The 144,179-nt window shown below is 37.0% G+C and overlaps 5 protein-coding genes, 3 long non-coding RNA genes and 3 pseudogenes across 11 annotated transcripts; 2 read left to right on the top strand and 9 right to left on the bottom strand.

The window, feature by feature from the left end:
• Positions 1–32,369: 32,369 nt before the first annotated feature.
• Positions 32,370–33,475, bottom strand: LOC147482169 (uncharacterized). Its single transcript, XR_015204653.1, has 2 exons — positions 33,301–33,475; positions 32,370–32,811 (listed from the first exon to the last, which is right to left on the bottom strand). It is a non-coding gene; the product is annotated as an uncharacterized LOC147482169 (long non-coding RNA).
• Positions 33,476–33,687: 212 nt separating this feature from the next.
• LOC147482168 (calmodulin-binding transcription activator 3-like) lies at positions 33,688–37,816 on the bottom strand (annotated as a pseudogene). Its single transcript, XR_015205488.1, has 7 exons — positions 37,755–37,816; positions 37,174–37,596; positions 36,934–37,143; positions 36,548–36,697; positions 36,270–36,456; positions 35,519–35,604; positions 33,688–34,051 (listed from the first exon to the last, which is right to left on the bottom strand). The product of XR_015205488.1 is annotated as a calmodulin-binding transcription activator 3-like (transcript).
• A 5,234-nt stretch (positions 37,817–43,050) lies between these two features.
• LOC147482167 (auxin response factor 18-like) lies at positions 43,051–47,081 on the top strand. Of its 2 annotated transcripts, XM_086577376.1 has the most exons (5): positions 43,051–43,579; positions 43,703–44,870; positions 45,483–46,396; positions 46,523–46,588; positions 46,847–47,081. In XM_086577376.1, exons 2-5 carry the CDS (start codon positions 43,749–43,751, stop codon positions 46,926–46,928), a joined length of 2,184 nt encoding a protein of 727 aa, XP_086433502.1. In that variant the 5' UTR covers positions 43,051–43,579; positions 43,703–43,748; the 3' UTR covers positions 46,929–47,081. The 2 variants fall into 2 exon arrangements, with proteins under 2 accessions (XP_086433502.1, XP_086433503.1); XM_086577377.1 differs by lacking the exons at positions 46,523–46,588; positions 46,847–47,081 and having other exon boundaries at positions 43,439–43,579; positions 45,483–46,400.
• A 9,716-nt stretch (positions 47,082–56,797) lies between these two features.
• On the bottom strand, positions 56,798–59,584 carry LOC147482166 (uncharacterized). The gene is made up of 5 exons (XR_015205018.1): positions 59,248–59,584; positions 59,067–59,166; positions 58,901–58,974; positions 58,422–58,496; positions 56,798–57,068 (listed from the first exon to the last, which is right to left on the bottom strand). It is a non-coding gene; the product is annotated as an uncharacterized LOC147482166 (long non-coding RNA).
• Positions 59,585–69,494: 9,910 nt separating this feature from the next.
• LOC147482165 (putative sugar phosphate/phosphate translocator At1g12500 pseudogene) lies at positions 69,495–70,641 on the top strand (annotated as a pseudogene).
• A 9,901-nt stretch (positions 70,642–80,542) lies between these two features.
• On the bottom strand, positions 80,543–82,169 carry LOC147482164 (uncharacterized). Its single transcript, XR_015206433.1, has 5 exons — positions 81,734–82,169; positions 81,542–81,621; positions 81,259–81,351; positions 81,103–81,138; positions 80,543–80,990 (listed from the first exon to the last, which is right to left on the bottom strand). It is a non-coding gene; the product is annotated as an uncharacterized LOC147482164 (long non-coding RNA).
• A 10,844-nt stretch (positions 82,170–93,013) lies between these two features.
• LOC147482160 (ubiquitin-like protein 5 pseudogene) lies at positions 93,014–120,278 on the bottom strand (annotated as a pseudogene). Its single transcript, XR_015205282.1, has 2 exons — positions 120,023–120,278; positions 93,014–93,100 (listed from the first exon to the last, which is right to left on the bottom strand). The product of XR_015205282.1 is annotated as a ubiquitin-like protein 5 pseudogene (transcript).
• Positions 109,633–110,340, bottom strand: LOC147482163 (uncharacterized). The gene is made up of 2 exons (XM_086579225.1): positions 110,095–110,340; positions 109,633–110,016 (listed from the first exon to the last, which is right to left on the bottom strand). The coding sequence occupies exons 1-2, from the start codon at positions 110,338–110,340 to the stop codon at positions 109,633–109,635; spliced, it is 630 nt and encodes a 209-aa protein (XP_086435351.1).
• LOC147482162 (uncharacterized) lies at positions 110,466–111,428 on the bottom strand. Its single transcript, XM_086579224.1, has one exon. It carries the CDS (start codon positions 111,426–111,428, stop codon positions 110,466–110,468), a length of 963 nt encoding a protein of 320 aa, XP_086435350.1.
• LOC147482161 (uncharacterized) lies at positions 113,024–113,425 on the bottom strand. The gene has a single exon (XM_086579223.1). It carries the CDS (start codon positions 113,423–113,425, stop codon positions 113,024–113,026), a length of 402 nt encoding a protein of 133 aa, XP_086435349.1.
• A 4,620-nt stretch (positions 120,279–124,898) lies between the features above and the next one.
• On the bottom strand, positions 124,899–137,508 carry LOC147482159 (Zn-dependent exopeptidases superfamily protein). Its single transcript, XM_086575552.1, has 13 exons — positions 136,775–137,508; positions 136,467–136,705; positions 136,129–136,285; positions 135,249–135,326; positions 134,551–134,625; positions 132,787–132,906; positions 130,529–130,693; positions 129,888–130,413; positions 129,635–129,791; positions 128,481–128,590; positions 127,609–127,721; positions 125,461–125,821; positions 124,899–125,328 (listed from the first exon to the last, which is right to left on the bottom strand). The coding sequence occupies exons 1-13, from the start codon at positions 137,072–137,074 to the stop codon at positions 125,021–125,023; spliced, it is 2,709 nt and encodes a 902-aa protein (XP_086431678.1). The 5' UTR covers positions 137,075–137,508; the 3' UTR covers positions 124,899–125,020.
• Positions 137,509–144,179: the final 6,671 nt, after the last annotated feature.

Below are 144,179 nucleotides of genomic sequence, written 5' to 3'. Positions count from 1 at the left end.
TCTCACTCATAGATCCTTGTCACAGAGAAGCGGGGGAGAGGTAAGAGCAGCAAACCATCTCATTTTAGAGGTGATGACAAAAGCAAATCTAGGGGTAAAACTAGAACTCCTAAGGCAAAGAGACAATGTTACTATTGTGCCACCAAGGGTCACTTCAGGTATGAGTGCAGAACACTAAAAAGGGATGAGAAGAATAACTGTGTACATGAAGACATGATAAAGTGGAACGGAAACACAGGCAGAGATACTACCGCACTAGCCGACGATGGTCTAATGGAAATTATGTCAGAATGTGGTGTGTGATGTCTTAGTACCTCATGCTAGGATACAGAGTGGGTGATAGATACAGGAGCATCCTATCACGTCACACCGCACAGGGGATTCTTCACTACCTACAGCTGTGGTGAATTTGGTGAGGTAAAGATGGATAACAGTGGAGTCTCGAAAATTGTAGGCATTGGTGATGTTCATGTAGAAACCAATGTTAGCTACACCTTGACACTCAAGGATGTAAGACATGTCCCTGACATTCGGCTAAGCCTAATTTCCGCTAAGAAGTTAGATGATGATGACTTTCTAAACTCATTTGGTAATGGGGTATGGAAACTGAGCAGAGGTTCCATTGTAGCAGCTAAAGGGAAGAAAACTTGCTCTCTTTACAAGACACATACTAGTTTGTGTAAAGCAGAAGTAAATGCGACAGAAGAAGAAGCTTCCTCCGAGCTATGGCATAAGAGACTATGTCATATGGGCGAAAAAGGCATGAAAGTTCTTACTAAGCAAAAGGCTTTGCCAGACATCAAAGGTACACATTTAAATAGATGTACTCACTGTTTGGTAGGAAAGCAACACAGGGTGTCTTTCCAAAGATTCCCATCTCACAAAAAGGACAATGTCCTTGATCTAGTTCACACTGACTTATGTGATCCTATGAAAGTAAAGTCCCATGGGGGAGCTTCGTACTTCTTGACTTTCATTGATGATGCATCAAGAAAGATATGGGCATATAGTCTGAAGACCAAGGATGAAATACTTTGGCGTGTTCAAGATTTTCCATAGCATGGTGGAAAGAGAGACAGGGAAGCCTTTAAAGTGTATTTGCTCAGATAATGGGGGTGAGTACATAAGGTCGTTTGAAGAGTATTGCAAAAGTCATGGGATTCATCATGAGTAGACCGTTCCCAAGATACCGCAACAAAATGATATAGCCGAGAGGATGAATCGTACCATTATAGAGAGGATGAGATGCATACTGTCTTACTCTAAGTTACCGAGAAGTTACTGGGTAGAAGCAATGCGCACAGCCGTACATGTGATCAACCTATCGCTGTCAAAGCCTCTGAATTGTGATTATCTAGAGAGAGTATGATCAGGCAGAGATGTTGATTATGGATACTTGAGGGTATTTGGGTGCATAGCATTTGTTCATATTCCCAAGGATGAGAGATCCAAGCTTGATGACAAAACCAAGCAATGCATTTTTCTAGGTTATGGGGATGAGAAGTTTGGCTACAAACTCTATGATCCGATTAACAAGAAGGTAATCTGAAGTCAAGATGTTGTGTTATTGGAATACCAAACCATAGCAGACTTTGGGGATGGTGAGAAGCTAGAAGCTTTCACTAATGATCTTGCTGATTCAAAACCAAAAGTTCCTATTGTGGAACGTGTAGAAGGCATTGAGAATGCAGAGAACCATGGGTTTAAAGCTCATGATGATGATCTTATTGCTCATGATGGGATAGAACTTATTGATATAGAAGATGCTGATGAAGTGCATGAACCACCACCTGAGCAAGCAAAAGTGCATCCTCCTGAGCCACAAGAAAATAGGGTAAGGAGGTCTGACAAAGAGAGACAAGCTTCAACCAGGTATCCACCTCATACGTATGTTTTACTATCTGATAGTGGAGAACCTATGTACTATCAAGAGGCTCTTGAAGATACATACAAAGAAAAATGGTTGAAGGCCATGCATGATGAGATGGATTCTTTACATAAGAATCATATTTATAACTTAGTTGAGAAACCGAAAGGAAGAAAAGTTCTCAAAAATAAGTGGATCTACAAAGTCAAGCATGAGGAGAATAATCCACACCCAAGGCACAAAGCTCGCCTTGTTGTGAAGGGATTCAGTCAAAGGAAAGGAATTGACTTTGATGAAATTTTCTCTCCTGTAGCCAAGATGACTTCTATCAGGGTGGTATTGGGTCTGACCACAAGTATGAACCTAGAGTTTGAGCAACTAGATGTCAAGACATCTTTTCTTCATGGAGACCTTGAAGAAAATGTCTACATAGATAAGCTAGATGGGTTTGAGGTCAAAGGAAAGGAGCACCTAGTATGCAAGCTGATAAAGAGTTTGTATGGGTTGAAGCAGGCATCGAGACAGTGGTACATAAAGTTTGATTCCTTTATGGTGAAGCAAGGATAGAAGAAGTTTGCTTCCGATCATTGTGTGGTTGTTCAGAAATTTCCAGATGAGGATTTCATAGTGCTCTTGTTGTATGTGGATGATATGTTGATAGTTAGCCCGAACATCAACAAGATATCCAAGTTGAAGAAAGACTTGAGTAAGTCCTTTGAGATGAAGGATTTGGGTCAAGCAAAGCAGATACTTGGGATACGGATCAATCATGACAGAAAGAGTGGGAAGTTGTGGCTTTCTTAAGAAAGCTACATTGAGAAGGTGTTGAAGAGATTCAACATGGATCAAGCGAAGCCAGTCAGTTGTCCGCTTGGTGGCCAGTTCCATATGACCAAAGGTATATGTCCAAAGGGTGAGCATGAGCAGAATGAAATGGAAAAGATTCCCTATGTATCCGCAGTGGGTAGCTTGATGTATACAATGGTGTGTACAAGACCGGATATTGCTTTCGTCGTTGGTGTTGTAAGCCGATTTCTGTCAAATTCGGGCAAAGAGCATTGGGAAGGTGTTAAGTGGATATTGAGATATCTTAAGGGAACTTCCAAAGCTTGTTTGTGTTTTGGTGGAAGTAAGCCCTTACTTGAAGGCTACACTGATGCAGACATGGCAGGTGATGTTGACTCGATAAAGTCCACCTCCGGTTTTCTATTTACTTTTGCAGGGGGAGTAGTTTCTTGGCAATCTAAGTTGCAAAAGTATGTTTCCCTCTATACTACAGAAGCTGAGTATATTGCAGCCACTGAGTGTTGCAAAGAGATGCTATGGATGAAGAGGTTTTTCGATGAACTAGGGCTAAAGCAGAAACAGTTTGTAGTTCTATGTGACAGTCAGAGCGCCATCCATTTAAGCAAGAATTCGAGTTTTCATTCTAGCTCCAAGCACATACATGTGCATTATCATTGGATTAGAGAAGTACTCGAAGACAAGCATTTGTGTATTGAGAAGATCCATACCGACAAGAACGGATTGGATATGATGACCAAAGTCTTACTGAAAGGTAAGTTTGATGTTTGTTGTGCTACCACCTGAATGGTAGCAGACTCCTCCTGTTGATTTGGGAATGCATGAAGGTAGCCCCCCTCACTGTTCAGAAGGGGGAGATTGTTGGAGTTATCCCTCACATGAGGATGAGGAAGAAGAAGAGAAATCAGGACTGTTCGCATGAAGAGGTCTGAGCGCACGAGTGCTCAGATTGGTCTAAGCCCAAGGCGCGCCCGTGCCTTTGTTACTGGAAAAGAAGATAGTTTTTTCAGCCTCTCACGAGCAGGCCCTTGACGGCGCGCGCGCTCGGAATTGGCCTTGCCGAAAGCGCGCCCACACCTATGTCTATTTTTCATAGTTTCTATTTTGCTACAATAACCGCGAATCAGTTTTTCGGATATAAACCAAAAACAAGGTTTTGGAAAACCTAACATAAAAAGCCAGCATTTGAGAGATAACCTTTATAAAGAGAAAAGCTTGTAAATAGAGAAGAATGATCTAGTAAGGTGGAGAGACTTGAAAGGAGTGATTGTAATCTTCCTTCCTACGTTATAAAAGGATTAGCTCTTGTAGAAGTAGGCACCATTGGCTGAACCACGTTATATCTTTGTGTTGTGGTATGCTTTATCTTCTTTACATTATTATTTGTTGTTAATAGTTGTTTATAGAGTTGGGCATGCTAAGTTGGTTGTAGTGGAAATTTAGAATTTGTTTGGAGTAGTAGTGTGTTTATATTGCAAGGTATCTATGTAGTGGGGATTGATTGGTATCGTTATTCCCCAACACTTTCATATGAGAATAAATGAATTGTGTGCAATATTGCTCCCAACTCATAGCTTTCATGAACGCCCAATTATAATTATACACATACTGATCATAATAACTCTGAGTAAGGTAGGTGCCCATCTGAAGTAGCTAGGTACTCAATTATAGGATACCCATCGAATTGAAAAACAACAATCGAAGCCCAAATTTCTCCTACCTTCACAAAAATTGACTCACTAGTAGACGAAGGCTCCTAAGAAAAATCAAAATCAAGTATTGGTCTATTAGAAAAATAAATGATTAGAAATGTAAACAAACTTAGAAATAAACTTTATAAATACCTCAAACACTGCATACTGGTGGCCCATCTCTTGATGTGGCTGGGAATGATACGGCTCGATCTCTTGACCAGATGGGGAATGATATGGCACACTCTCTTGCCCAGAAGGATGGTAATAATAGGAAGAGGCAACACTACTTCCACTCGAGTAGTTCCCATAATAAGAAGAAGTATCACTTGCTCCACCAGGTTGTGCTCTCATAGTTCTCTGGCGGCTCCCAGAAACTTGTCTAGTTCCTTCCATGTGCCTCTCACTATCCCCATCGAAGCGGTCAAAATCTTCATCCATGTCATATTGCTGATACAATTGATATGCATCCTCAGCAAGATTCCCCATTAGAATTAAATACTTCATCATCAGTGTGATCACGATAATCTCCAATAATGTCATTAGGTGGTTGTTCTTCTTCTTCCCAATCAAAATGATGTCGATCTAGTAGGGGCGCGTGATTCCTTATATCCTTTCCTAACATCTGTGCAATGAGGGGGTCATGTAACTCGTCCTCACTATCTAAGTCGGGTAGTGGAGGGGGATTTCTAATCCACTCGAACAAAGGGTCCTCAGCTTCAAACTCTGCAAAGTAATGATGTAGATCAATCGAGTCATCTTCCTCCTTTATTCTTTTCAAGTGTTTAATCTTCAACCTCAAGTTGTAATACACATAAACAAAGTCATGCAGAGTTTCATCATTCATGGTGTTCCTTTTCTTCGAATGGATCATCCCAAATGTGCTCCAGTTTCGCTCACACCCAGATGACAAACACGTTTGAGATAGAACTCGAATGGCTACTTCCCTGAGATTAGGTGCATCCTTCCCATATGAAAACCACCAATCGGCTGCATATATTCATTTGCATGACATTAGTATAGCTTTAATACAAAACTAAACATCATAACTTTTATTTAAAACCTACACACTTACCCGGTTGAGTTGAACTCCTGCCATATATACATAGCAGCTAGTGTACCAAAAGAACCAGTTGCATCCAAAAAAGCCTTCAACTGTATATCAAGTAAAACATGATGTGTCTTCACTTATAAATATTTAAAAATAAAGGCAAGTAAAGTAGAATGTTTCATATATTTTTTTACCTTGATCATGCACTTTGCTTGTTTCGCAGGTTTGGCAACCAACTTTGCAATCACTACTTGCAAAACATCAATTAAATCCTCATGGTTAGCCAAATCATTATTATATTGCTCGCTCGGATTTAAATAATAAGCTGAGAAACATGTACGTATTCAATATGAGATTGAAAAGTCCAAAATATATTTTTCATTCATTATAAATAAAGAACTCCAAACCTATAATTACTTAATTACCAACCTTGTGAAAAACATGTGACAATTGTTTGTCCCATCTCTGGTCAATAATAAACAAGATCCAAGAATGATTTTTTTTTTTAACAAAGAATAGGGTTAAGAAGATGCCGACTAGCAAAGTCGGTAAAACCTTTGGGTGATAATACCAGAGGTCTGGGGCTCAAACCCCGCCAGCATCAAAGAGTTACTGATCTTATTTAAAACAGGCTTACCAACCAAAAAATAAAATAAAAGACCCCAACCTATATTAGAATCTGATATAAATTTTGTCTTCTTTGTCCTCCATAACAATTCTCAAGAGATGCTCATCTAGAGGAGGTACAAAGTACAAACACTCCTTACCTCCTCCTAAACTTGCTAAGTAATCAGCAGCCTTGTTACACTCTCTATAGGCATGATTGAAGCTTACAAAAACAAGTGTTTCAGTAATAGCTAAAATGGCATTTGTAACATTAAGGCACGACCATGGAGGTTTATCCTTCCTGTTCATAATCTGGATTGCTTTCAAAGAGTTTGATGCCACAATTATCTTCTTTTGCTCTAGCAGCACACATCCTTGCAGCCCCTTATAGATAGCATTCAGTTCTTGGAATAGAACTGACCTTATACTACTCTCCCCATTGTAACACATCAAGTTTTCTCTTTCTGCATTTCTAATAACCCCCCCATACCTTACTCCATCAACAGAGAGGGAGCCATCATAGTTCAGTTTGCAGATATCTCCAACATGTTTTATCCATGTACATCTCTTAAGTTCTAAAGCTTGAAATTCCACCCTCACTCCTAATCTATTCACAAGCATTCTTGCACTTCCTGTGTCCTTCACTGTTACCAGTTTTTCTTAAAGGTACTTTTTCATTTCTTCGAACAATCTATCTCTGACTTTCTGCCAAGGCTACTGAGCATTATGGAACCTTCTAAAATTTCTCTCTGACCATACATGGTTTATAGTGGCACATATATAGGCTTTGATAATCTCTGCTTCTGTATCATTTTTACTACAAAGCTTCATCAGATGGTGCCACTCACTGTTTACAATGCAACAATTATAACTCATACCCAATAATTGTTTAACACTTCTCCATAGTGTTATTCTAAGGTTCTGGGATGTCAATCCAAGACCAAAGAGAGCACCAAACATCAAGCAATATTGTTGGATACCTCCTGACAACAATATCATTAAGCTTAATACCGATGGTTCAACTATGCGTAACCCATGTCCATTAGGCATTGGTATAGCTTTTAGAAACTACTTGGGTGAATTCCTTCTAACTGTGTGGCAGAATATTGGAGTGGGCACAAACTTCAGAGCTAAGTGTCTAGCAATTATTGTGGGGGTCAAAACTGCTTTACACACAAAGGTTGGAAACAACTATGGGTAGAGTCCGATTCTGAAGCAGTTGTCAAGGCTTTTGAGAATGACCAGATCCCTTGGGAGCTTGTATCAAGATGGTTGAGCTGCAAACTTGAAGTTCAATCCATTAAATTTACCACAATTTGGCGAGAGGCCAATATCACTGCAAATGCACTTGCACGAGTTGGTTGTGGTCTGCAAAACCAAGAGAAGTTCATTTAACTAGGAAGACCAAGTTGGATTCACAAGTGGGAAGCTCCTTTCCAAGTTTTCTATAGGTTTAAATGAATTATAACTAGATTTAGGTCTAATTTGGCTAGAATATTGTGTATGGCAGTCTGTTGCCTACACTAATCATTTTTGTACTCTTTCCCCTTTCTTTTAATACAGTTTAAACTTACCTAGCAAAAAAAAAAACACTTCTCTATATAGGCAGGCTATAAAAACAACTAAAAAACAAATGTTTTGAGTTCTCCTTGAGTTAGTATCACATAAACAGCTGGAAGAGTGTTGTATAATTTTCCTTTGAATGAGTCTATCTTGAGTAGGGATGCTACCTTAAAAGAACTACCATGAAGTAAAAGAATGCCTAGGAATAACCAGCTTTCCCGAGACCATATTATACCATTTAAGTTTAGCTCTTGATGTTCTCAATACATCATATGTAGATTTAGTGGTGAACTCTCCATTAGCTGAAGGTGTCCATATGATTCTATCTTCTGCAACATAGATGTTAATCTCAGTTCTAAGAATCAAAGTCTTTCGCTCACCTTGTGGCAGATTATGCACCAGGGCATTCCAATTACCATTAGTGATCAAAGCACTCATTTTCTCATCTTCTGGTAGTTAGAAGTTGTTTCTAGCCTCCTGAAAATCATTGAGTAATCTTCCTTTCAACCATGGATCATGCCATAGGACTATGGTTTCCCCTGTTGCCACATTATAATTCATGAATTTCATTGCTACTTTTCTTGTCTCTAATATTTTTCTCCATGCCCAAGAACAGTCACTAGGAACCTTCATAGGCCAAAAAAATTTTTGCCTTATATTCTGACACCACATCCATTGTGCGTGTCCATATACTCCCTTCCTTTTTTGCTATCTTGTAAACTAGTCCACACTATCCAGCTTGATTCCATACTTTTAGGTCCAAAATATTTAGTCCACCTTCTCTTTTAGTCTTGGATGTACATTTCTTTCCTGCATGTTGTAGCTTTTTAGCCATCTCTTACCCATTCCATAAGAGCCTGTTACAAATGGTTGTCACTTGCTCCAGAACTAGAGAGAGAAGGACAAAGGTTATTGACCAATATACATGGAATGATGCTAATACATAGTGTATTAGTTATAGCCTCACTACATGAGATAAACAACTTGATTTCCAGGTTCTTAATTCTACTAGTAATCATTTCTATGAGAGGCATGCATTCCTTGATTCCTAATCTTGTTGTAACCAATGGTAAGCCTAGATATGTAATAGGAGGCTTAACTAAGAGAACTTCCATAGTTTCAGCTAAAAGCTTACTCTCTCTATCATTCAAACCCCTAGTGATCAGAGTTGTTTTGTTTGAATTGATACTAAGGCCCAGTGTAATTAGAGAAGGCCTTCATCATAATACTTTTAATTGCTACCATTGAGTTCATATCACCGTTGAAAAACAACAGTAGGTCATCGGCAAAACAAAAATTGATAATCTTGAACCTTTTGCATTTTGGGTGTGCTTTAATCAACCCCTCTCTCAAACCTTTAGCAAGCAGACTACTCAAAACTTCCATGATGAGAACAAAGATATAAGGTGATAGAGTATCACCTTGCCTCACCTCTCATTCCTCTAAAGAAACCTGCTTCAGGGGTGCCATTAATAATAATCGAGTAGTGTGGTGTAGAGAAGCAATTCCTAATCCACTTACTCATTTTAGGAGGGAATTGAAGTCTATGCATGATTCCTTTAATAACATCCCAAAAGTTCATGTGAAAGCAGCAAGTTATCTTAAATAAATCTCCCTGACACAAAGGCTGATTGATTGAGTGAAACCAGAGAAGGAATGACAACCTTCAGTATGTTTGATATAACTTTTACAACACATTTGTAGGTTATGTTGCAATAAGTTATAGGTCCATAATCTGTCACCTTGGAAGGATTTGGAATCTTTGGGATTAGGCATATAAAAGTAAAATTGACACCTTTAGGCAGAGAGTTCAGTGAGAACTGAGAACAGGTACTGAATAGCTTTATTGAAATTTGATCCCACTATAGACCAACACTTCTTGAAGAAGAAGGCATTGAAGCCATTTGGACCTGGAGCTTTGTAATCATCCATCTCAAACAAACTCTCATTTATCTCATCATCACCAATATCTGCTTCCAGAGATGTTTGGTTAGTAATGACATTCCTAACCTGTAGTTTCTCATAGAAATCTTCATTTGACAGTGTATTAGTAGTAACACCTATCAAAATTTTATAATGTGTAATGACAAGATCAACAACAGTTTCATGATTAGTAACTTTCACCACATTGTTGTCTATTAGAGTTCATATATGATATTTGTTTGCCCTCTACACTTCACATCTCATCTGCTCCATTGCAGCATGCAAATATCCCATGGTAGGCTTTTCATCACCATCCACTAATCTCAAAACCTTTACCAAAGGTTTAAAAACTCTAACAAGTGTCTTTATCTTCCTCCAAAATGACTTATCATCTAGGGAATCCTCAACCTTAAGTGCCATCACTGATGGTTTTCTTCCTTTAAGTGCCAACTAATTAGGTGATGTAATCATCTCTCTCTGCTTGTCCATTTTTTCCAATATGTGCTTCAAAGTAATGTAATTGCTCGCAAATCTAGTAGACCATGGTCTCACAAGTTCTCAACCACACTTACCCCGCATCAAATCAAGAACTTGAGGATGATTGTAAATGTAGGTTGTGACCTCCCTAGCTCGCTTAACATTTTTCTTCACAATTGTTTTTCTACCCAACTCCTTTAAGATTGAGTCAATACAATGCGCAACACAAGGCGTCCAAAACAAATTGTAACCTGAAATTGAAAACACAAAAGAAGTGTTCATAAGCAATTGTAATAGATTAACAAAATTACTTTATATCCATTATAATTAAAACATATTTACCAAGAGTAGCCATAAACACTTCTCCAGCTTTCTTGTAGTTGCTCCCATTGTCTGTAACAACTTGAACAACATACTCTTTTCCTATCATATTAATCACCTCCTTCATATGTGCAAGTATGAAAATATGGTATTTACAATGCCCTAACACCTCCTTTGAGGTGTGGAAGACGGTCTGCCCATCACAATATACCATAAAATTCATGATATTCTTCCTAGTAGGCCCTGTCCAACCATCACACATAACTGTGACTCGATACTGCTTCCACTTCCTTTTCATTCCATCAATGTAAGCTTTCAGTTCATTAACATTTTTCTTCAAGTATTTATACATTAACTCATGGAGAGAAGGACCCTATATCCCAATTCCTACCCTTGCTGCCTCATCTGTCATAGGTTGGTAGAAAGGATTTTTACACACAGCATGTGGGGCAATCCCTACCGATAGAGCAAACTTTGATACCAAGTATTTAAACTGATCACCAAATCCCCTGTTAATACTATGCTTCACAGATGGTTACATTGCACCTTGATGTCTAAAGACATTAAAGCAAGTCAACATCCCTAGGATGAGTTCTCTTATGAGAAGGATAGAATTGAAGTCACGCAATGTGCATTGGCGATTGGCCTTCCTATTTCATGTAAGTTCTTTTTGTATCAATTGAGACAAAATTATCTCATCAACTAAGGATGTAGACTTTCTTCCAAGTGCCACAGTGTCTTGCCCATAACCACGATAAGAAGATTATTCTTTTCTCAATTGAGTTCTTGTATAATGGACGTGTACATCATCCTCACTTTCTGAATCAACAATAGTAGGATTGCACATAGTTTCCATTACATCACTGTTAGCCATTATTTTATCATATTTATCTTGTTTCTTCCCTAACAAAAAATCTCTCATTATGACCCTCGCTTCACCAGGTACTTTAACACATTTTTCCACATCTTCATATCCACCAGCCAAATGTTGTTTTAGAAGATTGATGCCACCTCCTTTAACAATTTTTTTTTGCAATAGTTGCATGCAAAGTGATTTTTCGAACCTGCTACCCTTGTACAATGATCCCATCCTATATTTTTAGATCTTACCATTTTTGACAAATATTCTACAATGTTCCCACTATATACAACACATTCAACAATATTTTCACAAAATCCAAAATGAAATAATATATGCATACGCATAAAACATGAATGATTACACAAAACTAAGCATATATGAACAATATGTAAACCTACTTATTAGAAACCTAGAAATTATATTTGAAAAAAAATATACACATTGATAAAACCTTCCACAAATCACGCTCTCAAACAGTTTAACAAATAAATAGCCAATCAAAGCAAACACTGATTTCAAATTTTCATAACAAAAAAAACACATTCTAAGATCAACATGAACATAAGATCTAGAAGACTAGAACTAGACATGTGCATATAACATGAATAACATAGATTAAGAACTAGACACATGATATGACACGTGCATATCCAGAACTAAACGTTGATCATTCAAAACAGACGTGTAGATTAATAACAATAATATATTCATTCATTCAAAGCAGAACATCATTTCATCACAAGCATATAATAATATAACGATCCAAATGATAAATATTATATAACTAAATAACAACAAGGGTGAAAAATGATTATACCTAGAGCATAATTACACTAATTATCCCAATGCTTACTAATATTTACATGGATAACTAAGGATCAATTTATATTACACTAATTATACCAAGAAATCGGCTAGTTTAGTTGTAAATAAATCAAATAACTAATATTTTGGATGTGAAATACTGAAATGCAGATAAAAAACTAAATTTTTAGTGGGAAAAAAAATTCTTACCTTACTAAAAGTTGAACACTTTTAGATCTAGAATTTGGAAACTAGAAAATAGTGGACTTTTTCATTTTTCACAACTTCTATTGATCATTTTCCACATCATCCATGGTTCGACGGAATCATCATACTCTGATGAAGAGTTTTTTGGGAGAAGGAAAAAGCTTTGAGTGAACTATTTGGTTTTATCAAATATTATCGAACTTGAGATGTATTCGGATAGTTTTCGCTATTTGTCGTTGAACAATAGGTTATTATCGGAAATGGCACCAGCGATACATTCCGGATTAATTCGTTTCGATACCATTTTGTTTTTTTGAAAAACCGAAATATCCACCTGAATTTCGACAATCCGTTCAGAATCGTGAACACTGGTTATATAAACTCCACTAAAACGAACTCCAAATGAACTCCACCACTTAACTCAATGAATTAGAAGCTAATTTTTGTGGAGATGTTCTCCACACAATAAAGATCATCCTCACAAAAAAAAACAACTCATTTAAAACAACCTCATAAAAAATTGTTTAGAAAGTTATGAAATTATCCAACGGTCTAATTTTTTTTAATTTCGATACAAACTTTTGACATGGTTGAGCATCTTTAATGGTGAGACCTCTTGAGCACCAAACACCAAATTCTTGAAAATTTGGTGTTTTTCATATTTAATGGTGAGACCTCTTGAATACCAAACCAAAAAAACACCAAATCGGATGGAATTTGGTGTTTGCTTTGGTGCTGAACCAAATGTACGACACAGTGTTTCGAACACCGCATGGCTTTCCCAACATCACGAGGGCAAAAACACTTTCTCATTTTTGGATAAAAACAAGCCTTGATTATGGGTTTTTCTCTCACGGTGTTCCGAAAGCAGCGGCTGTGTTGGGCTTTATTTGGCGCGGTTTTGGAAACACCGCAATATACATTTGGTGATCACTCTATGATGTTTCCATTAAAGTTGCTTGGTGTTTATTTGGTTTGGTGCTGGTTTGCTTAAAAAAAAATTTGGTATTTTTCAGGTCTCACCATTAAAGATGCTCTTAGACATAATCAATTGAGCTAATTTTTGGTGGGGTGTTCCCCATCATGAGATGTATACATCCACAAATACTTAGTCCTCAATTCATTTTGTAATTTTATTTTTAGGAGTGGAGTAACTTTGAACTCACTATAAGGTGGAATTCATATAACCATCCCTATACTTAAATTGAGTATCTCCCTTGCTTCCAAGATTATTATTTTTTAAGAGAAAACTAATAAAAGAAAAATATTGCTCATGCATGGCATAACAAATTTTGTGGTGCCTCTTGGCTTTAAACTAGATGTAAACAACATATAAATTGAAATTTAAACTAGATAGATTGATATTTGAGGAGTCTATTGACCTTGCCTCAATGTGGGAGGGTAATATATTTATCACGTGCTTGACCACACATAGAACAACAACTCAATACAATTTCTAGGTTGATCAGCAATACCTCATTCAGTTCAAGGCCAAGACTTGAATTAGTTCGATATCAAGACCTCAACCAGGTCGATCAACAAGACCTAAATCAGTTTGATGTCAAGATCTCCTTCAGTTCGCTCATCTAGATGAAGAGTCATGTAGCGCCTAGATATGAAAAGACCACCTTTATGACTCCATCATCAATGCTCATTGAAGTCACCAAATGAATGTATGTGACCTGATGGAAGAGAAGAGAAAATATCACCATGAAGACTGTAAAAACAGGTCAAGCTAGTCTCCATGCTCAAGAGATGAATGGTCTTCACTCTTCACCTCCTCCATCTCCCATTCAATCATTGAGTCTCACCTTGAACTACGTCTGACTTGAATCCAGTTCATCGGAGAACTGGATACGTAGGCAGCTCACACAGACCTGAGTTCAATCAATGACCTAATTCAATCTAACTTCCCTACCTGTAAGGCTAATAACTAAATCAAGCTTTTACACTCAAAATACACTAAGGAAATTCCTCGTAAAAAGATAATGGAGTATTGTAAATAAAAAACGAGGTCGTATTTTTTCAAAATTTTGCAATAAACTCATTAACTTCTTGCACCTAATTATTTATTCTCAAGCCCCATTTTGCATTGCTATAATTTTTTAATGCTAGCATTATTTTTTTTCTTTGCATTGAGCTCACTCTTTGGTCATTCTCTTCTACTAAAATTAACTAATGCCTAGCTAAATTGTATGTTGACCATCCAAAAATGGTTATAATTAAAAAAAAACATCGAAATGCAGTCTTATCGAATTCCTATAAGGATGCAATTTCATGTTTGAAGTAAGTTATTGAACAACTATGAAATCAAATAAATAGTCATTGAACACATTTAGAGCTATGAAATCAAATAAACAACATTGTAGATTGCAGAAGGCCAAATTATTTAGCCTTGATTGGTGCATATCATATAACATCGTATGTTTACAATGCATAACATGGATCAAGTAGTATTGAATAAAAGAATAGCTTCACATTTTAACACTACAGATAGGAAGGAATCATTGAGGGAAATGATTAAAAGATTGAGAAATGCAAGTTTCGAACTCTAGATTTGTTAGCGAGAATTGATTTAAAGATTTTATCGTAAAAGCCGATATCCATGTAGATCAAAGCTTCATATTATAGCCATAGTTTGGGATTTCATAATTATTGGAGTTTCGAAAATCTGGAAAACCAAAATTCACAATATTTCGACCCATGTCATATTTTGATTTCGACTAATTTTGGAATCATCAATATATCAACTCTATGCTGTTTTTTCTATTTTTTTTTAAACCCCGAAATATCTAGTGGAATTTTGACATTCCGTTTGGAATCGTGAACACTGATTATAGCACAAAAAATTACATTTGATGGTTATCAAAGACTATGGTGCTATTGAGTTTTTTTTTTTTTTGGTGAGCAAAAGGGAGTTAGCCCCTAAAAAAGGGCTGACTTCCTAGGATTACAAAATTACAGACTTGATGATAACTCAATTAAGGACCGTACTGAAACAGGGTCCAGACAAAAGTATGGAGGGGGCCGTCTACCTTTAAAAGCTAAACTATGGGCGACAAAGTTCAGGGTCCTACTAAAATAGTAAAGGTTACACTCAACTAATTTAGATAATAAGAAGTATATATCATGAGCTATAGACGTTGCTCCCCAGGAAAGCATTGTTCCTCTACGCTCCAAGACAGCAACAAGGGTTTGATAGTCTGACAATATTGCTACTTTATTGATTTGCAACCGTTGTGCTAATTGCAGTCCTTCAAGGATAGCTTTGGCTTAAGCCTCTTCTGCATCCCCAACTTTAACTCTGTCATGTCCTACAACAATGCATATACAAGCAGAGTTCCATAAAGCAAAACCAAGGCCTGCTTCGGTGTAATTGTCCACCCAAGATGCATCTGTAGATATGTAACACCAATCTGAGCCTATGTTGGGCCAATTGGTACTCCTAATAAGTTGTTGGTTGTTCTTGGTGATGTAAGTGCTTGCCCTGAAGAGGATAACGGTGATAAGAGTTTGCTTGTTATTGAAGGTGAGGTCATTCCGATCGATCCATATGAGTACATAGTTGTAGCTACAGAGCTAAGCATGTCAATGATATCGTGCTTATTATTGTGTCGATTGATAAGACTACTCAAGACGGAGCTGAGATTATCACTCAGGTTCCAATTTTCAGTTCTTAGGCCAATACCAGAATCATACCAAATACGATTGAGCATAGTACAATGGAAGAGAGCATGGGAGGTTGACTCCACCTGGTTATTACATCTCGGACAAGTAGATGACTGGACTATATTCCGATAACTCAAATTTTCCTTTGTCGACAAGGCATTTTTTATTGCTTTCCATAAGAAGAGTTTTACCCATTGAGCAATGTCGAGGTGCCAGATGTAATTCCAAGAAAAATGTGAATTTTCTTGGTAATTGATAAAGACAATTTTATGTAAACCAACTATCTATGCGTAAACACAAATAATCAATCAACTAAATAAATGCTTAGATCAATATTCCTACACTCAAATAATAATGAAGTAATATATAAAGAGTCGGGATTCGTTCCACTCCTAAACTACCAATACATAAATGGAATTCAACTAATCAAACACAAAGAAATAATGGTGAGAGTAATATTATGTTGAGAATTTATACTACGAGATAATACTATCAATTGATCTTATACTAATATTAACTAAAGTAATTATTTATAGGTGAATCAAATATGGAGAAAACTAGAGAGAGATTGAAATCCACTTTTAATTTCTTAACATGCTAGCATAGATTTGTATAGAAAACCCTAGTCTAGATATTCTCACACAAGGTTAAAATATAAAGACTAGACCTTTAATGATCCATAATTACTTTATACTATCTCTAGTCATAAACTAATTAACATGAGAGAAAGCTTGTTCCCATTCTCATGGCAAACTCACTATTATCTAGTTTAGGTTAAACTCTTCTTATCTCTAAGTCAAGAAAAATATAAACTTGAAACCCTAAACAACAAATCTATACTAACAAATCAAGTCCTCTCAAAGCTTCATTCAAACTCCCTCTAATGGGAGTTTAGCTTTGATTCATGGGACTATCATGAACATAATAATAAATAGAAGAAGACATCATGAAGAACTACTTTATTAAAGATACTTGAATTGAATAAACTAAAACTTTTATTAAAAAGTTCTAATGGAGGTTACAAACTAAACTAATTAACTAAACTTAACTTAAACTAAAAGAGAGAGAGAGAGAGAGAGAGAGAGAGCCCTAATTTAAAACTAAACTAAATAGGGGAGTAGCCAAGTTTTGTTTAGCCTTAAACCTCTTTATATAGGAGAGGGTTAGGTCTACAATTTTGTGCATGGACTTTGGAGCTATGTTTTGGGCCATGAAATCAAACCCAAAACCTAATTATATCTAGAAATTACTTCAACACCCTTTTCGTCAACTTTTACTGCTCTGATTGGGTCAAGACTTAGATCATTAGAAATCGCTTTCCGAGCCGGTCGTTTTGACATATAATAGGCCAAATTCTGAGGTCTGAGTAAAAAAATACAGCCTGCGGAAGTTCTGTTGACTTTGACTTTTCAACTTTAAAAATGTTTTTTCTCCTTGAAACTTGAGTTTTAACCATAGAACTTCTTAGCAACCAACCTTTGCTCCTTTCTCTTGCTAAAGTGACATATTTCTTCACATATTTGACTCCAAAACCTGAAATACACAAAAATACATAAACAATACTAACTCTTATTTATTATACACATAATTGGTCTAAATGTAATATTATTAAGGGGTTAAAACTATAGTTTTAGGCTCTTATCAAACCACCCCTAAACAAAATTTTGTTTGTCCTCAAGCAAATATGAGAAATTAAAATAAGTGACCAAAAATATATTTTTAACTAGTCACGTTTCACTGAGTGCGACTGCATTGACCATATGCAATAAGGCCTTAAACCACTAAGAATTCCCTAGTGGATGAGTTATAGCCTCGTGAGAGTTTTCTAGAGAAGGTACTCACAAACTTCATTTATACTACAACGACTAAGAAATAAAAGTAATTGTTCTTTAATTTTATCTCAGAATCTATACGTCTCACTAGTATTTAAACAAGGATGATTATTCTAAAACTTAAACTAATACATGCATAATAATCAAATTATCTTAAGATAAACAACTATACAATGAACTATGATATGAAATGCAATGGCAGGTCTGTTTCTGAAACTTTTGGGTAGCGTGCCTAAGTAGGTTCTCACAAGGAATGTGTGAAAACACATAACACTTTAATTTTTCCACTCAAGTTTGCTAACTCCAGTGTGCAGTGAGCACATGTTTCCTCACAATCTCAATGACAATCCAAGAAAGCCAACACTACACCATAAGAGTCATTTTGTAACGCAGCAAAATTTTCATTTGTAACATATATATCCGTTACTACCTTTCTAACAGACATAACTGTTAGGTTCATTCGTATCCGTTAGTATATTTTATTTTATTTTTCCAATTATTATAAAAGTATTATTTTAATGTTTAGTAACAATTAATTTCGTTAGGAAACAAATAAAAAAAAAAAAAAATCATCTAACACAAAGACCAAAAGGGTATATGTGGAACTAATGGAAAATATTAGAACTAAATAAAATAAAGTTCTCTCCGACGCTCATCTCTCTCAAGTCTTCATGCCTCCATGAAAACCTCGTCTCCTCTGTCAAAGAAGGAAGTGAACTAGGTACGCTTTCTCTCTCACTCTCTCCTTCTACCCAAACCCTAGCTAGCGAATTTCCAAGTTTTTTGTTTTAATAGCACAAGTTCTGGTTCCTTCTTAATTAGAAGCTCTTCAACTTCTTTTTATGCTTATTGGTTAGTCTCTTCCGTGAAATCTAGTTGCTTTCTCATTTTTTGTTCAAAGAAATTAGTACTGAGATTTGGGTAATTTCTTCTTTGAGATGCATATTCATACGGTTAGGGCTTCATATTTCAATTGTGGTACAAACTCGATTGGAAGAACTAATGATGTGCTTGGGCAGCAACTGTTTTCTCTTACAAATAGTGAATGAACATGCCTCTATCAGAGAAGAGCAACCTAACAAGGGAACTGGCACAGGTTAGTTGATTTTAGTTCATATCTTCTTTGATTCATCGAGTTTAGTTTTCAACTTTGCCAATTGTGTTTTTAACAAAACTTGTAATCCTTGAATTTGAGTACAAGTTGAAGTATTAGTTTGCTGAAACAAAATTACATCTTGAATGGTTTTATTGTAGTTTCTGGAATTGGGGTTGATTCAAGCTTTTAAATTTCAGACCATGAAAGCATCAAACAATGTCAAAGTTACTGCTGAAAACATGCACGGCGTGCACTAGGAACTATACTAATATCCTTTTTGTCCTGATTAGGATCTAATAGCTCAATTTACGTAACTGGGTTTAGTTTTGGTACTTAATTCTCTTTACTACTTGAAGAAAATAATTTTAGAGCTAGGTACCCAGCCAACCCTCATTAGGCTTCTTCATTTTGACACTGGAATTGAAATAATACATAGATACATAACATAGCTCCAGTTTCCACAATGCCTCATTCTTTTTTATTACTATATGCATCCCCTTGTAAGCATCTCCTTGTGTTCTTTATAATGAAGGCCCCTTATTGGTTGAGCTTTTGTACGTTTATGGTAGGATTTATTTTAACTGATTCTTTAGTTGCATTTAAGTGGTAATTTCTAGTTTCAATTTTATTCAAGTTGTAATCACTTACTGGGTGTGCAGAACGGAGGGGACAGTGCGTGTTGGAGTTGATTGGCGTTGGAATTTAGACATTGGAGCTTATTTGGTTATATTTATCTGGTTGGATGTTTGTGGGTTCAGTAGAAGCCATGAATCCATAGTTTAGTTATCCATGAAAATCCAAGTTCTTTGGTGATCTCGCTTGCCAGGTGTGTGTGAAAAGTCTGCTTCTATATGAATTTACCGTTGCATAAAAATACATAACTATCATATTTGTTGTTGCCCTTCTTTAACTACACCAGAATTGATTAATAACGACATCTTGTTAGGAATGTGGTTGACCGTCCTTAATGTAGGATCGCAAGAATCGCCCTATATAGCCTAAGCTTTGTTGTATATTGGCATAAGGTAAAATAAAGGATGAGCTTTAGTGTAGTGCATCCACAACTGTAGCGGTAGTGCTTGAATTTTCAAGAACTCGTCGCGGGGTAGTTTTTCATTCTCGTGCTCATTATACCAGTTAGAAACCCTAGTGGAAAAAAAAAAAAAAAAAAAATGTGATTTCTAAGTTCTAACAAGCCATGAGTTTTGTCACTGAATCAAGAGTTCTACTGTGAAATTGTAAGCTCTCTCCCAAAAAAAACCATAATAATATTTAGTCAATGCTTTAAAGCTTCAAGTTTAAGTTTTTCATCCGATATTTGTTTGTTAAATTGAAATGGGTAAATTTCTTTTGCTAGAGTTCACTCAAATCAAAGTTCCTTCTCTAAATCGAGGTAAATTTCTTCCCTTTTTCATTCTTCTTGTTTTATTATTATTATGGATTCAATGGGGTTTTCTGAATCTATCATGTGTTTTCGGTTATAAATTCCTTTCTTTTTTTCCTTTATCTCACATTTGTTCTATTTACTTATATATTGAAGGGATTTGTCTACTGATTTTTGCAAAAGTTTCCCTGTGGAGGTAAAAGTTAAATCTTTTTGGGTTTGTTCATTTTTGTCGAGCTTAGTAATGAGGGCTTCTGACTCAAGTGAGGGCATTAAGGTGATTGGACATGGGCTTTGCTTTCTCTTGTGTAACGATCTTTCTCTCAAACTTAGCAAAAAAAAAAATGAATGATTGTGCTGCAATATTGCTATCTTAATACCAAAAAGCTTTGTGGTAGTACCATTTGTGGATTTATAGTCATATGCTTAAGATTGTATAATGGTTGGATGTTTGTACAAGCCTTGTACTAAATATTTTATTCCAATACCTTCGTGGTACCATCGTTCCAAATATTTTGTTTTAAATGGTACATACAATAGTTTGTTGCCTCCTCCAAGTTTGTATGACCACGTTAAATGAGTCAAATTTGATTTTTCCAAGTTTCATGTGCTTGTTTTCTTAATACTTTTTTACATGACCAACCAAGAAATCCAACATCTAAAATAGAACTGCTGGAACTCGCAAAGTATGTTATTAACTTGATAAGTAAGCTTACCTTTTTTCGTGCCCAATCGTAGCTTGTCTTATGGAAAACTACCATGGCATTGATAACCCCACCTTCACTTGCATTCCGAGAGGGCAGGAGAAAGAGTATTGCTTATTCTCGATTAATAGTTCGCGGCACGGCGCTAGTCGCTAGTCTCGATGGGGATGCCACCAAGCCTCATTCCCCAAGAGCTTTCAAAATCCAGTGTGAAACAGCCTAGCATCACTTTAGATAGAGAACTGGGTGTCATTGCATTGTATTATTGTATCTCATATTCTCATCTATTTGGTAGACATTAGTACGTGTTTCAAAACCTGTTTCTTGGAAGCATCGTGTAGCTTTTTTTTTCTTGAATGCCATTCTTATCCTTTGTCTATTTGTAGGAAGATAACAAGTCCAATTCTTGAGTATAGCTGGAATGAAGTATTGCGTGTGCGAGCATACATACAGCTCATTATATATGACCCTGGGCATCAATATCAGGTTTGTTTGCTAGACCCAATGATGATATTGCTTTTTTCTTTCCACTACTTAGTACTGGTAATATAATATTTCTTATCTTCTTCTTGAGAATTGGATCTACATTCTAAGATTTTGATGTGTGTTTATGTTATATATCTTCTAAATCATGTAATGATCTCTTTAGTTATCCTTTTATCTTGGACCCATGTCTGGTTTCTTGCAAAATGGAAAGCAGTTTCTATATATTTTATTGAAATGGAAGAGTTCAATAAGGTTCATAGGCAGGTGGCGAATCATCTCTAAATTGTTCTAAGTGTTTTGTCTTGTCGACCTATAAGTTGCTATGTGTTCCTCTAATATGTGTTTTTTCTTTCTCTTATTTCATTCCTTAGGAGGGTGAAGAATTGGCATACTGACTGATTTTCTTCTATTTTAAAGGGTGTGGGAAACAATAATTATTTCTGTGATATGACTGCAAGGCAAAAATTTAGTTTCGAGTCATTAGATTCAAAAGAATGAAATCCAAGTTCACCTTTAGGTATTGTTCTAGCTCAAATCTTGGATTGAAGGTTAATTCTTTGTGTACTCTTTTTTCTATTATTAGAAAAAAGAAATTACTTGCCATGCTGAAAGAAATTAATACAGACTAAATTTGTTCTTATCAAGGAAATGGGTTGTTGGTAGTGTTTAGATATAGTTTTCTACATTTAATTCACTTGCAAAATGGATGACTCATTAGCACTGCACTACGGTGTTTGAGTGGTAGTTGTTCTACCTTTCTAATACGTTATGGGAAATCATAGTGGTAAGGGACGAGGTGTTGTTAAGGTGTTATAAGAATTGTGTGATAATGTTGAGGTAGTGCTTTTTGGATTCTATTTTAAGGCTTGGTGAGAGAACCATTTTGTCCAATTTCTTTTCTACCATGGCAGACTCATGGTATGCATGTTGAATCCATGTGATCTTTTAGGGAGGGTGAATCAAGTAAATTGATTTGGTTATGTGTAGGTTAAGCTTACTAAGTGATCGGATAAGGGGATTTATTTTTCACAGTACAAGTTTAGACATTTGAATTTCGGTTGTTTATTAGGTGCTCGAGTTTAATTATATTGCATGCTTGTATCCTTATTTGTTAGTAATCAACTGATTACTTTATGATGGATAGACACTTCTTTGGCACATAGGAATTTGAATGCAAACATAGATGTTCTCAAAGCAATACGAGAGGTACACTTGATATTGCGGCATTGCTGCATAATATACTGTGAGATTATCAGAGAAACGGAACTGTCCACATCCTAATGCCTTTATTGAGGTAATAATATGCATGTTACGTCATTTTGTGGTATTAAACTACATTTTAGGTTTCAACTTTTTGTGGTCTCTTCTTTTATGTGGGAAGTATGAGATTAATGCGATTTTCTTTTGGCAAAAACAGGTATACACATCCAACGATGTAAGGGTGCGGATGGTGGTGTTGCTTCCGACCGGTACTTGGCATATTCTCAATGGTCGAAGTTGGTAGTTGTGTCAACTTGTTAGTGTTTGTCGGTTTCTATTATGTTGTCTTACAATTCTTGTTGTAACTTTGGATGGATCTGATTAGGTTAATCCATTTTACAAGTGTTTGGTTTCTAAATTGGGATTTTGATTGGTGGCTTTAATTATATAATGTTAACCGAGTGGGGGTTTTTTTTTATTCACTTATTACTTGAGTTGTAATGTAATGTAATATTTTCGTATGTAAGATAGATTGGGATAATATGATGTAATGTAGCTCTGTACAGGGTGGAAACCTTTTGGCGCCAGATTTTTTTTTTTTTTTTTTTTGCACTGGATTGTTTTTAAGTAACGGTTATATCTGTTACGCTAAATGTTAGTAATGGAAGGGCCCCAAGCTTCACTAACACTTATATCCGTTAGAAATGAAATATCTATTACTAACAATATCCATTACTAACGGATATATTCGTGACTTACAAATTTCTTTTCCCGCTAAAAAAATGCGCCAAACTGTACTAACACTTATAGCCGTTAGAAATGACAAATTTAAACGACCTTTCAACAGTTGGCTATCCGTTATAAAGAATGTTAGTAACGGATATAACCGTTACTAAAAGTATTATCAGTAACGGTTATATCCGTTACTAAATTCGGCTTAAGTGAGAGTGACGCCCCAGAGGTAACGAATATAAGCGTTAGTAAAAATATAAGTAACGGATATAGTCGTTGGTAAATGCCTTTTTTGGTGTAGTGCAAGGTCGATCAAACACATCTACCACTTACTATCACACCAACCTATTCCTAATTGAACTATAAGTCTTTATTAGGTGATACGGGGCGTAGGTGTTAGTTAAAGAAGGAAGAAAATGGATATTCAAAAAGACAAGTCTGAGAAAATAGGGTCTTCATATTATGTAACTAGAGAAAACCTTGTTCTTTTGCTTCTACAATTTGTTTCCATCCCTAGCCTTTTTATTTTGGCTTTTTAACTCCTTTTATTCTATTTTTGGAGTTTTTATTTTATTTCAATTTTTCTTTTTCTTTTCTTTTCTTTTCTTTGGATGGAAACTTATTTTCTTTTTCTTTTCTAAAGCAACTAACTAATTTTTGTTTACACAGGTTTTTCTCTTCTCTTTTCTTCACTCATCCTATTTCTCATACTTATCCAGATAGGTAAGCTGATTTTATTTTTTATTTTGTTTTATTGGGTAAAGAATTTTTGGTTTGTGAAAAGGCTAATGAAAGGCTCAATAGGGCGACTAGCAGATAATAAATTTCATATAGGTGTGAATTTCTGACTATATCGATCCAAATAGGGCCTAAATTCTCGCTTAGGATATGGTATGGTGATCAAGCAAGTGGATGTGTGATTTCTCTACTTGGAATTTACTTCTCCCTTGTGTCATCACTTAGATATTTCACTCTTATGAGGCTTTTAGGTTAGATGCTCACAAGATATGTATTAAGTACTCTAACCTAGGTCTCAGAAAAATACTGCCAAGTACAATCAAAGATGTTCATGCAAGATGTTCGTGAAAAGATGCAATGACTATTACCTATATATTAATCTAAGTTTCAAAAATTAAATCCTAATTCAAGTACTACGTGAGATTTCTAGACTAATATTATCATGGAGAAGGGAACAATACCATTATCACTAAGTGCCTAATATAAACAATATTTATGATTTTTTAATATTTTATAAGAAAAAGTGCGTAATTTACATCCTAAAAGTGCCTAATTTTTTTAAATGTTTTTATCCCACCCGCAAACAATCGAACACATTGTCCTCAAAGTGTGAAGAGATAAGGAAAGAATTTACCATAGAAACGTGGCAAAAATTGGCAGTACCTATAACAAAAATTGTCCTCAAAGTACTCGGAATTTACTTCTCCCTTGTGTCATCACTCAGATATTTCACTCTTATGAGACTTTTAGGTTAGATGCTCACAAGATATGTATTAAGTATTCTAACCTAGGTCTCAGAAAAATACTGCCAAGTACAATCAAAGATGCTCATGCAAGATGTCCGTGAAAAGATGTAATGACTATTACCTATATATTAATCTAAGTTTCAAAAATTAAATCATAATTCAAGTACTACGTGAGATTTCTAGACTAACATCATCATGGAGAAGGGAACAATACCATTATCACTAAGTGCCTAATATAAACAATATTTATGATTTTTTAATATTTTATAAGGAAAAGTGCGTAATTTACATTCTAAAAGTGCCTAATTTTTTTAAATATTTCTATCCCACCCCCAAACAATCGAACGCTTTGTCCTCAAAGTGTAAAGAGATAAGGAAAGAATTTACCATAGAAACGTGGCAAAAATTGGCAGTACCTGTAACAGAAATATTATAAAGATGATATGATAACATGAAGCACAATTAAATTGTTACGTACTAACTAAATTGGAGTAAACATGACAGGCAATGGGTGACAAAATGTTTTGAAATGAAATACCAAAAGACGCCACCCCCAAACAAAATTGGAAAACTCTTTGTAAGTTTGAAATTTTTTGTTTGGCCTATACTCCAGAAAGGTGGTATTGTACAAAAACTTGGGTCTTTTAAGTCAGATTCCCTAGACTTATTAATATATGTTCATATTTTTATTTTATTTAGTTTTTATATGTTTAATTTTTAGAAAAACAAAATTACAAAGAAGAAATAAAAAAGAAAACTCACTCCATAGAGAAACACTACTCTAGCTACAAGAAAAAGTGCAAGAGATGAATGCGTGAGTCACATGAAACATGGACTAAGGATCCGACACTTACAACCACTCGCTCCAAAAGAAGGGTCTGGTTACCTTAATGGTGCATTCCCATAACATAAGATTGGAATAGAGTACACCGAAGAATAAAATGAGTCTTTTATAGTCAGATACTAGAGACTTTATCTAATATATATGTATTAAAATGCAGTTTACTATATATCAATAACCGAAAAAGTTGTGGGTCTTTCCATAAATAATTAACACGGAATGCACCATCAAATAGAATCAAGCACCAATATTTCCAATGACGTGGCTTAGTGGAATGGGAAGGAAATCTTATGGATATAGAACCTAATCGAGCATACAGTTTCTTCCTTTTCCTCCTACGAAAGGGATGCCAAGTGAATGAGTGTGAGAAAATAGATGGTTTTGGAAAATACGTGGGATGTAGATAAGTTTTAGAATGATGGAATGGAAAAAATGGTTGGATTCTATGAGGGATTAGCTCAGGTGAATGGTGGTCGGGTGGTGCTCTAGATAGTGTTTGAGAGGGTGGATCATCACAGGCTCTTAGAAACTCATATAATTCCTCATCTAGCTTGGTCGCATCCACATAATTATGGTATTCATCTCCATCTTTGAGGAATTCATCTATCTCGTCTATTGTGAGATTTACTCCATCTCTCATAGGGTCGGAAGGCAGGGTGGAAAATGCTTTCTCTATTTCAGTTATATTCAAGGAGTCAAAATTGTGATCTTTGTCTTCTTTCATAAGAGGGGTATCTACTAGTGTGGGGACGAGATCGTTGGAAGCACTAATGTAATATACAAAACTCTCAATGGACTTCACTTCTCCTTTTACAGGCAAACCTAGTTGTTCCTACTTTTGTCTAAACATTTTAACTTCTACAGAAAGATTTCCAAAAGAAAGAGTCATTGAGCCATCCCGACAATTGATTTGGGCATTGGCGGTTGCCAAGAAAGGATGCCCTAAGATGATGGGAATGGAATTATGAGCAGCTTCTGTGTCGAGAATAACGAAGTCAACGGGGTAGTAAAAATCATAAACTTTAACGAGAATGTTTTCAACTACGCATTTGGGATACTTAATAGAACGATCGGCTAACTGCCATTTTGGTTGGCTGAAGTTTTGTTAGACCTAGTTGTTTATATAAATAAAAAGGGAGTAAGTTAACACTCACCCCTAGGTCTAATAAAGCAGTTGTTATAAAGGTATCATCTAAGGTGCATTATACAGTAGGACGACCAGGGTCCTTGTACTTAACAATTACATTATGTTCAGATAAAAGGGGATACTATTCAGTTAATAAGGCTTCGTGGGGTATGTTGGTTTTCCTCTTCTTGGTGCACAACTCTTTTAGAAGCTTAGCATGTCCAGGTAAACTTTTTATATCATCGAGAAAAGGTAGGTTTATAGTCAGATTTTTAAATACTTCCCTAATTTCATCAAAATTCTCGTCCTTTTTAGACACAACTAGTCTCTGGGGATATGGTGGTTTATCTCTATATTTAGCATAAGGTTCAAAAATATTATTAGTCTTTGCTTTATCTTTAGCCGTTTTCCATCTAGGTGTCCATATTGGAACCTCTACAGGTGTAGGATCATCAATTTTTATGGTGGTATTTAGTAAGGTTGTACCTCTTGGTTGTGGTTGGACTGGAACTTCTACAGTTGTAGGGTCTTCAGTTTCTATGATAGTATTCGGTATGGTTTCATTTTCAGTTTCCATTTGCGGGTGATCTGTAAGCATAATCACTTTGTTATCAACTACTCTCTCTGAACGAAGGGTAGTGACTGCATGTAGCCAAATGTAGGTCCCCTGGGGTTATGTTACCATTACACTGAATGTTTATTTCGAAGGCGGTGTTTGTTGACTTAGGATTAGGCACTGCTTGACCTGGAAACACGCATGTTTGGTTATTATTTGGGTTAGGAGACATGTCAATAACCTTTTGGCACAAAGACTGCATCATTTGCATCGTTTGTTTCATCATATTAGAGTTTTGATCATGCTGATCTTTCATCAAGTTGGAGTTTTGTTGCATAATTTGATTTTGTTTTTCCAACAAGGTCACTACTACTTTGGCTGTAGATGGTTGGACTGGAATTAAGGCTTGTTGAGCGTTCAAGTCTTAATGTTGATAGTTCTAGGTCATGGGCACTAAACCTCTATTTTGGTCACCTAAGTTTCCTTATCCTTGAGGTTGAGTTAACTGGTTGAAAGTTGATGGTTGTGGTGGTGGCTGTGCATAGACAAGAGGACAATAGAAGTCAGAATGCTCAAGACTAAAACAGACATTACAACGAGTAGAGTTAATGTTCACGACTGGAGTAAGTTGTTGTTGAACAGAGAGGGCATCTACCTTTTTAGTGAGGGTATCGATAAGAGTTTTAAGCTAGGGATCATATTTAACCTCAAAAGAAGAAGGAGTGGATAGGAAGATTCATTACCTCCCCAATTGTTGTTCCTCTTAGATTGATATTCTAAGAATTTATAAGCCTCCAAGGCTCCTTTACTAAGAAAACTATCCCCAGTCATGATATCTAGAACCTCCTTATGACGATATAAAAGCCCCTTGAAGAAGGCACGAATAAGCGTGTCTTTCGCAAGATTACGATGCGGGTATTCAATGAGAAGATCAGTGAAACGATTATAGGCCTCTGAAAAGGATTCATGAGGATTCTGGTGGAAGAAATGAATCTTTTGAAGCATTTTATCTGTCTTCAGGGGTGGGTAAAACTGTTCTATGAACAACCAAACAAGATTAGCCCATAAGTCCATAGAGTTTGGCGTTTGGGCAGTTAACCAAGATGTCGCCTTGTCGGCTAGGGTGAATGGAAACACCCTAAGTTTAACTTGATCCAGACTTACACTAGGATGATGGAATCTAGTGAGAACTTGTTCTATCCTACGCATGTGTTGATAAGGCTTCTCGTGGTCTAAACGATGGAAAACCGGTAACAAGTTAAATATATTCGGAGGAATTCAAAAATCCCCCACTAGGTCTTCAAGAACGATGCATGACTTAGGGCCATTGTTTATTGCTTTATAAAAATCAGAGAGAGGAGTCTCTGGTTTTTTAGCCATTAAGGCAGGTGTAGTGTGTGAAATTCTAGATAGGCGTGTAGCATTGCGTCTACAAAAAACAAGCCTGATTATACTAGAATTGAAACTCCTCTGATAGAAGAGGTGAGGAGTGGAAGAAGGAGTACCTGAATGCCTCCTTGCTACACGTATGAATAGCGTCTTGTATACGCAATCTTAGTATATTTTAAGAAATTGGAAGCACTAAATATAAAAATAATTTGAACAAAAGGAGAGCCGATGACTCACCTAGGAAAATCAGGCTTCCTTCAGAAGGGGCGTGGGCGCGCTTGGAAATAGGCTTATAAAGGCGCAGGCGCGCTCTTGCCTAACACGATGTTCAGTACTTTGAGGGCGGGCGCGCTCAAATGATAGGGTTAATATGGTGTGGGTGCACGCTCCAAAAAAATTTAAATTTTTATAGTAGTTTGCTAAGATGTCCAGTAAGTTGCCTGTAAAATTTTAGATCAATCGGAGTTATGAAAGTCCTTCTACTACCCTGCAAAGTTTGTGAAACAATTTTCAGACACAACACAAACAACCAAATGGTTAACCAATCAAAACAAAGCCAAAAATTGCCAAACTTTTATTGGAGAATCCTGATAGATCATGCGTGTTCCTGTAAAACAGTTAGATCAATTAGAGTTCTACAAACTCTCCTTATCGGTTATTGTTCCAGAGATTAAGTGTTGTAAAACTACAGAAACACACTGGAAACAATCCACTAGTTAGGTGGTCAAAACAAATAAAAAACACTTCAAATTTTTACTGTAAACTCCTGACTTATGATAGATACTCCTGTAAAAATCTTAGAATTTTTGGAAGTTCCTAAGTAACCTTACTCAAAAGAGTTTCCCGAAACTTACGGTTTGAAAGTTGAAATGCAGCACTGTAAAGATGGTAATAGTTCACTAGGTAAAACAACTAGGAAAAATCTGAAAATATTCCAATAAATCAACAACACCGTAAAATTATGCCTAAATAATTTCAGAATTTTTTGAAATTTAGAAATACCTTTACCGCAGTGTTCTTCACTGTGAATCCGTAGACACAAGGGAAGGCGAGTGCGCTCGGAACAAGGCAAAATGGAGGGCAGGCGCCCCTGTGCCTAAAACATTGAACAATACCAAAAATGCAAGAAATAAGAAAGAAAAATTAAAAGGGTGGGTGGGTTGAGAATGGGGGATTGCCCCTTGGACTCAACCAATTGAATTCTTGTCCTGAAAGAGTTTAAGATGGCAGCGACGCCATTTAATAAAGACAAATTTATGTAAATCGACTATCTATGCGTAAACACAAATAATCAATCAACTAAATAAGTGCTTAGATCAATATTCCTACTCTCAAATAATAATAAAGTAATATATAAAGAGTCAGGATTCGTTCCACTCCTAAACTACCAAGACATAAATGGAATTCAATTAATCAAACACAAAAAAACAATGGTGAGAGTAATATTATGTTGAGAATTTATACTATGAGGTAATACTATCAATTGATCTTATATTAATATTAACTAAAGTAATTATTTATAAGTGAATCAAATATGGAGAAAACTAGAGAGAGATTGAAATCCATTTTTAATTTCTTAACATGCTAGCATAGATTTGTATAGAAAACCCTAGTCTAGATATTCTCACACAAGGTTAAAATATAAAGACTAGACCTTTAATGACCCCTAATTACTTTATACTATCTCTAGTCATAAACTAATTAGCATGAGGGAAAGTTTGTTCCCATTCTCATGACAAACTCACTATTATCTAGTTTAGGTTAAACTCTTCTTATCTCTAAGTCAAGAAAAATCTAAACTTGAAACCCTAAACAACAAATCTATACTAACAAATCAAGTCTTCTCAAAACTTCATTCAAACTCCCTCTAATGGGAGTTTAGCTTTGATTCATGGGACTATCATGAACATAATAATAAATAGAAGAAGACATCATGAAGAACTATTTTATTAAACATACTTGAATTGAATAAACTAAAGCTTTTATTAAAAAGTTCTAATTGAGGTTACAAACTAAACTAATTAACTAAACCTAACTTAAACTAAAGAAGGGAGTAACCAAGTTTTGTTTAGCCTTAAACCTCTTTATATAGGAGAGGGTTAGGTCTACAATTTCATGTATGGGCTTTGGAGCCATATTTTGGGCCATGAAATCAAGCCCAAAACCTAATTTATATGTCCAAAAAGGGTTTCTCTATACAAAATTACTTCAACATAATTTTCATCCACTTTTACTGCTATGATTGGGTCAAGGCTTAAACCATTAGAAAGATCTTTCCGAGCCGGTCGTTTTGAGATATAGTAGGTCAAATTCCGAGGTTTGAGTCCAAAGATACGACCTGCGAAAGTTCTGTTGACTTTGACTTTTCAGCTTTGACTAGGCTTTAAAAAGGCTTTTTCTCCTTGAAACTTAGGCTTTAACCATAAAACTTCTTAGCAACTAACCTTTGCTCCTTTCTCTTGTTAAACTGACATATTTCTTTACATATTTGACTCCAAGACATGAAATACACAGAAACACGTAAACAATGCTAACTCTTATTTATTATACACATAATTGGTCTAAATATAATATTATTAAGGAGTTAAAACTATAGTTTTGGGCTCTTATTAGTAATCACTGCTAAGATACTTGTACATTGATTTAACTGTGAGTTCACCATTCTTCTCTCCCAACCATCTGATAGTATCGTCATGAACAGTATGATTGAGTGGGATCTTAAGAATTTCGTCTGCCACTGCGGAGATGAATAACTCGTTTATAATATCCAAGTTCCATATCCTAGTTATGGGATCAATAAGATCGGATACAAACTTAAACTGGTTTGGCTTGGGTGGTAGCCCAAAAGGTTTATGGTCACGTATGGTAGGGATCCACGGATCCAACCAAATGTCAATGTTTGCACCATTACTAATATGCCAACACAAGTTTGGCAGGATTTCATTGCGAGCTTTTATAATGTATTTCCAAATTTTGGAGGAATGAGATGAACTTTTTGCTCTGAGAATGGGTGTTCTAGGAGAATACTTTTTGATAAGGCTAGATGCCCAATTCTTTTTAGGTTTTTTGATCAATCTCTAAAAAAGCTTAGCCAGTAAAGCTATGTTGTGGTTTGAGGCAAGTATGATGCCTAGCCCGCCCTGTGATTTAGGTTGACAAACTTTGTTCTAGTAGATGAAATGAGTTTTGTTTGCATTGTTCTCGTTTTGTCCCCAAAAGAAGTTTGCATTCATTGAGTCTAGTTTGGAACATGTGGTAGCCGGTACATCAAATATTGACATAAGATAGGACGGTATGGCTGAAGTGACTGATTTGATGAGAGTGACTTTTCCTGCCTAGGAGAGAATCTTAGCTCTCTAGCCTTCCATCCTTTGAAAAACTCGAGTAGTGACCTCATTGAAGTCTTGTGTACTCCATCTGCTTAATACTAAGGGTGCTCCTAGGTACTTGTCAGAAGTAATGCTTTTGCTAATATTAAGAATCCGTTTCACCAATCTCTGGCGTTTGTGGTGAGTGTTCTTGTTGAAGAAAATGCCAAATTTTTGAAAATTTATTTCCTAGCCAGAGACATTCTTAAAAACATCGAGGATATCTCTTAGCTTGTGAGACTCATCAATATTAGCCTTGCAAAAAATAAAACTATCATCAGCAAATAGCAAGTGAGATATGGGAGTATCTGATTGGCTAATTTTGATCCCATGAAGTTGCTTGTTGATTTCGTCCTTGTCAAGGAGTCTAGATAGAACTTCCACACATATAATGAAAAGGAAAAGTGAAAGAGGATCTTCTTGCCTAATTCCTCGCTCTGGCTTAAAGAGACCAGTAGGAGAACTATTCAACTTAAAAGATAGAGAAGTAGTTGAGATGCACTGTTTAATCCAATTCTTCCATTTCTCGTAGAAGCCTTTGGCTTCTAACGTTTCTAAAAGAAAACTCCATTCAACCCTATCGAAAGCTTTGCTCATATCTAGTTTTATGGCCATACAACCAGCTGCACCTTTCTTTTGCTTGAGAGTCCTGATAATCTCATGGGCAAGAACAATATTGTCAAAGATTTGTCTTCCTTTGACAAAAGCACTTGGAGATGGAGATATGATCTTCTCAAGTAGTGGTTTGAGGCTGTTGAGTTTATGATCCTGAAAATTGGAGTGCATATGGTAAGAGGCCTAATTTTCTCCAACATTTTAATTCTCAGAATCGAATCGCACAATGGTATGCAATGTGATGACAAGAAAAGCAAATGTAACTCCAGTTACAGGGCAACTGTGCAAAACATTGTCAGTGATGGGGGAAATTACCGAGAATATTATATGTATACTAGCAAAATGCACGTGCTCTGCACATGAATGACAAATAAATCTTATTGGAGCGTTCGTGAATATGAACACATGTACAGTTGTAATAGATATACACTCATCCAAAAAAAGGGAAAAATTAATATGTATGACAAATACTTATTTCGATTAAAATTGATAGTTTGGCATAACTTTTCAAACCTCTTTTGTTTGAAAATGTTGTTAATAATGAATCTTATAAAGCAATATAATTGCTGCATATTCATTTCAGATGTGAGTTTGGCATTGAAATAGTTCTACATATTCCAAAAAGAATAGAGGGCTTGTTACCTCAACAGAAGTATCTCATGTTATCTTCAAACCACTTGTTTCTGAAATTATTTCCTTAGTAATATAATCCTCAATATGTGGCTTGTCAAGATGATGTTATGAGTGGACATCTCCTATGTCTGCAACTTCTCTGTTTGTGCTATTCTATTGACTTGAAGTATTACATGTGCCTCCACATGAATCAGTTATCAGACCACCCAATGCTAAAGCAGGATCTTTAAGCACAACATCCTCTAGAAATCCAGCATTGGGAACGTAATAACCTTCTGCAGATTCCCTGTACAAAAGTCCCTCCATAAATAAACCATATACATCTTGGACCAACTTGGAAAAACAATTAATTTTGCTCAAGATACTTTGCGAGTGAATCTCGGTAATGATTGGGTTATTCGCAAAGCATTTCCACACAAACCGGCTTTCAGTGCTTCGGTGCTACTCATAGTGGTCGTCCCGACTTGTCAAATATTCCAGTAGTATTCAACAGACAACTCCACCAAAATAATCATTATTTACATTATAGGGAAGAAATAAGAAAAGAAGTCCATGGAACAATTGCTTACTGCAATTGGAGCTACATTGGTAGGGACTGTTACTGCCCATGGTTGCCCAGCTTGAAAAGGAGGAACTCCTTCAGCAGGTATACTAATACCCAGAAACATCAAATATGCTCCCCCAATGATAAAATGTGATACCTTGCCCCCCTTGAGCATAAAAACTGGCAAGTTTTCAGGCACCTTCCAGAGTGCATAAACTGCAAGTTGAGAATAGGAGTTACAAGGGTGTCAAGCTAAGGCCTAAATGTATGGATAAAAAGCAAACTCCAGAGAGTTGCATGTAATATATATTAGAGAGAGAGAGAGATTGCTATGAAGTATTAGCTAACGATTAAGTCTCCTCTTAATAGGGTAAATGTGCTTCCCTATGAACACTGACTAACAAATGCATTCAAATAAATAATATTATAGCAATAACAATTACAAAGTTAAAAGGTCGTCCAAATCGCTTACACTAAGAATTTTCAAAATATGCTGTGATTTTTGAAATCATTATGGGCCGATTGACAATGTTCATTCCCGCTACACTACTTTCTATTGCAAACAAAAAAGATAACAAAATACAAATAGATACAAAAAAAGATCACCTTTTTGTTGAAATAATTACCAAATTAAGGGATCAATTTCCAACTATATTATTTCCAAACAACTAAGGGTGTCTTTGATAGGTGGGAACTCCCTACGAAACTTCCACATTAATAGGTTAGCTCAAACTCTTGATTTTGTACGAACTTTTCACAACTCAATAGTCTGCAGATTAGAGCTCTTTAGTGGTAAAAGTTGCCCACTAAATATCCATAAGATTTCAGGTTATAAATAAGTGTGCAAATTGTATTCCCACAAATCGAAGTATCAAACACGGCCTATATTATGATACAGAATCATGCACTCATGGTCACTATGTATGATGGTTCTCATCAGTTCTCACTCACCAATTACCACCCCAGTCACTGGCTTTAAGTGTGGATGGTGGGAAGCTATAAAGACTCCTCATAAGCAATCATGCTACCTACTGTTCATGAACAGGTGAAACAATATTGGTGTGATACCTTTTTCATACTCATGGTAGTACTTGTTAGGTGAACTTCGCAGTTCAGCATGCACAGAGCAATAATAGACTACATTTTGCTTTGTGCGCCTTGGTACTTGGTAGCAATTGGAGATGTTACTGTGCAACCTTAAATTCATCTTAATATAGTTTATACCACAATTTGACAATATCCAATCTACAGTAAGAAAATAAGAATGACACAACACCGATTCAAAATTTATGGAAAAAACACAACCGTAATACATACACAATCAATTAACCAAAAAAACCATAATTACTTCTTTGATAAACCAAAAGGAAGCTATTAGAATATTCCAATGTACATTTACTTGAGATGACGAAGAAGAAAAGCTCATATATAGACTACCATCATAGCATGGAACTAAAATGTGGCCACTATATATTATTTATTGAAGTATAGGACTAATATTCCAAATGAAGCATTTACAAAAGATGTACCTCTGGAAAATGCCTGAGGTCCAAGGGCCAACAAAACCTACCGTCTTTAATCAAAATTGCAAAGGGTGTCATTAGGGTCCCATAACAATACTCTTCAAATAAGAGTAATGTTTATCGTGCCTGACATTAAAAAGATAGAGATGGATAGGTATACCTGGAAAGCCCACACAGTTCCCACAAAACCCATAAGAGATCGTCAGATTATGGAGTTGATGCAAGCAGAAGGACTATGGCATTCACCTACAATCAAAAGTATTGATCTGAGACACTATATGTTCAACAACAAAGGATAAAATAAACTAACAAATTGGGGAGTCATTTGACTTAACACATTGGATGTAGCATTGTGAAAGCAAGTTCTAGGAAAAGCGAAACAAAAAAGTTTGATAAAAGTTGTTCTCTCCCTGCTCTTCATCTTGTCACAGATGGAAACCCAACATTGAAAAAATGGGTACTAAACGACCATTAGAAAATGCAAAAACGGAAAACGGAAATTGGATTCTCCATTATGCTGGTTTGCATTTGGAAGATACTTCTTGTATAATAGAACTCCCCAAGTCATAATCTGACATTGATTATGAAAGTTACCTTCAAGGTTGTTCCAAGCCTTCCACACCGTCTTTCACGCACCACTAAGAGCATGCTTTCACTGTAATCTAGTATGGTTTTTCTTTTGGTATCTTGAGTAAATCCCTCTCACACCTGATAGGGTTATAGTTGTTGGGCTGGTCAGTAAGAAGTGGTCAATTATTCTCACCTCAGTTGGGAATTCGAAACATATTAATACATGCGGATATTGTTTCCTACCACTTCTACAATTTTTTTCTTTGACTGTGAGTATGAATAAAATCTTTATTCATCACAAAGAATTTTATAAAGAAGCACGTCGAAAGAAAAGCGCACACCTGAATCTTGATAATCCGCTGTCGAATTACCAAAAATTCCTTTCTTCCTTTCCAACCACAAAATTTGTTTTGTATTCACATGGCTGCAACATGTACGGGTTCATCATGCAATCCCAGTCTATGTTCAACTAACTGCTTTCTTTGGAATGATTGTATCCTATACACTTGATGATGTATCTGGCGGCAGCTTGAGTAGCATTTAAGCAAGATAAGTGAGTCTTTCAAAGAGGCATCGGCACACCAACATCAAAGAATTGTGAAGCATTTTGATTAGGAACTTTATGTGAAGCTTACGCCTCTGTAATATCTGCGGAGTATCATCCTTGGTGTCTTTCATAGTAAGAGATGAAAGATGAATGGTCAAAGAAGATTCGCAAGGTAACGCAATCCCTTTGTGTCCATTCATGTAAGCAAGGTCTGTGTGTGTCCTACGAAAAGAAATTTGGGAGTTGGATCTATTAATTCTCCAGAGCTGCATCTAGAGAGACGAAAAGACAAACCGTCCGCTCCCGAAAAGGAGTTAAAGAGAGAACTATATTATTACAAGAGCAAAAGAGTGTCTTAAATGGTCTTATTTCCACAACAATTCTTGCATCTATCGAAACCTGTTGTACTATGTACTTTAAGCGTATATAGGATTTTTGGTGCACCAAAAAAAACATACCGCCACAAAATGCAGCCCGATTGAAGTGCAATCCATCCATTCACATCACGGAAATTGATATTCACACAAAGCCAGCTATTGTTGGTGCTATATGATCATAGCCAAGAGCACACCGCTAAATGTATCGCCTTGACCTTCTTTATCTAACAAATTGGGGCCTTTACCATCTTCAGTTACTTTTTGAATAAGCCACGAATTCAACTTCTCTTTTAGAAGATGCTCTTTTTCTTTCTATGGGTAAAAGCCACCCATAGTAGTATTTACCACCAGGAACCCTTCATCATCTTCTTTCATCATCAATCTGATACTAGCACTTCCATGAGAATTTTCACCATCAATTTCAACGGAACCAGTATGACAGACAGAACCCAAGGATAATAAATTTTGAAATCGTATATTAAGGAGCATATCACTTGTGCCCACACTATTAGGATCAGTCATCATGAACTCTTGAGTACGGCTGACTCGGAATTGAAATTCTCTCACTTCACTACAAGCCACCCTGTTGGAGCATGTTACGTAAAAAGGGATCCTTCCCACTTTGTGATGTGGAGCATGGCATTGAATAACATTATTTGTTAAACCTCAGCTAGAACTTCCACTTCCCCAAACATGCATGACCATTTATATTTTGCTAAATCTTCTCGACTCTTTAGGAACATTCTGGAAATTAGTACCTGTTTAATAATTTATTAGAAAAATAGTAAAACTCGTATTTAATAATTGTGTTCAAGACATGTAAAGTAAAGTGTGCCATATGAAGCTTAGGCAAAATGCTTTAGCAAAAAACAGACCAACGAAAACAATAATACTTCACCTACCTTGGTTTCTGAGCCTTCATAGACCCAGTTTGGTGAGAAGTCTGTAATACTGATCCACCCATCTCTCCAGCTCTTTGTAATTCTCCTCAAACAAATCTAGACAATTGCAGGATTTTGGTCCAGATTCACCGTCCTTTGCTTGAATCATCTACTGCTACAATTGCATCTTCAATTGGCATCTTCTCACCCTGAAAAATATAGAAACTTAACCACTGAAAATGCCCTTTCTCAAGCACAACATGACAGAGGACTTCCCCAGAGCAAGGAAAAGCAACATAAAAAAACCATCGAGTTTTTCTAGACATTCTATTGTTCAAGGAGGAAAGAGTAAAGCCAAAGCTTGAATTAAGGTCCATAATTTTGTTATATTTTAGTCTTATATGGGACCTCTAATTATCATTCTCTACCTAATACCTAGAAAAGGCTCTGTAGTGGGAAACTCTACACCGAAGCTATAATGTACAACAACAAATGCCGCAAAATTTCAAAATAGGTAAAATAGATAATAATAAACCTAAAAATTAATACTACAATACCAGGCAACTTTACCGCAAAATGGTCTTGAGAAGAATTAAGTGAAAAATCATACAACAATCACAATAATAATAAAAGTAGGCAAAGTCATTCCCAAAGTAGACAAAGTCATTCCCACCTTAGTATAGTCTATCTCCGCAAGTGCTAGTCCTTTTTTGTCATGAGAACCAGATCGAACACGCTTGTTGGGCCTAGTTGTTGGCTCCTCACTGGAATGCAAACTTCCTCCAAGCTACAGTGTAAGGTTCTCATCTTCTTCATCCACTGACTTCTCCACAACCATAGGCTTTATTCCACTATCCCCTTTCTTTTTCTGCGCAGTCTCAATTATTCCAGGCAACGTAGTCCCCAAACTGCCAGAATTCTCAGCTTCAAATACCTTTGCAACAAACCTCACCTTTGTCCCACTCATAAACTTTTGGATCCCAATTACCATTTGGGCTTTGATACCACTGTTGTTGTTGCTGGTTAAGGAAATTAGAATTTTGCCATGGTAAATCTCGCTTTTTCGCCATCATTGGTGGTTCACGGTATCGACCAGCAAGTGGCTGGTGAACATAAATTGGATGAGCTACTTGTGCACCCATTTCTTCCATTTTCTTAAACAATTTCTTCTATTGATTTCAAATTGCTACCTAAATGTACCAAAAGAACAAACACCAACAAAAAACTAATAAATAATATTGAACATGAAAAGAATGAACAGCAAATTTATTAGGAAAAGACTACAAAATGAATAAATTTCCACTTTTTTCGCAATAATTTGTTTTCCACAAGATAAATTTCTGACTTCTAGCAATCACACCAAGATCAAATCCCAAAAAAATCGACACTTCGAAACATATTCAATAACATTTCTCACTCAAAACCTTAACAACTTCATAAAACAATATCTTTATTCAAAAGAGAAAACAGTTTCTATACCTTTAACCAGCTTCACAAATCTCAAATAAACAGACTTTGCTTCATTTCTTCTACTTATAACTCAATATCACATCCATAAATAAACAAACTTTATCCTCAAACAAAAAGTTTACTTAAATTCCATCTCAATGTAAATCCTATTGGTCATTAAACGCTTTACTTAAAACATTCAATCTTCTCTCATTGTCAACATAATCGGTGTAATTGAGAGTTTTTTTATTTGGAGTCGGGAGAGAGCTGTGGGGAGATTTGAGGATAAACAACACTTTAAAAGTATATACTCTATCTTGAATTTACCTGGTACAACTCCCTCTTCAACAGCCGCTCTGGTTGCATTTAGTGCATCAGTAACTCTATCCTTTTTCTCCCCGACTTCAGTTTCGCTAGCACCTCCAATCTACAAGAAAACTCACGCCAAGCACTCATCAGCTTCCCATACCACATATAATATTTCTATAATATTTCAATAGGCAAATCAGATTGTAGTCATCTGGCTATTTTGGAAATTATTTGCAAATACAAAAAATCGACACCATTATCACCATTAAGAAAAAAGAAGCAATTTATTGAAAATTAGGACCAAACCTTTAAAACATCAACACCACCAGAAAGCTTTGCAAGTTTCTCTTGCAACTTCTCCTTTTCATAATCAGAAGTGCTTGATTCCACAACAGACCTTAGCTGTTACAAGAATGAAACATGTTACTATTCCTTAACAATTCACACTATTTAATAGATTCAAGCAATCACTTGTCTCATAAATTGACTAAAGTTGTAAGATGTTTGATTAGAGTGTTGGAACATAAAGGATTTCATTGTAACGAGAAAAAAAAATATGAGAAACAGAAGAGATGAGAGAGAAGGGAAAAGAATCGCTTCGTATTCTCTCGTTAGACTTTTCCTTTTTCTTAACGTCTTATTAAATAACCCAATCATTGCTAATTAAATGCCATTTATAGTAAGGCGTACAATTCAAAATAACGTGGAATTGGTTTTTTAATATACTGCTACATGAAAAGACTGATTGCTCTTATTCAAAGGTGTTAAGCAAAAAATTTATTTAAGGACAATATCGGTACTGAAAATTTATAAAGACATAAAAAGACAAAATAGTCCTCATTAATAAATATTTAGGCATTTGATTTTATTATTTATCAAGGGGTATTATGCGTAAGAAAAAGACCCGAATGAATTTAAGAGGCCACGATCATTATAGGATATACTACTAGTAGAGATATATGAGCAAATGGATGTACTATGGGAAACAAATATTAGAGCTATGAACTAGAAGCCTATGTTGGACAACAAGTTAAGCTTGTTTGATCGGGGGAATGGAGAACAACTTCTCAATATCGCAACTATATGCCATAAAGTTACTCCTATTGGTTACCCAAGTACGCATGAATATTTTGCTTGGCTTGTTCTTAAATTAACACCAGTAAAATATAAGAAGATCATTATTGAGTAGTTTAGCTGGTTACCAAAAAAATAAATAAAAACTGAGTAGTTTGGCTGGTTAATAATGAATCTTTGACTTAATTAATACAAGGCAAACTATCTACATTCACGAATTTAAATTGACCAGTTTAGTTTTTCTTTCTTTTCTTTTTATTTTCTTTTCTCAGTCCTTTGGTTGATTCGTATTTTTTATTTATAATATTAATATTAAGAGCTTTATACCAACATTTGATTTTGACCAAATCTTCAAATTGATTCAAATTAGTTTAACATGGTTTTAGGAAGAGAATCAAATTCCTACCAAAGTGAGAATCCAAATCTTATTAAAATTTTAATTCTCATCGGGTGATCTTGGACATACCCAACAAAACACTCCCATACCCCAATTTTAAAATAAATAAATAAAATGATTTTAGACATATCTAACTTCCTAAATTATTCTTCTTTTTTATTAGGCGTATCCAAGATATTTATTAACTAAAACAAGTCATTTACTCTACGTGATTCAATTGTAAATAAAAAGACGCATTTTTTTTTCCCTTTTTGATAGCATTTCAGTAGCAAAGACATCTTGCTTAACCATAATGTTTCATTACTTGCTGCTGAGATCTCTTCTGTTCAAACAAACACTTATGCCTGGTCATCCAAATTTGCACCATGAGATAAACCACCGCAACATTCCAAAGATCTTGAATAATGCTACTTAGATTTTTAGTGAGTCACCAACTCACTAAGGCCAAAGCTTCTAGTCTGACGGCATCAAATAGGTAAGCTAACCGGCCACCTCCATAGTTCCTGCACCTTCGAACAATTCCATAGCATGTCATCCACTGTCTCTCCCTCTTCTTTAATTTGAAAATTGAAAAGCCTCTAAAGTAACAGCCACTTTGACCAAGTAGTAGCCTGTTGAGTGTTGAAAAGCCTCTAAGCTCTGTTGCTTCCTCCTTTTTGATTGCCCGCTTCCTCTTTGATTGCTTGTTGTGCACTACAGATGATGTGTTTGGTATGAACCAGATTGGGGGTGGCATAACTAAGAGAGTTTCACTTGGATAAAGAAATTTGTTAATAGTGTCGTCTTCTAAATTGTATATGCCCATATCCTGCCTTCCAAATCCTTGTTCACGAAAATAACTCCAAAAGTCGTCCGTGAAGTAGATGCAATTTCTCTTACACCCCAAGAAATGGCTGGACATAATAGAAAACGAACTGTTGTATCCCAAGAATAGAGCACGATCTCCAAGGCTTTGAATTTCAACCCACTTATTAGGACTTCCAAAATTCAACTTATAGACTTTGAATCCAACCGTTTTATGAGGTGATTTTTGTTCTCGTTCTGCAAGTATATACCTGTGTTTGAAAGGCAAGGCTCGTAAGGGATTTTTCTTTTTTCTTTTTTCTTTTTCTCTTTTTGTGTAGAAGATATAGCGAGAGAGGGATGAAGAAGAATGGGCGAAAAAAACTTTTACTAAAAAATGGTAGCAAATAGATGTGGGTCGTTATTTTGTTTTTTGTTTTTGTTTTTATTATTTTGCCCACTGTTTTTATTGGAAATACCCTAAATTATTTGGAAGATATTATTAGATTTAAACAGTTATTGGGATATGACAAAAACTTATGTTAGTTATGGGGTACGAGAGTGTTTTTATGGGTATGTCCAAAATCACCCTTCTCATCAGTTATTTGCAACCAAAACCCATTAATTTTAGCTAAGATTATAATTCTCAAAGGTTGCCAAACGTATTCTTACAAACATAAGAGATTATTTTTGCATTACATATTGGGGGACTCTAGCTAGAGGCCAGTCATTTATGAGAATCGAGATACACGCCATTATGTATTCAATATGAATCAACGGTATCCAATTAGCCAGCTGGAGAGTACTTTAAAAGAATCAGGGTAGAATATTTTCCCAAACATCGCTAACAACTTGAGCTTTATTAGTCTCATGACCAAACACCCGATTTTGTGGACAAATACAAGGAGTCAAGGATTATGTGGATAAACGTTCTTCTTTTTCCCAAAAACTGTTTTGACCTTTTCTGGATTTGAATCACACATGTACTCTTGTATGGATCTGCCAAGTCACACATTAATTATTAGTCCTATTTAGCTAATATGATCTCAAAATGGCAGGCTGCCAAAAAACCCTACTTTAATGACATCACATCAGTAAACCAGTTGTAGAAAGTCCAAACAAAAACCCAAAACCGTAATTAGCTAAAAAATCTCGTTTGTCGGACGGATCAATATTTATCCTTTTCCTTTCCTTTTAACTCTAGTTAACTTCTAACCACAGTCTACTAACCATATTATCTTTCTCACGATTTCTACATTTTCAATTTCTCGTGCTATATAAAAAAAAAAAAAAAAAAAACAACTTAATTACCCTCATTAAATAACCTCTTAAAAAAAATAAAAAAATCTGATATTTTTGTTCTAAAAAGAGTGAAAGCAAAGAAAAAGTGAGTTGAGTTGTTTTTGTTTTTCATTCAGATCTGAAGTGAGAGAAACAAAAAGAAAAAAGTGATATGAAGTTTCCAGTACTTGTCTCAAAACAAAAAAAGATTGAAACTTTATTATTATTATTAGTAGAGAAGAGAAAATAGGAGTGGTAGTGAGAGATAAACAAGTTGACTTTAACTTTCAAGGATTTCAAGACTAGTAATAAACTAACTAGCTTTACTGAACTGGGTGTCAAGAAATTTCAGTTTTTTTAGGTGGAAAGAAGGGGAAGATGGAAGATGGGGTGTTTTTGTAATGGTTTAGAACTTCATTTATAGTTTAAAGATTGTGTCTTTTCAGTGTTAAATGTGAGACAGAAGCTGGAAAGGCTATATTTCAAGTTCAAGTGTTTAAAAAGAGAAAGCTTTCTGGGGTTCTTTGCTGTCGGTGGCATTTTTTTTATTAAGGTAAGAAGAAGAGATTTGTTGTTCAATGGACTCTTTGTCTGTTTTGTTGTTTTTAAGGATTCTTTTTTATTAGGACTCTTTATTTATCTATACATACCATGTCTTATTGTTTTTTGTTTCCAGCATCAGACATAGGGGTTTGTTGTGTGTTGATTATTACTAGTGTTACATGATCAACTTTACTACTGATTCTACTGTCAAAGACACTATGACTGAGAAGTATTTGGATTCACAACTATGGCATGCTTGTGCTGGAGGGATGGTTCAGATGCCGCAAGTAAACTCGAAAGTGTTTTACTTCCCTCAGGGACATGCTGAACATGCCCATGGCAATGCTGAGTTTGGGCATTTTCCTAGAATTCCAGCTTGTGTTCTGTGTCGCGTTGTTGCCGTGAATTTTAAGGCGGATCCTGAGACGGACGAGGTTTATGCAAAGATGAGATTACTTCCAGTGAATAATAACGAACCTGACTGTGATCAAGATGTGGGTCTTGGAAATACTGGATTGGAAGTCGCAGATAAGCCAGCATCCTTTGCAAAGACTTTGACACAGTCAGATGCAAACAATGGGGGAGGGTTTTCTGTCCCTCGTTACTGTGCAGAGACGATCTTTCCGCGTTTGGACTATTCTGCAGACCCTCCAGTCCAAACGGTCCTTGCCAAGGATGTTCACGGTGAGATTTGGAAATTCCGGCATATCTATAGGGGGACTCCTCGCCGTCATCTGTTGACAACAGGATGGAGTACTTTTGTGAACAATAAGAAGCTAGTTGCTGGGGACTCTATTGTTTTTCTGAGAACAGAAAATGGAGATCTTTGTGTTGGAATTAGGCGAGCAAAGCGAGGGATTGGTGGTGGACCAGAATCGCCATCTGGGTGGAATCCAGCTGCTGGTAACTGTGTCTCACCTTACGGAGGATATTCTGCCTTCTTGAGGGAAGATGAAAATAAGCTTATGAGAAATGGAAATTGTGGGAATGCAAACTCTGGTGGTGGTTTGAGGGGTAAGCCGAAAGTGAGGCCCGAGTCAGTTATTGAAGCTGCAACCCTTGCCGCAAATGGGCAACCCTTTGAAGTTGTTTACTATCCTCGAGCAAGTACTCCAGAGTTTTGTGTGAAAGCTTCATCTGTAGTGGATGCAACCAGGATCCAGTGGACTTCCGGAATGAGGTTCAAGATGGCATTTGAAACTGAGGATTCATCACGGATAAGCTGGTTCATGGGAACAGTATCATCTGTTCAGGTTGCCGACCCCATTCGTTGGCCTGGGTCACCATGGAGACTTCTCCAGGTAACTCTCATATATATTTACCGGATATGTCTATGCGAACTTTAAATCCTTGTGTATATGAATGATTGAGAAAATGGTATTGTGTCCGAATTTTCTTTTTCGCTACATTAGTAACTAAGTTGAAAAGTTTGTACCTTTAAAGTATATGGATTGAGATGTAAATTAGTAACTAAGTTGAAAAGTTTGTACCTTAAAGGTATATGGATTGAGATGTAAATAAATTTTAAGGAAATTATGAACTCCCTCAAATTATCAGGACATGGCTTTTCAGTTGTCTCTAGGTTTGTTGTCGTTTCATTGATGCGTGCTGGTGTGTAATTAGCTATATGTAACTATGTGGTTTTATATATGGTAGAGATCCAGTCATGGTTACTCGATGGTTATCTTCCAAGCAGAGTATGCTCATGCATAAGTGATGAAACTACCATACGCCCACTACTTACACCAAATCTGCCGCTAGTTACCTGTGTTTGGGCACTAAAAGTAACTTAATTTATTTACGGACTTGTTGTTTTAAATTGTTTGAAAGGAAAATAAATTTGGTACTCTGAGCTGATCTTATGCGGTATCTGTATTTTGTTATTCACACATCTTTGTTATACTGTATTGTAGGTGACATGGGATGAGCCTGATTTATTACAAAATGTGAAACGTGTCAGCCCATGGCTAGTTGAGTTGGTTTCAAACATGCCCGCCATCCATTTACCATTCTCGCCGCCAAGGAAAAAGTTGCGGATCCCACAACATCCAGATTTCCCGTTTGACGGTCAATTCTCAACACATTCACTCTCGAGCAACCCCCTCGGACCCGGCAGTTTCATGTGTTGTGTATCAGACGACACTCCTGCAGGCATACAGGGAGCCAGGCATGCTCAATTTAGTTCACCTTTTTCAGATCTCCACCTCAACAGACTGCAGTCGGGTCTGTTTCAGGCCGGTATTCAGCAGCGAGTTCATCATTCAGCTCCACCCTCTGCAATTTCCAGCGGCATTACCATGGGAAACCAAAACAGTGATGAGGATGTGTCTTGCTTGCTAACCATGGGGTGTGCTACTCAGAATTCAAAGAAATCTGAGGACCGAAAAACACCCCAACTTGTGCTCTTCGGTCAACCCATTCTAACTGAGCAGCAGATCTCTCTTAGCTGCTCTGGTGGTCCAGTTTCACCAGTTCTTACTGGAAACAGTTCATCTGATGGAAATCTGGAGAAGACGACAAACTTGTCTGATGGCTCTGGATCCGCACTCCATCAGCATGGTCCACCAGAGAACTCATCCCCCGAAGGTTTTCCATGGTACAAGGATCGCCACGCAAGTGAAGCTGGTCTGGAAACTGGCCACTGTAAAGTTTTTCTGGAATCAGAGGATGTTGGAAGGACCCTGGATCTTTCAGTCCTTGGGTCGTACGAAGAGCTTTACAGTAAGTTAGCTAACATGTTTGGTATAGAAAGATCAGAGATGCTCAGCCGTGTGCTCTACCGGGATGCAAATGGTGCAGTTAAGTACACTGGAGATGAACCTTTTAGGTAAGGTGTCAGTTTTATTTGCAATATATTGTTTATGTTTCTGTGAATTCAATATCAGAAGCCGCATTTCTACTGTGAATCTGCATTCTCAACTCAGACAAGGTTATTTCACTTGTATCATTGCAGCGAGTTCGCGAAAACCGCAAAAAGACTGACGATTCTAATGGATTCAGGCAGTGATAACAAAGGAAGGTAGTGAAAGAAAGCTCAATTGTTTAAATGTAAAGTTGAATTATTCAGTACTCTGTACTGGATCATTCTTCTTCCTAGAGTAGTGGGACAAACCGTTTGATTCATTTTTGAATGTCTGAGGTTGTCTCTTAGGGTAGTTCTGTTATGAAATTTCTAATGAAAGTCGAACTTTGAACTACTGCAATTTGAATTTGGCTATGTCATTGGCCATTTTATTCGAAGAATCCATCCAAATACGAGTCATTAAATATTTTGCAGGAGGTTGATCACAAGGTTGCAGACCGAGGGAAGTGGATTCAACTCTTCTTTTAAGAGGGGGCCTGTAAGCATTGTTGCTTAAGATGAGAAAGATTACTTTGTTATGGATTCCTTTTAATTTTTGTGGCCTAATATAGAATTCCAATATGTTATATTATGAAACTCAGTATATACCGCACTCTGCTAGAATTGTTTCTGTTTTTTCTCTTTTCTAATGGACACCTCACGCTTAGCACATGCATGTTTTGGAGTGAGGGAGAAAATCAACCTAGTTTTGGTTTCTTTTAATTGGTGAAAAGGGAACGTGTACGGCTCGGGCTTCGGAGCCTTCAGTGCACATCATTACTTGTGTGATTGTATGGTATTAGAGTTGGTATCCTATAGTGGTAGAGTTGGTACCTGGTGTGAGTAGGTGAATTGAGGTATTGATTTGACACATTACATAGAAGATTGAATTGAGGTATTGGTGCTTATTATGAAGCAGAAGATTTAAATGTGCTCGAGGTAGGTTGGGATTGGTTATGTTCTGGTGTTGAATTCACTTCCTGCGATAGCAGGTGAAATCCCTTCACATATTCGTAGGTTGGGATAGTGGTAGCCAAGTTTTCACTAAATGTGCCTGTCTCTTTGATAATGAAATTGCAATCAAGTATTGTTACTTCGAATTCTTAGTTGATATGAATACTCAGATATGGGAGTCCAAATTAGCCACATTACACATTGTTTCAAGTGGTGGTACCCATCAGGAAATAAAAAGAAGACAGTATATTAAAGAACTCCTTTTCCGCCACCACTATCGTTGCTAAACCAACGTCTTCAATAGCACATCCTGTACTACCATTTTCATATTTCAGTACCACCATCACCACTATCATTGACATTTCACCATCTTCTTAAGGCCATGAATCACCTCCACCACTGTCCCAATGATACCATCATCACCATTCACCACGATGACGGACACCATCTTCAGTACCACTGCCACTCCATAGATGCTCTATTATAAATGTGGCCGAGCCATTTCAAAGTAGTACAACTGAGGGAGTAAAGCTTAACAAATAAATTATGAATAAAATTGTTAATTAAGTCTACTGACAGATGAGAATTAACATGGACAACGAAGGAAACGAGTACGGAATGATCTCTAAGGATTGCAATGTGTGCCTGCTCTTCAGTGAGCTAGAGACAAACTGTTTGGGGATTGTTAATCTAAAATTAATTTAATTCCATTTTCAGTAGAAGATAACAATATAATAAACATGGTCACACGGGCACAAGCTCACTATCCGACAAAATGAAGGAGAAAGTAAAAACAACCCAACAAAGGAACATACAAAGATAACAAAAGTCAGAAACAAACCAGCAGCTAGGGGTAGTGAACACGTGAGTGGATCCCACTAAAAATCAATAGTCACGTGACACGTCATCTGGTGTCCAAATGTTGCGCCGTTTTGATGGCCGGGCTATTTTGTTGGGTTGACTACGCCCACCCAACAACCAATGCGTCTTTTCCCCCAAAAGACAAGAAAATTATTCAATCTTGTGCTCTTTTTTTCTTCGATAAACAATCTCGTGCTCTTTAATTTTGTTTAGTGGCTAGAATCACCACTCACTGCTTTGATGAAAATGATTTTTTTTTAGTTTCTAATAGGCCTCATGAAATACGCCAAATCAACCTTTCAGTGTGTACATTTTTATCTTAAGATACATTTGACGTGTGTAGGAATCAATTATAATCCGTTTCTGATGGTTAATTAGATGTAGGCACCATTTAATCCACCTCAGAATAAATCATCTTTGCACTAAAAATTCTCTATTGCAAAACACTAAAACAGTGCATATACTGAGCAGAACCGCAAACCAGTTGATATGGATACGCGTGGTAAGGGTAACATTTGTTTTAGGTTGCATGACACCGAACAAAATGTCTAAAGCCCATGTTCTTAAAGCCCTTACCATGTGTTGACGTTAAAGTTGCATAAAACGATCTAACCCGATCAAAATCCTAAAAATCGTCTAACTGTGATCCCAAAGCACACTCCAACCCTGTATTAGAAGTGTCTCAACTCTGAGGTAGTGACTCTCTTCTTCTCGTCTAGAGCTCTAGTAAGATATACATTGATTGATGAAGGGGAGGGACAAAATACAACTTATAGTCTTCCAATGGTGTTCCCCTAGAAAGGCTAGAAGTTGCTTAAGAACTCTCTCACTTGTCCTACCTTCATGATCTAAAATGTTGCTGTCCTTAAATGTTAAGAACATTGAAAAATAAGGGCTTCTACCGATTTGTATGCTACTTTTTTCCTTTTTTTTAATAAGTAATTTATATGCTACAAAGTACAAACAAATATGGTTAGAACATAAGAAGAAAAACAAAGAGAGAAGTTAATGGTTTGGTCAATCAATGTAAATCAAAAGCCCTATTTGGTACAAGAGCTCTTGGTGCCATATCTATTCATCACTCCCACCATCCCTAATTATAAGCCAAATGGATTAATGGGTAAACCCGGCATTGATTACTTGTGAGTTGTGTGACAGTACGAACCCATGAGAGATGCATGTGGTACCCACCAAAACTTCTGCGCTGGTTTTGCTTTAACCATGTTGCAAGTTGTCGCGCAATAAACACCAAAATCTCTTTCAATTTCATTTTCTCGTGATATGGTTTACTTAACTTACTAGAAAATAGTGAAATGGTAAATCTCACCAGAAAAACAAAGTCAAGGATTCAACTGGTCAAAATAAAGGAGGAGCAAAGGACAACAAAACACCTTTCCAAGGCCCTATCTTTTTCCTTGCCCTTGTTTTCAGTTCCAACAAATCCTAAAGACCTAAACAATATATGAATTTTTTATAAAAAAATGTGACGCAAATAAACTACAGAGAAACATGTTTCTCTCCTACCAATCTCAACACAATTTCTAATCTTTCTTGGAGTAACCAACTTGATTTTTTAACTTCAACAAATGATTCAACTTCCAGTTTAGAGATCCGATGTTTGAATAGAAAATGTAGTTTGTTTTACGTACAAAATAAATTTTGTGCACGTTTTTGTGATTAATAAGAAGATCAACCCGTGTGACACTTTTATCGCAGTAAGATCCGGCAAATGGTCTGCCGCAATACTTGTGTAAAACATCATGCAATTTATATCCAACACCTGCAAGTGGAGTCCACTGATCTGGCAAATATTTCACAAATGTATAATTATCATTACCAAAGATCAAAATTCACTAGGACTGGGAGATAAGATCACACTAATAAAATATTTCTGTCATTTATTATTCAGAAGAATTGGCCATGTTATTGGTTTCTTAGTTCGAAAGTTAAGTTTAATGTGAAACAATACATGCATCAAGGTTCAATTAAGGTGCTTATAATGGCAAAGTCCTTGAACTAAGGACATCACTTAGGGGAATGCAAGGCTTTGCTGACCTAAAGACTACACTCACAAAGAGAGAGACTTCATTAAGATGCTAAATTTGAGGCATTGGGAGAGACAAGTTGTCTATGGCGTTGAGTTTTAGCTGTGCACCAACACAATATTACCAAGATCCAAGAATGCCCAACGTAAATTGCAAGCCAAAAGTCAACCTCGAATTCAGCTTTCCAAATTTGATAGGATCAAAGTTTTACTTTATTTATTTCACCAAAACTAAGTTAATTGTATCGTTGTTGAAACATGTTCCTGGTCTGATCCAAGTATCTGTCAAACAGGATCTTAAACCAAAACCTAAAATTCCAGAAAATAACAACTCTTGATCATCCTGAAAACCATCTTTTACCAAGTACAATATCAGTACGTGTTTAGTTCACAAATAAATAAAAAAATGTAATTCAAAAACAGCAAAAGATTCCTAGGAAAATTATACAAGAAAATGAATACTGTATAGAAACATATTAGCTCATTAGATAGAAAATATTATTTTGATAATAAAATACAACGCTATGTAAACATTTCAGGGGCAGACCTAGGGGGCTGCAGTCCACCCCAACTTTGCCAAATAAAAAAAAAATAGTAGTGTTAATACAATAGAATTTAACCCCCAAAAAAACAGTAGTGTGAATTACCGTGAGCAGCCCACCTCGAGGGACAATCCTGGATCCGCCCCTGAAACACTTCACACAAAAAAAGATCTTCTACTGGTTAGAACTTTGGGTAGCTGGAAATCCTGGAATGTGATAATATTTAGCTATTGATTCCTAACTAAAATTAGGTCCTCAATTCCGTTGTGGTTTGTCGGAGGGATAGTTCAACAGTTAATTGACAATTGAATTTACCACACGTTACAAAATGCAAGATGAAAATGAGATGCACGGTGGATTGCAAAACTAAAAAGATTGATTGGACATTGGAGTCTACTTTGTATATGCATTTAAGCAAGGGATCCCTTACGCAATCGGGTTGAGTCGGTTTTTTAGGGTTTGTCGTTTATATGTAAGCCTGGTAGCACGCATCTAATAACGACATACATTCGAGTGACGCATAAATTGGTCCATCCAAACGTGCGGGTGGACCCGACAAAAATTCAAGTGATGTATAAAGAAGTGACACGTAGTTGCTGTCAAGTCAAATAAATCCTTAACTGTGATTACATAGCTACGACGCGGACGTGCAAGGTAACGCACGAGTTGATACTTAAGTGCTGGCAAAGAAATGGTATGCATGGCCTCAAAAAAGCCTTCCATTTAAGCAAGAGTAAGTCAAAAGAAGTAACTAATATATCATGCTTAATATTTAAGATGGGTTGGGCCATGACATAGGGTTTTGATCAATATCCGACCCAATCCAGATCCCTTTGCCAGGTTTGAATATGAAAGTATGAAACACATACGGGTTTCAAATCTTTGATCTGAAACCTGAAATATCCAAATTATTATGCATATAGTCAAGAATTTCTATAATTAGGCTTGTTTGATTGCTCGCAAAATTTATTAAGAAAATACATTATTTAGCTACATATGAGAGACGACAGTGAGAGCTTTCTCTTTATCTGGACATTTAACAAGCGTCGGTCTTATTTAGGCAATTGGAGACCTTGACAGTTATTCTTTTCGCGACCGACATAACTAATCTACGTGCCTCAAAGCACTTGTGTATCTGAGGTCTGACATAGCATTTAAAAGATGGGCCAACAATTCAAAAACCCATGGCCCCAAAAAGTTGATACGAATACATCCAAGCCTTCAGTCGTCCATTGATTCACTCCTTCAGACTTTCAGAGAGTGATAACGAGGAAAACTAATGGCCGGAAAGCTTAAATTATTTTTTTTTAAGTTGCACCATGCAAACCGGATATGTATGTGTAAATGCATGTGAGACATTCAGTAGTCAGTACCACGAGGATTTGTTATTTTTCTTTAAGCAACTTATATCATTATATGTACGTACACATCAAGAACGTACGTACACTTAACCGTTATACAGATCATATATTCATTGTTAGCTCAAGTAGTTCATTTTACTATTTTAGAACTTGAGACACCTGACTCCATAGTTGCTTACAAAACTGACTCCTGGAGAATAATCCTGTAATTGTTAAGAAATGTCACATTAACCTATTTGAATTTTCACAATAAAAGGAACAACCAACTCTTCCACTGAATTGAAAGTGTAATCGATATAGATTCAAGTATGTTCAAATCCAGAAAAAACAAGTGGGACTAGCACACTAGGTAATGGACCTATCGTATACTTTCACTTTTTTCTTTTGGTGAAACATCATATACTTCACTATCCCAACAAATAAATGATGAATAAGCACATTTAACAGAAACTTGGTTTCATTCACATAGTTTGTAAGGGAACAAGAAAAACAACATATATACACTCATTAATTGCTAAAAAAAGATATGATTTTAGAGAAGAACGTAACAATTGGGTGACTGTAGTTGAAGAGATGTGCCTAAATAATGTGTAATAAGTTTGTTCATGTTGAGCATCTTTAGTGCTTGTTAGGTCCACAAAAAAGAGATGTTGGCTTCTACCTACAAACGTGCCTCTCTACCTATAAACGTTCAGTTCTGTGCGTTTCCATGTCATTTTCAAAAACTGACCTTATCGTCACGGCATTGTCTTAAAACACCAAGTCCCCACCTGTGGTTAGCAGTTGTAAGCTGGAATTTTCACTCTCATCGACCTCTTTTCACATGAAACTGGCAGATAGAGAAAGAGACAAAGATAGATAGGGCAGGTAAAGTATATATATAAGATGAGAACTCTCCTTGTGGTCAGCCCTTTTTTAATTAGCTCTCTCAAGCTCGCCCTGTCTAGTTGTCTTGCAATGTGATCGAGGAGTGGAGCCTGAACCTATTGAAACTCGACTATGATAGAGCCCAAACACCAGTAGTTCTAGGAGGAAATCACCGTTTTTAGCCGAAGAGAATATAAACTTCATGCCAAAACACCCAAGGAAAATTACAACCTTAAGTATTTGGTCTCAAACGATTAAAGTACTTCAATATTTACTGAAGTTCGCTACATTCATATTTTTTGAAATAAATGAAACTCCTTGCCCTCCTTGGTGGCCTGGTGCAACAAAAATCAACAATATATATTTAAACCAAAAAATCTATTTAGACTCACATGATATCTTTTAAAACAAGGAATGTTTACCCCTTAAAGGAACTAAAATGGAAATCTAAAAATCAGTCATTATTCTCAGAATAACGTTGTAATTGGCGTTAAAACTTACTCCTGCCATCCTGTGGTTCATAGAATTCCTAGATAAGGTGCCCACTCATTTTGCGTCAAGACATCCGAAATGTGAATATGTCCAGTCAGTGTCCGTCACTTCCTCCTGCTACAGAGTTTTGATGCAACTCATGCTAGTCATGGTCGACAACAATAGGATCTTTGTGACTAGTATTATCTTCCGCAATTTGTCATAGCAAATTCTGATATATAATTCTTAGTTATAATAATAAATTAGTGGTTAGAATTTCACATGATAGACACGCACAATTATGTACTAATTGAAGCTAAAACTCTTTCATGGGAACAGCCAAATTACATTTAAAAGCCCAGACAATAATATATTTGAAATGATCGACCATTCAGGTCTATTCACACTAGTCTCAAAACTGAAAGAAGGATCATTTGTGACCAGTCAACCTGTCATCATTTAAATATATATATATATATGGGAGGGATCCGTTTACTATGGTTTTATACCATGGTTTATACCACGCCCATTTACAACTTTTAAATTTTTTAACTTCTACTATGAATAGATTTTTTCGATTTTTTGCAACTTTATCTTTTTGACATTGTTAAACTATCATTGTTAAAAATAAATTTGAAATTTTGTGGAGGTGATCTTTCATGGTTTGTTGGACATATCCATAAAAAATTTAGGTTCTAGTTAAATCTTGTGGGTGAAGTTGTGGGCCATGGTATAAAGCATGGTATATTGATCCCTCCCCATATATATATATATATATATATATATCCCCATCCGACGACTTTTATCTTGACAATTTCGTCCGTCCGTTTGATCACAACCCATCCAACGTCCAAGAACTATTCCTTATCAAACAAAGAATTCAGGGTGGGTATAATGGTCATTTTGATTTTCTATTCATAAAAAAAAAAAACCCAACAAAACACCCCGAGACTTCTTCTTCCTCTCTCTTCCTCACTCACTCTCTACAGAGAAAAACCGCCCGGTTTCTTCTTCACAAAAGATCACCCGACTATTCAATTGGAGCCCATTATCTTTCTTTTTCACAAAAATCACTATACTTTTTTTTTTTGGAATTAGCCATCTCTCAGTAAACCAAGGTAAGTTAATCTTATTTTATCGTTCTTTGGTTTTTCCGATTTGTAAGAAGTTAATATTCTTTGCTTTGATATTGTCCTTTTGAACTTAAGTGCTTTTTTTTTGAATTAGAATTCTTAGTTGTTTGTTCTCGAAGAATTGCTCTATAGCCCTTTTTATACCATAATCGCTTTTTTGCTAATTAGAATAGACGTTAAAATTGTCAATTTAATATATGGGAGTCATTAATATCTATTTTTTGCGTCATTTGATATTTTCTCTGTTTTTTTTTGCTAGAAATGGAAGAAAATATTAGAGCTTTGTTGGCACTTCTTCTTGTTGTACCGATTCTCAAAGTAATGGCGTTAATAAATTAGTTGCTCCACACTTAGGTATGAAATTTAATAGTGTTGATGAAGCAAAGACTTTACTGAGAGAGTTTGGTAAACATGAGGGATTTGAGATTCGTGTTAGGACTACGGATAAAAAACAAACGGGTGTGGAATTGCCTTCTAGTTGTCTATTGGTTTGCTCCGCCGAGGGGTCCATAACAAGAAAGAAGAAATTGAAGGTGTAGCTCGAGAAGTACTTCGACTATTAGATGTAGTTGCCAAGTTAGAATGCGAGTTACAAAAAGAAAACTTGAAGATATATATGATGTGAGTTTGGCTGAAAATCGCCATAGCCATGGTTTCGTCACTCCATCAAAGAGACAATATATGAAAGGTAACAAAAATATGCCTGAAGCTGCAAAGAGTTTGACAAAGGTTTTTCATGACAACGGTATACCTGTAGGGAAAGTGGCAGACGTTTTCCATGGGGATGAGATTGGGTTTCAAAGAAAGCATTGTTGGAACCACCATTATGGTTTGACGAGAAAAATGCCTAAAGATAATGATGCAATAGCCGTACTTCACTATTTTAGGCAGAAGAGTGCTGAAAATCCTCAGTTCTACTATGCCGTTCAATTAGATACAAAAGGTGTAGTAGTAAATTTCTTTTGGGTTGATGGAAGGTCCCGTGTCCAATATGAGTACTTTGGAGATGTCGTATCTTTTGATACAACATATAGAACTAATGTTTACGGTATGCCGTTTGCTCCTTTTATCGAGTCAACCACCACATGCGCGATCCATTCAGGTTTGGTTGTGCCCCGCTATTTGATGAGACGTAAGAGACATTTGTGTGGTTGTTTCGGACATGGCTTGCAGCTATGGGTGGTCGCCCACCAACTTCAATACTTATATCGACCAAGATTTAGCGATGATCGCAAAGCAGCTAGCGGTTAGAAGAGTTTTCCCTACTATTCGACATCGATTTTGTCTTTAGCACATTATGCAAAAATTTTCGAGAAGTTGTCATTTGTCTACCATAGGCTCGATGCTTTGTGTTGAGCTTACATATATTATTTGGAAGTCATATAGGATTGTTGATTTTGAAAGCGGTGGCGACTCTTTGTTGAAGTATAACTTGATTGAAAAATACTTGGTTGATGAAAATATATAAAAAAACCGTGACGTCTTGGGTTCCGGCTTATCACAATGACATTTTTTTTGCTGGTATGCATACGACTGGGCGAAGTGAATCAATGAATTCTCATTATGATCAATTCATTAGTTCGATGACTACACTTATGGAATTTGTCCATGGTAATGAGAGGTCTTTGGAATCGATAGCTAAGAATGAAAGGGAATCTGATTACCGTACCGAACATACTTCTCGCATTGTGGCTAAGGATGCTTTCCTCCTCAAGCATACAGGTAAAGTTTATACCATTAGTGCTTTCAATAAATTCAAGAAACATTTAGAAAAGGCTAAGATGAAGTATAGAATTGTTGGAGAAGAGATAGACATACATGGAACAGGAATTTATACGGTGAAGACAAGAGACATTAAGCAAACTTCAATTTGGAAAGTGACTTTTAATAGAGGAACTTTGGAGGGTGATTGTCACGCCCCGAGACCCAACACACATCCCGAGGACGTGGAATGAATCTCGAGGCCGACACCTATCCCGATTCTACCGAAATTTCGGCAGAGTTTCCTTTGTTTGATCGACGTCAGAACCCTAAAAACTGTCATAACCTTGTCATAAACCTGTCATAACCCTGGACACTTCATAATACCCTTCCAACAACCATATATATACAACCCAACCTTCTAAACCACATCACATCCCATCCACCAACTATGTAAGTGTAATAGCGCTACTTAAATACATCAAATTTTACATCAAAATGAGCTGAGCTCTATATATATACAACAAAAGAAAGAACTATCTCTATACATCCAAAGAAAAGAGCTATGCTCATTATCTACAGCAAAAGAATAACCTAGATTATCTCTATACAGCCCAAAATGTAAACTTGACTCTGTCTCTCGTCAAGCATAAGGGAATCCTCCCAAATCCCCATAACCCTCATCGCTAGGGTTAGGAAAAGCCTCCTCCGCAACTGGCTCGTCTGAAATGTTAAGTAGGATGAGCAAACAACTATGCCCAGTAGAAACATACATAACCAATACTAGACTACTTATACAAAACATTTAAAACATGCAGGGTTTCTATAATAGTATTCAAATATCGTGACTATACAATAAATCACTAGCTAGCATAAATCATATCGGCATGCTTCTTTAATATTCAAAATAGAGTTTTCACAGTCATCATACAACTATTGTGGCCGCTGCATCCTATTAGAATGGTGAGGGTACGACTGGTACTCAGCCCCAGTCACAGGCAATCTCGGTTCAGTACTTCCCAGTGTGAACCATGCACCGTTGTTTTCCTGATTTTACCGGCAGGGAGCTGAAATGCCGTTGTTGTGTTCGTACACACAAAATCCCCAAAGCTTTTAGGGCTCAGGTGGGCCCTGTGACCACGACCCCCATACGGGCTGTCCCCTAACTTACGGTGGTCAACCGTTCGACGACTGCAGACTGCTCAGGATCCTGACACACATCCAGGAGTGGACTAAACTCTCACTCCTCGCGTCTAAACCTCATCGAGGTAACATGTAACCCCACACAAGCTAATCACCATACAGCGTGACACGTACAAGCATGGTTATCTAGAAAAGTAGAAAAGGAATTCCCGGACTACATCCAGTGATGCATCCCTTTAAAGGCCCACCACCTCGAAAGGTGTACACCACAGTTGGAATCCTAGAGTTTAACTCGGCGTCTCAGGAAATGCGACAACAGGTTCCTTCTTTATAGAATTCACGGTTCCTTTTCTAAATCTCCTCGTGATAAACATAGTAATATATATATATATATACTCGTATTACCGATTGTTTTCAAATACTCTAGTTACCTATCTAGTTTTTCTTTTAAAACTGTTGATTATATAGGTGTGAGTTCGGATTTCCCATCCTCGAAGTAGAACAACCTATGACTCCTAAACGGGCGGTCATAGTAAATAACAACCGATGATTCCCAAACGGCTAATCATCGTAAATAACAACACCCATTCCGGGAAAAATCCGTAACCTCGCCCTAATTATAGGACAACCGGGTAATTTTACCCGCATTTCAAAATCCATCTCTCTCTCCTTCTTGAGACAAGAGACTTGAACCTTTCCCAAAACCAGTTTTAACTTTTAACAAAGAAACAATCCCTCGCTACCCGATTTTTCAGAAAACCCATTTCACACGAAAGCTATCTATATATATAGTTTATAGCGAGGAAATACAATGCAAAACATGAATATCATATATACATGCATGGTTGATACACAAACTATCTATTTCCAATTTAAGCAATTCAAATCATGCATGAAAATAAGCAGACTATATATTGGGATGTAGGTTCCTACCTTAGCAAGCTCCGTTCTCCTCAAGCCCACTTAACTGAATCAATCCCGCTTAACCCAATCCACTCGAATTCATTCCTATAATAGCATATACAAATACGTCGATTATTAGAATTGATCGAACAACGAGGAATTCTTATCTAGTGTAAGTCGAGAAGAATTCTCGACGTTAAGAATTTGGTTTCGGATAACTTTCCATCTAACTACCGTTAACAGAGCTACAGGCCATTTCTGGCACTGTAACTCTGACGGTCTCTACTATTGTTTTCGCCATGGCAGCCCTCATATCGACGCCAATCCTATTCTATCCCAATTCGGTCCAAATTTCAACTACAACCCATTCTCCACTTCTCAATTAACATTAATTCTATTAATAAAATCGGTGGGTGTTCCTTATCCCTCGATCATTACTCAATCAACTCTTATACAGTTATAAATCGACATAAATCTCTTGAAATTGTAATGAATAACCAAATTCTTACCAAGTCAGCAGCAACAATCGTTCCTAGCTCGCTGCCTCACCAAAATCGCAGCTCTCCTTCTCCAAACCGAGCTACTGCCGAAGTGTACAACCAACCCATTCAAATATCTTTCATCCAATACCACTAAAACGAGTTTAAACTAATTGTTTGAAACCAAATTACTCACCTTTCGTAAAAACACGACGCAATTCAAATAATTTTTCGACTCCACCACTGTTTCACTCCACTCCAGCTCGTCCAACTGCTATTGCCAGCCTTCAACACCCCTAATACAATCCATTTCAGCATCACACCCTCAAGAAATCGAAATTGAAGCTAACTATTAATTGAAACGAATTCAAACTTACCTTTCGCGGAAATACGACGCCAATTCCACTATTTTTTTGAATCCCCACGCTTGATTGAGTGTTGTTAGTGATTGGGCGTTTAAGTTTTTGAGTGGAATCGATTGGAGACGCATTCACTCACCCCAAGGCGGGCGATTTCAAGCCGGGATGCTCGAATTTCCAAGAGATTTCAATTCTCTCACTTCATTCTAGTGTTTCTAGGTTTGAGAGTGTGAAGAATTAAAGTAAAATCGATGGGAATTGAGAGAATTTTGTTTTCTCTCCTAGGTTTTAGAAAGGGCTTAAAATTGGGGAAGAAGAAGTGGGTTTAGCGATTTTCAGTTTGGCGATTTTTGATTTTTTCAATTTTCGCGATTTCGTGGGTTCTATTTCGATTTTCGTTTTCCCTAGTTGGGCGATATATTTAGGCCCAAGCCTAATATATTACAATTAGACTTAAGGTCCTCACGCCCTAACCGCCAACTCGTTTGACGTCGGCGTCGTAATTATTTTTCCGCCCATCCCGCTAAATTTAATCTTCTATATTCTATCTCACCGCATTTATAGCAATGACCCACTCAGTGTAAAGCCGTTAACTCGTGCCGACAAGAGACGCAGAAAACCGCTTAACCGGCATTTTGTCAAATTTTCGTGATATGGTCGCTTACCTAACGCGGACTTATGAGTCGGAGTTAAGTTTCATCCAGTTACGTACGTTTGAAACATAAACCCAACGACCAATTTACATAAATGACCCTAGATTTGATATGAAATTTACACAAATACCCTTAATAATAATTCAGGACTTTACAGTGACTGTGAATGTAAGAATTTTCAGTTCGAAGGATTACTTTGTGCTCACATTTTAAAGCTTTTTCAGCGTTATGACATCGAAGAGATTCGGATCATTTTATTTTGAAACGGTGGGACTTAAAAGGCAAAACACATCGAGCGGTGTCTGATGGTGGACTAGTGGCCGGTCATGAAGACCATGAGCCATTAAGAGTTGCCCATTGTATCAAGGTTGCTACTCAATTGGCTTATGATGCATCAACTAGTGTTGAGACATATTCATATTTTATTCAGAAGATGACTGAAATGTCTATTGGAGTTTCGAAGCTCAAGGAAACTATCAACAAAACGGATGCAATGAATAATGAAGCACCTCCAGTTGAAGAGCCTATAGTTGATACCTCACCGGGGTAATTTATTTAGTTTGTTTTTTATCTTTGCAATGATAAAAATCCTATTTGATTTTAACTCTTAAATCTTCTTTTCAGCTCTTGGTTTTAAATCCCAACATTTCTCAAACGAAGGGGAGGAAGAAGAAAACGGAGATAATGAAAGGCCCCAGGGAGGAAGCCTTAGAGAATCTAGGAAGAATGTGTAAATCTTGTAATAAGATTGCTAAGCACGACTCCAGAAATTGTCCAGAAAAATTAAAAACAAGAGTGTGGAATGACATGCTTGTTGAGTGTGGAAGGACCGTTGGTTATGTTCTTACTGTCTTGTTTTTTTGGGTGTTTTTTTTCTAATTGTAAGAATTATAAAACTATCCAATTTTTTGGGAGCTTACACCAATGATTTCGATTTTTTTTTATGTCGGATAATTGATACTAGAAAAATGGTATGAGGCAGCTGATCCTAGGTTGTAGAAAGTCCGAGTGATTCGATTGTTGTTCCTGATGGAGCAGCTTTGTCTACATATCAGTATTTTGAGAATGTGAGGAATTTCCTTGTAGCTGTGGAAGAAATGGGACTTCCCAATTTTGAAACATCTGATCTGGAACGGGTAGACACAATTTTGAGAAATTTCGGTTTTTGAGGATGTACATTGTTGCTTAGGTAGTTGAATTTGAACAGGCGGATGTGGTATGTCAAGATTTGGTGGGAGTCTAAAACCTAGCAATTCCGGAAAATATTTCACAAGGAAAAATTAAGAACTTTTTACGAATTCCTTGTCAAGGAACGCATCCAAATCATTTGGTGTGGAACTGAATTCAAATGTTGATCTTGCCCATGATACTGATATGGTTTGTAGACTATAATTATTTTTCGGTTTGTGCTCAGAGTTTTCCATGTTATGTAGTGAGTTCAAAAGTTAAAATATCTGCAAATTAAATTGGTGCAGAATAATCGTTCATTGAACATGTTTGTCCATACTCTTTTTTTAGAGAAGAAACCAGAAGATGTCCCAATTGTAAGAGTTCTTTCTCTGGTTTAGTTATTTCCTTTCAGTATATTAGTAAAATTGTTGTCCCAATTGTATGAGCTATGAACAATTGGACTATGAACAATGAGTGTTCATAGTCCATACTGTACTATGAACAATCAATGTTCATAGTCATGAGCTATGAACATTCTTTGTTTTTATCACAATTGGACTATGAACAGTGATTGTTCATAGTCATGAGCAATGAACATTCTTTGTTCATATCACAATTGGACTATGAACAATGATTGTTCATAGTCATGAGCTATAAACATTCTTTGTTCATATCATTCAAAAAATGAGTTGGTGCAATATTGTCGATGCTTATATATCGTGCACTATAAGAGGGCGCCTATTTGGGTTTAGGAAATGCGCTATAGCCCAGACACTATAAGAGGGCGGGCGCCTATTTAGGTTTAGGGGTGCCTATATCCCAGACACTATAAGAGGGCGGGCGCCTATTTGGGTTTAGGGGCATGAGCCTATATCCCAAGCACTATAAGAGGGCGGGCGCCTATTTGGGTTTTACTTTTCAGTTGTTGTTTTTCGGTGAGTAGATTGTGGGCTTTGTGACTATGAACAATTGGACTATGAACATTGATTGTTCATAGTCATGAGCTATGAACATTCTTTGTTCATTGTCCACAAATTGTTCATAGTCCACAAAGAACTGTTTCTGTATCCAATTGGCATTCAAATACAACAATAATGAATGAACCCATATAAACAATAGCATAGCATTGAATTATTTTTTACATTGCTGATAACAAAGCTTTAAGTTTACAAAGCTTTCAATGTATACACTAACACACCTTGATCAAATACTTGAAGCTACACAAAGCGGGTAACAAAATACAAACCAAGAAATGGCTAGATTTTCTTAATCAAACATTGCTTTTTCTTAATTCCCATAAAAAAAGTTATTTAAGCTCACCTCAAATTGCAACATGAAACAAGCTTGAGGGAGCTAGAACGAAGTAGAACCTCGAAAGTAGCTCGAAGTTCACTAATACTTTGTCGGGAAGTCAAATTTCAGCATGTTCAAACTCGGCCCATATTACAGCACAAATGAACTTGCTCGAGCCAAGAATGAGCGGCGCCTGAGTAGATCAGTTAGTTTAGCAACATTACGTGAGGCGGGGGCTCATCGGTGAGTTTAATAGCTAAACGACCAACGACCAAGTGTTACAACTAAGTGAAGTAATACATTAAAATTAAGTCAGAATGAAACTTACTGCAGCTTCAGATGCTGTAGTGCCAAAAAAAAAAGCCTCAGTTTTAAGGTCCAACATTATAGCCTTAAGGAAATCGACTTGAGAGTCCAAAGCCTTTCCTCTTCTTTGTAATATATCAACAGTTTGCTTGGATGTTCGTTCGTCATAGTACCCTTCTCCTAACAGAACCTTCAGAGACATAATATAAGAACAAAAGGAAAAATAAGAGTGTGGAATGACATGCTTGTCGAGTGTGGAAGGACCGTTGGGTTCTTACACTCTTGTTTTTTTTTTGGGTGTTTATTTTTATTTTTTTGAATTGTTTGAATTTTAAATTGACTATCCAGTTTTTTGGGAGCTTACAGTGTGGAAGGACCGTCATTTTAAACATGCCTCGACGAACACAAGGAGGATTAAGCACCCAAACCCGAAAAAGAAAATGTAACGAAGTGCCACCAGTTCCCATTGTTTATGAACCCAATGAAGAAATCGCAAAATCAACAATGAACACTTAATGTTCATACTCTTGTTCGACTATGAACATTCAGTGTTCATACTCCTAGTGGACTATGAACATTGAATGTTCATACTTTTGTTAGACTATGAACATTCAGTGTTCATAGTTGATCAATCTGATTTGCCAATGATGTCAATGAAGTTGGCATATGATGTGTATGTCAATGAAGTTGACATACGTCAATGAACTGGAAAAGCGGGTAACAAAGTCGGAAAGACATGGACGTGCCCATATTTGATTGGAAATGTCAAAATAAGCATAACCCACAGCTTTGTTGTGGGCACCACCCTCTCGGTCCCTAAATCCATCATTTAGGCCTTCAAAATCATGTTTTTGCCGTTTTAGGAAAGTTTTGTTTTTGCTATATCTTTTGATAGGAGATTCCGTTTTCGATTTGGTCAATTGGGTTAATTCTATTTTGATTAGTAGTTTCTTAATATATGGTTATCCCAAAACTTTCCATTTTTGGAAAATTTTGAGTTTTGTGGAAATTAGGGTATTTCGCCTATATAAAGGCTGGTAGTTTGTATTAAAGTTTTCAGTTTTAGTTTTGAGTTAATCATATTAAGAGTTACCACAATTGGACTATGAATAGTGATATTAAGAGTTAATCATATTATGGGCTATGAACATTCTTTGTTCATATCACAATTGGACTATGAACAGTGATTGTTCATAGTTCGGTAGCTATGAACACTCATTGTCCATAGCTATGAGCTATGAACAATGAATGTTCATAGTCCATATTGTACGTACTATGAACAATCATTGTTCATAGTCCAATTGTAGTATGCACAAAGAATATTCATAGCTCATGACTATGAACATTGATTGTTTATAATACGTACAGTATGGACTATGAACACTCACTGTTCATAGTTCAATTGTGATATGAACAAAAAATGTTCATAGCTCATGACTGTGGTATGAACAAAGAATGGTTAATTTGAGATACCCCCTTGTTTTGCAGTGAGAGGAGTGATTTTTCCCGATAATAATATCATCTTTTTTTTTGTTTTGGTAAACGGTTGAGATTAGATCATCTAATTTATTTTAGATCGGCGGTCGAGATTAGATCTAACCATTTTGGTAGTCTTCCACACGTGCACAGCTTATACATTGTCGTATATAAACTTTCTCTGTTATATAGTGTTGTACACAACTTATATAGTGAGGTATGAACATTGATTGTTCATACCCCAAATATGTATGAACAATGAATGTTCATATGAACAATGAGTGTTCATAGCTCATATTGGAGTATGAACAGTGATTGTTCATACCCCAAATAAGAGAGGGTACAATGGTCATTTGACTTTCTATTCACAAAAAAAAAATAGATCCACAAAAAATCCACGACCCCATTCTTCTTCCTCCTAACAAAAGCCATCTCTGCATAAAATTTCATAGTTGGGTATTGATTTGTGTATAATTCTTCAATTTGGAGATGGGTTTAATTTACCTTGGAGTTATCCTCATAAATATGAAGTGGGTGATCGGTTATCTGTTAAAGTGAATTCTTTGACTTCCATTGAATCATTGATAAAGAAATACCTTATATAGTTATGACACCTTTTTTTATGTAAACCATTGGAAGGAATTAAAGATATGGATGGTTGAGTTGAGAATCTTGGTGAGTTTTTGTATCTCTTTGATTCTATTGTTGAGCAGGAGGTAATCAATTTTCAAATGAGTTCTTCAAACTTGATTGAGTTGGGTTTCAAGGATTCAACTTTAATTATATTTTCCTTTTGATTCTTAAGATTTGATTGTGGGTTAACCGGTTCCATTGAGTTTTTCAGCGGAGTTTTCATGAAAAACTTGGTAGTGGGTTTCTCGAAAACTTGGTGGTGGGTGTCCCCAGAGTGAGGAGAGAGAAAGAGGATGAGGGAAGAAGAAAGAGGCGCAGTTTTTATCCAATTTTCTAATCTAATTTGTGAAAGAAAAATAAAATGACTATTGTACCCTCTCATATTTGCTTTGTGAAATTAGTGCAAGATCTGGATGTTGGATCGGGTATAATCGAATGGACGTGATGAGCTGTTAAGATGGGCTGTCATTTTAAGCTGTCAAGTTAGCCAGCCCCTATATATATATATGGGGAGGGATAGAGGCACATTCTTATGCGCACATTATAGCCACATTTTTCACATACAAATGAATTAAGGTCTGGTTTTTTGTGGAGATGATCTTCCCACCATGAAGATCATTCTCACAAAAAATTATAATATTTAGATATGTCTAACCATATTAAAATTAGTGTTCATTTTTTAGCTTTTTATCTAACGGTCCAAAAAATTTGTGAGCATGTTCTAAGGTTAAATTTCTTTGAATGAGATGAATTTTTGTGAACATGTTCTCCAAATGGTGGGGAGATTATATCTACAAAAATTCAGCATTTAATTCAACTTTTAAATCCATAATTTTGTTTAGATTAATTTACAATGTGGCTAGAATGTGGCTACACTGAATGTGCCTCCCTATATATATATATATATATATAGGGGAGGGGAAGGGATACGCCCCACTCCAAATCTCGCGCACTCATCTCGCCCACTTCATCTCCAAATCTAACGGCCCAAATTAAAATAAAACCAAAAAAAAAAAAAAAAAAAAAAACCCTTTCGTCTCGTCTCTAGCCCACTACCCAACAAAAACAAATATGAGTTAACCAAATCTCTAAAATCAAAATTCTCAAACTTAACCAGAACCAAATCGATACGGGTGCTTGTAAACTTGCAATATTGGGTTTATTTATTAGCTTCGCAAGTACAAGAAATACAATCAAGCTATTCAGGTTTATTTTTTTTAAAAAAAGGGATATTTAGACTTTGGTCCTAACCATAGTTGGTTATTTGGTCAAGAAAAGCTTGAATATTAAGGTTTAGTCCTAGTTTTGGTCTTTGACCGCTAGTCAACTGAGTTGACTGTGGTCAATCAGCTTGTATTTTCGAAATGGCAATAATACCCCCTCGCGGCAATATCATGTGTTTCTATTTTATCAAATTTAGGGGCCATTTGTTTTTGCCTCTTATAAGACCTTGAGGTCTTATAACCTCTTATAAGATGTGGCCCAGTGATTTTGGACATTTTTTTTGTTTGTTTTTTGCCTCTTATAAGAGGCATTTTACTAGAAATGTCTTATAAGAGGCTCCAATTCTATAAGTACCAAAATTAGATCTACTTCAATTCTATAAGTCTTATAACTTGAAAATGACTCAAACACTCCCCGTCCATATACCCCTAGCCTCATTTATCTCTTCTTCCATTTTCATTATCTTATTTTCCAAATAACTCCATTACCCTAACCACCACCGACTACCACCACCACCACTGCTTTGCCGCCACCACCACCACTACCACCACCATAATTACCTCCACCACCACTACCATCGAACTATTAAGACTATCACCACCACCACTGTGCTATTAAAACGATGACCACCACCACTACCACCGTACTATTAAGACCAATATCATCACATCCACTACCACCACCACCGTACTATTAAAAGTATCACCACCACCATCACCGTGCTATTAAGACATCCACCACTTCTACTACCACCACCATCACCATGCTATTAAAACCAATATCATCACCTCCACTACCACCACCACCGTGCTATTAAGACTACTACCACTACCACCGCCAATTAAGATAGTTTCATAAAATTGATATTCTAATTATCAAAATTGATTTGAAACCGAAAATCAAACTATACGTTTATTTCAAATTAATATATTCAAGTTAAATGTGATGTAAAGTAGGGTTATATTTGTCAAATAACCATCTATAAGATGTCATGTATTTGTTTTTTCTATTTTTATAAGTGCTTATAAGAGGAACTTAAAATTAAAAACAAACCACTTTATAAGACCATCTTATAACACATGGTCTTATAAGACCCTCTTATAACTTAACCCAAAAAAACAAATAGCCCCTTAGTAACACTTTCCAGGTTCCAGCACGACCAGCACGTTGATTGGCAGAACTTTGACTGGTTCTACAAACTCGGAGCACATTCATACCGGTGCTGGGCTCGAACCATCTCTCTTTAACCATGCCGCAGTCCACCACAAACTTAATTCCTGGAATAGTTAAAGATGGATGTCTCAGCAAGGTTTGTGGCAAAAATAACCTTGCGCTCTTTGTAGTTCTTGAAAACCTTTTCTTGTTCTTCTGATGAGAGTTTTCCGTGCAAAGGCAATGCAAATCAGTATAGGGAGCTTGAAGTTTTGAAGCCCACTCTACTTCAATCTGAGATGTCAAAAAGCAAGAATAGCACCCTCTTTTTCCGTTCTATGGATCTCATTCACAGTCTTAACAACATCGAAACATAGGAAGCACAATTACCCAACTCCGGTCTTCTAATGGCATCGACTCTCCGGATGCACTAGGAATGTATTTGATATCAACAGAAAGTTTCTACCATCCACATAATAGGTTCCACAACCAAAGAAGTAGTCCGAAAGTTTGCAAGCATCGGCAGTAGCAGACATGATAATAAGCCTCAAATCCACCCTCTCAAGCAGCAGACCTTTTAACAATGTCAATAAGAGATATGTGTTCAAACTCCTTTCATGAGCTTCATCTACAATGACATACGATATTCCAGCCCAATGTCTTATCATTCATGTAATGCTGTAGCAGACAATGGTCTGTCATGAAAATAACTTTAGATTTAAATCCCTGAGCAGATGAAAATGATGGATAACAAATAACTGCATCATCTTTATAACAACCACTGCTTTCTTCCCCAACCCTTTGTGCCAAAGAAACGGCACCAATCTTGCGGGGTTGAGTACATATGATGGAACCAACACCGGCCAATCCTGAATCAGCTAGAAACTGAACCAACTGCGTACCCTTTCCAGATCCAGTATTTTCACCTGTATTTTATTATCGACAAAAAAAATCACCTGTATTCTCGAGATGCGCAAATTTAAGATCTGACAGCCACATCAAAAGTCGAAGTCAGATTTCAACACGTGTCGACTAAATTTGATAAAATAGAAACACGTGATATTGCAAGCGAAAGGTATTATTGCTATTTCGAAAATATAAACTGATTGACCATAGTCAACTTAATTGACTAGTGGTCAAAAACCAAAACTAGGACTAAACCCTAATATTCAAGCTTTTCTAGACCAAACCCTAATAAACCAACTATGGTTAGGACCAAAGTCTAAATATCCCAAAAAAAAAACTCTCTTTGCCCCTTCTTCATTTTGTTTGAATTATATTAGTGTTATAGAATGTGTATGGAATGCTCTAAAATGATATTTGGAATAATGGGATTGACTTAATTTAAGGCTAGAATGATTTATGAACTAGAATTTGAGCTAGCTAAGCCATTGCTAAATTCTTGTGAACCTTCGATAACTTACACCAACCTTGAAATGGGTCGTTAATGGTTTGGGAATGGTAGTGATGGGATATGGTTGCAAGCTGTAAACTAACCTTGTAATTGATGTTTTGACAATAGATCTCTTTTTGTAAGGAAAATAAGTGAATTGGATTTCTCTATGACAATGAGAAGACAAATTTACTTTTGGTCCTTTAACTTCTTCAACTGCCAATGTAAATTTGGTCTAGTCAATAACTTTGTAGTCCACAGTTGGAACTATTTGTAATCACATAATGCTTTATCTTACATTGAACATTTCTTTTTGTCGTGTGACGCAGTACATCCTTTGAACAAGCTACCTTATTCTAAACTTGATTCGAAGTCGGTTGGTGTCAGGGAAGGAAATGGGTATAAGTTCACCGCTAACAAATCTATTTAAATGTTTCACGATATAGCCCAAACTAGTTAAGTTAGAAAACACATAAGTTAGAAAACACATAATGGATCTTTAGCTCAAATGGGAGAGCCCTTGGGAGTTTGAGTGCACCTTCACATATCCCAGGTGATGGTGGTTCAAATCCACCAGGATCTTTAATTTTTTTTATGGGTGTGTTGGTTTAATGTGTTGGTGATGCTGGTGTGAGTGTGTGGTTCAATGTGTTGGTGCTACTGGTGTGATTGTATATGAGTGTCTGCAGGTGGTACTAGTTCAGTGTGTTGATGTTGCTGGTAGAGTGGTGTGTGAGTAGTGTTGTGTGTGGTGATGGTGGTAGAGTGGTGTGTGTGGTGTGTGAGTAGTATTGTGTGTGGTGCTGGTGGTAGAGTGGTGTGCATGGTGTGGTAATATAGTGTGTGCAGTCAGGTGGTGCGGTGGGTGTGGTGGAGTGGTGGTGGTGTGCTACTGCTGGTGTGATGTTGTGTTGGGTGAGTGTGTGTGTGTGGTCTTGTGGTGGCTGGTAATCTCATTGGGTGTTTAGGGGTGTCTCAGGGTATTCTCCATTATTCTTGGTCCGATAAACACTCAAATATGAGCGTTTGGATGCTCGTTCAGAGAGGTGACACCAAAGAATGGTGTTGTGGGGATTCTCAGCCACGACACCCACTTTCAAAACAACTCTTATTATAGCCTCTTGGTATTTTTCCAACATTGGGGTTCTTTTATTAAACAAGTATCTACTTAGTTTCTATGGTGTCCGTTACCCCATTTTTCTCACCATGCTTCATATGCTTTCTTGTGCTACTTATAGTTTTATAGCCATTCATTGGTTAGAACTAGTCCCATTTCAACAATTGGTTTCAAGGAAACAGTTCTTCAAGATTGCTGGGCTTAGTGTCATTTTTTGCTTCTCTATTGTGTGTGGGAAAACTTCACTTCGGTATCTATCTGTGTCATTTAATCAGGCTATTGGTGCCACCACGCCTTTTTTCACTGCCGTTTTCGCGTTTTTAATCACTTGTAAGAAGGAATATGGTGAAGTTTATCTTGAGTTGATGCCTGTTGTTTTGGGGATTATTTTGGCTAGTAATAGTGATCCATTGTTTTATTTATTCGGGTTTTTAGTTTGTGTTGGATCGATGGCTGGGTGGGCTTTGAAATCTGTTGTTCAAGGTATACTATTAACATTAGAAGCAGAGAAGTTACATTCAATGAATTTGTTGTTACACATGGCACCAATGGCTGCATTGATTCTACTTCCATTTACATTGTACATTGAAGGAAATATAGCTACAGTTGCAATACAGAAGGCGAGAGAAGATTCGTTTATCGTGTTTTTGTTATTGGGCAATTCGACAGTGGCCTATTTGGTGAACTTGACAAATTTTCTGGTTACGAAACATACTAGTGCATTGACATTGCAAGTTCTTGGCAATGCGAAATCTGCAGTGGCGGCAGTTGTCTCGGTGTTGATTTTCAAGAATCCGGTGAATATAATGGGAATGATTGGATTTGGAATTACAATTATGGGTGTAGTATTGTATAGTGAAGCAAAGAAAAGATCGAAGATCACCTTACATTAATATTTTGGATTCGATGAATTATTAGACAGGTAAGACATGGGCATTTTCTACATTTATTTTAGATTCATCTTCTTTTGACAAAAGAAGAAAGAAATGTAATATCATATCATCAATTATTAGATGAATTGGGTGTATATTGTTGAACCAAAAAAGGGGTTCTCTATAACGCCCGTATTTAAAATACGTATTTATTTATTTATTTATTTAATTTAATTATTTATTTAAAAATCGGCTGGATTGGATTTGGGATATGCGGGCCTGGTTTTCGGGCCCGAGTCTGTGTTGGGCTTGGGTTTCGGACCCAAGTATATAAACACATTTTTCTAGAGAATAGGGTTTTAAAAATAATAAAAATAATGAAAATGGAGGCAGAGAGAGAAGTTGGTTTGCTGGAGAGGTGGAGCGCGACGGTTCGGACTACGGAGGATTCGTCGGGTTTTAATTCAGGTGAGTAGCTATTTGGCTATTTCACCGGATTTATAGTTTTTCGCATATCGGTATACTGTTTAATGTTTCTGTTTTTACTGTTCATTATATTGTTTTGATTCGACGTCGTGTTGTCGAGTTGTTAAAACTCGAGTGAATTCGGATTTGATATAAACTGTTGAAACTTTGTTAAAATTGGTTAAACTGTCGAAACTCTTACGGGGCTGTTAATGGCGGCTAAAGCCTCAAAGCAGTGAATCTTTCTCTGTATTGAAATACTGTTATACTATGGTGGTATGGGAATAGTGTGGGTCGATGTTGGTGGAAGTTTGGACGGTGCTGTCGGCACAAATGGCGTCGCCCAGAGACAATAAAAAGAGAGCAAAATCCTGTTGTTTTGATTTAATTTTTGTTGTGATGTTTCGATTTGTGGTGGGTTTGTATTGTTGGAGGTGAGTGGGGGTTTGAGTGAGTGCTGTTGGGGCGGTTTGAAGCTCGAAAAATTCATCCATGGCGTGACCCAAGAACACCGGCGCCCTCCGATAATTTGATTTTTATTGTTTTTGTTGTTTTGTTGTTGATTGAAGATGGATGAATGAATGTTGGGTTGTTGTGGGTTGGTTGATTGATGAATGGGGGTAGTGAGGAGGCGTGAATGTTGATGGAGAGCTTGGAGCAGCCATTAATGGCGGTCCGAAATTCTTTACAGATCTAGTTTTGGGTAAATCGAGATTTAAGGATTTGAGATTTTTGGTTTTATTAAAGTGGTAGGGATTTGTAGGAGGATTAAAATCGGTGGGTTTGATTGGGTGGTCGAGTGGAGGTCGACGGTGGTCGATCCGGTGGTGGCAGTTGGAGAAGATGCACTGTTGACCAAATTGGGCCTGGGGCTTGGGCCTGGGCCAAAACCTTGGTTGTTTGGTTGGGCCAAAAGCTCTAATTTTATGTGGGCCGAAATCCAAATTTTCTGTTTGGGCCAACCTTTTATTTGTTTTGTTTGGGCTCTTTTAGTTTAAGTTGTTTTGGACCGGACCACATTAGTTATTTTTGGACCGAACCATTTAATTGTTTTGGACCAGTTTCAAATATTGCTTGGGCCAGTCCATAGGACTTAAAATAGATCTAAATGGGTCTTCCAACTTTTAGACTTACGGGTTCTAAGATTTGGGCTTGGCTAGGTCCGAACCATTACCTTACCCATGAGCCATGCACCTTTGACCTTAGCCATGAACCATGGCTATGACTATGAACCTATTGAACATAGAAACAACAGTTTGACTTTGACTTTGACCATGCCAGTTTGACTTTGACCATGACATGTCCACTTTGACTTTGACCATTGACCATTAACGGTTGACTTTGACCTTTGACCATGGCATGTTGACTTTGACCATGACATGTTGACCATGACATGTCGACTTTGACTTTGACCGTTGACCATTGACGGTTGACTTTGACCGTTGATCATGACGTGTTGACTTTGACTTTGACCGTTGAATTTTTCCAGTTTTTCACATATTTGATTTTATGGACTATTATAATAATAAAATGTTGTCGAACATTATATAACGTTGTTTGTCATTATCTAATTATGAGTTGACGTGAGTAGTGTGTAAAACATATATATATTGGGCTTTGATTGTGTAGATCGTAAATTTTTTAATTGTGCTACATTTTATGTTGTAAATTGTATGGACAAATCAAATGTTGAAATGCTGTGGAAGCTTATATAAATTTGGTTGTCATTATCTAATTAAGATTTGACGTTGATATTGTGACACTATGTAATATGTTGGGATATATATATTGAATGCAATAGTTTTGGAGACATAGATGTATAAAAGCTTTATTATTTTATATGTGAGATGCTACTATAAGGTAGTATAATATGTGTGGATATTTTCCCACGGGTTTGTGGTGTAGTGCAATAATATATTGGCACGTGAAATAATAAAAGTGGTTATGAGATATAATTGAGATATTTCTAAATATTGTGGCTTAGTGCAATAAGGTAATTGACCTGCACGTGATATAGTGGAATGTTTATGAGTCATAAATGTATGACACCTGAATAAATTACGTAACGAAAATCCTAGAACCTGACTACCACAACTCATGTGATCTGCCCTGTGTGGGCGTATGTGATATATAAGATGTTGTATATATAAGATGTTGTATATATATGATGTTGATTGACCCATGTGTTGGGCAATCGTAGCCGAATAGTGGCTTGATTATTCCGTTCGCAAATATTGGAACGAGACGCGATATTTTTGCGAATAGGGGCATTACTTACATAATTGCTTCCGTGTGAGGATTTACGGTGTGTGGCATCCCTTCGGGGTGGTTGGTTACGCACGAGTGGGTTCATTATGTAGGGGAGGCATGTGGATGTACATGTTTGGCGTTGGGTAGCGATTGTGGTAGCCAGGGAAACTAGGTAAGACATAGATCTGACGTGATATTAGGGACACGCAAAGAAAGCCTTAAATAATATAATTATGATAATGTGTTGGTTAATGATGTATCTTTAGATAGATGATTATATATGCTTGATTGGTTATAGTTTAGTTAGAACCTAAGCCTCGTGGAGGAACTAAATGCCTTTTATTATCGCATTATATGATTTGTTGTGTGGTTAGTGGGAAGTTAAAAGCCTCAATGGAGGAACTACCCGCCTTTACTTATTGTACTTAAGGATGTTTTATTAGTCTTTAAAAGTTAAAAGCTCGGTGGAGGAACTAACGCCATAAGGATTGTGTATATATTTGGTATAATTATATATTGTATTTTAGAGCTACTCACACCAGCATTTTTATAATGCTGACCCGATTTGCATGTTTGCTTATCGGGTGTGTTCATTCAATGAACATAGTTGATAAGTTTTGACAGTTTAGTGTTGAAGAAGGTTGTCAGCTTTGCTTGTGGTTTTGCGTTAGCATTGCATTTCGAGGATATATTTTGTTTTCCTTAAGGTGATATAGATTTTCAGTCTAGACAATGTATTTGTACTTTCATTTGTAATTTTAAATAAGGAGTTATTGAAAAGAGATTTGTAACCTAATCTTATTTGTAAATTTTTGTAATGAAGAGGACATTTGTTTAATTGAAATTTTTATTGGTTTTTAATTATCCGCATATTTAAAACTGTTTATGGGTTTTTGGAAGTTGAGAGTGCGTCACACCTCGGAAATCGAAGAGTCGGGAACAAATAATGTTTTTCCAAATTCTGTCGAAATTCGGGGTGTGACATTCTCTTTATTACTCTTGTTTATTTTTGTAAAAGAAAAAGCTTTCTCTCCATATATCCCCCTTTTTATTTCTCATCATAGTTGTGATTCTATATATGTTGCTTAATAGGATTAACATAGAGAATATTTATTGGGAAATTTTGGTTATTCATGTGAATGCTTTGACAATTCTCCCCACTTTCAATTTAATCCTATTATTATCTGAGTGGTCCCATTTCAGGCAATTTGATCACTCGATTTATTATACGTGATAAGGATGTGTTTGTTGACACTCTCTTTATTTACTAACACTTTGTATAATGTCGCTTATTTATCTTCGCTTTTGGACTAGAAATTTGGTTCCATATTACTTTACTCCATCCTCAGCCACGAATGCAGGCTTATAAAAAGCACTTTAGCGCAAAGGAGATGAGAGGTTCAAATCCATGACGTAATGTTAAATTTCTTTTGTTAGAGCATCACCAATGAGTTGTGTAAATTTACACAGCCATATAGGCTCCACATAGGAGCCACATGTATTTTTAAAACAATTTACACAATGAGTTTAAATGGTTAAAAAACACATTCAATAGTGACCAATGTAACTTTTTGCAAAATGTGTCAAAAGAAGTGGTGTTGGCTTCCTATTTGAAAGTTTAATGGGTTAAAAAACACATTCAATATTTGAAAGTTCCATTGAAACATGTCTTGTTTTGTTTTGTCGTCCCTGTTAATATTGAAACTCTCTCTAATTGATTATGTTTCGTTTTCATATTCCTTTTATCGATGAAGCTTGTTTTCATATTATTAGATTGAAACTTTTGGTTACTAATACTTGTTTATGATTTTGTTTTGTAGTGAAAACCATCTACACAGGTGCGAAGAAATTGTTTAGTGGCGGGAGTAGTAACTCGAGTCGAGGTGATCCGCCTGAGAAAAAAAAAGGAAGGGGAACCTCGGCATCTAGAGTGGATTGACACGACAAGCGGATTATGCCGATTAGAGTAATGTAGTAGGTGTAGGTGATTTAGAGATAGTAGAGAAAAATAAAAGAAGAAGTGGGAATGAAATGAATGCTCCTATTTGTATATGGATTAGGGTTTTGGTTTTGGTGTAAATTTGATGTATATGAATGTATGGGTGTAAATTTGATGTATACGAATGTATGGAATTTGAAGTTATTTTAATATAAATTTGGAATTTGAAGTTATGTATATGAATTGGGCCCCCATATGAATTTGGAATTTGGTTCAAATTCACGTTCAAATTTTGGTTCAAATTCACGTTCAATCCATATTCATTTGAGTTGAAGTTGAAAATTGCAAGTTTTTGCTCCAAACGACCCAGTCAGGTCACATAGAAGTGTTCAAAATGATCTGAAGAAACCGTTTCCAGACATATTTGCCCTTGATGACCAACTCAGACCGCTTGTCTTTAGACCTAAACGGGGGGGTGGATCAGATCGTTTAGGTATGTAGCCAAACGACCCCACCATGCCATATACATTTTCCTTAGACGACTTCGCGAGGTTATCTCAAGATCGTAGCCACTCACCTCGCGAGATCATCTCAAGATCTAAGGGTCTATAATAAAACAAAACAAAAAATAAAACAAAACAAAATTAAAACAAAAAGAAAACATTTGCAAGTTTAAAACCAAAGCCATCAAAAACCCTTAACTAAAAACTAAGAATTAACTCTCTCCACTAAATCATCAAACCAATTCTAACTAATTCTTTTCTCCGGCAAACCTTTAAACTCTGTCTAGTTTCCCGCCAACCAGAAAGATAGATGGAATCGACGACCACATTGAATGATTCAGGTGAGCAAACATTGATTTTTTCATACTTATACTGAACAGACATAGTTATTTGCATCCTAATTATATTGCCAAGTTATATTTCGAACTAGATTAAAATCCTCAAAGATGATTGATGTAGCTTTCAACTGATTATCTATTGTGTTTTATGTAGAATCAATTGACGACATCTTTTTTCATACTGGAGTATTTGAGGAAAATGAAAATGAGGCCGCTTCGTCTTCTCGGCCAACTCGAGACGACATAGACATAGTTGATAGCGAAAAGATTTCGTATTTTGGGATGAATTTTATAAGTCTAGAAAATGTAAAATAGTTTTATATAGACTATGGAAAAGCATTGGGATTTAGTGCCGTTACTCGAAGTACCCAAAAAAGAATTCTACATTTAGACGAAGTGACTACTTGTCAAATGACTTGCGAGCGTTTTGGGACTTACATAGAACAAGTGAAAAAAAGAACAGATGAGGGGTCCGAGAAAGAAGTAGGGTCCAAGAAAGAAGTTATAAAAAGAGGAGAAACACGAATACGGTGAAATGTGGGTGTTTAGCAACAATGAGAGTGACAAAACAAGTCAGTGGATTATGGAAAGTGGTGAAGTATGTTGGTGCGCACAATCACAACCTTGTTAGTCTAGCGAAAAGGATGTGCATGCCTGTTTGCAAAAATTTGCATGTTGCAGCTAAGATGTTGATTGACTCATTTTGTGATGAAGGGTTACCTGTGAATAAAGTTGTTGATATACTTGACGGACCACAAAATGGTTATTTTTTTACAGAGATTGTAGGAACCACTTAGGTCCGTCGAAGGAGTATAAGAAACCTGTCAAAGGTGATGCTACTGCAGTGCTAATTTTTTTTTAAGAAGAAGAGTATAGAAGATCCTAATTTCTTCTACACAATACAGATGGATAGCGAAGCATGGGCAATTAATTTTTTCTGGATAGATGGGCGTTCACGTATGCAGTTTCAGTATTTTGGTGAGGTTCTTTTCTTCAACACCACATATCGCAAAAATGTATATGAAATGCCATTTGTGTCGTTTATTGGAGTAAACCACCACATGCAGTCAAACCAGTTTGGTTGTGCACTCCTATTGGATGAGACAGAAGAATATTTTGAGTGGGTTTTTCAGACTTGGCTTGCAGCCACGGGCGGGCATGCCCCATCTTCAATCATCACAGATCAAGACAGAGCTATGACGAAGGCTGTTGTGAAGGTTTTACCAAATACACGATATAGATTTTGCCTATGGCACATTTTGAAGAAATTCCCTAAAAAACTTCCACATTTTTATTTCAAGAAGTCATCTTTCAAAAAAGCTATCAAAATGTGTATTTGGAAAACTTATATTCCTAGTACTTTCAAAACGAAGTGGAAGGAATTGATGTCTACATATGAGTTGGTGTAGAATGAATGGCTCATTGGACTATATAAGATTCGAGAAAAATGGGCACCGTTTTATCACTTGGATACTTTCTATGTTGGCAATAATACTACCGGGCGTTCCGAAGGTATGAATTCTTTTTATAAGAATTTTTTCCGTTCAACTACAACTTTTAGAGATTTTGTGTTAAAGAATGATAAGTGTTTGAGTAGAATTGTTCAAAGAGAAAAAAGAGAGGATTATACTACAGAACATTCGGATCGCATCGTCGATAGTAATGCCTTTCTCTTTAAGAGTGCATCAAAAGTTTATACGAGGAATGTGTATGAAAGGTTCAAGAAAGAATGTGAGAAAGCTCGAGCTGAGTATGTCTTGGATGATGATGAAAAGGGTAGTGATGTCTACATATGACCTACACGTACAAGTCTCGAGTGGTAGGTGATCAGCATCAGTGGAAGGTGAAGTTCAACTCAGCCACAAAAGAAGGTAACTCTGAATGCAAACTTTTCGAGTTCCTAGGGATACCCTGTGGACACCTTGTAAAGGTTTTTCAGTGTCGTGATATAGAGATACCCAATCACTTTATTCTAAAGAGATGGATGAAAGGGGCTAACAAATATAAAGCTGAGTATGATGGTGGACTAGTAAGTGGCCATGAGAGTTCTGAGGTACTGAGAACTACCCAACTTCATATGGTTGCCAATCAATTAGTCTATGAAGTGGCTGAAGCAGATGAGACTTACTAATTGATGTTGAAAAGATTGCAAAGAACTATCGTTGGAGCTCAAGGAATGAAAAATACTAATGACCAGAGCAAGATTTCAGTTGTTGATTCGTGCACTGTCAATGAAAACTCACAACCTACAATTGATGCCTCTCAAGTATTACTTATGAATCCCAACATCTCAGAAACTGAAGGAAGGAAAAAGGAAGTGAAGGTTTACAAAAGTAGTACAAGAATCAAAGGAGGTTTAGAGAAAGGCATTGCAAAAGCTACCAAAGAGATGACAGGCAAGAGATGTACTAGTTGTCAACCAGGTTGGTGTTAATCACGACAAACACAATTGTCCACAAAATCCAAATAGGAAAAAGGGGATAAGTAAGTAAATTTTCTAAACCTAGTTTCCGTAGTTTTCATTCATTCCTAGTTTACTAAATTTTCTTGTTTAGAGTTTACTGTAAATTTGACATTTGTCATCACTTTCTTACTTGACAGTTATTGATGAGGAGATTGAGGATGTGGACAATCATAGAGATCATCACGACGACGAAGATAGAGATGGTGATGAAGACAACGAAGATAGAGATGGTGAAGAAGTTGAATTTAAATTGTGAAGTTGAATTATTTGTGTTTGAATTTGAAGTTATATATATAAATTTGGAATTTGGAATTTATGTATAGTAGGGTTTGAATTTGGAATTTTAAGTTAGAATCATTTATGTATGAACCGGGAAATTATGTATATGAATTTGGATTTTTGTTATGTGCATTTGAATTTCATGTTATATGCGTTTGTATATGAATATGAAAATGTGCGTTTGAATTTCACGTTGAATTTGAATATGAAATTTGAATGCGAATTTGAATTTGAATTTGGTTGGAGGGTTTGAAGTTTGATTAGGGTTTCATTAGATATCAAATGAATTTGAGTTTGAATTTGGTTGTATATGTGCGTATATGATTTTGGTTTGGATATGAAATGAACTAAAATCAAATAAAAAATTTTATTAGATTTTGGTCCAGACGACCCACCCAGGTTGCACAAAAGCATCCAAAACGATGCCCAAATATCACTTACAGACGAAACTGGCCTTAAGGACTTCTGCAGATCGTTGGGATATAGACCTAAATGATCTCATGGTGTCATTTAAAGGGATTATGAGTGGTCTGATGAGATCGTTTCTAATACTTATCTGCGACCTCATTGGGTTGTTTGGACCAAAATTCCAGATATTTACAACTGGATTTTGATTTGTATTTTTCACTTCACTTCTTTTAACACAGTACTACGAAAAAAGAAACCCAACTACTTAGAACCCTAACCTAAGAATTAACTTATGTCAATTACTCTGTCAATTGGTTCCTCTGTTAATTGATTCCTCTATCAATTCCTCTGTCGATCAATTCCTCTTTCAATTTCTCTTTAACAATGGTATGTCTGATTCCTCTGTCAATCCAGGTCAGTGTAGCCACATCTCACCTGAATCTTGGGATCATCTTGAAGACCTGTTCTTCACTAATGTGCTAAGTAGCACTAATACATTGAATGATTTTCAACGTCGCAATGAAATGTTGGAGATACTTAATGATTGATATCAGAGAAATATTAGTCGTATGAGGAGAAGGGAAAAGAAACTTTTAAATAGTATTGAAGAATTGTAAAAGGAAAATGATTCAATGAAGAAAAACATCTTTACTACCAAAATTGTGTTGTTTTCAATTGTGAGTTTGTTAGCTGGTGTGGGCATTGGCTGGATGGTTTTAGTTTAATTACCTTAATTAGGTGTTTGATGTATGTAAATTATATTGTCTGTTGATATAAGAGATCTCTATTTTGTCTGTTCATGTAAGAGATATCGATTTTGTCTGTTCATGTAAGAGATATCTAATGTTGTTTGTTCATACAAGTAAGACATCTTCTTATGTGTTTTGTAATTAGTGTTTGTACGTATTCACTACACCAAAATAGCTTTTTTGTGACGCCTATTTGGCATCATAAATAATATTTGTGACGCCAAATAGGCGTCACAATTTAGGCGTCTCAATTTGCATCACAAAAATTTATGACGACATATTGGCGTCAGTAATTTGTGACGGCATTTTGGCGTCAGTAATTTTGTGACGGTATTTTGAATTTGTGAGGGCATTTTGGCATCAGTAATTTTGTGAGGGTATTTTGAATTTGTGACGGCATTTTGGCGACAATAATTTTGTGAGGGTATTTTGAATTTGTGACGGCATTATGGCGTCACTAATCATATTTTCGTTTTGCTTTTTAAAAAAACATAATAATGCACCTGCTGCCATATATTTAGAAACTACTTGCAAATGCTATAATCACTACTATACAATTGTTTCCATTCATCCATCCACATCTGATTACCACACAAATAAAAGAATAAATCTTGTATTAAAAATATTTAATATATATAACATTGTATTCTCAACAAACAATATAATTGTAACCTTGCTACATACGTAGTCCCACATAGTAAATTTCATTCAACAATTGTATTAACACGCCTACACTTACAAAGAACCAGTTCTAACACTTACAAAGAACCAGTGGACAACGACTTATAAAACGACAAGAAAGACCAGCCCACCATAGTTTGTCTTCATAGCCTTCCTTTGAACTTCTCTCAGCCAAGCTTAATGCAGGCTCACTGCAGATTCTAACATTGAAGAATTGACTATATACATACTGCCTTGTAACAAACTTGAATTGCAGAAGAAGCTTTACAGATCGAAGTTTCTCTCCTTTACGGTTGAAGACTGCATCAAAATATCAAGCTTTTTCGCATAAGTGGGCAGAGACCAACCGTTTACCTTATTTGCATCGAAAAGCCCTGGATTTGTAAGACGAGTAATCTGGGTCAAGAGAGAAGAAAGAACAATGAATATGAATAGTAATGAAATGATCAATAAGGGCTAGTACAGAAAAATAGAAAACAGACTTAGTATGAAGCCAACATAAGAATACCTGATTTTTGAGATCTGAATGGATATCAAATGCAGGCTGCAAAATGAAGATGAACAAAAATATTAGTCTTCAAATCTAAATATTTCAAAATTAAAGCATTGCTCTAATGTCAGGAGAAAAGGATTGTTTATAGAATTTGGCAATGACAGCACGTACCTGAGGAAAAACAAAATCATGGTAAGCATCTCGTAAAGATGGTACAAGAACCACTCGAGCAACATAACCCATATATTCAGCATAATCTTGTAACTGAATCAGGCAAAAGAATAACGTGAAAGAATGCAAAACAGCTTCCATCCGAGAGTTTAAAAAACTTGTAAGACTTTGTAAGTCTAAACCTGCTTTGCCCTAACTAAGGCACAGTACACAATATGATACTTGTAACAAAAAATCTAAACTTTAAGCAACAATAGCTATTTAATGTTAATAAAAGGATTACCATCAAGCCTTTCAACCGCTTTCTGAGAGTCTTCACCATACTTGTACCGAACAAACGCAAGTCCACGTGAATCTCCAGTCCTAATTCTCATGAAAAACAAAATTAAATTAACAACAAATTTATGGATTAACAACTGCCACACCCCTACAAGAAGATTAAATTAAAACTCATATTAGGGGTTATAAAGTCAACATGTTTAGCAGGTCCATGGTAGCCGCAGGCAACAACAACAACACCCAGCAGTAGGCACACACGCAGCAGCAGCAGGTACACACTCCATCCAACAGCAACAACACCCAGCAGCAGCAGGTAGGCAGCAATAACACACACTCCATCCAGCAGCAACAACACCACACCGCACAACACCACACTCACACACTACCACCTGCACACACTCACACACTACCACCTACACACACTCTCACATACACCACACTACCAACACTTGCCAGCACACAATCACACCACATGCCAGCAGCACCACCACACTATGAACACACCACCACAGTATCAGCAAGTTGGTATGGATCCATCTTGTACGAGTGCAAGTCGGTACAAGATCAGATTAAACAAAAAGTTATTATAAAGTATAATAAGCCCTATCCAATTCTACTACTTGACTAGGCATTTGGTAGAGCGTAGTGAGCATTCCTTAGCCCTTCGGAAGTAGTTAAGTAAGCAACGATACACCAAACAGTTAGAATACTCACCAATTTGTTGATCCTGAGTGATTATGCCTTTTTTTTTTGTCGAATGGGCTTGTGTTAACCTAGCAACAATAAAAAAAATCGAGATAGAATAGTAAAATCTCTTTTGTAAATAAATTGAAAGGTTACTCAATCGCCTCAAAAAATAAAACACAAAAATCAAAATATCAAGTGATATATGCAGGAGAGACAAATTATAAGTGGTGGACTTATAAATAGCTGCGAGTTTGCGTTGACTACTCGGTCCGCTAGCAAATGTTAACACATGCATGCGGTTCAATATTGGGTTATGCTTATTTGTTCAATTTGCATTGAACAAATAAGCATAACCCAATATATTGAGATCAAACAACTTATCTAGCTTGGTATAAAATGAAGATGAATGTACTAAATCCAAAAATGGAGGGAAAGAAGATACTAATCCATGTTGTCTTAGAAATTCATTGTTGAATCAATATAATTACACTGTGTGGTGTTCCATACCAACTTACCCTTTACTAGCTACCTAGTGGAAATCAGAACTTAAAACAAGTAATTGACGTAAACATGAAAACAAAATAATCAAAATCATACATTAAAAGATACTTATCTTGTTGATGGTTGCTCTGTAGGAAATAGCTAGGAAAATGAATGTCCATGCGTCCCCACTTCTCTCTTTTGTGACTCAATTAAGATTCCTTCCTACTGAGAATCCCCCACTTCGAGAAAAATGGTAAGCATCCTCTTCAAGATAAATTGTGGCATGTTCAGGGAAGAGGTGGTGTCCCTACTTCTGAAGTCGTTGCTTGTTCGAGAGAACCCGAAAAGGTGCATGCATGAGTACCAATTCTTTGAGAAGTATTTTTCTGTTCGTCCTTTTCCCATCATATTTCCAGGAGTTTCATTCCTTTCAGCCGCCCCCACCATTACTTAAATGTTTGTACAGTGGAGATTGGAATGACATGACATCATTGGTATCGTCCTTTTCTCCCAAGCTAATTTCTCCTTGGCTAGACTTTAAGCTAATTACTTAAATGGTTGACGTTGGAAGTCCCTCCCCTTCTCTCTACAGCTGTAGTAGTGCAAAAAAATGACAAGTCTAACTTTCAACAATGGTAGTGCAGTAAGTCTAACTTGGAAACCAACTATTATAAACAAACTCATTCATCAAGAAAATTATAAACCCTAGAAAATGAAATCAAGAATTGCAAACCCAAAAACCAAAATTGCAAAAAAAAATAACTAATTTTTATAAAAATTTAACTTAAAAGATCGGAAAGATGGTACCTTTGTTTAAGACGAACAACCTACCTCCTTCAGTTCACTTTCATTGAAATTTGGGGAAGATGAACAAAAAAGAGAGTGGAATTCGAATAGATTGAGAAAAGTGGACAAGAGGTTTCTCTCTGCCGTGTTGAGAAGAAAAAGAGTTGAGGTCGAGAAGAAATTGCAAAGATTGGAAGTGGACGCCTCATCTGTTGCACATGCCAAACACGTGACTCTGATCCTTATTGAAGTGATACCTCATTGCCGTCACTATATTTTCAATAACTTTCGTAAATAAAGTAAAACTAATTTTTTGACTTATTTGACGCTAAAAAACAACATTCTCGACGGCACTTCGACGTCACAAATTTTCTGACGCCTATTTGGTGTCACAAATTGAGAAAAGCCCCTGTCACAAAAAAGATGTTATGGTGTAGTGATTTTGTTGCGTAATGTTATCTAATGTTGATTTATACATGTTTTGATCTCTAAGTTCTATAGGAAATTCCATTGGTGTGGGCATAGGCTTCATGGTTTTGTATTTGAGGAATTGGATTTGGTTAGGGTTTCGTTATGAATTTGACGTTGAATTTGAATTTGAATTTGACGTTAATTAAATTTGATTACAGATTAGGGTTTTGTATATAGATTAGGGTTTCGTTATGAATTTGATGTTGAATATGAATTTAACATTTGAACTTGAATTTGAATTTGAATTTGACATTTGAATTTGAATTTGACATTGAATTTGATTACGGAATAGGGTTTTGTTATAGATTAGGGTTCGTTATGAATTTGACGTTGAATTTGAATTTGACCTTGAATTTGAATTTGACGTTGAATTTGAATATGACATTTGAATTTGAATTTGACGTTGAATTAGAATTTGATGTTAAATTTGAATTTGGCGTTGAATTAGGAATTTGAATTTTGACGTTGAATTTGAATTTGAATTTGATGTTGGCGGTGAATTCGAATTTCATTCTAAATGATATTGGCAGACCGCTCAAAATCACTATAAACGATCTTGGAAGACTGCTCGAAGTCACTCTAAATGACCCCTTCAAACCGCTTCAAGTTGATATAAAATACCCCAACAGATCGTTTGGCTCTATAGACCAGCGATCTGAGCAGGTCGTTATGGCCAGTTTCGTCTGTGAACAATATGTGGGGGTCATTTTCTATGTTGTTGTACGACCTGGGTGGGTCGTTTGGACCAAAATCAAAGCAAATTTACTATTTGATTTAGTTCATTTCATATCCAAACCAAATTCATATACGCGCATTACATCAACTTCATATTCATATACATATAATCATATTCAAATTTAAACTCAAATTTACGTTCAAAATCAAATCATATTCATATACATCAAACCATATTCCAACTCAAACTCAAATTCAAGTTCAAATTCATATTCAAATTCAACTTCAAATTCAAATGCACATTTTCATAGTCATATTCATATACATCACTTTAAATTCGAAATTCATAACTAATAACTTCAAACTTCAAATTCCAACTCATAACCCTAATCCAACCAAACCCTAACCAATCCCTAATCCAACTTCAAACCCTAATCCCTAACCAAACCCTAATCCAACCAAATCCTAATCTATATACAAAACCCTAATCTAACTTCAAAGCTCCAACTTTAGACATGATCATGACGGTAACACCCACCAATAAACTTGCATCGGGTCAAGTTTTCTGCTTCGTGGAACGATCTCCTTGCTTCCTCAGGAATCTCAGGCTCACCCAATTGCAGACCTTTCTCAAGCATGAGAGTAGTTTCGTCAAGAACGTTGCTCTGTAAAAAGAAATACAAACCTAAGTTAGCATTTACAGTTTTAAAAGAGCGGAACTTCAATTATAAAAGCACAAAACTCACCAGCTGAGCACTAGAACTAGAAAGTGATTGTAGGGAGAAATGAATCCGAAGTTGAGGATTTATCATGCGAATGTGAGTATTCATTTCATACCATTTCATGTAGCCAAACTCACACTCCCATGGATAACTTGTCGGGGGTCCTCCATTTTGGGGTTGGATCACGTGATTCTCCCATGTGGTCCAATATGCCGAAGCAAGATTCTATTTGACCTCATACCCGCGTCCGTTGGTAGTTTTCATCGCGACATTTGGTTGTGGAGGATTGGCAGGTATAAGCTGCAGGTGACCCAACTGATGGACCGCCTTACAAACAACATAAAGCTCAACAGCACCAAAAAAGCATATAAAGCCCTCAAAATAAACAATATCATTCATCGGGCTTAAAGCTCTAACATTATTGTAAGGCCACCATTTAACCTGTCATATGAGAAGTTGAATAAATCAGTAATCACATACTCCAACCATCAATTAATCAATAAAATATTAAACAAGCCCATATACTTACCATCAAACAAGTTGTCTTATCAAGAAATTTTCGAAAACATTGCAATGCATGTTTTGTGTTAACATAGTGCGGAGCGGCAATTGAGTGCCTACAACATCGAGGCTGCGCCAACTCATACTCCAGGTTTGGGATTGGCTTGAAACACGGGAGATACTCGTACACACAATTAAAATACTAAGGTTTAAATACAGAAATATGCAACGTACTTAAGTCCTATTAACACTTGTATCAACATAGATTTTTTTTTAACAAACGTATCAACATACTAATATCGATTTAACAAAAATAGCAATCCGTTAGGATCTGTCAGTTAAGTGCTGATGTGTCTGTTTTTTTTTCAATTTAATTTTTTATATTTTCCACCCGGCATAATATTAGGTCGTGATGTAGTGAAAATAATACACCTTATATAATGGGCTGCATTGATAACTCTTAAGGCCCAAAAACAATAACACTTTTGAGCTTTAGCAATTACTTATTATAAGGCCCAACAATTAAAACAAGATGTTGTCATCGTCTTCTTCAACAATGAACATGACCAGATCTTCTCTAGTTTGTCATTGTCATCACCAACACGCATAACGAGACCATCATTTTCTTCTCCAGTTTGTTCTTCCTTTCCTGTTTAGTAAGATGCTCACCAGTCAACACCAATTCAATTTCATCTTTTTAATTCGACACTTCTACTACATTTCTAGATGAAACAAGTTAATTTAAACAATGTTCATCAATTATCTGTTATGAAGTTGGATTTAGTAGGTCACTCAAAATATAAAAGTGGAGCTAAATTCCAATTTCCATTTTTTGCGCCCTTCCAAAAAACAAAACATCAAAAATCCTAAAGCGAATTAAGCAGACACCATTAGATATTATAAATCCCTTGTTGCTAACCCAAATTTATCTATTCTTTAACTCTTTAATTTTGATTTGTGATGGCACAATAAAATCCAACGAATTAGTCCTCATTCTTCATATTTTTGATGGGTGAAGATGAAAGACAAATGGGTCGGTTTGAGACCCATTCTTACTTAAACTGTGGGTTTTAGAAAGATCCATATTTTGTAACCAATATTTTGCCCCATCACGTCCTTGTATTATGTCAGGTGGAAAAAAAAAAAAAAAAAAAAAATTGAAAAAAAAAAAAAAACAGACACATCAGCACTTAACTGACAGATCCTAACGGATTGCTATTTTTGTTAAATCGATATTAGTATGTTGATACGTTTGTTAAAAAAAATTATATATTGATACAAGTGTTAATAGGACCTAAGTATGTTGCATATTTATGTATTTAAACCAAATACTAATAAGATAAAGGGTTAACATATAAACAAAAATACTAAATATTTACCTGTAGGAGAGTGAAATAGTCTGAAATGCCTTTCACTTTGGCACCTATGGCAGCCCCAAGACCACGGTACAAGTATGCAAGTATTGCTGCACCCCACTCATAGTCTTTGATCTCGCTAAACTTCAACAGCAACCTCAAGTAACAAGCAGGCACTGTAGTCCCAGACTTGTCGGGGAAGAGAGTACATCCAAAGAAGGATAACGTACAAATAGCCTTTGACAGCATGTTGTACCTCTATCAAAGTCGATGCCTTCTTCACACCATCTTTTAGTTTAATCACATTATCATGTACCTTCCTGGCCATGTGATGCTTCAGGAATTGTAACCTTACTTTTGATATGAAGTGGCTGGCTTGCAACTCCTCCTTAATCGCTCCCAACGATATATGAAGAACATAGTTAAGAATTTTCTCAGTCTGTTCCAACTTCATATCAATGTTCCTTTGCACGGCTCTTCCTTTTATCGAGACTCCTAAGAGTTGGGAGACATCATCTAAAGTGATAGTCATCTCTCCAAAAGGTATATGAAATGTGTTGGTCTCCGGATGCCACCTCTCCACAAATGCAGAGACCAACATTGAATCCTGTTGCTCGTATACTCCCATCACGAGATCATACAAACCCATCCTTCTTAGCTTGTTTTCAAATCTAAGAGAGTTTTTAAATTTTGACTCCAGATTCCATTGATTTAACTTGGTTAGGTGCTGACCACACTTCAAAACTCTGCGCTCCTAAAACAATAAAGACAACAAAGAGTCAATGAGGAGAAGATTTAATTTCGTAAAAAAAATAAAATTAAAGTACTAATTAATATTACCTGCCCCTCCCAAACATCACGAGCAACGTGCACAGCTGGTCCTTGACACGTCCTCGCACTCTAGTCGGGCCACCACCATATGTGCCTAGTTGGTACTCCTTGTCTTTTTTCGATTTTCTCACAAAAGTTTGAACAGGATGTACCACCGGTGCCTCCATTGTATCCTCCACCACTTCTTCCTCCTCCTCATCCTCTTCCTCATTGTCATCCTCCTCCAAATCGTCGTCAACCTCCTCTAGATCGTCATTCTCCTCATCATCGTCACTAGACTCTTCACCATCCTCCTCTTCCCCTTCCTCATCACCATCAGCATCCTCCTCTTCCCCTTCCCCTTCCTCTTCCCTTTCCTTATCACCATCAGCATCCTCCTCTTCCCCTTCCCCTTCCTCTTCCCTTTCCTCATCACCATCATCATCCTCCTTTTCACTATCACCACCATCTAAATTCTCAGGAAGAACTACATCGACATCCTCATCCTCATCTAAATCTAAATCTAAATCTAAATCTAGTTTAAATCTAAATCTACACCCTCATCTACAATAGGAGCCCGTATTTCTTTCTTCATTCTTCTTTTATTTTTTTTCTACTACCTCTAAATCACCTACACCTACTACATTACTCGAATCAGTGGCTTCTCGATCCCCTCTACAGGCGGATGCCGACGTGGCCTTTTTTTTCCAGGCGGGTCAGCACGACCCGAACTACTACTGCCGCCACTAAGCAATTTATTCGCACTTGTGTAGATGGTTTTCGCTACATTCTTCACATTCTTTGATTGAGGAGCTATTATTACTACAAAAAATAGTAATAAACAAGTATTAGTAACAAAGTAATTTAAAAATTAGTTGTCGTCTTCGGAAAATGACAACAAACAAAAATGAACATAACCACTCCAAATCGAAGAACAAACAAACATAACCACTCCAAATAAAAACATAACCACTCCAAATACAAACATTACCACTCCAAATCGAAATAACTTAGAAATATTTCTTCTTTCCACTCCAAAACATTGTTACAATTAATACAATGATACAGTGAATATGATCCAATACAATCAATTTGCGACAACAAGAAATCTAGCAACTACTAATCTACTAAATGGATATAAAAAAAATGCATGTTCATATACAGCAAAATTGGGCACACGTGCATAACCCTAACCTCGTTTGCAATACAGGGTTTCTGGATACATCGAAATCAAGTACCACGTATAACAATTTTCTTGTTCACTTTCACCTTATGTCAACGTACTAAGAAAAATGGTGGAACATGCTCCAATTAGACTTAAACTATTAACATACTATCCTGCAAAACCAGGTGATAGTAGTAACAAAAGCTGCGCCTCTCGGATTTCAGTGCAACATTTCATACCAAACTTATAGATATACTGACTAATAACATACTTAACTAGAGGAGTTGGATTTGAACCTCTCAGCTGCTTTGCACTAAAGTACTTTTTATAAGCCTGCATTCATGGCTGAGAAGCCCCACAACACCCTTACTGTGCTCTTGGTAAGAATTAAGTGGTTTCATACAAAAATAACATTTTGAATGTTTCCTACAATTACAGGTGGACCAGTGAAACTCTGACATTCTACTACTATTAGTGAAACTCTGCATTATCCAAGTCATTACATTTACCATACATAACAAATAAAGAAATTTCCTAAGACTCATTGCTTTCAATCATCCTCCTCACAATAAAACCATGCACAGACTTTGCAAGTTTACAATCACACAACAAATAACAAGCTTCACTCACACTATGCAATATAACCGAATCGACTTCAACCCCTTGAAAAACCATCTTTCTAAATAAAGCCAACCTATCGTAAACCCATTCATTATGAACATAACTCGATACCATTGAGCTCCAAGCTACAACATCCCTTACAGGCATTCCATCAAACACTTTTTTAACTGCATCTAATTAAACTACGAAACTCACTATACATACAAAGCAATGAAGTCTCAACAACTCTATCAAACTGAAGTCCACTTTTAATTACCCTACCATGAAACTTACAACCAATATTTACAACACTAAGACATGAACAAGCTTTAAGTATAGATGGATATATAAATTTTTTACAAATATAAGGTTGGGCATAAACCATTTGATGATATAATGAAACAACTTCTTTAAAAGAGGAATTCCAAACATAATTCTTAATGAGTACACCTTTAATTGTAGGAAATGATAACTAGACAATCACTTTGAATAACCACAAACTTCAATATATAATGAAACAGACCACTAGAACAATTGGGATAAACACAAGAACAAAAAAAACAACAAAAACTATAGCAATGCAGGCTATGCAGAAAAAAATGATTTTTTTTTACTTGCCTGAAGCCTGAAGACAGCAATGCGGCTTGAACTCTATTTGAGAAGTAGATGACTAGAGTGGATGAGATTTGGAGTGGAGTGGGAGTGGGCGAGACTGGAGATTTGGTTTTGTTTGGTATAAATTTGGTTTTCGTTTTTTATGGTGGGCGAGACGAAGGGTTTTGTTTTTCTTTTGTTTTTTGGTTTGTTTTAATTTGGGCCCTTAGATCTGGAGATGGAGTGGGCGAGATGAGTGCGCGAGATTGGGAGTGGGCTGGAGTGGGCAAAATTGGCAGTGGGCATATCCCTCCCCATATATATATATATATATATACTTTATAAAGAAAACTCCCCAAGCAACAATATTTTTTGGGTCGACCGGATTTTTTGTTTTCCAAATTTGCCCTCACTCATATTTTCTATTTACAACGCTATAATATGATTTTATTTGCAATTTGTTATATTGATAAGGGTAAATGTGTAAATATAATATTCAACTCTAATTGGATTGGTCAACAATTGTGGCTGGGCTTCTGTTGGAATTCGATGGGCGTTTTGCTATTGGGCTTCAGTTGCAATTTGGTTGGACTTATTTTGAGTGGGATTTAGTTGCAATTTTTTTAAAAATCAACCTCGCCCCATAGACTAGGTTTTTGTTGGGCTTGCTTTCGTGGCTTGATTAATTGGACAACTCTTAATTTCACGCTCATAGAGCGTGCCCAAAATGCTAGTATATATATAATGGCAATGCAAGAAAAAATCTGTCACCAGCTGCCATAAGCCCATAATCCATGATCCCCGACTGATAGAGGTGGTTCAACACTTCAGGCATATGCAAGAATGGCCCAACTCATCTCTTTTAAAGCCCCAACAGAACAAATACCCAACAGAATCAAAGCCCAAAGACAAACTACAAAAGTACAACACCACAACTACAGTTTCCTAATGCGCACGAGTTAGGATTTGAACTGGGTAATCTAGCTTAATCGTACGGGTATTTTACAAAAGCAGAAATATATAAGCTTTTAAAAGATGGGGACTTAATATCCCTAATTTAGAGGTGAACAGGGCCGAGGGAAGACTTCGTACTCCATACCTTATATTTGTTTTGGCAGGCTAATTAAACTTGGTGCTACATTGTTATGTGCTAAATGTGTGGGAGCATGGGGTAGTGGGTAATATTTGTTGTAAGTGGGTTGTGGTCATTATGTATTAGTATGCAAGTCTTATAAATAGTTGTAACCATAGACTGAATGAGGGATGAGAAGAATATTACTATATTTTGCACTTATGTGTGGATTAAGAGGTCAAAGGGTCTTCAATAAGCCTTAATATTATGTGTTTTCAATACAATCACTTCAAGATTATATCAAGTGGTATCAAGAGCTAGGCATGGAACAAAGGGTGGAAAATATGGAGAAAACCATGGCAAATCTGGCGCACCTGTTCGAGCTTTATGCCGCTTATGGGATCGAGGAAGAAGATCAGTTCTTTCAACCTTGAGGACAAGGTTATTTTCAAGAGGGGTGGAGTTGTTATGTGCTAAATGTGTGGGAGCATGGGGTAGTGGGTAATACTTGTTGTAAGTGGGTTGTGGTCATTATGTGTTAGTGGGTAGTTTAGTGGTAGTTGCAAATTAGTATGCAAGTCTTATAAATAGTTGTAACCATGGACTAAATGAGGGATGAGAAGAATATTATTATAGTTTGCCCTTGTGTGTGGATTAGGAGGTCAAAGGCTCCTCAATAAGCCTTAATATTATATGTTTTCAATATAATCACTTCAAGATTGTATCAAATGGTATCAAGAGTGTTAGTGGGTAGTTTAGTGGTAGTTGCAAATTAGTATGCAAGTCTTATAAATAGTTGTAACCATGGATTGAATAAGGGATGAGAAAAATATTATTGTAGTTTGCACTTGTGTGTGAATTAGGAGGCCAAAGGCTCCTCAATAAGCCTTAATATTATATGTTTTCAATACAATCACTTCAAGATTGTATCATATGCCCTCTGGAGGAATAGCTCCATAGAAATCGATCCCAGCAATAAGAAAGTTCATAATAATATACTGGTCCTAAGTCAGAACAGAAAACACTGAATCAACCTGATTCCTAAATCTCAGACTAAACAAAATACTCACTACCCAACGAGGGTAATACTTTTTCCATAGTTAGAATCTTTAGGGAAGGGATTTGGAGGTGAAAAACCTTATCAACTACTACAAACATCCCCATTTTACTTCAAAACCACTACAAACATCCCCATTTTACTTCAAAACCATCCTTGTTCTAGGTCAAACCATCCCTAATTTCACTTAGATTCCAACAAAAACTTTTAAAGCACACCTACGTAAGTCGGTCACAACATTGGCATTGAAGCAAAGCTTGTCACAAACTTCTGTTGGCTGGTGTATACATATCAAACATAAACCAAATCCACTTTGGTTTTCCTACCATGCAAATTACGCTGTTCAATTTAGATGGTCACAGGAATTGCTAAAACATATACACGCCAGAAGGCAATTAAAATAGATTGCCTACATAATTGTCACTCCAAAATTATGTCTGTATAATCATTTACATAAGATAACATGTAGATACAAGTCATACAACCGAGATATTACTATTTAGTGTTTCCTGGACAAGAATTCATCCACACAGATCTGATTACTTTAGCATCCTGCTTTCTGATGCATTTTGAGGTCGCGCACACCTGAAACCACATAACATAGTTGTTTGAGGAAATTCTATTAAAATGGGCATCACAACAAATATTGAAAAAACTCTACATTTATTAAGTGAAAGGCCAAGAAATACATAAACAGGCACAAAAATAGCTGCCCTGGTCTTGCCAATTTACCACACACATGATGTCACACCCTAAATTTCCAAAAAATTTAAAATAGGGAATTATCCAAGATATAATCATCTCAATCGTCACCCTATTCAATCATCTGAAAACCCAAGATGAAATGAACCCCTAATAACATATTATCAACCACGATATTAAAATTTGATATCAAATTTAAAACCAAAAGGGACAATCCTTCAATCACATTATTAAACTACAAATAAACTAACCAACTCTATTACATCTATCTCAAAACAAAACCGTACACTTTAGAAAAACTTAAACCAGAAGACTCTAAAAGCAACTCCAAATAACGTGTTCTCATCCAATGCACTCCACCATTTATGTTTCCAAGAACACACCCACGTTACAAAACAAAGCAAACATGGGTCAGCAAATTAAATTTGCTGGTATGAGTAAGACTAAAAATATCAAAACAATATTTTCATTATTTCAAATGAAAGAATATACTATTACAATCATTTCAACTTGGAAGACAAGTTAGTTCTGTTTTCTCAAAACGGCATGTAGTTTCTCCCAAGTGAGATTTCACTCCCAATATACAATTCCAAGAATCTCATATAACAGTACTCATCATTCCCACTTTCCAAAATAACTCACAACATAAATACCACTTACATTCCACTTATTAAATGCACATATGATAACCTAATTATTAAATATAAGTTTGATACACCTTACCTTTAAGCCAACACGTCGTCTTAGGGTAGGATATTTACATCCCTACATAAAAGATTAATAGATCCTACCCTCCTGCAAAATAGAGTTAGACATTACAATAAAATGATTTATCTCAACCAATCAAATTTCCATTCATAATCAAATCTCATTTAAAATATTTAAGTCTAATTGATACAACCTGGTTCTTCCCACATATTCGGGGAATACCACTTATCATAATACCTATATCAAGGTTAGTCATTCACATGACATCATTACGTCATAAAGTTTTTGCATGCATAACCATAGATCTCAGACTATCACAATTCATTCATATTTTTGTAATAATATATCAAGTTATAGTCATTTCGCAATCACATAAAAGATCACAAGCATTCACTAATATTATTCACAGTCACACTTCACATCCATAACATCACACAAATTCACATACTTTTAGTTCATTCAATTCCATAATATATCTTGTGTATTAATCACTTATTTACTGAACTCACCTTTAGTTCCTACTCCACGATTTACACTTCACACATTTGCCAAATCACACATACCCGTGTGCCTCTCTCACACCGAGTACCACTACAAGACATATGTCCCAAGTGGGGATATCGCCTCCAAAAACATATTTATATCTTGTAAACTCATAACTAAAGAGTCACAACCATCTTTGGGTTTTCCATGTGCATAATCACAGTATCTTATGGGCATTCAATATCTTAGGTCATTCATGGCACATTCAATGAATACCTTGGGTCATTCCCGCCACATTCAAGGAATATCCATCATACACTAACAGGTCATTCATGACACATTCAATGAATACCTTGGGTCATTCCCCCCACATTAAAGGAATACCCATCATAACACTAACAAGTCATTCATGACACATTTAATGAATACCTTCCTATCACATGACATCTCAAGTCATAATATATCATTACCCAATCCTGAGGCATGGAGAGTTCTAAAAGTGTGGTCGACTCGTTGAAAATATTATTCTCAGCTTACTTATCATTGTACTAGCATTAATCATGCACAACAATTGATCACACGTACAGAAAGTTATTTTCACTCATCAATGCAAATCAATCACACATTTAAATATCATTGAACGCAACATGAATGACCATCAATCAAATACAATTCAAACAACCACAATCACGTATACAATTAAATACTAACATTATACATATATGGTTATCACAAAAACTAATATATAATATATAATATAATGGCTGCACTTTTACTCAAAGCTGCTTACGTATCCAAATCTTTCAAGATTGGAATCAAGCCTTCATAGTTCTTATCAGCCATATAGTCAAAGTCAAAGTCCATCAATGCCAATATAAATAATTGCATAATACCACGCCAAATCTTAAGCTACCAATATACGCTCTATACATACAATATTCATCAAACAATTATGCATGCAACTCTTATTCCAATACATGTAATAGAACTCTTTAGACAAATAAAATAATTACTCCTCCAATCAATACACATTTATTTGAAATATTAATACGATACAAATTGCATGATCATTACATTTTTTCTTGTACAACTAAAACCTACACTAATAAATTACGTATACTGTTCTATGCATAAGAAATTGGTTAGGATAGTTTGACCTTTGTCCATTCTAAAAATTCTAGAGAATTCATATAATCAAAGTTTTGAATCAATTATACCATTATGAAAATTAGACAGAAAATCTGTTTCACTACAAAAATTCCTAAACACTAATTCGTTTAGTATGTACCCTAAACTATGTGATGGAACAGTCTCAACAACTTAAATTCGGCTAATCAATTTTCTGACGCACTTTCTTGTAAAATTCACATCAAATAGAATATAAACTGGAATCAGTCAAGGCTAATTAAAAATGAAAGATGACTCAAAGAGCTTTTTTTTTGTTAAAGGTAATTGATTAATTATAAAGAATAAGAGTTACATGGTATCAAGAGTAGCAGAATAGAGAAAAAAATAAAAATACAAGTCTGCACTAGAATATGAATTTCTAGTTAACAAAGCGATAATAAGTTAGTATGATGGTTCTCGGATGAATCATGAAGGAAGGTCGAGAAATCCACCATATCTGTCTCTCCTGTGTTAGCGCGAGACCCCCATGCTCACGGTGTCAAATTTGTCCTCCCAGTTAGTCTCTCTCCAAGATGGAGTGACATTAATCCATGCCGCTTTTTCCTTCAGAGATTGCCAAATTTCTTTGACTCTCCAATGCGTTTTGTTATTCTGGAAAGCCTGGACAACTGAGGTAGAGTCGCATTACACCCAAATATAACGCCAACCCAATTCAATCCCCTGCTTAATGGCCTGGATAATGGCCATTGTTTCTGCCATGTAGTTAGTTGAGATATGACTCAGAGAGCTAAAATTGTTTAGTTTTGTCAAAAAACAATTTACATCATCTAATTAGACGAATTCAAGTCACAAGTCAGTACTTGTGCAGAATTCTGTAAACATATCATCGTTCCAAACGATAATTAAAATTTCAAAACAAATAGAAAACATTCATAATTAAATATGGAACTTTTATAAAATGATAATGAAGCATTTATGAAGCAAACAAGATAAAAATCACAAAAAAAATGATTTATATATATTTTTGTTTTGATAAAAATATGTCTACTCACCTGAAATTGAATTTGCAAAAGAACATCCATGCTTCCTTTTCTCCAATCCCTTTTTTCTTCTTCTTCCCTTTCTTTTTATTTTTTTTCAATCAAAAATATTCTTTTTAATGGAGGGTAGGGTTTTGTTTTTGAATAATAAGATATTTGATAAGTGCCTAAAATTGTATATTTTATATATAGTCTTATAGGCACTTTATAATATCATTTATGCTTAATTGCCTATTTTTAACGTAAAACCATATATTTTCTTTATTCCATGACATTATGTACAATTTTTGGTCATGAAGGATTATTTGCATATATGTGCATGTCTTTGGAAAAGTCCAATGCAAAATATGTTTTATTAATTTGGTTTACTATTTTTTGTAGGAAATAAAGATATTGGTCAAAGCCCAATCAAAGCCCGAGCCCATAAGTCGAAGATGATCATTTAGAGAATCAATAAGTGAGAGCTCATGGAATAAGTTGTGTTATCAAGAATGGAAGGAAATGTTAGAGAATTGATAATTATGGAAGAAAATCAAGAAAGGATAATTGCAACTACCACCATATATTCTTACCATTTTCACCACATTAAATATCCCAATTTCTATTAATTACTTATTCCCTAGATTTCATTATATAAAATCATTCCATAATACCTTATATCCTAGCCACCATATATTCTCCCATATCCTCACCATATTCTTTCCAATCACTCCATTCCTAATTCAAAACCATATCATTCCATTTTATCCTTAATTTGATTTCCAAATTATATTTCCTTCCTTCCTCATGCCTTGATAATATCTCTTCCGTATTCCATTTCCTAAATTCTTTTATCTTATATTTTCTTCCTATATCCCAAAAATTATTTCTATTTTGTGTGAAGATATTATATGCACAAAGATCTTGTTGGTGGAAGCTATAAATAGAAAAGAGAATTGTCATTGAGGGGACACCCATTCTACACTCATTCTACACCCATTCTACACCCATTCTACACTCATTATATCCCTATTCTAGTAGAAATTTTGCCTTTTAGTTTTAGTTCATTTAATTAGTGAGGGAGAGATATTAGAGTGTGTACGTACTATTTTTTCGACGAGCAATAAAGTGATTTCAAGGTTGAATAAAATGGTGTTATTCTCTTACTCTTTTTATTACTCTGTTAGCATGATAGGGTAAAATCTTCACCCTAATGGTGGAAGATGAATCCCCTATCATGAAGATATAGATTTAGCTTAATATTTCCAAGTTTTAATTCCCCATATCTTGTTGTTTTAATTATGTCCAATGATATTCTTCCAAAATAACTTAGAGAAAAATAGTCATGGATTCTATCACCATTCGGGATATTTTCCATTGTTTTTTCTTATCTAAGTTTATTTTAAAGTTTGGTTTTGATGTTTAATTATTTATCGTGGATGGTTTATGCTCCTCTATTATATGTGGTGATTTTCCATACTTAGATAAATAAATGTAAATGCTTGAAGAAATGGAGGATTCATTTATTGAGATATTCTTTTAAATGCTTACACTGAAAAATCATTTATTAAATTTACAACTAGCATTGGAGTTTATTTGATAAAATTTATAAAATAAAGGAAAATAAACATTTGGAAATATTGAAATAATCTATTCTTTAAAAATAGGGGTGAAGTCATTCACCATTAGGATTTCTCACTACTTGAATTTTTGAAAATCGGCAAAAATTTAGTTTAATTAGTTGATAAAATAAAAGCAAATTTTCATCCTTAGATTAAATTAGTTTGATAAAATCAAAAATCTAAAAATTGTTTTAAATCTTACGTACTTAGTTAGTTATTGATTCATTAATTCTCTTCGCTCTAATTTCTCCATTTCAAGGTGTGGTTCGACTCTAACTTGCCACTATTCTTTTTAATTATTGCAGGTTTGAAAATTATATTTATTGATTTGCAGGTTCTGAACGACAAGAATTTGTGCAATTCAAATGGCACTGCAGCTAACTTGAAGTGTGGAGAAAAGAGGTGAAAGCGTTGATTTTCCAGTTGCAAATTAGGTAATATATATATACAGGGAAGGAAAGCATAAGGATTTAAGCAAAGGAGGTACATTTTTAAGCCCTCCTTGAATCCCCTGTCAGAGGAGTTCTCTGTGTGTTCAAATGCATATTGTGTGTTGGGTGTTTTAAATTTCGCGAGTCAATTTAAATTTCCAATCTGACTGAAGGCAAACCCAGCCTACAAGTGATCACCTAATTCTGACTTGTTTGAGTTTTGCACCTAGACTTAAATTTGACCAAGATTAGAGCCAAATGATTAGATCGGTGTTCATAGGACCCCAACTAAAGGGTATAGTGCTGGGAAAAACCCACTGTTGACTATAAACATTTTTCAAGTTCTTGGAACACATGGTTTCACTTCGGTGACTACTGGTGCAACCGCCAGAGAATTTCAGTGGAATGCGGAAAGTTTAGTGAACTTAGAGTATGCATAGCCCTATTGGAGTTACCATTGACCACCTTGTGGATGTGAGCGGTTATTCATAGTGGTAAAGCCCAGGTGACACCCCTACTCTTAGTAGGAACACAAACTCCCTTGATGGAGATTCAAGTGTAGACCCTTTAAGTCAGACTTTAGGGTTTATTGCATTTTGCTTGGCATTTGTATTGTGCATCTAAAAAAAAAAAAAAAAAAAAAAAAATGTTTGTTAGGTGAATGTTTAGGAAGTGTGTGTACATTTTTTTTTTTTTTTTTTTTTTTAAATAACTAGGGGTTCAGACCCCAAACTTTATATATGGGGTTCTCAAGTACAATATTCCTTCTTTATCCCTCATGGTCAATACATGCATTTTTTGATCCATAGTGGGAATAAAGAGCAAAAAACCATTACACTCTTTTCTCTTCGATTTCGCTAGGTAATCAACTACTTGGTTACCCTCCCGGAAGACATGGACAAAGGATAAATGATCAAACTCCAAACTCACAGCTTGAATTTGTGCTACCAAGTTCCTACAGTACCACGGTGGCTTTCCTTTTTTAGTTAAGATCTGGACCCCCTGCATAGAATCTGATTGCACTTGAAGTCGTTTAATGCTCAGCTGTACCGCACCTTCCAGCCCTTTTAGGACCGCGAGAAGCTCCTGATAGATAACCGATAATCTCTTAGAACTGCCACTGTACGCCATTATCACTTCCCCATAGCTGTCCCTCAAGACTCCTCCATAGCCTACCATCCCCTCTTGCACCGACCCATCAGTGTTAAGGACCACTGTATCCACCTCCGGCTTTTGCACAGACCCATCTATGTTAGAATTTGCATTCGTTTATGCCCCGTTGGAAACGAGTTAACAAACGGCTAACTCGATCTAGGACTCTATACGGTAAGTCTGAATGAAATCCACCTTTTTCTCCCACAATCATAAGTTTCTCTCCACCAGTCAACCTAAGACCATTCACCATGGCTGCAAATAATCAACCAGCTGAAAAAGCAACTAAGGGACTACTTTGCTCCTATTGATTCAAACCCACCCTCAAGCATCAATTACCCACCCATGGAGGTGGCTCAATTTGAGATTAGGCCACCCATCATTAATATGTTTGCTCAGCACCATTTTCATGGTTTGGATAATGAAGATCCATATGCACATATAATAAACTTTCTCAACATTTGTGGTACTTTTAAAAATAAAAATTTGGATGAGAACAATGTGACGTTAAGGCTTTTTCCATTCTCCCTTTCGGACAAAGCCCTTTTGTGGCTTAATTCTTTCCCGGACAAGCCCATTAGCACCTGGGATTAATTGTTGAAAAAGTTCATGGGACAATTTTATCCCATTTCGAAAACTAATGCAATGAGAGCGGCGATAATGGATTTTAAGCAAGCTGAAAAATGAGCATTACTATGAGTGTTGGGACCGCTTTTACACTATTGTTTTGAAGTGTCCCCACCATGGTTATGAAAAGTGGCAATTAGTCCAATTTTTCACTAAAGGACTTTTGCAAGATCAACGCCAAATGATCCAATCCATGCACAAAGGCAAGTTCACTTATTTGACCGGATCAGAGGCATTCACATTCCTCCAAGACTTAGTTGAGGATTCACAACAGTGGGGTATTAGTACTAGTACCACCCCATTCTACAAGAGACAGACTAGTGAACCTAGGAAAGGAGGTATGTACGAAGTGAAGAGAGATCTCGACGAACTCAAAACTGTGTTGGATAGTCTGAACAATTGACTAAGTAGTTTGCTGATTTTGCCTTAACATCCAATAAGGCTCAAAGTCAACAAGTGTCGTCTGCTTCTAGTTTCGTGATGAGTATGCACAATGAACCGAACACTTTTTCGTGCACAATTTGTTCAGGTCCAGACCACACTGCCCATTCATGTCCCATCTTTGTTCAACAACCTGAGTCCACCATGGAACAAGTGTGTGCCTTCAATGATTTTAGGAGAACACCCCCATGAGCTTTTAGTCCAACATACAACAAGGATTGGAGAAACCACCCTAATTTCTCTTGGAGATAGAATTTGCCTTAAAACCAACAGTTAGGTTCACTAGGCTTTTCTAGTAATAACCAGGGTAGGCAACATAACCAATTCCCCATGAACCAGCAGATGAACCCAGCCCAGTACAACCAGTACAACCCATCTTCTAGTTCCTTTATGTTCCATCCCAACAACCACAAAGACAACCATGGGTAGAAGCCTTCCATAAGCTTGAACAACAAGTGAGCCAACAGTCTAACCAAATTAGTTAACTCATTAACCTTGTAGCCGCTAGAGAGAAAGGAACGTTCCCAAGTCAACCACTAGCTAACCCAAAGGGGAACACCAAGGAATGCCTTTGAAGTTTCAAGTTCTTAAGACAATACTTATCCTAGGGAGATGAAAACATTCACCACACTAAGATCAGGGAGCCAAATTGACAATCAGGTTAGGATGCCAAGAGAGTCCACTACTCCAGCCCCACCTAGTCAAGAAATTGAACCAACTGTAACCCCGAGTTCCAAGACTCCATAACAAAAGCCAGATGACTCCCAGACTATGTCAGATTCCTAAAGTAGAACTGTCATGCCAAAAGCCCTTTCCCAGAGTGTCTCGCTCAAAATAAGAAGGATAAACAATTTTCAGAGATTATGGAGGTTTTCAAAAATATGAGCATTAATATTCCCTTTCTCAGCGCAATTCAGCAGATCCCATCCTACACGAAATTTGTGAAAGACTTATGCACTATTAAGAGGAACACCCATGTCCCTAAACAAGCCTTTCTTGCTGCTCAAGCCACATCCTTAATCCACCAGAAAACCGCAGTTAAACTTAAGGATCCTAGGAGCCCTACAGTCTCTTGCCACATTGGAAACAAGTTCAAAGGCAATGCTCTGTTAGATCTTGGTGCTAGTGTCAACATATTACCTTATTCTGTTTATCAGGAGTTAGGCCTACAAGATTTAAATCCCAAGAGTCACCTTGCAATTAGCAGACCGATCTATTAAGATTCCGTGTGGTATTGTTAAGGATGTCTTAGTCAAAGTAGCTGACTTCTACTACCCTGTAGACTTCATAGTTTTAGACACTCATCATCCCATAGATAATAGAATTCTAATCATTTTAGGCCGACCATTCCTAGCTATAGCCAATGCCTTGATAAACTATAGAAATAGTGAGATAAAGATGTTCTTTGGGAATATGTCTGCAGATGTGAATGTCTTCTACCTTATGAAGAAACATAATGATGATGAGGATATTGGTGAAGTTTTTCTCCTTAATAGTTTGGTCCCTACCCCACAAGTGGATGACCCATTAGAAGCCTGTTTAACCCATTTTGCTTGTGACTTTGACATAAATGGATCCATTAGTGCTATGAATAAGTTATTAGATTCTGCACCTATCCTAGAAACCAAAAACTGGAAAGCTAAGGTGGAACCATTCCACCTTCCTATTCTCGAAACAATTTCTAGTGTTGATTCCAAGGTTGAGCCTAATAGTGAGCCCAAAGTTGATTCTACTCCTTCGCCAGCAAGCCCAGAACTTAAACCTTTGCCAGTTGAACTTAAATATGTTTTCTTAGGACGTAATGAGACATACCCTGTTATTGTTGCCTTTGATATATTAGATGAACAAGAGATCTTGTTAGTTGAAGTTTTTAAAAAGCATAAGTATGTCATTGGTTGGTCCCTTAGTGATATCAAAGGTATTAATCCTTTAGTGGTTCAACATAAAATTCACTTGGAAGATAATGCTAAAACTTCTAGAGAACACCAGAGGAGATTGAACCCACACATGAAGGAGGTAGTCCGAGCTAAAGTTTTGAAGCTCTTAGATGCAATTATCATCTACCCCATCTCAAATAGCCAGTGGGTTAGCCATGTACAAGTTGTACCCAAGAAATCTGGGATAACTGTTGTCCCAAATGATGAAAATGAGTTAGTCCCTACCAGAGTTTAGACCGGATGGAGAATGTGCATAGATTTTAGGAAGCTTAATGCACAAACAAGAAAATATCATTTCCCTTTCCCGTTTATTGATCAGATGGTGGATAGATTAGCAGGCCATGCTTTTTATTGTTTCTTAGATGGTTTCTCGGGTTACTTTCAGATTGTTATAGCCCCAGAAGACCAAGAAAAAATTACCTTTACCTGTCCTTTCAGTACGTTTGCATATCGACGCATGTCGTTCGGGCTCTGTAATACACCTGCGACTTTTTAAAGGTGTATGGTTAGTATCTTTTTCGACATGGTAGAGAGGTTCTTAGAAGTTTTCATGGATGACTTTTCTATCTTTGGTTCTTCTTTTGATGATTGTTTGAACCATCTGAGTCTTGTTTTAGAAAGATGTGAGGAGAAAAACTTAGTCCTCAATTGGGGGAAATGCCACTTCATGGTAAAGAAAGTCATTGTCTTGGGTCACATTGTTTCTAGTGAGGGTATCCAAGTTGACAAGTCTAAAATTGATATGATTTCTACTCTACCCATTCCCAAGTCCATTAAAGATGTTAGATCGTTTTAGGGCATGCGGGTTTTTATCGTCGGTTCAGAAAGGACTTTAGTCAAATTGCTAAGCCTATGAGTAACTTACTTGCTAAGGATGCTCCTTTTGATTTCACTGAGGCCTGCATTAGAGCTTTTGACTATTTAAAAACCACTGCACCCATTATCCGACCACCTAACTGGTCACTCCCTTTTGAGTTGATGTGTGATGCTTCTGATTATACGATTGGTGCAATCTTAGGTCAAAAGGTTGATAAACTCCCTCACGTCATCTATTATGCTAGTAGAACTCTTAATGATGCCCAACTTAACTACTCAACCATCGAGAAAGTGTTGTTGGCAATTGTTTTTGCTTTTGATAAGTTTTGACACTATTTGATTGGTTCCAAAGTGATTGTTTACTCATATCATGCGGCTTTAAGGCATCTTCTTTCTAAGAAAGATGCCAAACCATGATTAATCTGATGGATCTTGTTGTTGCAGGAGTTTGATCTTGAGATTCGTGATAAAAAAGGAACGGAAAATATAGTTGCCGATCATCTGTCTGGGCTAATTACTGAGTCCATTGAAAACTGGCCTATTTCTAAGAATTTTCCTGATGAGCACTTGATGGCTGTTGCTCAGACCCCATGGTATACTGACATAGTGAACTTCCTTGTCACCACTCAATTACCCAATCATTGGAGTAAGCACGATAAATCTAAATTTTTGGCCACTGCCAAATATTTCGTTTGGGATGACCCCTACCTCTTTAAGTGTTGTCCAGACCAGATAGTACGTAAATGCATTCCTGAGTGGGAACAGAGAGCTATTCTCTCATTTTGTCATAATCATGCATGTGGTGGCCATTTTGGCTCCAAAAAGACCACTACAAAAGTGTTGCAATGCAGATTTTATTGGCCTATATTGTTTCGTGATGCCCATACTTACTATCAAGCATGCAGTAAATGTCAACACTTAGGACGTATGTCTCATAGACACATGATGCCTCTTACCCCTATTCTGATTGTGGAAGTTTTTTATGTGTGGGGCATTGACTTTATAGGACCTTTTCCTAACTCCCATGGCTTTGAGTACATTTTAGTGATAGTTGACTATGTCTCAAAGTGGATTGAGGCTATTGCATGTAGGACCAATGACTACAAAGTTGTTGTCAATTTTCTAAGGGAACACATTTTTTCAAGATTTGGTACTCCCCGCACTATCATTAGTGATGAGGGAAAACACTTTTGCAACAAGGCTTTTGAAAGTTTAATGAAGAAATATGGGGTTACTCACAAGGTTGCCTTACCTTACCACCCCCAGACCAATGGCCAAGCCGAGGTCTCTAATAGGAAAATTAAGCAAATTCTTGAAAAAACGGTCCGACCAGATAGGAAAGATTGGAGTTTAAGACTCCCTGATTCACTTTGGGCCTACAGAACTGCTTTCAAAGCACCTATTGGTATGTCACCTTATCATTTAGTATTTGGTAAGCCTTGTCATTTACCTGTAGAGTTAGAGTATAAAGCCTATTGGGCCGTAAAAAGCCTTAATTTTGACCTTGTCAAGGCTGGTGACTATAGGAAGTTGCAATTGAATGAGCTTGAGGAGCTTAGGAATGATGCATATGACCTCTCTAAAAAGTACAAAGCCAATATGAAGAGGGTGCACGATAACCAAATAATGAGGAAGGAATTTTTCGTTAGTCAAAAAGTTTTACTGTATAATTCCCGTCTTCATTTGTTCCCGGGGAAATTGAAAACTCGTTGGTCTGGTCCTTTTATAGTCACACATGTCACTCCTTATGGAGCAATCACAGTTGAGAACCCAAAAGATGGTAGTACTTTCAAACTCAATGGTCAACGTTTGAAGCCATTTTTGGAGTTACTGTGCTTACCAAAAAAATCCCTGATCCCTTCCCTAATCTCTCTCTTTTCTCCCTATTTTTTTCTTCCTTTTTCTCCCTCCTCCCTTTCCATCCATTGATCTGCCATCATCATTCCCCCATCTGTCCCTTTAGGGTTCTACAGCCCGGATCTTGTACACCCCATCCCTTATTCCTTATTGTGCCCTCAGATTGACCTTGACACCCCCTGGTCCCCTTGTCCTTATGTGGCCCACCTTTCTCTGGAATGCCACGGACTTGCTTCGGTGCTTCGTGTTCTCCTCTCACTATTCCATGTCGGGCCTCAGGTCATGGCATCTCATGGGTCATTGGGTCATAAAATAGGCTCACACAGATGCCCCCTCTCGGCCCTCGGATGTTGATAAGTCCGCGGGCCGAGAATCTCCAGCTGACTAGTCGGAGGGTTGTCCCATCTGAGATCTTCTCCTTATTATTTCCTCTGACATCCACGATCATGCTCCTGTCTTGGGCTTTGAGTCCATGAACACGTGTCCTTGGGCTCGTGTCTCCAGAAGCATGCGTAACCGCCCTTTGCCTTTTCGATTTTTGTGCAGACCCGTGCCCTCTTTTGGGTGGTCCTTCTTTCTGTCCTCGTGCTCTCTTTCCCTTATTGCCCTTGTCTTTTCATATCCCGCTCAAAAACTTCACATATACTCCTTTATATTCTCAACACCTTCCTTTTTCATTCTCATCAGTAGCCTTCCTCCCTATTTTTTACTTTGCCAGTTCCGTTCATCTCCTTCCCCCTCCGGTGAAGCTGCTACCACACTTTGCTCTTGCTCAACCAGTTGCATCACTCTCCTCACTCGCTTGACATCGTCCAGGTTCATTCTTCTTCCTTTCCTTAACTTTATAGTGTATTTTTGTTGATCGCGCGTATTTTCTTTTGTTCATTCATCTCCTTCCTCGTTGGGTGCTTCCCCCACCTTATTGATCTTGTCCCATTTTTCATACAAATCCTCACTCTCATCATGTCTGGTTCCGATTTGGGTGGTTCGTTCGCTACCCGATCTGCCGGATCGACGTCCTCAAACCCTAGATTCGTCAATTCCTCCACTACATCTGGATCTTCCGGTCCCACCGCGGAATGATAAGAGTCCCCTTCTACTGAGCCCATTCATTCATCTGTTGCCCCATCCACATCCGGGAGATCAACTGCCCTTCCCCATTCGCCATCCTATAAATGTAGACCTAATCTGGCTGCGGTCCAAGCAACATATGGTATTCCTGGAGACGTGGTCTTAGAGCATGTGCCTGGTGTCACCCAATTTCCTCATCTAGTCCCACCGCGACCAGGGTGTCTAGTAGCCACTGTGGGTCAGATAGCAGCTGGCCTGCGCTTCCCCCTATCTTTGTTGGATGCTGTTGAGGTTTGCAACCACTTCAATATCCCGCCATGCCAAGGCATCGGTAACTTCTGGCGGATTATGTATGCCGCTAATTTCTACAACAAATCCCATACTCCGCGGATTTGTCTTCACGACATCACTGCCCACTACTTCATAAAGAAAAACACCAAGTTTGGGAGCATTAGGTACCAATCATTCTGTGTGCGTCCACGGAAGAAATCCTTCGTTCTCCGCGTCACCACCTCTGACAAAGTATGGCACCACTACCCCCTCTACATTTCGGGGAATTTCCTTTCCGCGGACCTCCCTCCTGAAGTATCCTTAAGGCAATTCCATTTCCTCAGAAGAGGTAAGTGCAGTTGGTTGTTTGCTTTGTATGCCTGATGACCCCTGTGCTAATATATCTATCTATCTGTGTTCCAGGTTGGGTTCCGGATTCGTTATCCCGTATATACACAGGTGTTTCCTCAAAGATCTTTTCCAAACTCCACGATCTGGGGAGCGATCAGTGTGACATCCTCAGTATCGACCTTGACAAAGGCAGTCCGCTCCTCCTGGACCCCTCCCTCAAAAACATCGGTGAGTATCAGGGCCCTCTCTACCGGTTGCTGCCGCCCAAAGAATGGAAACCCAAGCCTTCTCAGCCCAAAGCCCGTAAGGCGAAGCGCCAGTTCATCGATCTTTCGGCTACACCACCAAGATCTCTCATTCTCAAGTGCTTGCTCAGAAAGCAACCAACACCAAGGCCCACACATCCCCCACTGGTACTTCCTCAACCGCGCCCAACAACATCCCCAGGTCATACTCTTCCATCGTCGACTAGGAAGCCGACTTTGCTAACCCATCGCCACTACCGCTGCCATGGATGTTTCCAAGCTCAAACTTTGGGATAGGGATTCCGATGGTGATGCCCCCATTGATTGCGCTGCCCAGGGCCCTCCTGCCAAAAAAGCTAAGGTCAGTGGCCATCGCTTTCACCGTTTCAGCCAATGAAGCAAGATCAGGCTCACCGTGGCCAGTGGCTCCACCATGCTTCTCCGGGAAAGAGGCAGTTCCTATTGGTCCCCTGTCCGCGGGGCCAGTAGAAATCTGGCACCCACAATACAAAGCTAGGGACCGGGATGTCAGCACTCATGACTCCGCGTTGGACAATCCGGCAGTGGTCGTGTCCCTATTCTTCAGCTCCCATCTCCCCAGGGACCAAGCTTATAGAGACTCTGGCTCCTTCGCCTCCCACCGGGCTGCGATCTACACCAGATGGGAAAGGGTATGTCCTTCTCCTTTTTCCTTTTCCTTCATTGTTGCTTAATTTTCTCTAACTTTGTCCTCATCTCCACCTGAGTCTTGATGTTGGCTACCTCATCTGTGGTCTCACTAACACCCTGGACGCTCTCAAATCTGTGAAAACTGAGATCCACGGTCCAGAGGGGTGGAAGGTGAAGTATGCCCAGCTAGAGAAGGAGCGAGATGACGCCCACCTCGCAGCACTCAAACATCACAAGGAATTCTAGTGCGCTGAGCAAGCCCACAAGGATTATGTGGCTGGCGTCACCTCACAGCTGGAGAGCTAGAGGGAGGCAGATAGGGTCGCTACCCAAGCTGTCCTGGAGAAGTCATTGACGGAAGCCGCTAAACACTTAAAGGCCCTAGCCTCCTAGAAGATTTCCAGGGAGTTGAAGCAACAACTGGATGCCCTGGTAGCATCTGGCCGTCTCCTCCCTGCTCAGCCCTCCGTTCCGGCCATTCCAGACTCTACAACCCCACCCCAAACAACTGAGCCCGAGGCCGCCGTCCAGCCTGGGGTGGCGACCTCCCCCATTGATGTTGACGAAACCATCGCGAAGGGGGATGGGGGGCATCCATCAAAAGATATGGCTGAAGATTGCGAGTGACCATCTCTTTTTTTTTTTTTTTTTTGTACTACACTTTTGGCTTGGTATTTCTGGGTAATCCCAGCAGGGTACACTGAACATGATTTAATGTCAAACATTTGTTTGGATATGCTTTCTGATTAGTATATTAAGTTCTACTTAACGCATTGCAATCAACTCATTATTACATTTGTGTACCACATCAGCACTTGCCCAACATGCCCACTCATCCTTCCATATTGTATCTCTAGCTCCGCTAAAGCTATTTAGGGGCTGCTTGACTTGCCCCTAGCTGAATACGGAGACGTTGGGGCATCCCAATTTGCCCCAGTTGAGTTGGGGGCAGCTTAGTTTGCCCCCAAGTTGGGTTTGGAACTCGTCATCTGCGAAGGGCTTATCCCTTCCGCTGCCATGGAGATGTTGGGGGCAGCTAAGTTTACCCCTAGTATAGCATGGAAATGTTAGGGGCCACCCAGCTTGCCCCCAAGTTGAATATGGAGATGTTGGGGGCATATCAGTTTAGCCCCCAAGTTGAATTCAAACCTCATCGTCCGCTGTCTTTGTCCTAATCCAAATACAAACGAATAAACACAAATCATATGGATGAAATTTGCTATCATTTTCATTGACATACTAAAGGGCTCAAAATATCATTACAACGCTTGATGTTCACATATCATGAAGCAAATAAACTTTCATTTAATTGAACAAAATGTATACAACTTCACTCATAGAACTTTTTCAACATCCCGACGTTCCATGGTCGCTTGACGTTCTCTCCCAAGGGAGTCTGCAACCTGTAGGTCCCGGACGTTCTCGCCTCTACCACGATGTATGGTCTCTGCCAGTTGGGGCCCAACTTTCCATCTGTCTCTTTCTTGGTGGCTGGGGTCACCTGCCGCATCACACAGTCACCAACATTAAATTTTCGCGGCTTCACACGCTTGTTGTACTATCTCTGCAATCTCCTGTGGTACTCCTTTTATCTAAGGCGCGCGGTATCCCTCCTTTCCTCTATAAGATTTAACTCCCTGGCTAATATCGTCTCATTAATTCCTGCTTCAACGGCTTTGGTTCTAGTTGTCGCGGCAATCATTTCCACTGGAATCAGTGCCTCCACTCCATAAGCCATAGCAAACGGCGATTCCCTGGTAGAAATTTGTGGAGTCGTGCGGTATGCCCAAAGCACCCTATGTAATTCCTCTGCCCAGGATCCTTTGCACTCCTCCAACTTTTTCTTTAGATTATTCATTATAGTCTTATTCAAGGACTCTGCTTGCCCATTTCCCTCTGGATTATAGGTGGTCGAGAACCCTTGCTTTACTCCGAAAGCTTGGAGAAATGGTTTCACCTTTCCCCCTATAAACTGTGTACCGTTATCCGCAATGATAGTGTGTGGGAGTCCGAACCTGCATATGATATTTTACCACATGAACTTCCTCACCTGTTCCTCCTTCACCTGCTGCAGAGCCATGCCCTCAACCCACTTCATAAAATAATCTGTCCCGGCTAGCATGAACCTTCTTTTTCCGCTTGCCATGGGAAGTGGTCCGACAATATCCAGCGCCCACATAGCAAACAGCCATGGACTAAAGACCTGGTGCAAAGGTTTAGCTGGTGCGTGTATCAGCAGTGCAAAGCTTTGGCATTTCTTGCACCTCTTGGCATATTCTGTTGCATTTATCTTCATGTGAGGCCAAAAGTACCCTTGGGCTAGCAGCAGGTGCGCAGTAGTCCTCCCTGCCGAATGGCTCCCACAATCTCCTTCATGAATTTCCCCCAACACCTCTTGCACCTTCTGCGGTCCCAGACATTTCAGCCACGGTCCACTGACACTCCACCGGTACAAAACCCATCTAGTAATGAGTACCTCTGTGATACCTGTTCCATCCTTCTCCTTTCTCGCTTGTCCTCTATCTCTATCCCCGAAAGAAAACTCTTGATGGGTTCCATCCACCCCAGCTCTTGCTCAATAGTTAGACATACCCTCTCTTCCTCTGCGGTACTTGGTTTGATCAGCACCATGACTTCAATGGATCTGCCCTCGGTTCCAGGAAGTACCGCGACAACATATGCTAATGCATCGGTGTGTCTATTCTCTCCCATGCCTAGGTGAGCAAATCTGGTCTTTTCGAATTTGTCTGCCCTTCTCCGTAATACCTCCAAATACTTTGCCATCCTTGGACATCGGGCCGCGAACCCTCTGTTGACCTGACATATTACCAAGTTTGAATCTGAATACACTACCAGCTCTCTCACCCCCAGATCCCAGGCCAAGCCCAAACCTGCTATCACCGCTTCATATTCGGACTCGTTGTTTGACGCAGCAAAACCCAGCTTTATTGATAACTCCAAGCAAGTATTCTCATGTGTGACCAACACCACCCCAATTCCATTCCCTGTATCGGTAGCAGATCTATATGGAAAGACTCTCCATCCGTTCCGCATGTCCCAAGGATCTAGGGGGTCGTGGTTTTGGCCCACTTCCTGTTCCATAATCATCTCCTCCCCCCAGGTGGGATCCTCGGCCAGGAATTCAACCATGGCTTGTGCCTTCTCTGCGGTCCTGGATTGATACTCAATGTCATACGAACTCAGCATTACCGCCCATTTCAACATTATCCCTAATTTCTCTGCCTTCAGGGCCTGCTTCAGCGGCAAGTTGGTCACCACTACCACCGAGTGAGCATCAAAATACGGTTTCAATTTCAGCGCCGAAAAGATCAAAGCCAAAGCAAACTTCTTAATCCTACTGTATCTTTTTTCAGCGTCCAACATAGTTTTGCTCTGGAAGTACACCGGTCTTTTTGCCCTGTCCACTACCCTTATCAGCACTGAACTGATTGCATACTCTGATACCCCCAAGTACAAATATAGCTTCTCCCCCTGCCTTGGGCGCGACAAGATCGGGGCCTTTCCCAAATATTCTTTCAACTCCTGGAAATCCCTTTCGCATGCAGCGGTCTACTTAAAGTCGGTCGTCCTCCTCAAGAGTAGGTACAACGGTCGGCATTTATCCGAGGACTTTGATATGAATCTATTGAGAGTCGCGACCCTCTCGGCCAATCTCTGCACCTCTTTCACATTTTGTGGAGACGGCATTTCCAACAGTGCCCTTATCTAGTCTGGGTTCACTTCTATTCCGCGGTAGGTGACAATGTACCCCAAAACTTTTCCGGACGTCGCCCCGAATGTGCACTTCTCTGGGGTTCAACATCAGTTTATGTCTTCGCAGTATAAAGAATGTCTCCCTTAGCCCTGCCAAATGCTCCTCCTCGGTCATACTCTTCTCCACCATGTCATATATATATTTCCATTCCCCTTTTTATTTTGGTTTCGAACATCTTCTCCCCCACTCTCTGAAATGTTGCCCCAGCATTCTTTAGCCCAAAAGGCATTCTAGTATAACAGTACGTTCCCCCCTCCACAATGAACGCGGTTTTCTCTTGGTAAGGGTCGTACATGACCACCTGATTGTAGCCCATCGATGAGACCATGAACGAAAAAATCTTGAATTCTGCAGTCCGATCCACCAATTTATCTATCCGCGGCATGGGGTAGCAATCCTTCGGGCACTCCTTGTTTACGTCTATAAAATTCATGCACATCCTTACTTTTTCGTTATTTTTAGGGACCGCTACCACGTTTGACATCCATTTAGTAAACTTGCACTCACAAATTATTCCAGCATCCTTCAACTTCTTTACCTCATCCCGAATTCCTTGCGCATGCATACTGCGGTTTCACGCTTCTCATTTTCTGTTGGATTGGTCGGGCACCTTCCCTCATATGCAATCTATGTACATGAACTCTGGATCCAGCCCTGCTAGATCCTCGATTGTCCATGCAAACACATCACTATTCTCAGCCAACATGGCAATCAACTTTGCTTTCTAATCCTCTGACAAACTTGTCCCCACATTCACAAACTTCTCCTCCTCTGTGACCCTTATATTCACCACCTCTATCTCATCCATTGTCTTGGCCCTGACGAGCAACTCCTTCTCATCGGCCACGGTCTGTAATTGCTATGTTGACTTGTCATCCTTGTTTGACGCCTCTTTCTTTGGGGCACGGACCAGACCTTTCGCGGTCACTTGTTGTATGTTCTGAGCCGCGACCTGATCACCCCTTATCTCATATGTTTCTCCATTTGTCGAGAAGCGGATCACTTGATAATAAGTAGATGGGATGGCCTTCATCTCGTGAATCTATTTTCTGCCCAAGATCGCGTTGTATTGCGAGTTGGTATCTACTATCATAAAATGGGTAAAAACTGTCACTGGCCCTGCAGTCACCGGTAGCACCAATTCCCCTAATGGCTCCGTCCTGCTGCCGTTAAAGTCGAACAAGTTAGTTTGAGGGGGCTTCATCTACTTACTTTCAATGCCCATTTCTTCTATTGCGCCCTTGAACAACAGGTCCACTGAGCTTCCGCAGTCTATCAAGACCTTTTTTACCATGTAATTACCCATTGCGATTGTGATCACCAGCGCATCCTCGTGAGGAGAGGTCACTAACTCCAGATCCCTCGAAGTGAACTCTATCCTGTCGTTTCCCTTGCCGACCCCTGGTACAGGCCTCGAACTACTCAGCACCTCGTTTATCTGTTGCAGACTGGCTGTCCTCCGCACCTTATCTCTATGGGCATTCCTCCCAAGTGTTTCTCCATTGAAAATAACATTAATTGTACCCATAATCCTAGCCGCGACTGACACTCTTTCGACCGGTTGTACCTCCTTGATGAACTCCTTCAACTTCCCTCTCTCAATCATTCTTTCTACTAATCATTGCAACGCAAAGCATTCATTGGTGGCATGATTCCAGATCTGGTGATATGCACAAAATGGCTTTCCTTCTATTTCCCTAAGTGTACTCCGTGGTGCTTCATAATACTGCTGCCTATTGATTAATGGCAAGATTTCTTCCAACGACTTGTTTAGTGGTGTTAGCTCCATTTCGCGGTAAGGCTTTCTCTCCCTGTATTCTCTTATGGCTTGCTTCCTACCTCTTTCTGCTTTATGTATTTCCCCCCTATAGGCTCTCCCTCTCGAGCCACGGTCCTTTCTAGGTCTCTCCTATCCTGCACTCCCACGACATGTACTAACTTCTCAGGCTTCTTGTGTTCCTTACTATTCCTCTGCTATATATCCTCATATCTTATGTATCTCTCTACCTTCAGGTACAAAGCGTGTAAGGTAGTAACCTCAATCTTTGATACTGACTAATGGACTCTGGTTCCTTGTTTCAACCTATGCTGGAACGTTATGACCGCGGTGTGCTCATCCAGGTTCTCCACTCATAGTGTCTCTTCCTTGAACCTGCACAGAAAATTCCTAAGTGTTTTGGTGGGCTTTTGCTTGACATTAAAGAGATCCGCGACATCTACTACCCTCTTTTTCTGATAAATGAAGTGATTTATGAAGGCCTGCTCCAACTCCTCAAACCTTTGTATACTCCGCAACTCCAGCCGATAATACTAGTCCGAGGCTCCCCCTTTCAAACTGGCAAGAAACATCATACAGCGGAGTCCATCGTACTTCCCCTCTTGCCATAGTGGCATCTGCTGCTTGAAGTGGTGCAAATGGTCTGCCAGGTCACCTTTCCCGTCATATCTCTCGAACCGGGGGTTGCGTGAACCTCTTGAGTACCTCTAAATTCTAGACTGAGTCAGCCAATGGGTTTTGATTTAAGCTGGCCACCACCTTCTTTGCCGCACCGTGTTTTTCCTTCTCCACCGTGCGGTTAGCTTCTCTGTCCCTTTCGATCATCGCTTGCACCATTTCCATGGTAATGCCTCCTGTGTTGTTCGCTCGGGCTCATGAGTGAGTTCCACGCCTTGTCCCTCCACCTCACTACCCTCAAGTTCTACTGTTTCCGCTCCCCCTTGAGTGGATTCCCTTTCTCTCCTCAACTTATCATTCTCTTATCTAAGTCTCTCTATCTCCTCTTGGAGCAACCTAGTCGAGTCCGCCTCCGTATCTTCGACCTCCTCTTCTGGCATCTCCTCATTCTCAATATTCTCCTTGACCTCAACTCTCACTCTTCTGGGTCTTCCCCTTCCTCTTCCTCATCCTCTCCCTTTTCCCATCTTAGCTACAGGAGCCATGCTATAACCTTTCTTTTTTCTCACTAGGTCGTGGACTATCTCGTCCCCACAGACGGCGCCAAATGTGTTTACCAAAAAATCCATGATCCCTTCCCTAATCTCTCTATCTTTTCTCCCTATTCTTTTCTTCCTTTTTCTCCCTCCTCTCTTTCCATCCGTTGATCTGCCATCTATCCCTCGATCACCATTCCCCCATCTGTCCCTTTAGGGTTCCGCGACCTGGATCTTGTACACCCCATCCCTTATTCCTTATCGTGCCCTCAAGTTGACCCCTTGTCCTTATGTGGCCCACCTTCCTCTGGAATGTCGCAGACTTGCTTTAGTGCTTCGCGTTCTCCTCTCACTATTCCACGTCGGGCCTCAGGTCATGGCATCTCATGGGTCATAAAATAAGCTCACACAGTTACGTTCCCTAGAAGTAGAGGAAGTACTTATGGAAGATCCTGTCTATCAGGATTGATCATCTCTTCGATCACCGCTGTGTCGGGCTGACGACGTAAACCTTAGCGCTTTTTGGGAGGCAACCCAAAGTATTGTACCTATTCCAAACTCTAGGTTTGGGGGTGCACTTATATATATAGTCGTTGTATTATAGTTGCATTTCCTTGTGCTTTTATTCTTATTTATTGGCAGGAAATGTGATTAGTAAATAAGCATCAAACAAGGTAAAATGTTTTAATTTCTCTCTTTCTAAGCTTACGTTCATTTTGTCCTTAACATCATTATTGTCATTTTGGTGGCGTAGTTTTCAACATTGGGGACAATGTTTCATTTAGGTTTGGGGGTGTTGAAATTTAAAATTTTCTCTTTAATGTTTATGATTTTTGTTAAAAAAAAAAAAAAAATAAAAAAAATGGTGTTCTAGATTTCAACTATGGGATTCTTATGATAATAAAGGTTTGATACCCTTTCGATGATGAAATAGGTCTAGAAGTCTCAATTTGGCTACATACTTTGACTTGAGTCTTAGAAATCTGAGTTAATTAAGTGTAATAGACCTTGCATTAGTTCTTGAGTATCTTTGCATGAATCTTGCATTACATTTTATGAGTAATGAACTTCTAGAATCCAAGAGTCAGATGAATTAACTAGACAAAACCTGTGAATCTGAGCCAAAAGCCTGCATTATGTGTGAATTTTCTTGAGTGATGATACCATGGATGAAGCTTTTCCGAGTAAAAAGATGCACACTTCTTCTTGCTAGATCACCACACGGACACCTAGGTAGAATTTAGGCATTCTTTGACCGTTTGAGCATGGTATATCCCACCTATATATATCATTTCCTTAGAAGCCCTTTTGAAGCCTTACTCTTTAAGCCTTTTTCTTGTGAACCAAACTCCTTAACCCATATCTTTTAACCCATAATATAGCCTACATAAGTTGTTACTTGAGAGTTAGGATGACTGTGAAGAAAATAAAGAAAGTGTACTCAAAGTCAGTTGCTTCCTTAACAGAAAATTCAGAGTTTCAAGACCTTGCCACAAGTCAATTAAAAATCAAAATGGCAAGAAGATGTGCCCACCTTCAAAAAAAAGAAAAAAAAAAAAAAAAATCTTGGGCTCCTTGAAAGTTACAACTTGAATTGAAGAAGAACTAAAGTTCGAAGTTTCTCTAAGTAGTTGTGAAGACCCTATTTTCTCAAGTAATAGCTCTTTGAAATATCCATTCCTTTTCTTGTGAACCCCTACCTAAGCCCCATTACAACCCATTTAAGACCTCTAGCTTCCTAGGCTAAGTGTGGTGTGAAAGTAAGAAGATGATGTGATGATCGACCTCGGCTTCTTTGGTTAGTCATTGAGAGTGTAAGGATTGAGTGTGCCCTCGCACACTAGAGAGACCTTGATTTGGAGTGTAATAATATGAGTGATACGTGTCTATGACACAACTGGTGAGAACCCAAGTTATTGATTCTCTCTAAAAGATACCAGAAGTAAAGTTACTTGTACATAACATTGCATCTTTTCATAGCAGAGTGCTTATATTGTTTAATGCTTGTGTTTATTGCATTTTTATTAACTCTGGTGTCACGAGAATTGAAGTTTGTTGCCAAGAGATATGAAAAGACTTTGTTGAGATAACTTAGGGTGATAACCTAGATAATTGAATATTTGTAGTCTAATTTAGAACACCAAAATTTTGTGGGTATATTCTTTGCAAACCCTCACGAGACAAAACTCGTCCTCTAAGGGAAACCTTGAGGTTTAACGGCTTGTTGCACAAGCTAAATGCAATCGTGATTCCTGCGAAAGTGAGTTAGGATTTTCTTTTGTTTTTGTTTTGCTCGAGGACTAGCAAAATGTAGGTTTGGGGGTGTTTGATAAGTGCCTAAAATTATATATTTTATATATAGTCTTATAGGCACTTTATAATATAATTTATGCTTAATTGCCTATTTTTAATGTAAAACTATACATTTGCTTTATTCCATGACATTATGCACAATTTTTGGTCATGAAGGACTATTTGCATATATGTGCATGTCTTTGGAAAAGTCCAATGCAAAATATGTTTTATTAATTTGGTTTAATATTTTTTGTAGGAAATAAAGATGTTGGTCAAAGCCCGAGCCCATAAGCCAAAGAGGATCATTTAGAGAATCAAATAGTGAGAGCTCATGGAATAAATTGTGCTATCAAGAATGGAATGAAATGTTAGAGAATTGATAATTATGGAAGGAAATCAAGAAAGGATAATTGCAACTACCATTATATATTATTACCATTTTTACCACATTAAATATCTCAATTTCCATTAATTACTTATTCCTTAGATTTCATTATATCAAATCATTCCATAATACCTTATATCCTAGCCACCATATATTCTCCCATATCCTCACCATATTCTTATCAATCACTCCATTCCTAATTCAAAACCATATCATTCCATTTTATCCTTTATTTGATTTCCAAATTATATTTCCTTCCTTCCTCATGCCTTGATAATATCTCTTTCGTATTCCATTTCCTAAATTCTTTTATCTCATATTTTCTTCCTATATCCCAAAGATTATTTCTATTTTGTGTGAAGATATTCGTTGATATTTTTACTAAAATTTTGATTTATAATATATACAAATATCTTGATGGTGGAAGCTATAAATAGATAAGAGAATTGGCATTGAGGGGACACCCATTCTACACTCATTCTACATCCATTCTAGTAGAAATTTTGCTTTGTAGTTATAGTTAATTTAATTAGTGAGGGAGAGATATTAGAGTGTGTACGTACTATTTTCCGGCGAGCAATAAAGTGATTTCAAGGTTGAATACAATGGTGGTATTCTCTTACTCTTTTTATTATTCTGTTAGCATGATAGGGTAAAATCTTCACCCTAATGGTGGAAGATGAATCCCTTATCATGAAAATATAGATTTAGTTTAATATTTCCAAGTTTTAATTTCCCATATCTTGTTGTTTTAATTATGTCCAATGATATTCTTCTAAAATAACTTGGAGAAAAATAGTCATGGATTCTATCACCATTCGGGGTATTTTCCATTGTTTGTTCTTATCTAAGTCTATTTTAAAGTTTGGTTTTGATGTTTAATTATATATCGTGGATGGTTTATGCTCCTCTATTATATGTGGTGATTTTCCATACTTAGATAAATAAATGTAAATGCTTGAAAAAATGGAGGATTCATTTATTGAGATATTCTTTTAAATGTGGCTAGCATCCATAAAATGCTCACACTGAAAAATCATCCATTAAACTTACAACTAGCATTGGAGTTTATTTGATAAAATTTATAAAATAAAGGGGAATAAATATTTGGAAATATTGAAATAATCTATTCTTTAAAAATAGGGGTGAATACATTCACCATTAGGATTTCTCATTAATTGAATTTTTGAAAACCGGCAAAAAAATAGTTTAATTAGTTGATAAAATAAAAGCAAATTTTCAGTCTTAGATTAAATTAGTTTGATAAAATCAAAAATCCAAAAATTGTTTTAAATCTCACATACTTAGTTAGTTATTGGTTCATTAATTCTCTTCGCTATAATTTCTCCATTTCAAGGTGTGGTTCGACTCTAACGTACCACTATTCTTTTTAATTGTTGTAGGTTTGAAAATTATATTTATTGATTTGCAGTTTCTAAATGACAAGAATTTGTGCAATTCAATATTTACAGAGGAAATTCGCATGTATTGTTTATTTAATGTTTTAAGTCTGTTTAAGTTAACCTATGGGCCTCAAATAGGTCTAAAAACACCCAAGGTTCATACCTATATGAATGGGTATATTTTAACAATGTTTTCAAGCCCAAAAAAATGATTCTAAAATACCCACACAAGTTCTAACAAACAATTCAAGTAAAAACAATTTTGAAAAATCAACAACAGCCAAACAAATTCTAGAACAAGCTAGACTTCATAATATAATAGTTATTTTCAATTCAAATAATGTAATTTATGTTGTTTAAAAATTGAGGTTGTTATACATGATATCACCAGTCAGGTGCATCATACATATCCTAATTTCATTCAAACAAAAGAAAATGGCATACATATCAGCACTCTTCTACTTTTTTTAATATGAAAGAATTAGAAAAAACTTTATCTGCTTTTAGTTTTTGTATTTTACATACAACTCACTGAAATTATCAAGACAAAGAAGCTAACATAAATATATCTGAAGACCAGATTCTAATATCATAAGTTTCAATAATGACATCATGAAATTTTGCAAGAACTACAGCCCACTGATAACATAATTAAGTTGAGAAACCTACATCTTGACTCTCCCTTGACAACATAGGTTGGGGATAGAGATTGGGACAAGACTATGTATAATAACAGAAATAGGAAATATCGATCAAGCGTGGAGACAATATCCACATACCAACTATAAATAGGAGCCTTCTCCACTCCCCCTTCTCAACCTAGAAAGCTAGAAGCTACGAATCTCGTCTAGTTTGGGACATTTCAACTGTAGATACCGAGATGTCCCAAATGTTCTTCTTTTTAAACATTATACCACTTCTGTTTATGTATTTCTCAAATCTATAATACTTAGGTCCATACTCTACAATGACAACATTCGTAGTAGTTTTAGGGTTTTAATATGTACTAAATTGAAGTTAACCTGATCTAGTACACCACACCTATCGTTACACATGATCTATAATAATTCACGTGAATTGGCTTTATATATTAACATAATTACATAATTACCCCCAAATTCCACAACAATCGAATCAAAACAATGAAACCCTATATAATAATAATAATAATGATTAAAAAAATGATTACTTTTCAATTGTAGTAGAGTTCGAGACCCATGCCATCATGAATCTCATAATCCTGAAGAGTGATATGGTCCTTGTAAACATTGTACCACTTCTGAATCCTTATCTTATCAGCTCTCGTTCCAGTCTGTGTTGCAACAAGCTTCTTCAAATCACCAATCGTGTCGTCTTTGTTACACTTCACTCTAACTTTCTTCCCCAGTCGATCGTTCAACACCACCTCAATCATCTTTTTTTTTTCTTTTTGAGTCTACACCTCGTTTCTCAACTTTGACACTCGTATTTATAGACCCTATTTTCTTACTGGTTACGGCATCTGCACATCAGTACGTATGTCGGCATGGCCCATGGATCCTTTTAGTCATTCCAAACCTAGTCCACATATCTATTTTCATTCAACTCAATCCAACTTTATTTTCAAATGTCATATGGTACTAGCTTGTGATTGTTGTCCAAGTAAATAAACAGTCAGGCTAGATAATACTATAGAATCATAGCAATCGGGGACTAAGCAAAGTTCTAATAAAATTGTTATATCTTATAGATTTGTTTACGTTATTTTATATGAATGCCAACCCTTAGTTTATTTAACAAAAAATTTAGAACATAACAATTACTAGTATACTGCATAGCAGTAGGGGCATGAGCGGAGAATTGGAAGGGCGTGGAGAGAGAGAGGGAGAGATTGAAAGGGCGTGGAGAGTGGTGAGGGAGAGGGACGAAGAGAAAAAGATGAGGGCATACATAAACCAACCAAATGACATTTTGGCCACATACCCCGGCCTAGAACGCTCGCTCCGCTTACTTGATTATAAAAATTAATTTTAATATTTTCTTTATTCTTTCTTGAATAGTCTCCTCACAAACTTTTTTTTTTTTTTTTTTTTTATAATTGAATTTTATTGATAAAAAGAACATAAATACAAAGTGAAGTAAAAACATAGGAATGTTGTGATGGAGATCCTCACAGACAGAGATCCAAGACAAAACACCATAAATACATGAGGAAAAGTGGAATAATTAAAAATGTCCTACACTTATAACACCATAGCAAATCATGACCAAACAACAAGGTCACAAACTTGAAATTTCAATAGATTTATTTAACAAAGAATTACACAAAAAAGAGAGATCGGTGAGAGAAGAAGAAAAGGAAAAATTCTACACCAAATTAAACAATATAGAAAAACCAAAGAAGGTAAAAGAATGATAGAGAGATTAAAGTTGTTGTGACCTCTTTTCTCTCTCTTCTTCCTTCCTCTTATTTTCTAGGGTTTTCTCCCCTCTTATATTCACTCAGCCTATTCTTTTTATATTGCTGCTCCCTATGTACCCTCGTCCGTCTATCCTATTTCTCATCCCACACTTATATTTCCTCCACGTGGCCCTCTTCCCACTGTCTTTTCTACCTCCTCATTCCTTTGGCCTATTTTACATTCATCAATCAAGAGCCCGGGGTCACTTTGGAGGCCCAATACCCCAGTCCTCATACTTCGGACCTATGGGCCTCATAGGCCTAAATTAGGCCATAACAAAAGTGCTGGCTTCAATGCCTCACATTTGATAATTTGTCATAGGGTGATGAAGAAGTTTAATTAGTTAGGGAGGCGTGCCTATTTATTTGTTGAAGAAAGCGAAAACGCGAGGGAAACGAAGGGGTTTAATGTGATTTTCTAATTTCTAATTTTCCAATGTAAAAACGTTTATCTAACTGATTACAATAAATGAAAAACAATAGTGGGTTTTTTTCCGCAATAAAACAATAATTGATTGTACGTGGGTTAGAATATATTGGGGGCCCCTTGGACTACGGGCCCTAACCGGCTGGTTGTTAAGTTTTGATATATGGTAGAGCCGGCCCTGTATAGAATTAGCAAGTTACCGCATATGATCCTTATCCTTGGAGGGAATCTGATGAACATTAAAAAAATGAAAATGGTCATTCAAATATATAACTCAAATAAAAACAATTTAATGACAATTATACACACACTTGCCTCTAGTGAAAAGGCATAATATATTGGTGTCAAAAGAATAGAAACATTACACATCCTCAAATGATCCATCAGGCCCCGGCTCACCCTATAGGCAAATGAGTAGCCTAATGAGGGCCTCACCATAATAGGGGCCTAAAATTTGTACAACCCAATGCTATTATGGCTACGATTTGATTTTCTCTTATTAAGCCCACTAGAGCATTGTTTATCTAGAGGGCATAATCCATCTTTTAACTTCTTTCAAGTTTCAACACTAATTTATTAATTAATTGGTCAGTTAATGATTAGCCATTAACATTCATTGATTATAACCCTTCCATCTCCACTTATAACCCTTATTTATGTCCATATATACTCATAACCTCCATTTCTAGAAGAGTGATCTTGGTCCCACCCCAAGAAAATATTAGCATAACCCATAATAACTAACTAATTATAGACATACCCCATTGATTACCTCATTTTAATAGCATCTCCCAAATTATTTTTGCGGTGTACCTTAATGAAAAAAGAAAAGAAATCAAAATCATTTTCGTTTTGATCTCGAATACCATTTCTTCGAAATCAATTACTTTTATCTAAATGTAAAATTGTATATGGAAATCACACCAACTACAAATTATCACAGATTAATTCAACCCCATCCATAAATCTTTAATTTCCGCTACAGAATTGATAATGAACTCTAGATTTTTAAGCAAAGATAAATTATTCGAGAACATTTAAAATTTTATTTCAATCTAATCACAATATCTTATGGATGTGATCATATGGTTTTGAAATATCTATCTTTTCAGCCACTAGACAATTCAAATTTACTAATGTTTACTAATTAGTATAGCATTCCCTATTAAATATTTGAAAAAACAAGAACAAACAAGATTTTTGGAGTACTATTATAATAACTATTAATTGAGATTTATTATTGGTATAGGTATATTTTTGCAATCATCATGTTATATATATAAGATTTTAGTAATCTTTGGTTGATCGTTGAATACTTTTAGTTGAGTGTTGGATTTTAGTGCATAGATATATAAGATTTTTTTTGGGGAGAGAGAGAGAATTGATGAATAAAAATGCTTAAGGTTTAATATGGGGGAGGGAGAGAGAGAATTGATGAATAAGAATACTTATTAAGGTTTAATTAAAAACTGATTTCGATAGAAATCAAATTAAGTTGGGGTATATGCGACATTTTTTTTAAAAAAAAATGAGATTTACAACATTTTCTTTTACTTTTAGGATATGGAATGATATGATATTGTTTTCTTCGGTGTGACTAAGATCACTCTTTTAGAAACTGCTCTAGCTTACTTGCTTTCTTTATTTGATTTCTACTTTCTCTAGCTCTTTCTAGCTTTTTGTTTCTTTTGTTAAGAAAAAAAAAAAAAAAAAACAATTATTATTATATTTATTTATCATTTATCATTTTTTTATACTAGAAACAATTCTACAGCTTCAAACCTGAATTTTTCTAATCAAATTTTTTGATCTAGTCGATCATCCATAAAAAGTTTCTTTTAGAGGCTCCTAGAGATATTTGCAATTTAGAGGTAATTTTTTTTTAAAAGGGCCCAATTCTCTACATACTTTTGTCTAGGGCCTCAAATTATCTTGAGCTGGACCTGTGATCTATAAGCGATTACAACTAGGAGGAAAATCTGTATAAATGGTAGAAATGACTTCGAAAAGCCCTAGAGTATCCGTATCAAATCAAGTTCGGGTTCAAACTTTTTGGGTGGTTTCGTTCTTTATGGTGGTTTTGAATGAAGAAGAGAGGTGAAATTCAAATTTGGTTTCTTTCGCAGCAGGGGTGAACTGAGTTGAGTTTTTAAAGGCATATTAGATTTTAATATCCATTTACATAGTGCTTTGACCTTAAAGTTTAAACGCATTATGGGGCGATATAATTTGTTTAAAGTTTACTTTTATTATTACATGATTGTTCAACCAAGTAAGTAAAGAATGACTCCTTTTGAATGAGATTTCTAAGTTTATATATGTTGGGGACCTTTGGTTCTATAGTCTATCATCATCTCTCATGCACGCTTAAGCCCCATTCCAATATTTTGGTTAGCATGGTATCATTCCTAGCTTAAGCCCCAACACGATGCTATAAGCAAGATTGTGACACCACTTGCTTGCAGAAAGTTATCTCTGTTTTCCTCATCAACCAGCAAATAGAAATGCATTTGAACACCTTTTTCATCATAACTTTTTCCTTTGCTACTTTTGCACACCTATCCAAACCTCTAACGATTTCACTCATACCATGTATGTACGCTACGATTATAATATTCTTAACGTTATTCCTCACGAGAATTTCCAGAACATTTAACGCCTGTACAAAGTCCATATCATATCCGCAGAACCCGTTTACTCTTACCAAAATCCATGGAATAAGAGCTGGACCACAGAGAGCTTGTTCAATAATCAGGAATTCCAACATATCTGGAGCCATAGTAATCCCCGACAATAGCACGGTAGTTTTGATAATGATCAAGAGTTATGCGAATACTAATTATCGTTTTAGTTGCCTCTATACGAAAGGGAAAAAAAAACTCATTAATAACGAGAGTAACAAGATCTTGGTCTCTTTCTCTTCAAGATCATCATAGTTCACGCCCTAAGGCAAAAGATAATCATGTAGAGCAGCTATTGCAATATAGAGAATCTTGGTTTCCTAGCAATGAAACAACTTATTTTTTCTATAAACATATTATATGTGGGCTTGTTGGCATTCTTAACTATAGTTAACAAGTTTTAATTGGCATCTAATTATTGGTGAACCTAATAAAAATAATTTCCTAAAAGTAAGGAAAAAAATGGAGAGAATTGGTCAAAAAAAAAAAAAAAAATGACAATCTTGCAAATTTCACAACCACATCAAAATGAACATTTATAACAAAACTCAGGTTCTGTACATTATCCTTCATAACAAAAAAGCGGACGCCCAACTTATAACATTCTCGTATAATTTGAAATTTAAGATCGTTTTACAATTAAAAATCTACAGGGAGACTTGTTAAGAAAGCTAGCGTATGGGGAGAAGTTGATTTTCCAAATACAGTACACCAAGGAGGAAGTTTCTGAAGAACTCTTTCAGCTTTTGGAGTCAATCTGTCCACATCTGTTCTTAGTTTTAGTAGTGGATTAGGGGCCTGTTTAGACCCCTCTGGCTCTGTAGTCGTCATCCAGAAAAGAGTCAAGTTGAACCTTTTAGGTGCATCCTTCCCTCCTGAGAATTGAATAATGTGCCATCCATCAACCCCAATCTTATCACCGACTGAAACGAGCTCCTCAGAATTTCCTATACATCAACACAAATACAAACAAAGACAACAAAGATTATGTCTTTTCTACATTTTTTTTTAAAACATTCATGTCCAATTGTAAAAAGTGATGAACAAAGAGATTGAAGCTTAATGCAAATGATTTTTACCTTCAAACTTAAAGTCTTCAATTTTATCCATATTAATAGCAAGCGACCAGCGTGTAGAAACTTTTGTATCAATTAAAACTTGGGTCACCCTGTCACCTTTCTTCACATCACTTTCAACATGCAGTTTAGGAACGTCTGACTCATCCCACCCACTTTTAGCATCATTAGAGCTAATGCAGCCATACTTGACTTCAAAAGTCACAAAATCAATCACCTTACTGTTTCCACAAACAAACCCTTCTTCTTTGACTTGTTCGGCCTCCTCAATTAGTTTACCAGGAGTAAAAGAAAATAAGGAAATGTATGATATTGGGGTTTGATTTTCGCCTGATCCTCCTGTTGCCTCTACGACATGCACAACCTGTGAACCAGACAAGTTTGTTCTTGTTACCAACAACTTGGTAAAAGTTCTAGAAATGCTAGCATTTGCTTCAGTGACCAATTATAGTCCATAACCCACAACATTTAAACTACAAAAAAAAAAGAAAAAGAAAAAGACTACAATGTCGGAAGATACTACGTGGAAAGCCCAGAGAATTGGTTTGTGCTGAACAAGTCATATATCGTAGTCTATCTTGTCAGAGTCTTGTAAGACATCAAGTATCGATTACTGCGTAATATTGCTAAGTCATGGTAATTCTATAAAGATAAATACATTACTGATTTAAGGGCAATGATATGGAAAACCAACATATGAAGGAAGTGGTCTGGGTTCTCAATGAGATTCTTGGTTTAGCAACGACATGAAAGTCGGAAAAAATGACAATCCTAAGTGCCCAGTTTCTTTACTTTCCCAATATTGTCGACAAAGAGCACGTCTACCCGGAATGGCCTGTATGCAAAGTTGCATACAGGGCGTTAGATCGGCACAAATCTTGGCAAGTTATATCTGAGCTGTCACTTAAAACTTAAAACGCAAAATGCAGAAAATATAGGAAGAGAAGAAAAAAAAAAAGAAAAAGAAAACGGAGATAAATTAGGAGGGAAAAGTGGAAGACGAACGGAGAAAAGCGGCGTAAGAGTGACCTGTATGAATTTCTGATTTACCGATTGTTTCTCCGCCTAGGAGTACTGAATTGCCTGTTTAATCATCACTCAATACATTAGACACCTCCCCCCCCCCCTTCTTACTCTCTCCACCCCATGGACAGAAAAAAAAGGATACTCTGTGTGTGTGTGTGTATAGTTTTTCATTTTTTGGTACAGTGAAACTCCTAGTTGGAATGGTTGGAAATTAATGGGTGCAAAAGGGGCCTTTGTCTGCGAAGGTGGGTGGGGAGTGTCTTATTTGAGTAGAAAATGGAAGCATTTGAGGCAGCATTATAGCTTCAGTAAGAACCTCTTGCCCAAATGTTTGGGCCTGTAAAGGGTTTTGTGCCAATATACCATCTGTTGAACAATATACAAATCAAAAGAAATCATCCGATGTAGCTCCCTCACAGTATTCTGAAGTTTGGTAGAATTCATCCAAAAACTTCAACAAAAAAGGGTCAGTGCATGCCTGATTGTATCAAGTTCATTGGTGCTATATTGGGTTTCAAGTTCACTGGTAATTCACTGTGAAAAACTGAAAATTACCTCAAACTTTGTTGTCATTCTCTTTTCTCTCACAATTTCTCTTCAGTTTTTGCATTTTTTTCTTCTTCTTCCAAATTTTCCTGTGACTTTGGGTTTCAATTGTTAAGTGACAGCTCACATAAAACTGTTGAGAATTGGGCCGACCCAATGCCTGTACGCGACTTCGCATACATGGACATGCGGGATAATGCACAACTTCAGTTTAAATTAACCAGTCTTCTTCTTGGTTCCTCTTAAACATGATAAGCATCTAACTCAAAATGAATTGGTGATAGGTGGAGAGGTCTACAAACATTTATACTACACTACAAGGCTTCACATGTCCCATGTGAGACTATAACAAACATCTCAACAGTTCCCCTAACGGGTAGGTAATTGTCATGGTCAATCAATTTTTGTAAGGTTCACACTTCAAATTGATGGTGTTGGCTACCAAAATGTTGAAGTGCCAAGTCAAATCCTTACACTATTTGTGATTGTGTCCATTTTGAAGAATGTTCAGCCTCAAGCCCTCAGTTGAATCATGTATATAGATAGACAAGTAAAAAGAAATGAAATATAAGTGCTTACATTTACAGTGCGAGCAATATCTTCAGTAAACGGTGGTACAATACCAGTCAAAACAGCTGAGAGCGTGAGGCCAAACAGAGCACAAGCTACAATTATCATTGGTCTTTTTGCACCTAGCAGAAAATTGGGAGGCAGGATGAATTGCAAGTACAAAACAAATAATATGAATCACAAATTTCCTAGGTTACATTGTCACGGGGATGTGTGTTGGTGTCCGACACGGATACGGGTGTCAGATACGGCGAGCAATTGAAGATCGACACGGGGACACGGATAGGAATAATTAATTAATTTTTTAATAATTATAAATTTATTAAATTAGATGGTAAATCAGAAATTCGAGGTAAATTAAATACAATGTGTCCGACACGGACACGGACACGGACACGTGGATACATATCCGACACAGATTTTTTTCAAAATATGGCGTGTCCATGTAACCTAGCAAATTTCAATCAAACTGTAATAGCAAAACACACAAAGAAGACAATTAAGCAGAGAACCAATAGTTTTAAGACAGAAGGGGCAAAAAGGATACTATGCTCGAGCGTACATTAGAAGTTATCATGAAACACTATTTTTCTTGCATATTTCAAATTTGTGTAAACCATTCAAAATTATATGTAATTCATAAACACAGTAACTGGAAATATCATTTCCACCTTGAAATAGTAATTTTGGCAGTTTCACTCAATTACCAGATCCCAAGGTTAGTAAGAGATGGGTGACTCTCGTCCTGCCAGTTCAAAGAGCGTACATATGATAGGATGAAAGTATCTACATCCCCCCCACCCCCCTGTGCGACACACACACAAAAGAACAGGGGGGGGGGGGGGGTGGGGAGAAATAGGTGTTTGAGATGTAATTAGTACCTGAAAGGTGAACATATGAAAGAAGATACACCATGGTAAGACAAACAATAGTGGCAACAAACACAGAGACCAATACATTTCCTAGCCACTCAGGAGTGCTACCAGGGTTCCTGCACAAGTGCATGATGACAATTACTACAAGAGGAGATGTTCTTAAAATGCCATGTTAATTATCAATGATGGAGAAGCTCGAAATAAGTAAATAACAGAAGACTTTACCTTAATCAGTATACAAAGTTTCACAATGAAATAGCGGATGACATCTAACTACAGATGCATCCAAAGATGATAGTAGTCCTTAGGAAAAATGCATATGGATAGGTAGTAGTTGCATGAAAACAAATAAGAGCCATGGGCTAGATAGCAAATTAAAATAGGTGCATGGAGAATTTGAATGTTAGGAACATCAGCTAGAAACTTCAAACCTAAATAGATGCCTAAACAATAATATAGTTCTAAAAGAAAAAGATAGTACGACCTATTTTCTAGGCTTTTCTAAGCACATGAATTTAGTGATTCAACCCCCTTGATTGAAAATCTTTTCTTTTCTCTCTTATCTGTCAAGTTGAGTATCCGTACCCAATTTAAAACTTGGTAGGGCATGAGATATGAAAATAAAACAAGAGAGAAAATAGAACAAAGTACACCCAAACTCTCACCACACCCATCGGACCGTGAGAGCCTCCTATCTTATAACTAATGATCCCAACACAATGATCCAATGAGATATCTTTTGCCTCCTCAAACACTTTCGACCAAAGGAATATGAATCCCTTGATCATGTGGTTGATGGCCAGTTGTTCTACATGCCCAAACTTTTAGAGGTGCACCAACAACATATACCAAAGAGATTATGAGTTACACTCCCTTTAGAGGGACCCCAGGTGATACACGCTAGGCACACACGTAACTGCACACAAGGCCGGTACACACCAGACAACGCTTGCCCAATTTAACATCTTCATGATCAGATAGGCTTTAGAAAGACTTTGAAATGAAAATCCATTATTTAATAGCTTTAGTGAATCAGGCTACATGTCATAATGCCAAACATATATTGGCTAGGCTAGAAAACTGTGCGGTCACGATTTTCTTATTTTTGTGATAACCAGAATGCTAACCAGAAGCCTTGCTTTTGATACAAGAAATCTTACCGGTCATAGCGGATCACAATACCAATTACGGTGCCCACCAATCGAATAAATATACCAGCAGTAAGTACAATGGGAACAGCCATACCCAGCACTAGGGTTACAATTTTCAGAGGCTTTGGTGGTCGCACTGGAGATAAGGTTGCTTCAAGAAATCCATCTAGGTATTTCACACAATAGAATTAGGATAAGTAACAAACTATTTACATACTAAACTATACCAAAGAAATTACCATAATCAAGGGTATTGACTTACATGCAAAAGCAGGTGATATCAACCAAACAAGAGCAACATAGGATGACCCAATCTTAAACAAAGTTCCTAGAATCAAAATAGCAAGCCACTGAACAAAACCAGCTTTAAATAGCCACCTCTCAGCCTCTGACTGGATTATATCAGCTCCAAATATAGGTGACCCCTTCTGCTTTCTCTTGGAAAAAACATGCCGCAAATATTTCAAGAGAATGAGATAACCCATATGTTGACCAATTAGAGCGCCCAGAACAGCAGGTGCAACAAATAACCCGAGAACTAACCATGGGCTGGCAATGTATGGGACCGGCGAAGAACAAATAAGTGGTAGAATGAAAGAAACAGCAACAGAGAAGCTCAGTGAAAATGTCCACATGAGAAGAACACTTAAACATGATAATCCCAGTGAAACTACAGCCGGATAACCACCTATAACTAATGATGTTGTCCATATCAGAAGGGCCTGCAGTACTACTGAGTTATGAAGCATATTCGCAAAACTTTGACGGTAGACAACCATGTAAGTTCCCTGAGAAGTGTAACACAAAAAGACCATGCATCAGACATTACCTCACGGTGAAAACAGTTTCCTCAAAGTAAATGAAAGTTTCCAACAGCTAATACAATCTCGCTAGTTACATTACCAGAATGTCAAAGAATACCGCCTGATCTTGAACTACGACTTCAGCATTTTTTACTTCTTTCACTTTCGGAAAACGTGGTGAAGTGGCAGTTTGAAGTAGAAAGGCAAGCATATTTTCACCAAGGTGCTGAAGTGAACCTGGCTTCAAGAGTTCCAATTTGTCATTCTGCAACACAGAAGCATTTTAAATTACTACTAAAGCAAATTATCATAACTGAGGCGGTGAGAGGTATCAAAAGACCGGACGAGAATATTATCCTTCTCTGGTGGTACTGGTGGTACTGGTGCTACATGGGAATAATATACATGGATGTCGCTAAATATAATATTCTAGTCAATGAGCACAGCAATAAAAGCAATGGTTTTCAACAAGGAAATGACAATAAGGTTAGTAGTGCAATTATATTATTGTTATCGTTAACTCATGGCACAAAATTAGACAGACCAAAGTTTACGACCACTAGGTGCTTTGTAGTAATTCGACAACTAGGTGCTTGATAAAGTATAAACCTTTTGGTATTCATAAGAGCAAGCTAGCTCCAAAATGAAGACATTATAGGTGACTTCATTTATCTTTTTTCAAGGTGATGATTAAGCCTTTTATTCAGCCGAGAAAAAACATGATGGACAAAGCAACCATATAGCATAAGGGTCTAAGACATCCTAATAAACTGCACCCCTTAAAGCCTCTTAATAATTGCTACCCACTAGAGGGAGGGACCCACCACAAAGCAAAGGAGCAATTACCAGGAGCAAGAAATACTATACCAATTAAGGGCTAACTCCTTAATAATTGGATTATCATTCAGCTGATTGTAAAAATTATTGAAAAGCACAGAAGCCAAGAGCCCAAGACTGTTGAACTCTGGGGGCAAAAAATACAGGGCATCTGAGTATTTTTAGTATGAATAACTTCCCATTAAATGGACAAATGCATACAAGTACTGTCCACCATCATACATATCTCCCCAACATAAATTGTCTAAAGGAAATTATGGAACTCCCTTTGTTCAAGGTAAAGATGGCCACCTTGTCCTTCCACTAGGAGATTTAGCAACAGAAACAGGGTCATGGAGAAGGCAATAAGGAAAACGGAGGAATGGAAGAAAAGCAATGAAATGTGGCGTGGAGGGAACAAGGAAAATGTCCCCCTAATCCAAATCAGCAATCGCCATGGGAAAAACGCCGAGGACTGACGCCAGATCCACCATGCCTACTTAGGGTTGAGGGCCTTTGAGTTAATGCTCCCGAGTCCCAACCCTTCTAATAGCGACTCTTCTCATGATTCTCTTTCCATTAATAGCAAAATCCCAAAAAATATACAGAAAATCTTGCAGTCTGAACTCGCAAAAAAATCAACAAGGAGACATCAAGATTGATGTTCCCGTATCCAATGGCAAGATGAATACATGTCTTTGCTGCCTAAATGAAGAAGAATGAATGATGTGTAAGTACAGGATTAAACTGAAGAACTTAATTTACTTCACCCGCATCTAAACTTGCTGAATCTGAAGAACACAAAGTCCAAGGGATATCTTAATGGCTTGACTAAGAAAATGTAAGCAGATTTGTCTTTTGTTGGTAGCACTTCCATGGCAGATGCTGAGTCTTTTGCTCAAAAGCTTGAAGAACTACATAAAAAAGACATACTCTGGCTGTCACATCAACACCTACTCCAACCACATGGAATTTTTTTGACCGTGGCGAACCTAGCCATACAAAAACTTACTACCCTAAGAAAAAGAAGCATCCAGTTTTCTTGACAGATAAGGATATGATAATTCTATTGATTTCTTTGCATCTGAAATTCCAGATCCTCCAGTAAGTCTATAACGCCTGGTCCTCATCAGATTTCGAGTGTTTCAGCAGGCACGGTTGCACCGCCTCTGTAGCTCGTGGTCAAGTTCTTTTCAGTTGGATGAGTGATGCAGCGCATATTTGATAACGTCACAGCATCCCACTTTTGATCTATTACTTAATTTCTTTCCTTGCAGTCCATTAATTATACAATTAGTGGGTTTTAAGTTCCTTGTTCAATAAGAGTATTTGGTTAGCAAGAAAACCAAACCTACAGTTTAGGTCTTGCGAGCCATGAGTAAGTTGGTTGTTTTCGTTTAATTGAGTTAAGACCCAAGGTTGTGTGTTTAGGGTGTTAACTCTCAAGTAATAATCCCTAATTCTATAAATTGATAAATCTATTGGTAATTTCTTTAATTCCGCTTCTACATTAAGGAACACAGGGCACAAAGAAAGACAAACCTTTGTATGATATACTGCAGTGATATCTGCATAAGCAAAATCAAGCCCAGAAAGACCAGCAACTTCTTTGTAAACTTGGAAATCTGTTGCAGATTTTATTAAGCCTGAAAGAAAGAGATCCTGAAACACTACAAAATCAGTTTACAACTAGGTTGGCAAGAATTATTTATACAATCATACAGCTATTTAAATACCACAAAAATCAGTTTAAGTTGGAAACAACTTTGCTATATAAACAATCCTCAAACATAATCATCGGAGCCAGCTAACATGAAAAACGCAGTTTACTAGAGCTTAGGAGCAGAACAGACTGAACGTGGAATCTTTTGGAGCAGTTTGCTTCCTTTCTAAGAATATGTCAATATAATCTTCTGACAACCCTTGCTACGACTATGGAAGATGCTTAGCCAAATATATTTAGTCCTTTTGGGTTATGTCATCAAAGAAAACAAATTAACAAAAATCTAGTATTTTGAAATCGTATCTTTCCTCATTCTGAGAGAAAGCTTTAGTCAGCATATCCAGTTAGCTTGCCTATTAACATTATTAATCCGAACAAATAAATAGGTTCTTTTCTTTACTATTGGACGTTTTGGTCATCTAATTCTGATCTTCTGTAAATCATTTTGCTAAACTTTGATCCAGGCACTATGTTTATCGTCCAATATCCAAATTTTGAGCAATATGAGTACTAAAGCATATACTTCAACTTGATAATCTTTTCTTGTGGAATTACCCTCATCTCTCCATTTGACATATGCAATAAAAGGGAAAAATAGTGAAGGCCAAACCATGATGCATCAACCCACTATCTATTGCATCTTATATAGGTTACAAACACAATAGCCATGTAAACTCTTTACAAAAGATATTGACATCCATCCATTGTGTTTCTTTCAGTGTGACAACGAGTAGTACAATGGATCCTCACTTCAAACCTTCACCCCCCCCCCCCCCCCCCTGGCTGTACCTCCATAGTATCATAGTGATGTGTCATTCAGTTCAGGTGTATTATTGAATTAACTGATTGAAGCCGTGGCAGAGATCGAATAAAAACGATATTTCCTAGTTTATTCAGGCATTGGACTCGCCTGGTAATCAAGCTAGGGAACACCTAGAGCGGATATGTATATCCATTAAGAAATCTATTTACAGTAAATGGTCATTTTTCTACCTTTTATAATGAGATTTACGTTCATTTTGGCAAACATGAACAAATAAAGACCTCTAACACCATGCCGCAGAACAATATTCAGTCCAATTTCGGGCCTGCAGGTCTCGGTTTGATTGGCCCATCTCATCCATGAAGAGAGGGGACTTATGTGCTGATCCAGCAGCCCTAAGATGTAAGGAGTTCAATGCCAGCAGAAATTACAAGAAATAAATCACTATGTCGGGTGGCAACTCATATGCGGTTTTCTTTGAATTAGAATAGATACTTAAGTTGGTCAGGCACTTTTGTGAAAACTGTAATATTCATAAGAGAAGAGGAAACAACTATGAAAAAGTAAATTATAGGGTGATCCATCAAAGTACATAGATTGAGTGGATTGTTTTTCCTTTACAGCCCCAAACTCTGCTTGCCAAATGAGCAGATTAATCATATATAAAAAAAAAAAACAGATGCTTTTAACAAAGGAAAAAAATTGTAAATCCTTCTCAATATACAATCGGTTTTAGGGAAAACTGAAAATGATTCTTGTGTTTTAATGTTGGAAGAATGAAACATGAAAAAGAGGAGATGTCACAACAGAAATAACTAACCTGTGCAATGATTTGACCAGAAGGATATTTTGCTACCTTGGCGAAGTTTTCTATAGCCCATGGATCTGGACCACCCTGTTACCATGCCATGTAGTTAGTCTCAAGTCAATCTCACCAAAACAGATAAAAGCTTAACAGTCATTATAATTACTGTAACAGAACAAAAATTCCAGTCTGCATAAATAAATTAGGGTATAAGATGAGAGTATGAGCTGTTCTCATACTCTTCTCTATACAGTGTACACTTTTCTTTACAGTAATATAATACAATCCTACTTAGAAAAAAAAAGTATAAAATGAGAGCAGAAAAGGTGTATCAGAAGCAGACCAATCGCAGTGGCAGTTTACAACAACAACAGATAGTAGTCAGTAGAGCTATTTACTTCCATGATTCCATCCAATATGCATTTTATAATAAATATAATTGATGCATTGTCTCTTCACATGAACACATTATATGAACCAGATGAAATTTGTCCAGGATTACGGAGTGATCACATAATGGGACACTGTTGACACAAATATTCCTTAAGTTCATAATATCATTTTCTATTGGGAGAAGAGGCTAAACAATTAAAAAGTACATAAATGTCCTTCCACCTGACTCCGGTGGTTGAGTCACCAGATCGTACTGGCCCAACCGCAGGAAGAAAGGAACCAAGCTAGAAATGTATAAAGATAAAGAAAAAAACAATGACCTGAAATATGCTGGACTTGCCTCCAATACCCATTGCTTCCAAATCAATTGCCACGCGGATGGAATTCCTCCATGGATGCTGCAAGAACAAAATCACCGGTTATCTGATTGTGTGTTTATGTGTGTCCTTTCTACATGAGCAGGCCTTACCATGAGTAAGGATATAGTAATCCGAAAGCCAGAAAAGATGACTAGGAAACCAGACAAAGCTACATCCCACAACTAGTCCAGTTCAACACAAGATGTGAATCCCTTTCTTTAGCCTCATTAAACGAGAATGTGCGAGTACAGGAACCACAACGTTTGTTTTTTTGTATCAAGAAGAAATAGGGAGCTAACTAAAAATAAAAGGATAGAAATTCTACAGAAAAAGAAATGAAATTGATCCTTCCTAGAAACATTACTGTAACATTGATATTTCATTCTCATGCTTTAAAATGTTCCTAAATGTCTCATGCTCAAGGATAATCGTTCTGATATTAGGTGTCCCACACTCCTACCTAAGTTCAATTCTCAGGAGTTTTTTTTTTTTTTTTTGGCAAGCCTGTTTTAAATGAGATCAGTAACTCTTTGATGATGGTGGCCCCAGACCTCTGGTATCATCACCCAAAGGTTCAATTCTCAAGAGTCCTCTTGATATTCATAAATTTAACATGGTATTAGACTCAGAGTTTTGGTTTATAAGAGCTCGCAGGTTCGAGTCTTTTCCAGCATAATCCCGGACGAGTTAGAATAGTTCCTCCTGCTTCTTGGTGTGTTGCGCCTAGGTGCAATCCTGGGCTTCCTCTTGATTAAATTTAACACATTAAAACTAAAACCAAGAAACACTAGGATTAAGATTTATAACAGCATTAGACAACCTTTCTTAAATATTCCAATACCTGTGTTATAAAACTATGAGCACCATTAAGACCCTCCTCTTCGCCAGTATTGAAAAGAAATATAACAGCATGCTTAAATCCATGAGCCCACTGAGAAATTCCACGAGCAAGCTCCAACATGACAGCTACGCAAGAACTGCAATCACCAGCTCCTCCCCTGAAGGTCAGACAGTCAGCTTTTACGTACTTGGGAGTTAGAAATAAGAAAACTAAATCAGGAAAAAAGAGACATTATAACGTTGTGTTAACAAAATTTCGATAACAAAGTTCCCTGGGCATCATAATTGAAATTTGAAATAATGAGTTCCTTTTAACAACACAGAAAAGTATGAACCTACGTTGAGAAAACGGTGTCAATATGTGAAGAAACAAGAATAGCATCTTCCTCTGCATTTGGCAGATATTTAGGCAAAACTCTGAGGAGCACGTGTTTCAAATCAGAATACAAAAGTGTCTTCCCTTTGAACAGGCCACCAACAAGATGATTAGCTCCAGATTGTACATGGAAAAGTTCCACTTGAACATCAACCTCCCGGTGAGCCGTTTCCTTAATATTTTCAGTTACTGCCAAGACATACTGTGTGGAAAACAAAGCAATTGATAATTAATAATAAAGTCAAGTCAAGCCAAGCCAACAAAAACGAACCTTTACTGCGTGATCAAGAGCAGTAGAACCAACAGAATGAGGACCAAACTGAGTCAAAGCAACAACATGTTCCATTGCAGCTTCTTCTGAAAACCCACGTTTACCAGCTTGTTCAACGCCAACTGGTGTGGGCATTGCATCATATTGATATCTATGAACTGCCCAACAACAGTTTATCATCACTGCAATTAAAGATAACATCACCGACACTGATCTCTTTTTCTCTACTTCTGCTTCCACTGGATCATTATTACTAGTACTAGAAGAAGAAGAAGGTTTTTTAGGTCTCGTCCTTGGCATGCCTGAAATACTTTTTGATGACGTGGATGTGAATAAAGGGAAACTTTAAAATCTGTTTTTCGGATTCCGCCTCTTGTTTTTCACACAAAACCCAAATCAATCCGGTTAATAAAAAAATCTCATTTCAAAATTTGATACGGAATAATTTATTAATTCGGCGAGAAATCATTAATTCGCCAATTATTTGTTTTTTTATTTTTAGTTTCGTATTATACTTGAATTAGTTAGGAACCCGAACTTTTGCCGTCTCCGTTTTTTTAATTATTTTCCACATCGAATTTTTGATGTATTACGAACTGCTAACTATGCCACTAACCAACTAATTTAGACTAAATATGTTAAATTTGTCGAAAAGAAAAAAAAAAATGTAATTTTTGAAAATTTGTCTGGAATTTCTAATGAAGGATGGCATAGAGTGTGGTATGGGTTGTAATAATAGTGTGAAAATTTGTTTAGAATTTTTGATGAAATTGTCGAAATTTCGGATGACATGGGCTATGGCATGAATTGTAATAATAGTGTTTGGCGAGGGCAAAATTGGAAAAACAAAAAAATGTCGTATGAATTGTAACTGGGGGCGCATTCTCTAAAGGAGAGAGATGAGTAGAGTTATTGGGGCTGGATTTGGATTCTATTTCTGCACTTTTTATGGGTCTTGTTTTTGGTATCCTTATTTATGATCACTTCCACCACGTCAAGGTGACACTCTACCACTGAGTTATATCCCTTCCCTGCCTCCATCGAGAAATACAATTGAGAGTGTTCTCCATTGGAACAATGAAAACGTGACTGAATTGGTTTATGGCTTTGGGGTTAGATAAAGCATGATGATTGGGTGGAAAAATGTCTTGATTGATGAGTTCATCCAAAGTGCTATCTAGTCTAGTATATATACTAGCCATTTGTCCCGGCCTATGGGCGGACTTGCTACATAGATAGCTAATGACTCAAAAGCATAAAGTCCACTTGAATAAATAATATATGTATATTGATAGCTAATGATTCATTACTTATAATATATGTATACTTTGTTTGAAGGGTTTATGCTTTTCTAATTTTTTTTTGAATGGTTTTGACGAAAGGTTTTATTTCTAGTTTTGGGTTATTATTGTGACATTCTGGCCATAGCCTATTCCAAAAGATTCAGCGATAGATACATTTACTGAGTCCACATATTCACCAAGGTTTAAAGCATTAAGCTCAAAATCAGATGACCATCAAACAATGTGCAACATTGGCTAAAAGGTTGAGCTTCAACAACCAAGTTAAGCAAGCTACTAAGTAATCAGTAAATCATACTGAAAGAAAGGCTGTAGCATAATATGAGACAATGGGCTAAACACAATCAATTCAAAGAATATAGGTAAAACAACACCACTGTAATGTAAGAATGTTTCTATAACCACCATAGAAATATAGCCAACATATGATATTTTCGTTGAACAGCCGACTAAAAGACTCCAGTGAAATTGACTACCATGCAACATATGTTGCATATTGGAAAGACAATTGACAAAATATGTTTGTTGCAGTAAGCTTCATCACAAATTGTTTAAATGAAAGACAATGACCGAAGAGTGAGTTTAATGTAGATATATTATCCCTTGGAATAACAAAAATATCTAATAAAAGTAACTTTCAACATATAACTTGAGCATTTTTTTGTATGTCTGCAACGTAAATTTTTTGGCGCACTTCGTTGCATATGTCAGGAGTCCATTGATGAGTCTATCGCAATATGTCCTGCAATAAGAATAATTTTAAGTGTAAGTTATTTATTATTTCAATATTTTATTTGACTATTATTGAATGAGTAAATTACCCGAATTCCTCAACATTATTTCTTGGCATTTGGTTCTTCATCCTCTTGTTTGATTTTAATGCATTGTTTTTCAAGATAGTAATAGAATATGTGAGATGTATACCAAAACGTAGCAAAAACATTTTACAGGCAAAACTAAGATAAACCTATACAAATGTTCCCTGATAGATACATATATTAATATAAAAGAATAATACTACAACCTTAACACAACAATATCAAGAGGCGAGTACCAATTTATACTAACTAATATAAGAATGTTTTCTACTATGTATTTTATTTTTCCCAAGCCATGTGTTCATTCCACTTCTTTCTTTATAGTTGAATGTGTTCTGCAGTTGTTGGCTTGTTGGTTTCAGTATTGCCAAAGAAACTTGAAGTTTCCTTCAATGTCATGTCTTGCAGCAATCAGTGGCCAATGCCACCCGTATCAGGTTTCAACTTCTCTCCATTTTGAAGGGAAATCGTTCAATTACAGAGTATCTCCAACATGCCAAGTCCTTGGCTGATTCCCTGGCCTCCCTTAACAAACCTCTTAACAAAGATCTTATCACTGCAAGATTAAAGCTGCCTGTGACGACTATTCTGAATTTTCTTCATCTTTAAGAATTCCAAGATTTGGTAGCTTACCTTCTGTCTGTGAGACTCAAATTGCAACACCTGGTCAGATGGAGCAAGTTGCTCACACCGCTCTTATGCTTACTCAGTCTCGCGATTACAATAAGAAATTAAATATTTGTGCTTGATTCCCATGAACTACCTATAGTTTTTCATAAGAGAGACATTGACTATACTTCCATTGAACAAAAAAAAATCATAATTGTTATGATCATGGCGCTCAATTATCAGACAAAAAAAATGGTCATGACGCTCTATAATCATATTCCTTATCATCTCCTCATCATGATCTCTACAAAGTGCTTTATATGATGTTTCCTTGGATCTAGAGTCATATTGCAGCACACCACATTAACATTTCGAAACATAAGCTATTTAGCAATTGTTACATATCCAACATGCACGATGGAAATGCATTGTAGAAGTATATGTTCCTCTTGCAACCTGCAAGGAAAGAATAAAATTGTGAATTACGTACACTCAAGTCCTAGTCGTCCCAATTAGTATTTCAACTGTTTCTTTTGTGTGTGGGTGAGATCAATCTCGTGTACTGAGTTGCTCACTCCAATAAAGCTGACACCGAGTAAAACAAACAAAAGAAGTAGAATTGTAGTCTAGAACTCGACTTTATATGTTTTACCTGTTCATGTTATAAAATTATTCTAATAGTGAAATCTCTTGGTGCTCTAAGGTTGGACGAACCACTGAAAAAGCATCTTCTTCATAACCATGGTTTATACAGCTTGAAATCATAGCTATCATAACTTATTTGCTTAAATCACAACAATAAACCTGGTTACATGCAATAAATTTAAAGAAGTTCCTGATTCCTTTAGAATTACTACATGTTAAATAAGAAAGTGATGCGAATAAATGATTCTTTTTTGCTAGAAATAATTGTTAAGGTGAAAAAACTGTTTTGCACAAAACACTTGGCATTCCTTATAATTAGCCATGTTGTTATTCATAGTGCCCTTAGCTAATATTGCCAAGATTGAAATAAGTACCTCTAAGAACCAACTACTTGACTTGTACATGTATTAAGCATTCATCTCTAAACAATATTTGTTCCAGCATCTCCAAACTTGCCCTATCAAATGAATGCATGTTGCTGTCCAGAAAACATCCTGAAGTTAGTGACTATCTGATAAGTGCTCAAAAAGTGTAATTTAACCCTCGATTATGCCTCTTGTTTAGCCATCTTAGTGGACTAATAGTGTTTGTAAGTTATGTTTTACGATTCTACAGGTAAAAGAGAAAGTTTTGTGGAATATTAGAGAAAAAAGGGTAAAACGGAGCAATTCAGAGTATTAAGGGTCACATGGGAAGCCCGTAGGCATCATGGAGAAGGCCAAAGAATTGAAGCTATTAAAGATGTGACTTGGACCTATTTTAAAGCCTATTTGAAAGCTCAAGGCCAAAAGATTCGTTGCTTAGATCAAATCCCGCAAAAGAGGATAGAAGGATAGAGCAAAAGAGGGAAAATAGACTTCAGCGTCTGGGACGCATGGATCGTGCGTCTAGATGCAATGCTCGCGTCTGAGACGCAAGGATCGTGCATCTAGACGCATGAAACGACACTGTAGCCACTTCTTTCTCAATTCTGGATATTGGACTCTGAAAGAAGTTGATTTATATTAGAAAACAAATGGCGGTTTGGAATGCTTGTAGAACTCATTGTAACCCCTATAAATAGAGGACCTAAGTGCCTCATGTAATTTGCCAATTCACTTATACTCTTGTCCCCAGAACTTGAGGTAGAGATAGATTAATAATAAAAGATTCGGTTTTAATAAGCCGAGTCTTAATAAGTTAGTCTTTCTAGTCTTATGTTCTTCGACTCTTCTTCTTCTCGTTTTTCGTGTTATTCCTTCTTTATGGAAGGCTAATATTCTCCTTCAAGGGAGAACATAAAGTCGGTGCTTAAGGTTCGTTGATTCTTTTGGTTCATGGTATTCTCCAATCAGGTTAGTTATTTATGTTTGTTTAGTTATTAGTTACATTGCCCATACCAGGGGATGGAAGTATAGATTAAGGTTTTTATTTATTGCAATCGAATATCATGTTAGTTTAGGGTTTTATTTATTACAATTGAATATTTGCTAGTGACATGCTTTTATTTATTGCAATTGAATATAATGCTAGAATAGAGTTTTATTTATTGTAATTCAATAGTATACTATTATTCTCTACTTTTCTTCTAGTTGTGTAGTGTTTTAGAGTAAGAGAAGTATTCATTGTATTTCTCTTAAATGGTGATTCATTGAATAGCTGCCCAAGCTTACATAAAATGAAAGAAGATATGAATAGCATAAACATAGGAACACCATTAAGTAGAGTTATTCGTTAACGTGTTTCGTCCAAGAGGGCATCGGCACTCGCTCGATTGCCTAATTGTAGTCTACTTGTGAGAACAATCATGAAGCAAAAGGTCATTGAATCAAAAGTATTGATGGATTCTAATATCTTGAATTCTCTCTCCTATAAATTCTCAATAGTTTAGTTAGTTTAGTTTAGTTTAGCATTAGAATCTACAATATCTATAATAATAGTTTTTAATCCCTCAAACCCCCTTTCCAATCCTGTCATTCATATAAACATACATTTAAAAGTGGAACGATACCCTACTCATCCTTTACTTATTAAGGGATAATTAGGTTTTGATACGCTTATATTTTGTTCAACGACCATCATCTATCTACATCATCCATATACCATCTCACACACAAAATGGAGCAAGGTCAAATGGCACCGCTGCCGTTTTAAGTTGTTTATGTTTAACGTTTTCTTTCAAGATTAAAACTTTGGATCTTGAGGTAATTTTAGCCGCATCATCCATTATTTTGAAAAAGAGAGAAGCTTGAAGGACATCCCGAAGACAAGATCTACCATCCAGGTTAGTCGAATCTTCATTCTTTTTATTTCATTCTTAGTATATTTGTATTGTAGTTTAGTTTTATTGCTTTCTTAGTATAGTTGCATCGTAGTTTAGTTTTATTGCTTTCTAATATAATTGCATTTAGAACCTTTTCAACAATTGAAGTTGTAAGCCAATACAGCGAAACATTAAACTCTAGTGTTTCTTGTCTGAATCTTGACAAACAAACTATCGTCTGTGGATTGTGGTACTTAAGCAATCCAAGTGATTCACCATAACCCTAGAAGAGACAGCTTTAGACAACGGGCGAGATACTAGCTGCAAAGCCCAACCCAGTTGAAGAAAAGTAGTTTTATATTTTAGTATAATTTAGAATAGTTGCATATTATTCAAGCATTGTAGGATAGTTTTTCGCCATTTTTTGCATAGCATTTTCTAGTGTATGCTCCGTCGTCCATATTATCGTCCGGTAAGAACACAACAGTGGACAATGGCTGCACGCAATGATGGAGGTGTTATGGACACCAATAATCCTGAAGCTATCCCACCCATGCAAGCACAGCAGGGGAAGAAGCTAAGCGATTTCTATTCGCCAATCATTGGAGACCCACCCAGCAGTATTGTTTTTCCAGAGACAGAATCTAACCAGTTTGAACTTAGAGAATCAGTAATTTCTATGCTTCCAAAGTTCAATGGTTCGCATAATGTTCACCATATGTTTACATGAACAAATTTCTATCAATCCTCTAACTTTCAATAACCGAATATCAAAGATGAGAGTATCAAGTTGATTTTTTCCGCTCTCACTCGAAGGTAAAGCCTCCGAATGGTTAACTACACAGCCGATCAATTCAATAGACAACTGGGAGAAGTTGAGAACGAAGTTTATGAACAAATTTTACCCACCCCAGAAGACTGATGTCATACAGCAAGCTATCAGCAATTTCAAAGGAAAGGTGACTGAAGAATATCATCAAAGCTGGGAGAAATTCAATAATCTGCTAGTCTTGTCCACATCATGGTTATGATAAGAGCACACTGGCTCATTTTTTCTTTTGAGGACTTTCTACTATGAACAAGTAGATGATACAGTCAATGCACAAAAGCAAGTTTACATTAATGGATGGAGAGGAAGCTTACAACTTTCTCAAGAATTTAGCTGAAGAAACACAACAATGGACTACTAGCAACGAGAATGTCGCTAGCATGGAGGGGGAGCCAAAGCAATTTGGTTACCAAGCATATGACCAATTAGATCAAGAACTAAAGTCTACATTGGCCAGCCTGTCCACCAGCATTGAAACTTTGAGTAAGAAATTCAATCAGTTCTCCATGAAACCCTCCAAGATCAACAAGTTTCAAGCTAAATCTCTCCCAATCATGCAAGCTAGCCGATACTGCGAAGTTTGTTCGGACACTTCCCATGCAACTCTAGAATGTCCTGGTTACTATCAACATGCATCAGTTGGAGAGTACAATATGAACTTATTTCAGAGGCCCAACCAATTAAGGTGGTAATAACTTTCAAGGCAATTATTGGAAACAGAACGTTGGACCCCCAGGTTCTCAAGATCAAAGTTATATTCCACAAACAAGTCAAGCTTCACAGTTGGTTCCTCAACAACAATTATTCTCTCAGCAGAATTCCAATACAAGTGGAAAGTTAGTGCCTAATCCTAGGAGAAATTATGCCGCACCTGCCAACCTGGAGAATGCTATTACTTTGCTATCACAAAAAAATCAGAAGTTTAAAAATGTTCTAGAGCTTCTTGCACAGTCTCAACTCA

This window comes from Coptis chinensis, chromosome 8 (genome assembly GCF_015680905.1).
Source record: "Coptis chinensis isolate HL-2020 chromosome 8, ASM1568090v1, whole genome shotgun sequence".
In the NCBI taxonomy this organism is placed as follows: Eukaryota; Viridiplantae; Streptophyta; class Magnoliopsida; order Ranunculales; family Ranunculaceae; genus Coptis; species Coptis chinensis.
Note: the sequence above shows the minus strand (reverse complement) of the source record. Positions and strands in the feature narration are given on the sequence as shown.

Bases quoted from the DNA above. Each gene is read 5' to 3' on its own strand.
- LOC147482163 (XM_086579225.1), bottom strand. From the start codon at position 110,340: ATGAAGATAAATGCAACAGAATATGCCAAGAGGTGCAAGAAATGCCAA. The intron at 110,017-110,094 runs GTGAGGAAGTTC...AACGGTACACAG, and splicing joins AGCAGGTGAAGGAGGAACAG to TTTATAGGGGGAAAGGTGAA.
- LOC147482162 (XM_086579224.1), bottom strand. From the start codon at position 111,428: ATGTTGGACGCTGAAAAAAGATACAGTAGGATTAAGAAGTTTGCTTTG.
- LOC147482159 (XM_086575552.1), bottom strand. From the start codon at position 137,074: ATGCCAAGGACGAGACCTAAAAAACCTTCTTCTTCTTCTAGTACTAGT. The intron at 128,591-129,634 runs GTAAGATTTCTT...GCACTTGTGCAG, and splicing joins ATTGTGATCCGCTATGACCG to GAACCCTGGTAGCACTCCTG. The intron at 125,822-127,608 runs GTAAGCACTTAT...TCTGGTTCACAG, and splicing joins ATATTGCTCGCACTGTAAAT to GTTGTGCATGTCGTAGAGGC.
- LOC147482161 (XM_086579223.1), bottom strand. From the start codon at position 113,425: ATGATTGAGAGAGGGAAGTTGAAGGAGTTCATCAAGGAGGTACAACCG.
- LOC147482167 (XM_086577376.1), top strand. From the start codon at position 43,749: ATGATCAACTTTACTACTGATTCTACTGTCAAAGACACTATGACTGAG. The intron at 44,871-45,482 runs GTAACTCTCATA...ACTGTATTGTAG, and splicing joins CACCATGGAGACTTCTCCAG to GTGACATGGGATGAGCCTGA. The intron at 46,589-46,846 runs GTAGTGAAAGAA...AATATTTTGCAG, and splicing joins GGCAGTGATAACAAAGGAAG to GAGGTTGATCACAAGGTTGC.